At 45.3% G+C, this 144179-nt stretch overlaps 1 protein-coding gene and 1 pseudogene across 1 annotated transcript; one reads left to right on the top strand and one right to left on the bottom strand.

Annotated features, from left to right (window-relative positions):
• Positions 1-75601: 75601 nt before the first annotated feature.
• NSG2 (neuronal vesicle trafficking associated 2) lies at positions 75602-132953 on the bottom strand. Its single transcript, XM_030829881.2, has 5 exons — positions 132766-132953; positions 131724-131874; positions 115884-115967; positions 78144-78254; positions 75602-75901 (listed from the first exon to the last, which is right to left on the bottom strand). The coding sequence occupies exons 2-5, from the start codon at positions 131850-131852 to the stop codon at positions 75710-75712; spliced, it is 516 nt and encodes a 171-aa protein (XP_030685741.1). The 5' UTR covers positions 131853-131874; positions 132766-132953; the 3' UTR covers positions 75602-75709.
• Positions 132954-135250: 2297 nt separating this feature from the next.
• On the top strand, positions 135251-135821 carry LOC115838726 (large ribosomal subunit protein uL11-like; annotated as a pseudogene).
• The last annotated feature ends 8358 nt before the right edge of the window (positions 135822-144179 follow it).

The raw sequence follows: 144179 nt of genomic DNA, 5'->3' as shown, positions 1-144179 counted from the left end.
ACTTGCCTGAAGTCACACATCTTAGTCATGGTAGACCCAGGCTCCTAGGGATACCTATGTTTAGAGACACTCTATGCAGTGCCCTTCTCTCTGTGAACACTAATTTCTGCCCTTTGTTATTAATTTACCTGGACTTAGGCATTTCCCTAAGGTATTAACAGCCTAGAGGGGGAAATGGATTCTGATGGATACCAAGTTGTGGTTGGTTCTGCTCTTATTGTTCCCTGTCTAGCAGCCAACCTTCCTCCCCCGGGTCACAGCCCTTTATTTTCCTTTAAAGAAGCATCCCCTTCCCCATGCTCAAACCGTGTAGCTTGGTAGGGCTGCCTGCATCCTCCCAGGATAGGCATGTGATCTTTATCTGGTCATTTGAAGTCACAGTAGTTGGGTCCGTTCAGGTACCTGATGAAGGGAGACCAGCAAGCAGCAGTCCTAGGATTTTTTCTGGAACATTTGGGAAAAAGAATTTTTCTTTCCTCAAGGCATTGCTTATCTGGTGAAATATAAGTTTAAAGTTACCAGTGGCTATGTGAGAATGAGCCCCACACAACAATGAAGCAATTTCTCATTGATCTTTCATTAGCACCTGGATCAAGCCATGCCTGAAGGTGAAACTCCTTAAGGCCAGTCAGAGTTGGGCCTCTGATACTTACAACTGAAAGATTCCCAGTGAATACAAGATGTGTGAGTTATTACTATCTCGTGCAATAGGGACACACGGTATGGGACCTCACCATTTGGAGGCCAGGAAAGCCTCATAGAAGAAAGGAAATGTAAGGTTGAACTTAAAGGATGAATGGGGATTCTTGGGCAGATCTCTTGGTGATGGGAGTAACACAGATAACAACATTGCCGTGGGATTAGGTAGGCCCAGGTTTGCTTGACCACAGAGGTCTTCAAAAGGGTCACGCCAAAGAGTTTGAGTTTTATTCTGCAGGCGGTAAATTCTCATTCAGGAACTTTCAATGGGGCGGGGGGAGGGGAGCAGTGGGGAGGGGCTGGATTTATGAATTAACACACTGCTCTTTAGAAACCGCCCTAGAACAGGTGATCCCGGCTTCTTCCCTCCTGGAATCCTGTCATCTCCTCTGTGGGCGGATTGGCTGCCCCCAGCCCCACCTCAGGCTGCAAATGAATGGCACTGACATAATGAAGCCATGCTGGGCAAAATTCCAGATGAGACCCAGCCAAGGCCCAGGAAAACTGTGATTCTATGAGAGTCTCTTAATTTCTTTCAGACTCAGGAATTCTCCTTTTGCTCATTTCCACCGCAGAAACAAAGCACGACATGCCTGTGGTAACAGGCTCTTCGTGCTGTGGGGCGCTGCGTTCTGGGGGACTACATGGTCCCTCCAGCAGCATTCATGGGCCTTCCTTGCTGGCTGTGACCCAAAGACTCAGAAGATGGGGTACCCACCCCAGCTGCCTTCCTCTTGACAAAGGAAGACCTAGGACAGAGGAAGAAGCAGGGAGCAGGACTGAGCCAGGACGGAGGGAGCTAAGTTGTGTCTTCATGAACATCTTAATTGTGCAAAAGGGCCTGGTCTCACCCTGGATGGAGAGGGAGGATACTGGCTGTGAGAGTCACCTGGGAACCTGCCATGGGTGTCAGGATAGCCCCACACCCTCTGAGCTTAATGTCCACAAGCAGATGCCGGCGTACTGCCTGGGAGTGGGGTGATGGCAAAGGCTGAAGCAGGGAACTAATATGTGACCCTCACCCCGCCTCCTTGCGCTTGTTCATCCTGCTGCCTCCAGCCCACGCCCGCCAGCTCACAGCATTGCTGCCCGGCTGGCTCCGAACCTTCCTGCAGCCCACACGCCAGCTGGACCTGGGGGCAGGTGGCCACTGAGCCTGAGAAGGAAATTACCCACAGTAGCTGGGGCCTGATGCAGCAGCGAGGGCCAGTGGGCTGAGAGGGAAGATTCCAACTGTACCTGATAAACCTGGTTACCCCTACTTTTTCTTAGTTTGCTGCTCTCTTTACTCAAAACAACTCTTCTCCCAGAAATCCATATGCTCCCTACTCTTCTCCTCCTCCTCCATCTCCATCTCCATCTCCTCTTCCATCTCCTCTTCGGCTTCCACAACCTCCCCTCCTCCTCCCCCTTCCCTCCTCCTCCATCTCCTCCTCCCCCTCCCTTCCTCCTCCTCTTCCCCCTCCTCCCCCTCCTCCTCCCCCTCCACCCCTCCCCCTCCTCCCCCTTCCCTCCTCTTCCCCCTCCTCCTCCTCCCCCTCTACCCCTCCCCTTCCCCTTGTCTTGCCCCCCCCCCCATCTCCTTCTTACTGGCTGCTGCCTGGGGGTTGCTCTCAGCTCCTAGGGGCCATTCTCAGATTCTTGCCACATGACCCTTCCGTTGACACTCTCACAACATACACATATATATTTTAAACCTCACTTATTAACGCTATCTCCTCCCTCTAGAACATAAATTCTATGAGGGCATGGATTTGTGTGGGTTTTCCCTAGCATCTAAAGCAGTACCTGATACACAGTAGTAGCTTAATAAATGTTTATTGAACAAATGGCTATAGGGATTAAGAATGTACTCTAGAGACACAGGTGGGGTTCGAATTCTAGCCTTAGCATCCACTAGGTGTATGGCCTGGATCCAGGTGCCTGACCTCTTTGGGCTCAGATTTCTCATCTACAGAGGGGAGGTGGTTTTCCTAGGATTGTGGAAAGGCTTCAGTGAGATCGTGCATGGAAATCACATTACAGGGACCTGGCCTTGAGTGAACGCTTAGTAAATGTGAACACTCTGGTTATTATTTCCTTCCATAGTGCCAGATAACTGGCCATTTTCTTATTGTAGCTCTCAGCCTAGTAATTTGCTCGAATTGGCACCACGAATGAGTGACCAGTAGGATTAGAACCCAGGACTGAGTTACTCAGGAACAGGCCCCACAAGGTAGGGATGATGGGGAGGGAGGGGAGGGAGGGGCAATGGGGCAGCTGTGAGGCTGTCACAACCGACTGGGAGAAGGCACTGTCCAGGGGACCTTGTGGGACATGAGAACGGAATATGGCCTTTCCCCTCACAGAGTCAAAGGGAAAAAAAACACCCCAGGACATTTTTGTACAATTGTCTATGAGCATAACTAACTGCACATTGATGCTGCTTCCATCTGTTGTGTGGGCGTCTGTCTTTGCCTGCCCAGTGTCTATCCCCCATCCATCCATCCAGTCCCAGTGCCCTGATGTTGTTTTGGGAACCAGTCCTTCCCCAACCTCAATCCATGTGGTTCTAGTGGGACTGACCACCATTCTCTGCTTCAAGAGTGGACCTTGACAGTGATTGGATCAGGATATGTGACCCAGCCTGTGCAACGAAATCAGTCCTGGAACTGTTGCTGGAACTTCTGAGAAACAGGCTCTCTTTTCTATTAAGGTTGCTAAGCTAGTAGGATGTGAGTGGGGGCCATATGGAATCCCCTTAATAGGAAAAGTCTAAATAGGAAACCAAAAAGCCAAAACAGAAGAAAAGCAATGGAAAGAGATAAAGAGAAAGGAAAAGTAGGAGAAAGAAAACAACTTGGTGACATCATTTAATGCCCTGGATCCAGCCATGCCTGAAGCTACCCCTGGACTTCTCATTTGCATGAATCAATACATTTCTTTTCTGCTATAAGTCAGTTTGTGTTGGGTTGCTATCACTTACCGCCAAGAAATTTCTAATTAATTCACCTACTCCCCAACCTGACTAAGCTATTGAGAAGCTTGCAGTGGGTTTAGAAGTTTAAGAACACTAGGGAGAAGGAAACTACCATCTACAGAAGACCTATCCTATCCTAAACCTTTACCAGAACCAACTTATCCTTCCCCAAACCCTAGGAGCTAGAAGTTATTATACCAACATCACCAATGGAAGAACAACTGCCCAGTAAAATGATTTCCAGAGCCAGGTTGCAAAGCTGAAGCTCAAATCCCACACCTCTACCCCTAACAGTGCAGCCTTCCACAGATGAGGGAGGAAGATCTTTCAAAAGAAAGGATTTTGAGACTCACCATGAAGAATGAAAGTGGTTCTGTTAGGCCAAGATGGGCTGGGAAAGGAGATCTAAGCAGAAGGGACAATGCAAAAGCCAAGTTCACAAGCAGGACCATTCAGAACTAGTTTAGAAAACAGCACTGGCGTGAGGCTAGAGCTCATGTAGGGATAAGGTGAGAGAGACTGGGAAGCAGGGAGCCACCAGATCACCAAGGCCTTGAATGTCACCCAAGAGCATTCGGCTGTAACCTCTGACTTCAGGGAGCTTTGAAAGGTTTTGCGATTTGGGATGATATGCGGGGTGGAGCATGGGCTGGGTGAGGTGAGGCCAGTTGCGGATGCTTGTAAATGGTCCCAGATGAGAGAAATCATGAGGCCCCAAGTAGGCAGGGCACAGAGGATGCAGGTGAGGAGGCAGATAGGAAGAAAATTGTAGAGGGAAACATGTCCACATAACCTGACAAGTGATGGATTGAAAAAGGAGTCAGGGAGACCTCCAAGTTTGGAATTATTTACAGGAAACAGTGAATTCAACTTTCGACACCAGACAGTGGAGGCACAAGCAGACAGCAAAGATGGTGACGTCCCCTGGCAGTGCTGTGAGCCTGGAGGGTAGACTATCCGGCTAGCCATGGATGGGCAGGTGCTGAGCAATTGATCTCAGGAAAGAAAGTCAGGGATGTGGAATGAATTCCGGGAGACTAACGGCATGAATGGGGTCTCATGACCCCTGCCCCATCTCCCATCACTGCCAGACTGAAGCACGGAAGAGGGAACCTGGGGGGACCCTGACCTTAGGGTCAGGTAGCAGGGCAAAGGCTCCCTCCCTCCCACTAACGAGTATGTTTTCATCCCTGTACTGCTACGTGGCCTCCCTGCTGTGTGATCTTGGGCAAGTAACCTTCTCTCTCTGAGCCTCAGTTTCCTCATCTGCAAAATGGGGTTCAGGGCTCCTACCTCAAAGGGCTGTTGTAAGAAGAGATGAGCATACAGTACGTTCACAGCTCTTTGAAGCTGTGTAGTTTCCTTTTTTCTAACCATCGCGTCCGATGAAAGAAGGAATGTTTATTCAGGGACCAAAATTTACCTGCAGACCTGGTAAGAACAGCATTTTTATGGCCTCGTTCCTCTTGCCGCAGGGACAAAAAAGGCATTTTATGGTGCAAGAACATTTCCACTCAGTTCTTTTAAATCTTCCTTGCAAGGCTCTGCACAAAATCACTCAGACCGTAAACAGAATTGAAAAAATGACCGAGGTGATTTCCCCTGGCACCCCGAGCCTCCCACTTACCTTTGCACGGTGTTCACGTTTCTCTGACAGCTGTTCCTAGGAACCTAAGGTCAAGGATGTTCCAGCGCATGGGGTTTGATGCACAGCTGGTTGAAGAAAGTCACTGATTATTTCCACTAGTGTTTGTTCCTGATCAAACGGTTATCAGTCGATGTGGCTTTGACCTCCCTAGATGCTGCTGTGTTTTTCCAGCTCTGCACATATAATATGCCAATTTCAAAATGCATTCATTATTGTTGCTGTAATTTCAGCCCTAGAGCAGGGGTCACAAATTCCTGTTCCCTCAGGGACCAAACTGAAAAGTGAAGAGTGAAGTTTGCTGGGTGTGAGGTAATAGGACTTGAAGGGACCTCTGGTTAAACTGCTGAGCCAGGCCTCCCCCAAGTAAGGCAGCTTCCCCTGGGCTCCACCCGATTGCTGCCATGTACAAAAGTGATTCTAGTGTTGCTGGAACTTTCCAGTTTTCTAAATAAACCGGTATTGTTCCATGAAATTTTCTGTTTCAGGGAAGGCAGCAAAATCCTCAGGCCACCCATTTTCAAATTTACCCCAAACAACTGTATGGTTGTTTAAGTTAAAAAAATAACAGGTAGCACTTGTCTGGTACTCTTCAGGTTACAGAATACTCTCCCAAGCTGACAGTGTGATTTCTAATTTTTCTGAGCCTCTGCTCTGGGATAAGCCCCGTTCTGGGGTCTAAGGGTGCAGAGACAGAGCAGACTCATTCTTATTCTTGGGGAGGTCGTGGTCCTGCCAAAACACTCCCTGCGATGGTATCATCAGGATCTTCATTCCTCCCAGCTGGGACCCCAGGCGTGAAAGGGAACCACCACCTTGGTTTCTAAGCCCCAGTTTTCTCACCTGTACCATGAGGCTAACACCATCTAATTGGCAGGAATGTGGCGAGGACTAAATGAGATGGCAGATGTAAAATACCAGCCCAGAGTAGCACATAAATATTAGCCTCTATTTCTTTTTTACCTAAAACAGCACAGGAAATTCAGAAGCCCTGCCTTTAGCTCTCAGGTTCTGAAACCTAAGGCTCGTGACCCAAGGAAGAAGGAAGCGTCCATGTAAAGAAGAGTCAGACAATCTTGGCTCCAAATCCTGGCTCCACTACTCGCTGTGACCTTGGACAATTCCTATAACCTCTCTGACCCTCAGTTTCTTCTTCTATAAAAAGGGGAATAAAACCTACCTCCTAGAACGAGCATGAAATGAAGTCACACATAGATAGCAGAGCCTCTGGCGCTTAGTAAACACATAGAAAACATTCCCCTCTTATTCCCTGTGTCCCAGGGGAGAGTACCTTAAGTCCCCAGGTTTCACTGACTGTGTACCACACCCGCCCCTTCTCCGTTCTCAGTCCTGGCTCTTGGACCCTTGCTGGGGCTTAGCCTTCCCTACCAGCTCTTCACGGAGGAGGGTCTATACCCTCCTCAGCCACAAAGACTCCGCATGTCAGGATCTAGAAGAGTACGAAGGAAACTTATGACCTCTAAGCCACTGGAGAGGCAGGAGGTTTGGGGCAAACCTTCGGATTCTGGCAGGAAGTCCAGAAATGGAAACCAGCCTCCTCCATGCCCTTGTGAATTTGATGTAAAACTCAAGTGAGGAACACTGACGGGGCTTGCGGGGGCAGGGTTTCATTTGTTTAGAAATCAGGAAACTTGCCTGCATCTCTGCATCCAGTGTACGAGGGTAGACATTTGACTTCAAGCCCTGGATCTCAGCCCTAGCTGCACAATGCAGTCATCCTGGGAGCTTTCAGCTCTGCTGATGCCTGGGTCCCAGCCCCAGAGATTCAGGTGAGATCGGCCTGGATGCCATCCTGACATCAGGTATTTAAATTCTAATGTCAGCCAGGTGAGTGTAATATGCAGTCAGGTCTTGGAACCACTGGAGAGGAGAGGTGAGGACGACATAGTTTCCCACCTTCTGATATTCCTAATGCTAAATTCCATTGATGCTGAGATGCAATTTTCTTTTCACATTTTAATATCTCTGAAATAATCATGTGTTATAATCACTGTGATAAGAAAAGGGCTGCGTTGTAATTTAGTTGACAATGTTCTTTCTGTCTCAGTGATATCTGGAGTAATGGTGTGTCTTATAATCAACAGTGAAATATGACCTTAAATCTTAATTCTTCTTCTCAGGGAGGCAGAGAGGAAGAGCAAGTTGCTACCCTTGAACCTGCGTCAGATTTGCCTGAAGGGCTGTTCACACAGTTGCTAGGCCTCACCCTTCAGCAAGTCCAGGGTGGGGCCCAAGAATTTGCATTTCTAACAATTTCCTTGGTGGTGACGCTGATGCTACTGCTTCTGGTCCTGACTTTGAGAATCGCTGGTTAAGTGAGCAGTCCTGGTGCTGAATATTTGTGTCCTCCCAAAATTCATGTTAAATCCTAAAGCCGAGTGTGATGGCATTAGGAGGTGGGGCCCTTGGGACGTACTTAGGTCATGAGGGTGGAGCCATCATGAATACAATTAGTGCCCTTATAAAAGGGAACCCAGGGAGCTCCCTGGCCCCTTAAGCCACATGAGGTTGGCCACGTATGAACCAGGAAGCAGGTTCTCACCAAACACCAAATCTACTAGCATCTTGGTCTTAGACTTACCAGCCTCCAACACAGTGAAAAATAAATGTTTGTTGTTTAAGCCACCCAGTCTATGGCCTTGTTCTATGGCCACTGGAGGACAATGATATCTGGGTAAAGAGATAATGATGGCGACTGACACAGCTTTTGATGCCTGGGGCTGGGCTAAGTCCTTTCCATGGCTGAATACACTAAGTTCTGACAGCAATCCCATAAAATTGGTGTTATAATTCCCCCATTTTGCAGAGAAGAAAACTGAGTCCATGAGCGGCTAGGACAGCCAGCAAACCTAGAGCCGGGATTTGAACCTAGGCAGTTAGACCCACTACACGTTTCCACAGCGCTGCCCCTTGTAAGTGGCATCAACTTGGAAAGTCGCCTCCTTTTCCTCATTTGTAAAATGTGGCTACTGGGCTTTCTTTCTCTCGAGGGGTTGTCATAAACAAGCTAACCTTTCAGCCTGGAGCATCCCGTAAGTGCTCACTGCGTGGTAGCTTCTATTTCTACCTATTTTTCTCCACTTCTGCTCAACCACAGGGAGGCAGTGCGGTGTGGTGACCAGACCTGCCCTTGGGAGTCGAAGACTAGAGTTGACAATAATTTTTGCCACTGACATTGGCCAGTGGGAAGTCGCACTGGTTGAGCATGTGTTACACGTGGGGACCTACATGGCCCCCAGACAGGGGGTGGCTGAGATTCAAGGCCATCAGGCCTGGAAGGCATTTGCCTGAGTGATACCAACTCTTTGTTTTACAAGTGACAAGACTCAGGTTGGGAGGAGAACAATGACATTACCAGGGCCACAGAGCTTAACAGTCATTCAATATTCAACACAAATTTATTGGGTACCTGCCATGTGCCAACCACTGTGCTGGGCGTGCGGAGAGAGGGTTGAAGCAGATGCACCCCAGGACCTTGCATCCTAGTGTGTGAGTGGAGGGATGGAAGAGGGAGAGGCATAAGAGAGATTAATAAACCTCACATGAGTGAGATCTGTGATAAGCGCTATCAGGACTATAGTCTGATTTGCCAGAAGGGCTGGCAAGGTCATCATAGATAAGGATGGTCAGGCTTCTCTGAGGAGGTGGCATTTAAGTTGGAAATTGGAAGACAGTGTATGCATGAGCTAGTAATAATAACCAATTATTCCTTAGCACTGACTATGTGCTGGATACTGTGCTAAGTTAAATGAATACTTATCACAGCCCTTTGAAATAATTACTATTATGATGCCCATTTGATAGAGGAAATTGAGGCTTAAAGGGGTGAAGTAGCTGGTCCACCAGAAGCAAAGGGACCAGGATTCAAACCCAGGAGATCTGATGAAACGGGGTGCCCCCAGCCACCGCATTTGACAGATTCCTGGGACCAAAGCCCAAGGCAGAGGGAACTGGGGTGATCACGGGACGCGCTACAGTACAGAGGCAGCCAGAGCTGGATGTGAATCCCTGGTACGTGACCTTGAGCAAGTTACGGTAACTCTCTGATGTTCAGGTTCCTCCCCTGTGAAATGGAGAAGATAACAGCAATGTTTCCCGGGTGGGAATTCAGCCCCAGATCTTTCGCTGACACCCATCCTGATCTTTCATTGTCTTGGAAGAGTATGAAACAAATCCATCCTCCACCAGTGGGTTCTTGTCCCCCATCCGTGAAAAATCGTTCTTTCCTCCTGACTTTGTGCTTGCAGGATCGGGCTGGTGAGAAGCCGGGTCTGTAAGATGTTGCAAATTGAAATGATCATCTGCCCTAATCCTAAATCCTCTTGTCCTCATCTGGGGATGCCTTAGCAAGGGAGATACCGAAAGTAAATTTGCAGAGCGAATTTTCTTTTCATCCTGTAGCTTTTTCCTTTTGGCTTCAGTCAGAGTTGGCAGAATTGGCTTAGGTTTCCAGCCAGAATCCTAAAGCAGTTATCACATATGAGCTTACACACATACGGCTTTAGTTTCTGAATCATTTTAACCACTCAGTTTATAAATCCCCAGCCTCTCACTTTGTACCACCTGCTCCCCCCCTACCCGTAAGTAAACTCTGAATCCAGTTCAGTTCAACACTCACTGAGCACCTATCCAAACCCAGACAGCTAGATGGTGCAGGGAGATTCTGGGACAGTTCTGTACAAACTCCTGCCCTTGGGTACCTGCCATGTGCCAACCACTTGAGGAGTGCTTGGTATCCTGAAGGCCAGATCTGGTCACTCCTCTCCTTCAAACTTTCCATGGTGTCATGGAGAGAGCCTTTTCTTCTTGGGTACACAGCTGAACCACATTTCCCAGCCTCCTTTGCAATTAGGTGTTACCATGCTTTCTGGGTTGAACTGTGTCCCATAAAAATGTATATGTTGAAGTCTTAACCCCAGTACCTGAGAGTGTGACCTTATTTGGAAATAGCGTTGTCACAGATGTAATTAGTTAAGATGAGGCTGGACTAGAGTAGGGTGGGCCCCAACCCATTATAACTGGTGTCCTTGTTAGAAGGGGAAATTCGGACAGAGATGCACACACAGGGAGATCGCCACGTGGAAGATGAAAGCAGAGACTGGGTGACTCTTCTACAAGACAAAGGCACACCAGAGATTGCCAGCAAATCGCAAGAAGCTAGGAGATGGGAGCACGGAACACAGAACGCAGGTGGGAGCATGGAACAGATTCTCCATCACAGCCCCGAGCTGGAACAAACCCTGCCAACACCTTGATCTTGGACTTCTAGGCTCCAGAACTGATAGATGGTAAATTTCTGTGTTTAAGCTGTCAAGCCCGTGGTACTTTGTTCTAGCCGCCCTAGCGGACTAACCATGTGACTGCATAGTAACAGACAAAATGCGACGGAAAGCTATGTGTGCCGTAGACAGCCCTTGACCCTAGAAACCTCCCACGCTTCCCCTTCCACCGTCCATCCTTCCTCCTGGATGTGGACACACGGACAACTTGGAAGCACCATCCTGAAGGTGCCATGGCTCCATCAGCCTGGGTCTCTGCATGACCGCGTGGAGCAGAGCCACCACCTCCAACAGTGACTGGATCTGATGTGGTAGAGAAATGCACTTCAATTTCTTAAGCCTCTGAAATTTGGGGGTTCATCTGACAACCCTGTTTAAGGTAGCCACCCCTCAAAAGAGGAACCCTCCTACACTGTTGGTGGGAATGTAGATTGGTGCAGCCACTATGGAGAACACTATGGAGGTTCCTTAAAAAACTAAATATAGAACTACCACATGATCCAGCAATCCCATTCCTGGGCATATATCCAGAGAAAACACTGATTTGAAAAGATACATGCACCCCCAATGTTCATAGCAGCAACACTATTTACAATGGCCGAGACATGGAAGCAACCTAAGTGTCCATCAACAGATGAATGGATAAAGTAGAAGTGACATATATACAATGGAGTATTACTCAGCCATAAAGAGACTGAAATAATGCCACTTGCAGCAACATGGATGGACCTAGAGATTATCATACTAAGTGAAGTAAGTCAGACAGAGAAAGCAAATATTATATGATATCGCTTATATGCGGAATCTCAAAAAATAATACAAACGAACTTATTTACAAAACAGAAATAGACTCATAGACATAGAAAACAAACTTATGGTTACCAAAAGGGAAAGGGGGGTAGGGATAAATTAGGAGTTTGGGATACTACTATATATATGAAATTGATAACCAACGAGGACCTAGTGTACAGCACAGGGAACTATATTCAATATCTTGTAATAACCTATAATGGAAAAGAATCTGAAAATGAATATATATATATGTATAACTGAATCACTTTGCTGTATACCTGAAACTAACACAACATTGTAAATCAACTATAGTTCAATAAAAAATAAAATAAAGAAGCCACCTCTCCTTTTCCTTCATAGCATTCAGCGAGACGTCTAGCCATATTTTTGGTTTGCTTCCTTGCTTATTTTCTGCCTCAGCCACTTGGTCCTAAGTTTCACAGAGGCAGAGGGTCTGTTCACAGGGCACTGTTAAACAATGTTGTTAGTTCAGTGCACTGCCAAGTGCCTGGTGCCTAGCAAGTTCTCCTTCCATGACTCTGGATGGAATATTCTGTCTGGTGGGAGGAAAGCATGGGGAACAGACAACCACTACTCACTGTGACATCAAATGACCAGGGTGTGAACAGGTCCAGGGGAATGATGCCTTTGGGGAAAAGAAGAGAAGGGCAGAACAACCTCAGAGAGGGGATGATCCCTGAGTGGGTGTGACGGGAGAAACAGGGGTCACTGTGGGAGCTGGAGAAGCCTTCCGGGCAGAGGTACAGCTCAGGTGGCGGTGAGAAGGACCAGAGGGCACGTATGTCCCGCAGCTGAAAACTGGAGTGCCGGCCACGCGTGGGCAGAGGAAACTCCAGGGGGTGCAGATGCACAGGGTTGCAGGAGCTGGACCATGAGAGCCTGGAAAGCTCAGATAAATTTTCACTTAACTCCACCCACTTTCAAACTTCTCAGACCACACCCCATAGAAAGAAAACACATTCTACAACTCAATGCAGGACACATGCATTCAAGTCTGAATGTAACAGAAAAAGTCTCAGTACATAGGACTGCCTTTTAGAACTGTAAAAAATCTTGTATTTTCTATTCTATTCCAACCTATTCTAAAATGCCGATCTCTTATGCTAAATGGATTTCACAGTACTACTGGGTTGTGACCCAGAATCTGTACCTCTCTGCTTCCGGCCACAGAACTCCTGTAGGTGGGTTCTGAGCCAGCGTGGGGAGGGGAGGAGAGGATGGATGAGGGGAGAGCAGGGCAGCCAGCTCAGCAGGAGATGCAGAGCAGCCCAGGCCAGGGGCATCTGCACAGGGCAGTGGCTATAGAAGTTGGGTCGGTGGGTGAGATCCTGGGAGCGGTGGGTGCATGGGAGGTTGCGGGACCTCGAGTGTAGGACTTGGCCCTGGTTCTTTCTAAGGACCTGGCTGAGCACTGTGGGGAGAGTCCCAGGCTGTGTGCTCCCCGGGGGGGCCTTGCTGACTGATGCTTGGACTGCTCCTTTGGAGGGGAGGGTTTGCTGAGGGGCTGAGAGTGCACATCAGCCTCGGGAGTGACTGGCATGGCTCAGTGCCCACCATCAGGGTGACTGGCAAACCCTTAACACAGAGCAAGGCTGGGCTGTGTGAGTGTGTGCGTGTATCTGCGTGTGCGTGCTGTGTGAGAACATGTGTGAGAGAGTTGTGTGTGTGTAAAGTATGAGTGTGTGAGGGATTCTGAGTGTCTGTGTTCCCACCTCAGTGACTTGAGGGTAGCAGGCCCTTCCCTGCGGGTGGCTTCGTGAAGCTCTTCTAGGAAAAGTGTGGAGACTTCCCGGCACATGGCCGGTGGGCTAGAGGCAAATCATAGCTGCCCATTTCAGGAAGAGGAAAGCTCTGGGCTTTACTTCATTCCCACTGGCACCCCTTGGGCTGATACCTGAAACGATTTACCTCCTTCTAAACCTCTCTCACTGTGGAGGCTGCGGCAGTAATCATTTATCACTTTGCACACCTTTCCCCTGTAGGCCCTCTCTCCACCCTGGTGACTGATGGATCCTAGGTGACAAAACTTGAGACTAAGAGCTCCCCGCTGCTTTCCCAGGCATGGCCCCTCTGAGCCCCCATGTCTGCATCTGTGCAATAGGCACATGACCCATGTCTCCCTTTGCAGGATGAATTTGTGAAGAGCTAGTGAGTGACACACCTGGAAAGGCTTTGTCAGCTGTGAAGAGGCTCAGGTGGTGACAGGATAACTGGAGATGGCGGGGATGATGGCATCTCAGGCGAGCCCCTGACAAAGTCCTTGCAGAGAGCTGGGAACCCAGAACAGCCCAGGCTGCTCAGGACGCTGGGGGTGGGTGCAGGGGCCACAGGCTACAGAGAGAATCCCTCCTTCCTTCACGCATCCCTGCGTCCCCCTCTCCACCTCCTGCTTATACTTGGGTTTGGATGTGATCAGAGGAAAGGGGGCAGGTGTTGCTCCAGAGAGGGCCCTGGGTCCTGCCAGACAACAGCTCGGGCCCCCTAAGTACCTCCTTTGGCTCCAACAGAGCCCGAGGCAGGACCTGAAGCAGCATCTTCACCGCCCCAGCCCCAGTCTCTGCAGCCAGCCCTGCTCCCTGAGCCACGGGGAATAACTCCACAGCCTCCAAGAGCTAGAATTCTCCAATTCTTGCTGTCACCCGGTTCCCATGGCAACCCGAAGCTCTCCTTTGCCACCTTTGGGAATGTCATTAGGCTGTGAGGGGGAGAGAGCAAACAAAGGGAGAATGTCAGGCTGCAGCAGCATTTAGGAGGATGGCTCTGCGGGGCAGAAGCTCTTTTTGTAGCAGTTTTTTTTTTCTTTCTTCTTAAATAAAATATACAAACCATTTCATTATATCAAACCAACTAAGTCCTTTCTTTTCGAAGGGAAAAAGCAAAACTAATAAAATGTACTTGAGTGCCTCACCGAGGAACCGGAAGATAGATGCTCATGTCTTTAGAACAACAGTATAAGGACAACAGGGACTCCACATGCTCCGTCACCTTAAAGACTCCCAACCACCTCTTTTCCTGGTGAAGAAACTGAGTTTGAGAAAGATAAACAGCCCTCTCAGGTCACAGACCAATAAGGGGAGGGCAGGGATGTGAGCCCATCTCAGAGACCTGCTCAGCATGGAATGTGCCTGCCAACGTGCTGTCCTGGAAAACAGAGATCACGTCATCAGCACCGGAGTTAAGAGCCAGGCGCCTGTGGGAGTAAGGAAGGGCTGCTGAAGGTTTTCTTTGCTCTCTACCCCCCAGGTCTACTGAATCAAACCTGAAAGCAGCCAGAGCCCCAGGTGTCTCTGGAATTCACGCCCATGCCATCTTCCAGCTGGATGACATGAGCCTCCTCTGTCTTTGTCTCCTTAACTTCCATCTCTCCACCCCAATGCCCACTTCACTGAGGCCACAGAGTCTATGCAAGCATGGTGTGGCCACGTCATCTCACATCTACTTAGACAGCACAGGACAAAGTCCAAGCTCCTCAGCATCAGCTTCAGGGTCCCCCATGCCGGGTCTACCATCAACCCTCCAGCATCATCCCCCAGAAATGAGCCCTTCAGACTGAGCCCTGCATTGTTAACCAAACACTCCCTGTTCCATCTTACCTCTTTTTCTTTACTTTAGTCGATTCCTCTGCCTGGAACAGTTCCTTTCCCCATGAGCCACATGAAGTCTGATTGAACATCCAACTTCAGCCTGTGTCATCTCCCTGTGAGATTTTCCCTGATTTCTGCTCCCATCCACCTCCATGCAGACTTAAATCCATCCCTCTTCTCAGTCCTTAAAATATTTAGACTTGTAGCACTTACTTCCTTGACTGAAATTACATACATATCTGCCTCTGCTGCTAGACTGTGAACGCTTTGAAGACAGACTGCATCTGGTTCATTACAGTAATCTGAGCACATAGTAGATGCTCAGGAACTTTTAAATGATTGACTGATACATACACACACACACACACACACACAGAGATGGACAGTGGAAAGAAGAGAGCAGGCAAATGTGATTAGAAGTCATTTTAAGCTCAGCCAACAAGAGGTGATGCCAGGATGAGCTACTTTTCAATTTGAAAATCTCTTCAGAGTTGTTGGAACATGATTTATGTGATATAAACGAGTCCAATCTGATGTTGGAACAATGACCGGGCTCACAGCATGGTTATCCAGGCATGCTGGAGGGTTAGCAGCATCTTGTCTTATCTAGTATGGCATCATTAACATCTCCAGCTAGTCCACCCACTTAGAGAAAAATCTATGGCCTTAAATGCATTTATTAGAAAACCACCAAGATTGACAAGAAAAGGACTTAGCATGCATCTATTAAAAAGGCAGAAAAGAACAAAATAACTCACTCTCTGAACTAAAATAAGCAATTAAGAAAGATAACAGCAGAAATTAATAAAACAGAATACAAACAAAACAAAATCAGCCAAAGATTGTCCTTTGAAAAGACCAATATAATAGACAAATTTCTGGGAAACTTTATCAGGAGAATCAGAGAGAAGATATTAAAAAACAACTTTGGAAATGAGCGAAGACAGGAGCTATAGATAAGAGTGATATTAAAAATGTATTTAGGAATGCTAGGTACTACTTGATGTCAATGAATATAAACTTCTAAAGGAAAGAATAACTTCTTAGGAAAATATAAATTATTAAAATTCATTTAAGAAGAAGTAGAAAACATGAATAGATCAGTAAACATAGAAGAAATTGGAAAGGTAACCAAAGAACAATTTCTTAAAAAGGAAATAAAAACTCAAGTGATTTATGGTGAGTTCCACCAAATTTTCAAAAGTAGATGTTATCTATGATATATAAACTGTTCTAGAACATAGAATAATGTGGAAATCATTTTTCCTTAAGCTCTGAGCAAAATCCTGACATCAAAACTAAAAAAGGAAATAGTAGGCCATATTCACTCAGAAACATAAACATGCTAAAAAGTATATTAGCAAAGCAAATATACTACCATATTAAAATCATAATCCAAGGATATTTTACTATTGAATATCAGAAAAATCAATATATTCACCAACCTAACAGATAAGAGAATAAAATATGATTTTTTCAGTAGATGTTTCAAAAGCACATGGTAAAATTAAAAACCTGTTTCTGCTGAAATAAAGTCATAACCTACTAGGTGATGTTTAACAAACATCAGACAGGCTGGTGAAATGTAGAAGCATTCCCTCTTAAGACTTGAACAAAGTAAGGATACTATCTTTATAATCCAGCTACATAACATTTTACTCAATGTCCTGCCAAAGCAACAAGGCAAGAAAAAAATAAAGGAATAAAATTTCAAACAAAGACAATTGTCATTACTTGTAAGCAATATTATTATCTCCCTAGAAAATTAGCTAAGAAAATAACAGAGCTAATAAAAGATATCAGTAAAGGAGGAATAGGTAGATATCTACAAAACATTAAAAAGTTAATAATTTCCTTGACTACATAATAATCAATTATAGAATAGAATTAACATTTTCACTCATAAGGAAAAACAAACATACACACAAAAGCTAAGAATAAACCTAAGAAGAACTGTACAAGACTTAAATGAAGAAAATTATTAAACTTTATGAAATGAAGGTTAACAACAATAAAAAATCCTGAATAATGGAGATTCATGCCCTAATCCTGTATGGGAAGATAGATTATAAAGATGTCAATTCTCTCCACATAATCCTCATATTCAATGCAATCCCAATCATAATTTGAGCATGACTTTAATGAAATGTAATAAGTGGACTTGACATTAAAAATGCTTAAAATTGCTAGGAAATTTTCAAAATGAACAATAATACAAAACTTGCTATACCACATTAAAAAAAACACTATAAAGCTATAGTATATATAATACAGTGTGTTTAGTGGCTTAGAAATAGACAATCAATTAATAGAACAAAATAGAAAATATGTAAATGAACCTGTATACATTTAAGAACTTATTTTATAATAACGTGGCCAACTCATTAAACAATATTTTATTCTCAGTTGGAAAAAATGAGAATGAAAGTAAAAGAGTTACGGAATATCATCATTAAAAAATAATGAAAAGATTACTTACTGACATAGAACGTTTTCCAATATATCAATATATTATAAAGTGAAAAATGGTAAGTCATGGAACAAGATGCATACTATAATTCCATTCTGATGTAAGATGCAGGTACATTTGTACATGTTTGAATGGAAATGCATAGAAAAGAGTCTTTAAGACAGATGTGAAGCTATTTACAGTGGATACTTTTAGAGAGGAAACTGGAATGTGGAGGGGATATGGAGAAAGTTCTCATTTTGATCTGTTTTGTTCTAGAATATTTTAATCTTTCAAACTGAAAATGTATTCATGCATTTTAAAAAATTTTATGCATTCAATAATAATTGTCCAGGAGGAAAACCAACAAAAAACAAAGAGCAATTCCATAATACACCATGGGAAAGACCCTGGGTGCCTACAAAATAGACCTGGAGCTTTGGAAAGCTCAGGAAACTCTCTGGACTCATCCTCTGCATGCTTCAGGCCTGCCCACTGTCTTCAGACACAGTCCATTATATCTAGAACAAGTTCCACCTCTGTCTGGGTCAAGTTCAAGAGCTGTCCCCTTGAATTTGGCCCTCACTCAGATGAACATCTGGTTCCTGGGACTGCCTTCACCCATGGACTTCATTCTTCTGACATTCCCTAGCTTTAGCTCCTCACCCCCAGGCCAGTCCTGGCTCATCCAGCCCAATGGGGGAATCCAGACCTTCCTATGTGAAGTGTGCAGAAAGTAGATGCCAAAGTCACGGCTCCAAGGCACCTGAGCCACGTGCACCAGCCCCCAAGGAGAAGCAAGAAACCACGTGGCAACCTCTGAGCATCCATCTCTTGTCCTCACCCCCAGCCTTTTACATCATAATTATTTTCACACAGCAAACTATTTCCCACTAGAATGAGGGACAACAGGGACTTGATCTTGTCCACCGTTTATCCCATCCCCAGCACCTGGAAGCATGGCTGGTAGGCACTCAAAGAACTCATTGGGTGAGCTCAGGAAGTCACATGTCCTGTCTTTCAATCCACCAAGTGTGGTCAGTTTCAAATTCTGGAGACATGTACGCTCAGCAAACAGAAAAGGAGTAGCTTCCTCTGCCTTGCCCAGCCCTGAGCAGCTGAGTACCCAGAAGGCCTGGACCTCTCCTGAAAAGATCCTCCCATCTGATTTCTGGCCTCTCAGGGTTGGGTGCAGGATGCCCTTCTCCTGCCTGGTGGGCAAGTCCCATTTCCTCTCCCCAGAATTTTTCAACAAATCGTGAACCACCTTAACTTGTAGGCCTCAGGCCATTTTCCTCCTCTAAGCCTGAGTTTTCATTTGCTGAATAATGTAATCCCCAAATCCCCATGTCAAGGACAAGTCAGGACTCTGCAGCCAGCACCATTCCTGGCTTCTGGGACAGCAGTCACGGAATTTGCATTTTTCTGCGAGCTTGGTCTCATAAATTCCCCCAACACACCCTGGCTGAGGACTTATCAGACTAAAGATTTTCTATATCCCCTTTCCACAACCAAACTCAAGGAGAATTTCTAATTTTCTGCCGAGCCCCAGTGCTCCGCAAGCTTCTTTCCCAGGGTTTTGCTTCACCAAAAATATTGATTGCTTGAGGAAAAAGCCACAATCGATCGAGCTTTCCCAAAAGCCTTAATGATCAGAGCTTCTGCCAGGCTGAGCCATGATGGTTGATGTTCCAGCAGGAGTTGAGGAGGACTTTGTCACAGGACACAGCCGTACGCAGCCCCCCAGGAGGGAGACTAACAGGTACCTCGTTAACTGGCTCACTCTGCACGGAGGCGAGAGCTCTGGGCGAGGAGGCCTTGCAGCTGGAGAACAGAAAGGCCTAAGTAGGGGCAAGAGAAGCAGTCCCTTTGCATCCTGTGAGACTGCGGGAATGAGGGCTAACTTCCCTGGGCCTCAGTCTCCTCATCTGCGAAATGGCTATAATCACGCTCCCCTCCTGCAGTTCCAGGACTGTTACCAGACAGAGTGATCAAATGTGCCCAGCACAGACCCAGGTGCCCAACAACTGCTTCCTTTCCTTTCCCTCCGGACGTTTATAAGCCTGGAACTAATTCCCCCACTAAGAAAATGAGCCTCTCGCACAGTTTTTTGTTTTTGTTTTTGTTTTTCTTGTAATCACGTGAAAGTATCAAACCAAAGTTTCATTTGGAGCATGGACTTTGCACTTAGCACTGGGCCAAAGCAGCCCGGGAGATGGTAAAGAAACCTAAGTGGCGTCTGCTGCCCGGGGAGAATTTATAAGTTGCTTGAAAACTTAAAAGGGAATATTGGCCAGTAATGGGTGCCTGATAGAGGCAGCTTTGACTCCAAAGCCCTGGGGACAGAGTCTGGCGCTGGCTCCTGCCAGCCGTGCCATGTGGACCATTACTTAGTGTCATGGAGCCCGCTTCTATATCTATGCAACTGACTTTTTAACATCCACCCTCTGGGGATGTGGTGGAGATTTTTAAAAACATAAATAAAATGGTGCAGGTGAAACATTCAGTATTGTGCCAGGAGTGTAGCAGACATGCCATCAATGCTTTTTGAATTTTATGACCCAACAGTCGGGGAATAATTAAGTGCAATGCATCCCAGGTATGCTGGAGCCACACTAGATGGAAATGAACGGAAAATGCTGAGGAACCGCAGCCGTGGTCCTTGCATCTCGATTCACAGCGGCTTTTGCTGTCGCCCTGAGATTCCTTCCTAGCAGGAGGCAGCAGGCACAGGTAAGCAGATAGACATGTACTGCCATGCAGGACATACTTGGGTTCCAAATCCAGTTTCACAAGTCACCTGCTGTGTGACCTTGGCTGGGTAGTGGACCTCCTAGACCTCCGTATCTTCTCGTGTCTATAGGATGGCCACCATGACAGTCGCCTTCGCACAGGCTGGGTGAGGATGAAATGGTGTAGGATGCGTGGGACTGGACCACGGTGAGGCTCAGGTGTGAGTTAATATCAGGAGAGTTTCTGACCCTGTTCCTCTTTAGGAATGGGGCTTCCCAAGGCCTTGGTGAGAAGCAAGGAAGAGAGTTGAGGAGGGGAGGAAGCGAGAGGGATGGAGGCCCCTCACACATGCAGCGTGAAGGGGCCGGGAAGGGAGTCAGCATCACACCAGGAAGAGGCAGAAGAGAAGTGGGGTCCCTCAAGCCCCAGAAACTCCTCAGTCCCAGGTAAGCCGGGACAGTTGGTCACCGTAAGGGTGTGATTGAAGCAGCAGCAGTACAGGAAGGAGCTGGGCCCAGGCAAGAGGACAGTGCAGGAGACGCAAGGGGAGCACTGGAGGGGTCCGGGCAAGGTGAGCTAAGCCCCAAGGAGAGTGTTTCCCAGCCCTGGGGCTATTGTTCAGAGCAGAAGCTCAACACAGGGCCTTTGCTTGTAAGGACATCTTGTCAACCACCTCCCTTGCCCTACACACCCACTAGCACCCTGCCTGGCTTGCACCAATATTGTTTCCCAAGCTGCTGAGTTTCCTGCCATGGGACTGCCACCAAGAGAGGGGATGCTGGAAGAGCCACTGGCCCTTCCTTCCTACTAGTGAGAGCCCAGGAATAAATAGAGATGCTAGGAGGAAAATGAGGCATCAAGATTAGAGGACAGAACAAGGAAATGGGCGTGTGCCCAGCCCCCAAGCAAGGAAGCACTGACAGCTGAAATCCTCAAAGGGATTTGTAATAAATGTGCCTGTGTTTAACTTCACAGTTTAACGAATGTGACTATAACTGCATAAACCATGACAGGCAGTAAGAATCATGAGGACAGCTAACATTTCTGAGCATTTACTTTGTGCCGGGCACTGACGGGTTATATCCTCTTTAAACCCTCAGAGCAATCCCGTCACAAAGGTACCATCTCTGTGCCCATTGTATAGATTAGGAACCTGAGACTTCCTAAGGGCCGCTCACTTGCCAGGATCACCCGGAGCAACTGAAGAGCTCAAAGGGCTGATTGGCCAAGTCTGGGCTTTGACCATTTACACCTAAGAACTGCAAGTGGGGGAAGCAGCTAGGGTAGGGGGTCCCTGGAGAAAGAGAACCAAGCATGGCTTTCGTGACATAAGAGAAGCCATTTTTTTTTTTTTTTTTTTTTTGCGGTACGCGGGCCTCTCACTGTTGTGGCCTCTCTCGCTGCAGAGCACAGGCTCTGGACGCGCAGGCCCAGCGGCCATGGCTCACGGGCCCAGCCGCTCCGCGGCACGTGGGATCTTCCCGGACCGGGGCACGAACCCGTGTCCCCTGCATCGGCAGGCGGACTCTCAACCACTGCGCCACCAGGAAAGCCCGAGCAGCCATTTTTGACCTAAGCCATTTTGTGATCTAAGCCCGGCCACAATCCTTGCCTTTGAACAGGTCTCAGTAATTAATGATCTTAAGGGAACAAAGAATGCAGATCAAGTGGAACTTAAAAGATGATGATGTTGAGTTTTTCTGACCCTCATGACTTCAATCAACTAAAGCTTGGACTCTGTCAACCGCCCAAGCTTCATAAATATGCATGTACCCTTAGCTTAAAATTTCGCCCAGTTTTGCAGTTTGCGAAGACACTGCTTTGAGAAAGATTCCCAGTGTTCTCCTTACTTGCTGCAAGTAATACATCCTTTCTTCCCCTGAGCTTTGGTTTGGCTGTCTCTTTTGGCTAAACACCCAGCAAGAGGTGAACCCAGTTTCTTTGGTAACACCCCCAAAATCAAGATCTGTTACTCAAATAAGGGGGAGCACAGCTGAGCAGGCAGCACCCAAGCCCACAGCCCACTGTACCCCAAGACACACTGTCATCCAATGCTTGCCTTTAGCACCAGCTGTACGCAGTAAAATCTAATCTAAAATTAAAGGCTTGCCTCCGCCTTTTTATGTTTCAGTGGTAGAGTCATTAAAAGTAAAAAATCTTCTAGAAGCACAGTCATTGGCCATACGCTCCGCATCGTCCAGCCCCCAAGGGCATGCTTTCACATTTCAAATTTTCCGCAGTTCAGTTAAAATAGTTGTGTCTGACAATTAGTCAAGAACTCTCCCTCAACCTAAGAAACGTCTTATTATTTCTTTTCTTTCTATCTCCAGGAGAACAGGGTGTGTAATCATAAGAACCTAATGATCAACCCCTTCAAAAGAATCAGGCTGCTTGGGCTGCGTTTGTGGCGTTGGACTCAACAGCACTGAAAACCCTACTTGCACCATATTATAATTATCGTCATCCATCATGCACCCTTTGAAGCACTAAGTGGGGACATTTTCTCTGGAAGGGAAACAGAGCAAACCCTTTCTCAATGACAAGTAAGTAGCAGCATGAGAGGCAGATGGCTTAGTGGTCTGAGTCATCCAGATGAGAGTTCTGATCCCAGTCCTGCCCTCAGCCTTGACCTTGGATGAGTCACTTAACATTTCAGCGTCTCGGTTTCCTCATCTGTAGAGTGGGGATGAAATGGTTTCCCTCACATCATCGTGTGAGGTTAGCAAAACAATGCATGTCACAGCAAGTCCCAGAGTGCCTGACCCAAAAGAAACACTTGCTATGTGGTAGTGGCATTTCAGTTTGATATCTTTGTATCAATATTATTTCGCCAAATGAAGATGATGGGCTGGCGTGCTCTCGGTAAACTGCCGAGTCCTCTTATAAGCTATTGTTCATTGTCCAGGTAAGAAGCTCACCTCTTAGACCTGAGGAGGTTACCCTCCCCCCAACCTCTTCCTTGGGAGAAGCCCAGATCATAAAGCTCCAAGAGACATGAAAAGACCAGCGGCTTAGGTTCCCCGGCCTCAGTTTCCCCATCTGTAAAGTTGGCTGGTCATCTTTACTCCCTGGTTCGTTGTGAATATTAATAAAACTATACGAAGTGTCCTCCTCAGCACCCAGTACCTAGTTACTGCTCCGTCAGGGACTTTTCTCCCTTCTGGTGCCCGCTAAGCCATCTCGTGCTCCCTGCACTCCTACGAGGGAAGCAGCACAAAGATCTGTGTTCCCACTGGATCAGAGAGGTCAATGGACCTCTTCGATGACTCTCAGCTTGCTAAAGCTGGAATGCAAACTCGGTCTCTGGGTTCCTATGCTCTTTCAGTGCTCCAAAGCCATTCATTCATTCATTCACTCAACAAAGATCTCCTGAGTGCTTCCCACGGGTCGGGCTGTGGGCTGGGCTACTGCACAAGTCCAAGCTTGGTCTAACCAGGGTCTGAGCCCGGGTAGTGGCCACACAGAAGGGTAAGGGGGGCAGCTTCTGTGTCTCTCCTTTCCATGCCTCCTCCTCTCTCTTCCCTTCTTATTCTTCCTCTTATTTTCTTCTCTCTGGGGCTTCACTACCCACACAGCCACACTCTGATGAAGTTAATAATCAAGGTGTCAGCTTTAAATACCAGTTAGCTCAAGGAAGAGAACCTACTTGCCAAAAAAAAAACCTAACAAAAGGAAAATTCCAGTTGAGCTAACCCATTACCATGGTGCTCAGACTGTACGACATGGTTATATTTCGATTCATTCATTTTCATTCATTTATTCTTGAAACAAGTATTTATGCGCATCTCTCTATTAGGTGTTAGACATGGTTCTAGGCCAGAGGTCAGCAAACTTCTTCTGTAAATGGCAAGATCTGTGAATATTTAAATGTAATGTGAATATTTAAGGCTTGTGGGCCGTGTGGTTTCTGTCACAACTACACATTCAGTGCTGTTATTGTAGCATAGACAGTACACAAGGAGACAGAGGTGGCTATGTTCCAGCAAAATTTTATTTACAGAGAGAGGGGGGTGGGCTGGAGTTTGCCCACCCCTGCTCTAGGCACTGGGACCCAGAGGAGAAGGAGACCCAGGCACCCCTGTGGAGGTCAGAGTTTGATGTGAACGTATTTCCGGATGGAGCACTGTGATAAGAGCGAGGATAAAGGGGGCAATGATGATGATAGACAGCAGGTAATTATACGGAGCACCTACTACACGCCGGAAACTTCACCTGAGTTATTTCATTTATTTTTCCAACAACCCTGAGAAGGAGGTATTATGTAGCATCATTTATAGATGAGAAAAATGAGGCTCAGATGGGGAAATGACTTGCCTGGACCACAGGGCAGTGATGGGTGGAGACTTTGAAGGGGAGAGGGCTGGTGTGCAGACAGGGCCTCCGATGGTGACCCACTGCCGAGCTTGGTGGAAATACCAGTTGGGGGAGCCCCCCTCCTCCTGCCACAGAAGACAACCCCTTCTCTCACTGGACAAAGCGAGCATGAATCCCAGGAGTGTCCACTGTCCTGGAAGCATCCCCAGGGCAGGAACTGAGTTTTGTCCACTCTATCTCCCCAGGGCCCTGAAGGAGGTCCTGGAAAGCTTGCTGAGTTGTTGGCTAGTTGCCTCCCCCAAGGAAACACAGCATATGTGACTGGATCAAGCAGAACTCCCTCCAGTTTTTGACTCCACCCTCCTAAGAGCTCATCAGCTTGACCTAAGGGCAGGTGTGTGTGCGCCCCACTCTCAGAACTGAAGGCTGCATCCCACACTCTCACTGAAAGAGAGGGGGTGGGGCTTCTAACCTGCTCAGGTCACGGCAGCCTTAGCAGCAGCTGTCACAGGAAGAGGTTAAAGAGGGAAAAGAACTTTCTTTAACACACACCCAGAGGAACATTCATTTCCTAGTAAATCCTAACTGGTAAAAGCAGAATCAGCCAACACTTCCATAAATGAAACATCACATTCATCTTTTGTGAATCCATTCTGATCTCTCACTTTCCCAGTACAGCAGGCAGATGTGTGTCGAGTAGAAACGACTGTCCAGGGTTACTTATTCCTTTATTTTAAAAAAATGAACAGAAAAGGTAATCAAATTTTTTTGCCCATTAAAAATTTCATTTTCCATACTTATTATAACTAAGGTCAGAAATGCAGGAGTTGGATGAAATTAATTGTTTTTTACTTCTGCTTTTCAGTCTGCAATGGCACGTTTGTGAGCTTCCTAGGAATGAAATGTAGTAAGTAGCCTTTCATCACATCTCAAAGAGTTCCAGCCCACAGGATTGATTATTGTGACGATCACTTTTCTGAAGCATGTGCCCTCTTGGGGTGGGTAAGAGTGGTCCAAAGAGGTCCAGAGAGGGACACATTTTAAATCATTGACATTGAGCTGACTGCCAGTCTGTTTCTGGGTAAATTCATGTCATAGAAATCTGCAAGGAATTTTTTTAATAGATAGAAAACAATATATTCCTTTTGACACTATCTGGATGCCAGGAGTATGTTTCCAAACTTCATCTCAAGCACTGGGCCCAAAATGTGTCATTACCCTGCAGGCTGCTAGTGGAAGGACCGTGTACAAGAGAATGTGTGTGGTAGGATTCGGTCTATATTCAGAAAAAAGAATTTAAAACACTCATTATCTCAATTCCTCTCTCTAGGGGAAAAAGCAGTTGTAGGGATGCCAAAAACTGTAGCTATATCTGTTTGCAAGCCTTTTCTCTTTTACATTCATTTAAAGGAAAGCTATCATAGGGAGACCTGAGCTTATCACATTGTTTTCCACCTTCATCTTTTGTACCCACTGATCTTCTTGCGTTAGATGCCCTTTCTCACTGTTTCTGCATAAAGGACGTCTACTTTTCCTTTCAAAATGCAGCTCAGAATTCTGCTTTGAATGTGGTGAGTTAACTCCTAGCAGACACCAGTTCTCCCAGAAATTACCACTATAAACTATGCACAGTAAACAAAAAGCAACTACATTGAAGGCTCTGGAGACTGATCGAAAGCAGGCACGTTTTGGAAGGGAGTCAAAACATAGAAAGGACTGGCACAGGGTGAGTTCCCCATTCTTGAAGCTTTGGTCTGGGAGTGGGCTGTGATCTTGGAGTGGTGATAGAAAACCCACCGTCTTTCTGAGCTGAGGAACAAGCAGTTAGAGCCCATCAGAAAGTGAGGGGAGGAATCTAGGAGAGGAGAGAGCTGGAGAAGGGGATCCCCAGGTTCTGAGTATAAACTTCGTCCATGTGCCTGGTCAACCCCATGGACCATGCATGCCTGGGGAAGACTTGAAAAGCCCAATAAGGATCAAATACTGCCCTGAGAATTGGCTGACCACACCCACAGGCAAGCCAGAGATGACAGTCTGAATCTAACTGTCTGCTTAAAAAAAAAATCAACATTCTTGGGAGGGATATACCAGCAATTAGGAGTTTCCACAGCATGAAAACCGAAGTGTTCAGGGTAAAATCCAAAATTACTCAATATATGAAGAACTAGGAAAATACAACCTGTTTGCAAGGGAAAAGAAAGCCGAAAGTGGTAAAACACATGATGATTCTGATGTTAGAATCATTAGAAGAAAACTATAATTGTGTTCAGTGAGGGAAGAGAAAATATGCTAAAGGTGAAAAGGAAATATTAACAGAGAAATAGAATGTGTGTGTGTGTGTTTATACCAAAAGGGAAATCCAGACCAGAAATACGTAATATTTGAAATTTAAAATACACTAGGTGGGTAATATTGGACTTCCAGCTTTAGCTTAGGATATAGAAAGCTGGAAAGAACACTGTTCTCACCTTTAAAAAACCACAACAAAGTCCAGACAATCAGAAAAATTAAAAACACTTCTTGAATTCATTGCATACAGACACTGGGCCTATCATATTCAAATTGTTGAAAACTTAAAACAGTACCTTGGAGGTAGCCAGAGGAGAGAAAGATACATTGCATTCAAAGGAACAAAGATAAGAAGTCCTACGGGTGTGATTAGAAACTATGCGATCCAGAAGGCAACAGAGTGACATCTTTAAAGTGATGAAAGAAAAATGCTGCCAACATGGCACTTTATACCCAGCAAAGACACCTGTTAAAAAGGAGAGAAATGGGCTTCCCTGGTGGCGCAGTGGTTGAGAGTCCGCCTGCCGATGCAGGGGACGCGGGTTCGTGCCCCGGTCCGGGAGGATCCCACGTGCCGCGGAGCGGCTGGGCCCGTGAGCCATGGCCGCTGAGCCTGCGCATCCGGAGCCTGTGCTCCGCAACGGGAGAGGCCACAACAGTGAGAGGCCCGCGTACCGCAAAAAAAAAAAAAAGGAGAGAAATGAAGAATTTCTCAGACAAACAAAAACAGAGAATTCATTGCCAGCAGACCTACACTATAAGAAATGTTAGATGTTCGTCAGACAGAAGGAATATAATCCCGGAAGAAACTTGGAACTACAAAAAAAGAAAAAAAATAGGGGGTTGGGGAGAGGAAGCACTAAAAGTAGAAAAAAATGAAGTTAAATATCAAGATCATTTTTTCTTATTTTTAGCTGCATCAAATCATAACTATCTAGACCAATAAGAGTAGAAATGTGTTGTGTGTTTATAGCATATAAGAAAAGTAAAATGTATGTTAACAGTAGCACAAAATACTGGTGGGAAGAATTGGCTGTGTACTATTGTAAGGTCCTTACACTACAAGCAATATAATATGGAACAATATCATACTTGAAGATAGATACTTCTGCTCTTCAAGACACTGTTTAAAAAATGAAAAGAAAAAAAATAAATTAAAAGAACAAAAAAAAAAAAACAAAAAAGAGACAATCACAGACTGGGTGAAAACATTTACAGATCATATCTCTGAGAGAGGACTTGGATCCAGAATATATAAAGAACTCTCCAAACACGATAATAAGAAAACAAACAATGCAAGAAAACATGAGGGAAATATTTGAACAGACACTTTATCAAAGAATACGTACAACTGGCAAATAAGCACATGAGGATACGCTTAATGTTGTTAGTTATTAAGAAAATGCAAATTAAAGTCGCAGTGAGATACCGCTTTGCGTGTATTAGAATGGATACATAAAAAATTCTTTTGACTTTCAACATCAAATGTTGATGAGGATGAGGAGCACCTGGAACTTTCATACATTGCTGGTAGGAGTGTGAAATGATACTGTCACCGTAGAAAACAGTTTGGCAGACTCTTGTAAGGTTAAATAGACACACATCACAGGACCCAACAAATCCATTCTTAGCTCTTCACCCAAATGAAATGAAATGTGTATGCAAATGTTTATAGTGGCTTTATTTTCAACCAACAAAATCCAAATACAAGCCTAAATATTCTTTAACTGGTAAATGTAAGAACAAATTGGTACATCCTTACAACGGAATACCACTCGGCTACAAAAAGAAACTAACCCTTGGTACATGATCGAGATTCAATGGCATGGAAAAATCTCAAATTCATCATGATAAGTGAACGGAACCAGCTGCCATATATACTGCATAATTCCACTTATATGATATCCTGGAAATATAAACTATAGGGACAGGAAACAGATCTGTAGCTGCCAGGGACTGAGAGTGGGAGAAGAGTTGACTACAAGGGACCTGGGGCAATTTGAGGGATGATTAATGGAACTGTTCTATATCTTGATTGTGGTGATGGTTACACAACTCTATACATATGTCAAAACTTGCAGAGCCATATACTAAAAAGGGTAAATTTTACTGAAGGTAAATCATACCTTTTTTTTTTTTTTTGGCTGTGTTGGGTCTTCGTTTCTGTGTGAAGGCTTTCTCTAGTTCCGGCGAGCAGGGGTCACTCTTCATCGCGGTGCGCGGGCCTCTCACTGTTGCGGCTTCTCTTGTTGCGGAGCACAGGCTCAGTAGTTGTGGCTCACGGGCCCAGTTGCTCCGCGGCATGTGGGATCTTCCCAGACCAGGGCTCGAACCCGTGTCCCCTGCATTGGCAGGCAGATCCTCAACCACTGCGCCACCAGGGAAGCCCTATTTTCTTTAAAAGAAAAAAGTCACTATAATGATTGAAAGTAGCCATACACATTCTGCATGAGTCCATTTATATGGAATCCTAGGAATGGCAAATTAATGTATATTAATAAAATTTGGATCAACAGTTGCCTGAAACTGTTGGCTGGGTGAAGGAGGCATGGACTGGAAAGGAGTATGAGGCGTATTTTGGAGATGATAGAAATAATTCTGTGTCTTGATTGTGACACTTTTTCATGGCTGCATACACATCTGTCAGAAGTCTCCGAACTTTATCTTTTAAATGGATGCAGTTTATTGTATATAAATCATACCTCAAGGAAGCTGATTTTTAAAAATCCAGCTCAAATTTTGTGTTGCCTGTGAAGCCCTCTAAGACCTCCCCAGGCATCATGGATTCTCCCTTCCTCTGGACTCCATGGATATATTCTATACATGGGTACCTTTCACAGAACTGGCTTTTCATGTCTCGTTCTTCTCCAACACCCAGCACAGAGCCTAGAATTCATTCTTTCAAAATAATTATTTCATTACAAATAGGTAATGCACACCTATTAAGAGCTAGGCAATGACTGTGCCTTCATGAAGATTACAGTACAGCTGGAGAGAAAGATAATAATCTCGTAGATAAGTAAACATAACTTCTCTGAGCCTCAGTTTCCTCATCTCTAAAATAGAGGTAATAATAACCATCGGGTCGTTGCGAAGATTATAACAACCTTATAACATTATATGATGTTATACTAATGTCAGTGCCTGACACATAGTGAGTACTCAGTAAGTGGTTGTCATTATTAAATTTAATTACTACTGTGACAACGGGTAGGAAGGAAATTAACTTCATTCAGTGATAGAAAAAATGAGAAAGTACCTACTTTAGAAAGGGTCATGGGGTACCTTTCTTCGAGGGGACATTTAAGCTGGAACTTGAAATCTGACAAGGCACCAGCCAGGCAAAGTCTGTTCCTGGCAGATGGGAGAGCCTATGTGATGCTCTTGAGACAGGGAGTTGGTGGGCCTCTTGGAGAAGCTGTAAAGGAATCAGGTGTCTTCAGCCCAAGCAGGGAAGGGGAGAGAGTAGAGGAGATGAGAGAGAGGCAGGGGCCCCCGCACCAGGGCCTCATAGGCGCTGACGTGGTTTGGGCAAATCTTGGTAAATGTTGGATGGATAGGTGCCTGTGTTGATGGATGGACAGATGGAAGGATGGATGATTGGGTAGTTGGGTGGATGGATGGCCACTCAACTCAGAAGTCACACAGATCTGAGTGAGCCATCTTTGCCTCTAAGCAGCTATGCAAACTCAGGCAAGTACCTTTCCCTATCCCAGCCCCTGCTTCCACATCTGCAAAAATACTGTTTATAAGAGTAGTGATGCCACAGGATTATTGAAAGAATCAAGTAAGATCATGCACAGAGGCTTCCATTTAGTAAATTTCTTCCATTTAGTAAATTTCTCTCACTGTCTCCCCTCCCCCCGCCGTGTGCGTGCGTGCATGTGTGCGTGCGTGCGTGCGTGTGTGTGTGTGTGTGTGTATGTGTTTCATACACCCAGGTCAGGAGCCTTGCCTCAGCTTGGCAAAACCAGAAACAGGACTTGGTGAAGCAACTGGAGCCGACTGGGCTCGGAATCCATCAGACTCGCCAGGGTTGGATGCATAAACCGGAAGTCATGTTCTGTCATGCCCTGAGGAGGAGGGGCTGCGCCATTGAATGAGGACATTCTTGGAGGTCATCGGAAGCTGACTAAGGCAGGGCAGGGTCAGGGAATGGATGGATCTCAGCAGCAGAGCAAAGCGAGGGAAAGGACAAGGAAAATGGTGAACGTGTACGCAAGTCTTCTTAGGATGGGAAGCACTTACACAGATTTTCTCATTTGACCCTCACTACAAAGCTAGGAGGAGAGTACTATTTTTATCAACATCCCCATTTCACAGATGACGAACCAGAGGCTCAGAGAGGTACGTCAGGCTTCCCACCAAGGCACCCAGTTCAGTTAAGGGTGTGCTGAGAAAGTATGGGTGGCCTTGGCATTGCATTTCTGACTGTGGGCAAACTCATCTGTCTTCTCCCTGGCAACAAACAAATGTGTACATTTTCTGTGTGTTCTTTGATATGGGAAATGATAAGAAGCACCAGGGCGATTAATTTACTCAAGGTCACCCACTGGTGAGTGGTGGAGGGGAGATTCAGACCCTGGCTCCCAAGCCCACCCTCCACGTCAGGGAAAGCCCTGCTATGCACACACCCGAGCCCCAAGGTCTCACTCCATGGCCACCCTGCTCTCCGCACCTCCGGCAGGATGCAGTCGGTCATGAGCCTCTTTAACCCCCCCACAGGCCTGGTGGGGCAAATACAACTCCATCCACTCTATAGATGAGGAAATTAGAGAGCCCTTCATGCCCGCTTCCCACTTGTAGAACTTTGTCCAGGCTGTGCCTTCTCTGCCTACCAAGAACCGGGGCAGTGGGGCCGGGATAGAAGATGCTTGGTTCTAGAACTTCCTGGGGCCCTCGGTCAGCAGCTCCTTTGCAAGCCTGGTGACCACTTCCTCACCCAGCCTTCCAGGCTCAGCTCAAATCCCACCCCTTTTGCCCCACCCCCAGAAAAACCTAGTGATTCCTCCTCACTCCAAGGCTTCCTTACAGCAGCTGCTCCTGGGATTATAACTGGCTCTGCATCAGCAGCAGCCCATTCTGGAAAGAACTTTGGGGGGAAATATCTGCAGGGTGGAGGGCCATGCACAGAGCTGGGATTTATTGGGACACAGCATTAACAGAACTTGGAGATGAAATGGATGTGGGAAGAATGCTAGAGGAAGGAGACATAAATACTCCCAGCTCTCTGGTATAAGCAAAGGTGGAAGACGATGCCATTTGCTGAGAGGGGATGGAGGAAGCCAGCTGGGGCATCCGTGGAGGGGCAATTGGAAGTCCCATGAAAGCTGGAGTCCCGGCACCAATGACAACAATCTCACAGCAAAGAAATCTTGACAAGGTGTTGAAACCTTTGGAGGCAGAGTCACCAAAAGGCACCCTTTCCCTCAAGTCCCAGCCATTACATTTCTAGACGTTTATTTAGATGATGGAAGCACCTAGAAAGAAATGAAACCAGGAATTTTCAGTGTGGATGAGCTCGGTCGAGCTCAGATGGCTAGGAAATCACCTACCTTTTTGATTCCAGCCGCTGCCTAATGAACTTCCTGTTTGTGGGGAGGAAGTAGAGAAGGGAAGGGGGAGGGGAGATGAATGTCAACAGCGTCTGGGGTGCTGGGCTAAGCATAGGGTTGGCCTTGGAGTCAGCAGGTCTGCGTTCTCACCCCAGTGCCACCTCTAATGAAGGCTGTAAGTCTGGCGCTTTCTCTGGAATGCCTGGAAACTTTCTCCGTGTTTCAAGGCCACTTTCTGTGACTCTCGTCTCACTCTCAGCAGAGTTAGACATTTTCCTCTTTGCTCCTCAGCACCTTGTTCATCCCTCAATTACAGCAGCTGCCCTATTTAATTATGATCATTCCTGGTCAGTGGCACCAGTAGAAAGAACCAGGAAATCAGACAGTCTGGGGTTCCTGTTCCAAGCTCTTTCTCTCACTACGTGTGACCCTGGGGAAGTCCCTTTTCCTCTTTGGGTCTCTAGCCCTCAATGTTGTAAGGTTTGAAACATAGGAAGAAAAAATGTACATAAACTGCTTGTTATCATTATGGGCACGTGTTAACTGTGCAATAAAGATTAGGTCCTTGCCCCAAGAAGATGGGAAGCTCTATTAGGATTGGGACCCTCTATCTTCTGCATCTCCAAGGATCTGGACTTTGCCACCAGCTTGAAGTGTGTTCATGTCCTGGCTCTGCCCCTTACCAGGTAAGTGACCTTAAGGCAGGTCATTTTATTTCTCTGAGCCTCAATTTCCTAATCTGTAAAATTGTGGCTTTTGTTAGGAAAAATCATAAATGTGAAGTGTCTGGTGATGTCTGGCACTCATTACTATAAAAACCTCAAATTGTTGAAGTAAGCCTTTCAAACTGCAGAGTCTGAGATCAGGAACTGTTTCTATCTTCACTAGTGTAACCCCAGGGCTGCCATGTTCAGTTGCACAGATTGTGCACTGCACTATCCCAGAGCACCCTTCATATAGATTTGATGTGAATTGTGCCAACTAGAGTTGTACAGTGCATCAGCCCTGCAAGTACCATGCCTGGCATTGTTCTAGGTGCTGTAAACCGGATCAATTCCTGCTCTCATAGAGCTTATATCATAGTAAGGAGGGTGGGGAAATAAACAAGACAATAAATTAAATGTTACCAATAAATACAAGAGGAAAGAGGGTGATGTGACAGACAGTGACTAGGCTAGGGAAGCCTTTACGGTGACAGTGACATGAGTTGTGGCATGAATGTCAGCTGTGCAAATACAGAGTGAGGTGTTACAGGGAAATCACAAAGACAAAGCATGAGTGTGCAGAGAAGTGGGCAGAGGGCCAGCCATCGTGGGCACACAGTCCCAGGTAAGGAAGACATGCCCTTCTAAGGGCTCCAGGCAACCTCAGGAGATTTCCTTCAGGGGCAGGACATGATAGAGTTTGTGATCTACAAAAGGGAGGGGTGGAAGCAGGGACCAATCAGGAGGCTGATGCAGTCATCCTGGTGGGAGATAAGGGCCACTAGGACCAGAGGGTGAGTATTAGAATTAGAGAATCCAGTTAGTGCATATCAGAAGTAGAGAAGTAGTAGACACAAATGAATGGGCTATGGAAGAGAAGGACCGAGAATTGTTCTCATCTGGGGTGGATGGAGAGCTACTCATGGAGTTGGGAAGCCTGGAAGAGGGATGGGTTTGAGGAGAGTTTGCAGTGCTATGAGGCAGCCTCGTGAAGCTGATGAGTCTCAACTGATGCCCAATAAAACCCACTGGATGAATGAATGAATGAACAAACGAAGGAACGCGGTTCCATGTCCTCTCTAACCTGGGGATAATAATCCCTCCCCTGAAGAGGGATAAATGGTCCCAGTGGTCTGACCCTGAGCTGCCCTCTGTCCTCCCATCCACACCCTCCATGATGGATGGGAGGTGGCATTCCTGGTGTCCCGTGGAGGGGCTGGGCCTCTGCAGGACAGAGCTGCTGCTCTTTCCCTGTGCTTTCCTGTAACTCCCTAACCCCGCTGTTCACCACACTTCTCTGCTCCCTCCCCCCCCATTTTGGTCTTTTCATTTTCTGGCAGGTGTCATCTAACACCGTGGATTTGTGAAAATGTCAGTGCTCTTCTTTCTGCCCCATTTCACTTTAAATGCTCTTCAGAGAGACCTGCAACTTCACAGCAGAGCTATGGGACCAGAGAGAATTGGGCTTAGATCCTGTTAGTCACAAGCTGTGCTGCCTTGAGCAAGTAGCTTACCTGTCTCTGAGCCTCAGTTCCTCACCTGCACGATGGGCTACTGGTCCAGCCTGAGAGTTTGCCCTCGGATGGACCCTAGACCTCAGCAGAAATTCTGGCCCAGAAGAGCAGCAGATTGAACGCTAATGCTCAGCTTTCTCCCAAATGAATGTAAGACCCCAGGAAGCTTGCTTCCTGGATTCAAACATCTACCCTTCAGCTGTCAATTCGTTCAGAAAGTATTTCTTGGCCTGTCCTGTGTGCCAGGGCCTGGACCAGATATTGGAGCAGATGAAGTATTAAGTGAGATGTGGAATCCCGGTTCTTGGTAAAGGAGAGTCATGTGAATGGGCAGAGAGGGGGCTGCAGGATGACCTAGCAGTCAAAAGTCACCCCCAGTCAGCCTCCAGGAAGGCTGCTGAGAGGAGGGGTGTCTGAGCTGAAACCTGGAGGAGGAGAAGGAGCTCCCAAGGTGAAGGTGGGGGACGTCATGTGCTCTGAGGCAACCAAAAGCATGAAGCTTAGAGAAAAGGAAGCACAAACAAAAAGGAGGGAGGAGGAAGCATGAACTTGGGAAGCAACGCCATCCCATCAAAGAGCGCCTGGCTCCTTCGGTATACTATAAACCACTAACTGTTAAAAAGGGATGAACTTTAGGAAAAAAAATACAGTTTTTCTGCATTTATATTATGAAGCTGATGTAGAATATCAAAAATTCTTTATTTTGAAAAACAATGTAATCAATTTGACATAATTCATATATATTGAACCTGTGGTACACACACACAATAAAACTTACATTCAAAAAAAAAGAGTGCCTGGCAGCTTCAGGCCACAGGCAGCAGTGCTATTCAACTTAAGGAGTATCCTAAGGGCACTGGTAGTGTGCGTGGGCTGTGGCAGAAGCACATGATCTGATTTCTGGGTGCTTTGCAGAGAATGAATTGAGGATGGTAGACGAAGCAGGGAGTGTTGAAATCAGGCACGAAATCAAAGCAGAATTCCCCTTCCACTCATGAGCCCCGGAATCAGAAGGCCCTCGGTTTAAATCTCAGTTCCACCACTTAATATTTAGGTGGAATTGGATAAGCCACTTTTCCTCTCTAAATCATGGGTTTCTCGCCTATAAAATGGGAGTAGTTATAAGATGCATCTTGGAGCTGCTATAAAAAATTAAATGAGTTGATCCATGGACAGTGGTTGGCACAGAACAAGTGCTCGGTAAACGGAAGCTATTACAATTGTTCCTGTTGTGCGTGTAATCCCCCACCGCCCTAACATACCTTTGGACTTCAGGGTATGTGAAGTCGAAAGTCCCTCCCCATTTTCACAGCCAATTCCAAGGCAACCGCTGTGAGCAGGTCTGGGTTGAAGGGTGAGTGGCAGAGGCCTCAAAGGATTTGTGCTGTAGCTCCGTTGCCTAGCAACAGCATCAGCCTCTGCATCATTGCAGAGCCAGGCCACATCAGGCATCCTCAAAACAAAGGCAGCAGCAGAGATGACTCACAGCCAGTCTTTGGGAACTGGTGGAAGCAGGGCCTTTTTGTGGGGGGGGGGGGTGAGGGGGATCATGTATACCCAAATTCTAGCTCTAGGGAGGGACCAGCCTCAATTCTAGCTCCTGCTTTCCCCCCAGGGGACCATCCTTCTCACCATCCCCTGGGCCTTCTGGTACAAGGTGGAGACAAAGAGTTGATTTTGTGCCCACTGTATGCCAAAGAACTCTGTGTGCACTATGTGTACCATCTTCAGAACGGTTCTTTTTCAATTTACCATGGAGGACTCTGAGGCCCGGAGAGGAAAGCATTCACAGTCAGAGTCTAGCTAGCCTCAAAGCCCATGCTCTTGTCATTATGCTGCAGGGTGCCTCCCAGATCCTTTTCCCCAACCGTCACCCGTTTGCAGAACTCTAGACCCAAATAGCCAAGCACTCCTGGCACCCATGGAGGAACCACAAGCTCCACACTCAAGAAGATCCAAACTGGGCTCGTCTCCCTCCCTCATCCAGCTCCCGCCCCTCCTGAGTCCTCTTCTCTGTGATGTGGCACCAGTACCTACCGGGCAGCCACATCGAATAAAGTAGGTGTCATCGTGGGCCTTTCCCTTCCTCCTCGACCTCAGTGCCACTCACCAAATCAGCAGCTGTCCCTTTCTCCCCCCACCCTTTCTTCTCAGTTCATCTTTCCAACGCTCATCTAGCTATGGTCTCCTGGACGGTATGTGCTCGCCCCAGGCCAGCCTCGGCCTCCCGCTCCATGCCCCATCCCGCAGCTCCTTCCAAAGGCCAAATCTGACCATGGCACTTTTTGCTTCCACCCTATGTGGCTCCACCAACCACAATTCGAAGCCCAAACTTCTTACCAGGGCCTGCAAGATCCCTCACAATCCGGTCCCCATGCCGGCTGCCCACAGCACATGCACAGACATTCATGCACACACATGCTTACAGACATGAACTCACACACACACACACACACAGCCAGCCTGGAAGCGCGCCCTGCTCTCCATCAAGCCTTCAGATGACCGCAGCACCGGCCAGCACCTGGATGGACAGCTTCATGAGAGACCCCAACCCCAGAACCACCCAGCTAATTCACTCCGGGATTCCTGACCCACCGAAACTGTGAGATAATGAACGTTGGTTGTAAGCTGCTAAACTGTGGGGTAATTTGCTCCACAGCCATAGATAACTAATACCGTTTCCTAGAGTAGATCACTTAACCTCGCTATGCCTTCATTTCCTCATCTGTAAAATGGGGTTAATAAGAACATGTGGACAGGACTTCCCTGGTGGTGCTGTGGTTAAGAATCCACCTGCCAATTCAGGGAACACGGGTTCGAGCCCTGGTCCGGGAAGATCCCACACGTCGCGGAGCAACTACGCCCGTGCACCACAACTACTGAGCCTACGTTCTAGAGCTCACAAGCCACAACTACTGAAGCCCGTGCGCCTAGAGCCCGTGCTCTGCAACAAGAAGAGCCACCGCAATGAGAAGCCCGCGCACCGCAATGAAGAGTAGCCCCCACTCGCCACAACTAGAGAAAGCCCGCGCACAGCAACAAAGGCCCAAGGCAGCCAAAAATTAATTAATTAATTAATTAAAAAATAAAGAGTTGCTGACTAGGAACTGCTTATCACAGTGCCCAGCGTGTATGAAACATTCAATAATTATCAGGTATTAGCATGATTTCTATTATTATTTATTCTAAAAGGTTTCATTTTCGTTTCCAAAGACGCTTTCATTTCCAAAGTGTGACTTTCCCGAGTAACACTGAACAGCATCTTTAAAATTTGGGGTACTTTATTTTTAAATATAACTTGTTATGTTTGATAGTTTGTGGAATAACATCTTCCAATATTCTCTATATTCAATGCTAAGTATCAAAAAGAGAACAAAATTAAGGGCTTGCGCAATACCCGAACAGGTGTTCTCGGCTTATTATGTCTTCCGTAAAAAGCCTATGTACCGTGAGCGCTGGAAGTCAATGCCATCACTCTGCTGAGAAAAAATTTCAGCCCGATGATTCACAGCCTTTTCCTGCAAAGTGACGCTTCCCCTAAAACACAATAACAATAATAATAGGTAACCAATCTCTTCCTCCTAGTTCTCACTCTGCTAAGTGCCTTACGTGCATAAGCCCTCACGTTCAGGAGCATCCGATCGGGGACCGATGGGGAACTTGAAGCTCAGAGAGCGAAGCACCGGGGCTGAGGTCTCCCAGGGAACAAGCGGCAGATCCAGGACACAAGCCCGCTCCATCTGACATAAAAGCTGCTGCTCAGGGGCGTTTCGAGACCGGACCCCTCCTCTCACCTCCCCAGGCACTTCCAGAAAGGCTGCCATTGGCTGTGGCCAGAGCTGTCCGCCTGCTCTGAAGTCAGAGGCACTTTTTTTCTGAGGCTATGTCTTTAGAACACGCTCCCACCTGCCCTGCAGGGACACGGGGACGCAGGGGGCCCTCCAAAGCGGGGGGCCGCCTTTTGCTTCAGGGTGTGGCACATGTCCCTAACCCCCATGCCATCCATTCGCTGCCCCACAGCCCTCTGAGGCCTCCAGATCCGAGGAAGGCGGAAGGCCCAGAGTGAATGAAAGTGCCGGCCAGTCACAGCTGGGTGATTCCAGCACCCCCTTACTGAGACGTCACACAGGCCAAGGCACCAGAAAGCAGGAGGGGCCTGGCCCCTTGGCTCAGGACTTCCGCTCAGAGCTCTGCCACCAGCACCCTCCTTGAACTTGTCTGTTTCGCAAGTCCTGTTCCAGCCACCCTCTCTTACCCAACAGACACCCCAGCGGGTGGCTGGCTGTGGCTGGAAGCCAAACAGTGACCTCGCCAATGGTCATCAAGAAAGCCGTCTCTTCTGGCCCTTTGTCCTGGGCTCAAGGACAGGAGAAGGTGCAGGACTGAGACTCTGGCGTCTATGTGAGGCCCATCAGACGTTAAAGTTCGAATGCTTTGGGTCCATCTGCCAAAACGTGGACTAGTTTTCAGACCTTCTTTCTCACCCAGCAGGAAGAAGCACACACCTCTCAATTAGAGCCTGAAAGAGGGCAGGCTCTGCTTCTTGTTATCTCCCAGAGGCAGGGGGACAGAGAGCCTTTATGCACTTGGAGATGTGCTGTTTGCACAATCTTACAGTGAGAAAGCCAGACCCTGAGAGCGGGCAGAAGAGGCCACGTAGCTTAACGCTCACCCCATTGCCTCCTCTGTCTCCTTGTTTAGGGGATACTCAGCTTCTCCTTGCATACCTCAACTGACGGGGAGCTTACCACCTCACAAGATGGCCCTCTCTGGAACCCAGATTTCGGAATCAGAGCCCTGGATTGGATATTCAGTTCAGCACATGACCCTGGGGAAGCCACTTCGCTCCTGTGGGTTCCAGTGTCTCCCTTTCCATAAATAGGGCTTGTGGTCTCACAGGTCTGCAGGGAGATTCAAATACAATATTGGCTATGCATGTACTTTTGAAATGGAAAGCCACGTGCAGCAGTGAGGGTTATTTTTGTAGTAATTGCTGTCATTATGAGGCTGTCATACAGCACAAATTGTTCCGGAGCTTCTCTGATGTAGAGCCCACACTCACTCCCCATCAGCTCCTACGCCCTGGATCTTCCCGCTGTGGGTTAATCACAGCGGTTGTGGTGAGAGAGAGAATATTGTTCAGCTTCGTGAAGACGCCAATCCAATCTGAGAATCGTCATTCTGGAAAAATATGGACCGAGGGTGCGCTCACTTAGACTCCTCACTAATGAGCTAGTCACAAGGCCACGTGCACCCAAGAGAGGTACGTGCTCTCACCACCCCCCGCTCCTTCTTTCTGTCAGCAAGCATTCTAGTGCCTTCTACAGGAGAAACAGAGAGATCACCCAACATAGTCCCAACACACGGCACCCCTCTACTCTGTCTCCTGCTGATATATTTCCTTCTCTCCTGCTTATCGCTATCAGACGTTTTTTATTCATCCATTTGTTCCCCATCTGTACTCTCCTGCTACAACAGAGCCTTCTCTGTCATGTTCTCCACTAGGTTCCCAGTGCCAGCCCAGGACCTGGCATATGAGATATTGAATCCATGTTTGTTGGATGAATTTATAAATAAATGGTGAGCAAAGTGCAGCCTCTGAACCCAAAGAATTCTGTCCGCTTGGGAACAACAGACAAGCATTCAGGTGGTATCAATTCAATGTGATCATGATAACAGATGAACAAGGAATAGTAGGGACAAAACAAAAAGAGACAGGAACTCTGCTTCCACGGAGTCCAGGAAGGCTTCCCTGGGCAGAGACTTGAGTTGGGCCTTGAGGGGTGAGTAGGAGTTAGCCAGGTGGATGACGAAACTGTGGTGCAAAGAACCAGGGTATTGAACAACGAGATGCATTGGTGGTAGGACACACTGTTCCTTATGGCTTCAGCATAGGAAGAGAGCTCTGGAGCACTGAAAGAAGTGAGGCTGGGGTTCTGTTCCTAAAATGCAAGGTCAGGACTTGTGTGCTTCATCAAAGAGCAATGTAGTGTTCTGAGAGCTCTGAGCAGGAGTGTGGTGGGATCAGAATCACAGTTGGGAAGATCACTTCGGTGCAGTGGGTTAGAGAGGGGGTGACTGGAGACAGGGAGGCCAGGGAGGAGATGGGTCCAGGAAAGGGGCAGGTCCAGAAGGGGGCAGGTCCAGGAGAGGGGCAGGGCCTCCTGAATGGGGCAAGGGCAGGGAGTTAAGGAGATGCGAATGAGAATGTCCAGAGTCAAGATGAGAACAAAATTAGGAACAAAGAAGAGCTGAGAGATTTTTAAATGAAAAGCTCATCTGCTTTATGATGTTAACACTAGTCTAGATTCCCCAGGTAGAAAGGGAGGAGATGAGACCACATGTTGATATTTACTATGTGCCAGATACTTTTCGTTCATTGCTTCGCTCAGTCCACAAGGTGGGCATTATTCTCTCCATTTAACAGACAAAGAAACTGAGGCTCAGAGAGGTTGAAGAATCTGCCCAAGTTTTCACATGGAGGGCAGAGCCAGGAATCAAACACAGTTCCTTCTGACATTAAAATCCAAGTTCCTCACCTTATATCACCTGCCTCCCAGAAGACTCAGTGGGGGACAGGTTTTGGAAAGAGGGGAAGAAAAGAAAGTAGCAAGGGACAAAACTGTGCTGCCTGCTATGGTCTGAATGTGTCCCCCCAAAATTCATACGTTGAAATCCTAACCCCTAAAGATGGTATTAGGAGGTGGGGCCTTTGGAAGGTGCTTAAGTCATGAGGGTGGAGCCCTCGTAAGTGGGATTAGTGCCTTTCTAAAAGAGGCTTCCGGGAGCTCCCTTGCCCCTTTCACCATGGGAGGACACAGAGAGAAGGTGCTGGCTTGAACAAGGAAGAGGACATTCCCTGGAAGGCAGCAACCATGGTGGCACCTTGATCTTGGGCTTCCAGCTTTTGTAAGGTAGCCAGTGGGTGGTATGGTGTTATAGCAGCCCAAACCTACCAAGACACTGCTTTTGGAGCTCACCTTCAAGGGGATCTTTCTTTCTCATTGCCAAATTGTCTTGTCTAAATGCCAGTAGTAAAGAGAACAAATTATCTTTTTTCTGCTGTGCTAATTATGCTAACATCAAAGATTTTTAAAAATCCTTCCTCATTCCTGATTCAGGCACTAATTTCCTTTTCATACTTTAAACTGAGAGTGTGGAGACATAAACTGTGACCTGCTTTTCTCCCTCTCTTCTCGTGCCAATTGTTGGAAAAACCTTTGGCTTTAAAATGAGAATTTCAAAGCAGACGGTCCAAGTTCTTAAAGAGAAGGAAAATCCCAGTTGTTGAATAGCCAGGAGAGTGCTATTACTGTAGGTGCCTTCTATGCAAGATTGTTGAATCGTGACATGTTATCATCTTCATTTTACAGGTGAGAAAACCGTGAGTCAGAGGTGGACTTTTTCACGCAGGGTCACACTGGTAGGCGAAGACCGAGCATATCAGGTCCATCATGAGGATCTATGCTGGCATGTGGCAGAGCCTATGGCCATTTCCTCATCGCTGGGCACAGCTTGGGCACTGAACAAATGTTTGCAAAATACACGTGTGGGTAGACACATGAGTGTCATCTTGCTCACTGTGACATCAACTTCTATACCTGCATTTTCATTTCCAAGTATAGACCTGATACCTAGTGTTTACTCCATCCAGGTTTGTTGAGAAGACAGACGAATCATGTCCTCATCGGTGCAGAGTGGCAGAATGGTCTCCTTCTGGGGTTCTAACAATACACCCATAATACAGAGCTGTCCCTGCCCAGGTGACCACGACTGACAGGGGGCCGAGCCATGAAGGTGGGCTGGAGTAGAGCCACTGCAGAGAAGACAGGCTTGGAACTCACCAAACCCATTGGTCTAGTTTCCGAGGCACAGAGCGACCTCCCATTTGTACGCAGGTGGAGCCACGTGACTGGAAGAGAAGGTATGACAAGAGCAAAGGTCTTGAGTCAGAAGCTAGCAGCATTCATGCTTGAGGTACAATAAGAAGGAAAGTGTAGCTGGAGTCCGCCATGGTCACTTTTACCTGACATGGCTTTTTTGAGGGTCATACAAAGTTAGATAAGGGAAAAACCTCAGGCAGCAGACTCCTCTTTTCCTCCTTCTTGGACCTGTGGCAGAGAGATGGACCAGCTGAAAAGATGGTCAAGAACTTGAGCTTAATGGGAAGTCGAAGATGATGGGATTGAAGTTGATGATGGTCCAGGAGTGTACCACTGGGTGGCTTTCAGTTGAAGTGACAAAAAAAAAACACCCTGACTCCGGTTCCTGTACTAAGAACATTTATTTATCTCTCATAGAAAAAGTCAGAAAGTAAGTGACCCAGGGTTGGTGTATCAGCTCAACAATGTTAGTGAGCTAGATCAATACCCCTTGAGTTCTCTTGTCCTTCTTCTCATGGTTACAAGATGGCTGTCATGGCACCAGGCATCACAGCCTCACTTGACCATCTTCAAAGACAGAAGGCAGAGAATAGTAGTGACATGGTGGAGCAGAGTTTATCCTCACATGCCTCCTTTTCATTATGGAAACTACATTTTCCAGAATCTTGTCAGCAAATTGACTGGATCACTGGTCATACACTGGGAAGGGACTAGTATTTTAGATTGCTGTGGTCACCATGCCCACAAAGTCACTGCTCAGTCTCTAAAGTAATTGGTCAGTTCAGGATAAGTAGACAAATAAACACATTGAACTAATCAATCAGGAGTAACAACTCATCTTTGAACAGTACTTTATCATTATAAAATGATTTCACATATATTGGCTCCTTACATCTTCATAGCCAACTTTTCAAGAAGGGGATATCATCCCCATTTTACAGATGAGAATACTGAGGCTCAGAGAGATACTGACCAGCATATGGCAGAGCTAGATTCGTCTGACTCAAAATTTCCCCTGCTGCATCTACATCCTCTTCCTCCATCCAAACCATCTGCCTGGTTGGCTAAGGGGACTGCTTGGTTCCCATTGCCCAGAAGTCTCCTTCAGAAGGAAGGGGAGGGGAATCCTGGGCTGTTGATCCCCTACTGTGTGCAGAGAACAGATACACAAAGAGCAGAATGATGTCTCTAGATGGTCATTTGGGGCTGGTTCACATTCTGGGTTCTACTGACCTTTCTTTAAACAGTTGGAGCCCTTGGCCTGGCCTTGAGGGGAATCTGGGTTGCTTAAGCAGGAAGACCAAGAGACAGACATGGTGGATGTGTACTGACTCCCAAAATCAGCTCTGGAGAATCAACAGGGGAGGTTGTGCAAGAAGCTTGGCGCAGGGCTTCCCTGGTGGCGCAGTGGTTGAGAGCCCGCCTGCCGACGCAGGGGACACGGGTTCGTGCCCCAGTCTGGAAAGATCCCACATGCTGCGGAGCAGCTGGGCCCGTGAGCCATGGCCGCTGAGCCTGCGCGTCCGGAGCCTGTGCTCCGCAACGGGAGGGGCCACAACAATGAGAGGCTCGCGTACCAAAAAAAAAAAAAAAAAAAAGAAGCTTGGTGCAGAGTTTATGGACCTAGATTTGGAAAAGAGAAGAGGGGGATAGTTAAGCCTCTCCTGCCCCTTCTTGTGCCCCAGGCATGGAAGGAGGGAAGCCAGGGTGTGGAGGATAAGGTGGAATGTGACACCACATTGAGAAGCACAGACCAGCGTCAGGAAAACAGGAGGGTACCTGCCGTTCTCAAGCCAGGGACTCCCAGAGGCGGCGACACCCACCCCACCTGTGGATGGTCCAGCGGAGACTTAGAGAAGCTGAGCCACATCCAGAACACCACAGGAGGACACCTCCTTCCAGCAGCCAAGGTCACATATAAGCTCTCCCACCATATTCCTAAACTGAAAGCTAGGGCCTGTGACACCCACAGGGGATGCTTTGGTGCTGAAGGGTGGCCCCAGCATCTAGGACTCAGGTGGACAGGTCAGAGTCAAAGGTCCCACCCCTGATGACATAGGCACAGTCTCTTTGAATCTCAACAATGAGTCTAGAAAAACATATATTGGCATTTTACCATGATACAGAGCAGGAAACAGACTCAATGAAGTTCCATATCAATTACCAAAAGAAAGAAGAGGTAGGATTTGAACCCAGGACTGTCTGTTCTTTTTCTGCCCTTGAAAAGATTGTTCCGAAATCACAACGTGTCTTCTTCATACCATGCATGTTGCTTATGCATCATTATTTTCATCTATTATATATTATCACTACTATATCTTTTTCATTGTAGAGTATCGTTCTGTCTTCAAGGATTAGGAGTCTCCTGAAAGCAAAGATGCAAACATCTGGAGGAGAAATAAACTAGCCTCACCTGTATTTTAATAGGCTCTCAATCCTCAAACTTGTCCAGAAAGACCTAGAGGCCTGGGGACAGTGATTTCCTCCATCTGCAGATGCCTCCTCACTTGCTTCCTGGCCCTCACAGTTTCCTCCCCTGGGGAGTAGCATTAACTGTCTACTTTCTTTCAAAAAAGAAAGACACAACAGTCTTGTGGCAAAACTTTAAAGTATATCTGATCTGATAACCAAGTAGACAAGCACAGTCGCTTTAGAAGGTGTGTTCAGATCCCAGGTAAACTTCTCTTGCTCTTGGGAGGGGGATAATCTTTGAACCTGGTGACTAGTATCCTCTCTCCTCCCTCCCCATCTTCACATTACTTTCTCTGCTCCTTGCCGTCCCCTCCCCTGCCCTTGGGCCCATCCTGCTGGCAGCCTCAGGGATTAACGTGGGCAACTAAAGCAGGAAAAGGGGGACTTCCTCCTGGCTTTTAAAAACCTAAACCTTCAGGGCAAGGAAATCTCCTCACAGAGCAGGCAAAATATTTAGGAGAAAACACGAGGCTGTACGAACAAGGTCTCCCCTTCCTTTGTAGCTCACCACCCTGCAGATCAGAACCGATTTTTTCCAGACTGGGGATAGCTCTCCTCTGAAGAGAGGGTCTTAGAGGAGAATCAAGATACTCTGGGTGGTTCCTAAAGAAAGAGCCCTGATCTCTCTCCAGGCTAAGCCCCAAGAAGGGAGCCAAATCCCCAAGATGTCTGTGCGATTCCAGAGGAGAGGGGACCTGCCCCCTTGCAGCCCACAGGAGCCCAAGAGAGGGGAAAGAGACCACAGAAAGTGATACATGGTGTATCTTGGAAACAAGTCTATGAACAGCCTCACACAGATGTGTCAGGTACCGGGAGCTGCGGAAACAATGAAATAACCTCTGAACATCCAAAGAGCCAGAGACTCGGTCAGGGGCCAGCAGAGCCAGCACTGCTGAAGGAAAGCAGCCCTTCATTCTCTCTCTCTTCTGTCTCTGTCTCTGTCTCTCTTTCCCTTCCTCTCTCTCTCACTCCCTCTGTTTCTCTGTCTCCCTCCCTCCAATGTCTCTCCCTGTCTCTTTACGTGCGCGCACACGCACACACAGACACACACACACCATTAGAAAATCTCAGACTGATCCTTCAAAACATATCTACATAAGAGATTGCCCCACTAGTATTATTATTTTCACTTCGACTTTCTCACCATCCTCACACCCTGGACCCAGCCATCACCGTCTCACCTGAATTGCTGCATGAGCCTCCTAACTTATTTCCACACTTATTCCACTACAGTTTTTCTGGCCACAGCAGTCAGCGTGATCCTTTAAAAACAGGTTAGATCATGACATTCTTCCTCTGCTCGGAATCCTACAGCAGCTTCTCATCTCACGCAGCACAAAATGCAAATTCTCTCTGTGACCTACAGGGTCGTACCTGCCCGCCCCTCAGAACTCATCTCCCAGTTACATCCTCCGTGCTCACTCAGCTCCAGCCACTCTAGTTCTCCTCAGACACACTGAGCTCACACCCCACCTCAGGGCCTTTGCACAGGATCTGGAATTCTCCCAGGCTGGCATGGACCTTACTCCTTTAATTCATTCAGGTGTCGGCTCAAACACTACCTGAGAACTCAATCTCTTTAAGCTCTGAAAGCATGGTTTTGTCTAGTTCTTTCAAGTCTCTATCCCCAGCACTTAGGAGAATGCCTGACATTTCCTTTGTGATCAATGACTATTTATTGGATAAACAAATGTCCCATGTTGACAACTAACCAAGGGCCTGTCAAGTAAAATGCTGAGGTTTTTTTTAAATTTATTTGTTTATTTATTTTTGGCTGCATAGGGTCTTCGTCGCTGCGCCTGGGCTTTCTGTAGTTGCGGCGAGCAGGGGCTGCTCTTCGTTGCGGTGCGCGGGCTTCTGACTGCCGTGGCTTCTCTTGCTGCAGAGCACGGGCTCTAGGCACGCAGGCCTCAGTTGTTGTGGTGCACGGGCTTAGCTGCTCCGCAGCATGTGGAGTCTTCCCGGACCAGGGCTTGAACCCGTGTCCCCTGCATTGGCAGGCGGATTCTTAACCACTGCACCACAAGGGCAGCCCCCTGAGTTTGAAAGGATGTAGTCAAAGACCAGAGTAGCCAGGCCCTTCTCCAGATCTTAGGCTCCACCCTAGGAAGAAGCGGGGGAATATTTGATGGTGTCCACCACCCTAGAATGGGGACTAAAAATAGAATTAATGTAAATGATAGAAAATGAAATTATGTTTCTTGCCCTAAGCGTGCGGTCTGAGATTCTCAGTAGGCACACTTTCCTCGAAGCAGAAATCCTCAGCCAGTTGGTGGCAACCTCTCAACAGCCTCAATGATTTTCTGTTGGACAAGCTCACCTGCTTCCTTCATTTCCAGCCATCCTTAAACAGCACTGAATCCCTTCAATATGCCATACGTGAGCTGGTGTCAATAATAGGCTACTATCAATAATAACGATGAACACTTATTGGACTTTTACGGTTCCAGAAACCGTGCTAAAGGCTTCCTATGGGTGATGTCCTTTAATCTTCCCAACGGCCCTGTGAGGTTTGTAAGGCTTGCACTACTATTAATCACCTGTTACAGATGGTCCCTGACCTAGACGCACTCCGAGTTCCATCAGGAAGACAAAGACATGAATCAATTACCATACGGCATGAGCTTGAACAGAAGGAAGCACAATGCTGCAGGGACACAGACGGAAAGCTGATTAATTCTCTTTAGGATGGTGGGGGGGGAGGTCAGCGAATTCTGCCTTTTGCAGCTACCAGAACCCTTCCAGCCTCTTCCTTTCTAAGGCTTTCAAATCTATTGTGCCCTCTCAGACACCCCATCCTTAGCTTTTCCCGTGGCTCCTCCTTTTTCATCTCCAGTCTCCTTCCAAATGTCCCTCCAAAGTAGAGTCCCATCTCCCCCACTGGAATGTAAGCTCCCTGAGGGCAGGGATCCTTCCTGTCTGGTTCATTACTGTATTCCCCAAACCTGGGTAAGTGATTGACACAGCAGAGGTGCCCAGTAAGTATTGACTGAACAAATGTCTGTATGAGTGTGTGAGTGAGTTAACTAATTGAAATTACAACAGGCTCAGTAGGCAGGGAGGAGGGAAGAGAGGAACAGAGAATTCTCCTTTTTGAATGGGTAAAGCTGGAGGGAGGTTGCCAGAACATATGGCAGGGAGGAGTAAAAACCCATCAAAGATGTCCTCTGCCTCACTCTGCTTAGGGAGCCTCATGGTCAGTTCTCCTAGGCCCTCGCCCCCAAGCAGAGTTCTTAGAACATACTAGTCTCCTGATATTTGATGAATGAGGGAATGACTAGGAATCACCCCAGCTGAGCAAATGCATAGCCAGATGGTGCTGCCTCTCCCTAGCATTGCTTCCTCAACGAGTAAATGGTCAGTTCACTGTTTTTCTCACTAGCCCATTCATTGGAAGTTTTGATGTAGGGCAGATCTGAGTTGGTACCCCAATTCAACAACCTTGGACAAGCTACTAAGCCCCTGAGCCCCCGTTTCTGCACCTGCAACTAGAGGTAACAGTACCTGCATGAGAGCTGTGAAGATTGAAAGAGATGAGGCCTGCAAAGCCCTCTGCATGATGACCGGTACATAGTAAGTGCTCAATAAAGCACTGGATCAATGAAGGAATGGATGAATGAATGAATGAAAAAGGGAATACATATTTTTGGCTAGACCTTAGATTTACTAAATTTGAGACAACTTGATGCAAGAGAGCCTGCAAATCCTCCTTTCCAAACATCTTGAGAGGTAGTGCTTATTGAAAAGCATACTGAAGACTCTTGACAGACTAGAGTGGTGGCTTTAAGGGCACGGGCCAGGGATGCTGATGTGATGATTGGCATCATCCTGTCCCGTGTCCTGGCCGACACAGGCAGAGGGCTGCCCCAGCACACGGAAAAGGGACCCCACAGAGGGGCCTGGGGGCTTGAGGCAGCGCCCCCAGCGAGCTTGTTGGCCCTTTGCAGACTTAGTTTAGTTAAGTCTGAGAGTGTGGACTCTGGAACTGTCTGGGTTCGAAAGTCAACCCTGCTTCGTATTAATTGAGCAGGTTTGTGCAAGTCACATGGCCTCTCTAGGCCTTGGTTTCCAAATCTGTAAACTGAGAATAAAACAGCATCTGCCTCATTGGGTGGTGGTGGGGACAAGTGAGCTCCCACAGGGACAGCATGAGAACAATGTCTGGCACACTGTAAACACCCAAGAGACAGATATTGGCTGAAAGTACAAATAAAAAGCTTCTGGCCTTATGTAACTACCCTCCACTCAGTGTCTCCTCTGCTCTGGATTCTGGACATGGAAGACGCAGAGATAAATAAGCTATGACCTCATTGCTCCCAGGCTGGTAGGAAGGCAGCTGTGTCAACAGACAGTGGCCCCCGATGACACTGGGGCTGTGGTGGAAGAATAAGTAACAGACCGGGAGACCCTCAGCAAGGGCACCCAAGCCAAGCCTGGGAAACCAGAGAGTCCTTCCTGGAGGAGGTGATGAACTTCAAGTGGGAAAGGGCACGGAGCCGGGAAGAGGGGAGGGAAAAGGCATTCTAGGCCAAAGACTGTGAGAGCCGTGGCCCAGAGGCGAGCATGGTTGGCACGGCCAGGGGATAGGAGGATGAGACCATGAGGGCAAGGTGGGAGATGATAGCTGTAGGAATCTGCAGAGCACACTCTGTGCACCAGACCCTGTGCTCAGCATGGGGTACGGGGAGAGCGAATAGTAGCAGCTCTCAAGGGGTATACAGTCTAGTTAGAGAGATGGAGACCTAGATTATGATATTATAGTCATAATAATAATGCAGTACGGCAGGTGCTACGGCTGGGCTTTGCCCAGCGGCTGTGGGGATCCCTAGGTAAGCACAGGAGAAGAGTTTTGAAAGACTTCTCAGAGAACAAAATAGCTGCAACAATCTTTCTTCTTTCCTTCCTTCTCCCAAGAGGTAGTATAGGATGTGGCTGGGAGTGCCAACTCTCTGTTCATATCTCCGTTCTGCCCGCTTAGCAGCTGTGTGACCTTGGCCAAGTCTCTAAAGCTCTGTTTCCTCATGGGATTGTTATAGAATTAAACAAGTTAATATATTTAAAGTATTTAAAACCATACCTACCACAAAAGTAAGGGCTCTCTGTGTTGGATGTGGTAGATTCACTTACTCAGTATCTGTGTATTAAAGTGCACTGCATGTCAGACATTGTTCTAATCACGGGAGACATGATAGGGGACCAAATAAACAAGGTCCTTGCCTTCATGCAGTTAAGATTCTAGGGAGGGAAGATAAGTAATAAGGATGGAAACAATAGATGAACAAGATAACGTGTGCAAGTGGTGATGGCACTACATCAGAGGAGCGGGTGACTTAGATAGTCTGCTCCGGAAAGGCCTTTTAGATGAGCTCATTCTCTGAGCATAAGGAGAAGCCAGCCGGGGAAGAGCTGGAGACAGAGAGAGCCAGACATTGGCCACGGCAGGCCCGATGAGCCTGGATGACCGCATGAAAAATCAGCTCAAGACTTCCCACTAGGATGTCTCCCAAGATGTCAGGAGCCAGCGTGGCGTGTTCAAAGAGGGGAAGGAAGATCAGTGTGGCCAGGGCAAAGTTCAGAAGAGGAAACATGGGAGGAGATGAGATGAATAAAATATGGCCCAGAAAGATGGGATTTGATGGAGTTGGGGCAAGAAGACCCTTTACGTGGGAGACTCCTTATGGGCAAAGGTTCAAATGTGTGGGTCTGACTTGCTCACGGCTGCGGCTGGAATTTAGGGTGGATGGTGAGGGTAATGGTTGGAGAGGACGTTGTGCGGATAAGAGGGTATTTGAGCTCTAGCTTCTATGCGACGAGAGCCACCACAGACCAAACTCGGTGTTTTAGAAAGATCACTGTACCATGTTAGTTTCCTCGGGTTGCTGTAACGAAATGCCACAAACTGGGTGGCTTAAAAGAGAAACTGATGGTCTCACAGTGCCAGAGGCTAAAAGTCTGAAGTCAAGGTGTCAGCAGGGCTGTGCTCTCTCCGAAAGCTGGAGTGGAGAACCTGCCTTTCCTCTTCCGCGCTTCTGGTTATTTGACGGCAATCTTCGGCATTCCTTGGTTTGTCCAAGCTTCCTACAGACCTTCAATCTTTACCTCTATCGTCACATGGCTTTCTCCCTCATATGTTTGTGTCTTCGGTCTTTTTTTTCCTCTTCTAATGAGGATACCAGTCAAATTGGATTAGGACCCACCCTAATGACCTCCACTTGATTACTTATTTCCTAGTAAAGTCATATTCACAAGTACCAGGAATTAGGATTTCAACATATCTTTAGAGGATGCAATTAAACCTATAATAAGTATGGATAATAACAGAGTTGTCTCTGACCCAAATTAGCAGGTATCTGTATGCTGGAAAACACAAGAGGCTGGCCTTGGAGAAAAGGTGAAGACCCATGGGAGCTGTTTTTTTGCAGATTCCAACCATAAGCATTTGCCTTTAAGACCTTCTCGGACTTCCCCAGTGGCACAGTGGTTAAGAATCTGCCTGCCAGTGCAGGAGACACGGGTTCAAGCCCTGGTCTGGGAAGATCCCACATGCCGCGGAGCAACTAAGCCCATGCACCACAACTACTGAGGCCGTGTGCCACAACTACTGAGCCCTTGTGCCACAACTACTGAGCCCGCGGGCCTAGAGCCCGTGCTCTGCAACAAGAAAAGCCACCGCAATGAGAAGCCCACACACCGCAACGAAGAATAGCCCCCGCTCACCGCAACTAGAGAAAGCCCTCGCACAGCAATGAAGACCCAACGCAGCAAAAAATAAAATTCATTAGTTAATTAAAAAAATAAAATAGAGTCCATAAAAACAAAAAAGACCTTCTCCAAACAGTGTCTGGTGGGATTTGTTGCCTGGATCCACACAGTTGCCACCTTCCCGCTGATGATATGAATCAATAATCTTTTCTCAAAGGCTGTGAAAGTCAGGACCTTATCTCCTGGCTGGAGACGGCTTTGCCTTCCCCGACTTCAAACGCAGTTCAGAGGCACACACTGTTCGCCTGCTACCTCTGCCTGAACAGCAGCAGGCTCCAGGGCCTGTATGCCGGCCACCCCCAAGAGGAGCACCTCTCTGCCTCTCTGATGTTGGCGGTGGGAGGTAAGAGGAGGTGGCGGGGTGGAAGACTGAGACTTCCCACGCTCTGCCATGTGCCCGCACGGGTGCTGGGCTCAGGAAGGAACCAGAATTTGAACCCAAAGGCACTAAACTTCTCAGCCTTTGACACAGTCACGCCTCACCCATCCCACTCCCCCCGCCCCCAGCCTGGAAGCGCTAAATAGGCTGCAGGCTTGCAGAGCCCTTCTAGATCCTTTGCGCGTGTCAGGATAGACTAGTTGCTGTAACAAACACATTTCAGTGGATCATCATGAGAATGGCTTATTCACACAGAAGTTCAAAGTGAGTGTTCCTGGGTGGTAGATTCCCTGGGTAATAAGGAAGAACTGTGCGGGTCTAAGGTTTTACCCTGCTCGCAAGCTAGCAAGTTGGCTTGCCACCATTCCGCGGATGCTGGCAGAAGGCACAGGAGTCTGAGTCAGAGACAAAGGACGTGAGTGTCAAGTTCACATTGGTTCTCCTTGTTCCCAGGCTCCACAGCAGAGATGCAGAGCAGCCCAGGAGGGTGCTGCACAGCGGGCTTACATCACAGACAAGGAGCCCCATGCTTCTGGAACCCAAATCTTTTGGCCTGGGTGGTAAGTCGATCTGATCTTTGCCCTGAAAGGAAGTATTATCTTTATTCTACCAGGCAGCGAGCAAATCTTCCCTCTGCTCCAGAAGCAGACACCATCTTTATCTCCCAAAGCTGTTCACTGTACAAACATCCTTGAAAAAATAGTCTGGAACAAAAGCTGTCAGTGCCTCTGCTCACAAGACATACAGAAAGGAGAAATCCCCATGAACAATAATCTCCCAAGAGTAGCTCCCCAGTAAGCAAGGACTCAAGGGCCCAGGTTCCTTCCAAAGCCTCCTCCATATCCTGAGAGCTTTCTCTATACAGATGGAAAATGGGGGAAGAGGATAAAGGATCAAAAGGGAGAGAGGATCTAACAGTGTAGGCTTGAAGGAGTGTGCTGGGATTTCACTTGCCAGAACTCGGTCACTGAGCCATGCTTTCCATGGGAGACTGAGAAGTGTAGTGTAGCTTGTGCCCAGAAGGAAGAGAAAAAAGGAATGCTTTGGTGAACCACTAGCCAGGCTCTGCTGTTCTGCTTTTTTTTTTTTTTTTTAATTGAAGTATAGTTGATTTACAATGTTGTGTTAGTTTCAGGTGTACAGCAAAGTGATTCAGATTCTTTTCACATTCTTTTCCCTTATAAGTTATTACAAAATATTGAGTATAGTTCCCTGTGCTATACAGTAGGACCTTGTTGTATATCTATTTTATATCTAGTAGTGTGTATATGTTAATCCCAAACTCCTAATTTATCAGCCCCCCACCTCCTTCCCTCTTTGGTAACCATGAGTTTGTTTTCTGTGTCTGTGGGTCTATTTCTGTTTCGTAAATAAGTTCATTTGTATCCTTTTTCTACATTCCACATATAAGTGATACCATGATATTTGTCTTTCTCTGTCTGACTTACTTCACTTAGTATGATAACCTCTAGGTCCATCCATGTTGCTCCAAATGGCATTAGTTTATTCTTTTTCATGGCCGAGTAATATTCCATTGTATATACCACATCTTCTTTATCCATTCATCTGTCGGTGGACATTTAGGTTGCCTCCATATCTTGTCTGCCATTCCGCTTTAATTCTAAGCTAAACTTTACAAAGATCCTCCAAAGATTTCCAGGAATCTCCTGGGAAATAGAGGTAAGGATAATGGAGACTGTGACTGAGAAACAGAAAGAAAGAAGGGAGGACCACTCCTCTGAGTATATAGTAAAATATCTATTTAACAAGAGTACTAGATTTGAAAAATAAGAAGCACGATTTTAAATCCTTGAGACTATACTTCCCTAGAATGACAACCATCCCAGACTGAGTGTTTCTCGAGATGCGGGACTTTGGGTATTGAAACCAAGAGAGCCGTGGGTCAACTGAGGCAGCTGGTCATCCAATGTCTTGGCTGTGTAGTCTCAGGAAATGATTTCCTCTTTCCGAACCTCACTTTCTTCACTTAGGAAGGAGACATACCCTTGTAGGCTACCTTACAGATATGTGATGAGGGACCCAAGGAGATGGTGCATGGAAACATCTTTTATAAAGAATCACATATATGTGAGTGTAGCTTGAAATATGTTTTTAGAACCCAGAAGGTTGAAGTGGGGCAGAGGGAATTGGATCCAAGTAGGGGGAAAGCTCAGAGACGCCATCCTTGAACAGTTTAACCTATAAAATGAGGAAACATGAGATTCAGGACAATAAGCCAGAGGAAACGCACCCAAGCCCCACCCCAGAGAGTCTGTGGCAGAACTAGGCCTCTTAGCAGTGAGTCCAGTACCTTTCCTCTGCCTCTCGTGGAATTTCTTGCCTTCTATTCCCTGTATATGGCAGGACCCTTGTGGAGTCCACGACACCCCCGCAAAGATGAGTACTCAAAGCCATTCTTGTTGTAGATGGGGAGACTCCTTGTCAATGTTCAAACCCACATTCACCCAGTCCTCTGGCTTTGTGGCCGCCAGCTGGTTGGGAAAGGAAATTTTTGTCCCTGTCATGAGTATTTATTTCCTTCAGTTAACTCTGGCATTGTATTATGAGAGCCCTAAAATATTGATATTCCCCATGATTTGGAGTCAATAGGGAATAAAGTACTTTGCACAAATCCTGGTTTATAACTCAGATATTTAAAAATGAACTCCAGCATTTCTGTTCAAATTTCAAATAAAAACCTCATATTCAGTCTGGGTCTGCTCAATTTTCTAACCGTCACTGGAGTATAAATATGATTTGCTTCTTCTTGAGTCCAGAAATTTGCTTTACTAAGTCTCCTAACCATTTTTGTTTAAAAAGGCTAATTTATCACGGCAGCATATGTAGGATTAAGCGGAGAATCTGCTCAAATGGACTGCCCCAATCTTTATCTGCGATGAAACACTTACATGCTTCATCATGAACACACCATCATGTATTGACAACCAAAATGGAATTCATTTTTTTTTCTCTCCAAACCTGGTTCTCTTCCCAGGTTCCCTGTCCTAATAATGCCAGCACAGTCACTTAGATGCCCAGAAACACAAGAATATTCTAGACTCTTCCCTCTCCCTCACCCCCCCCCCCGCCACACACTCAATCTGGCAGGTGCCTCATCATTTCCGTCTCCTCAAGTATTATCTTCTAAATCAGTTGACATTGCTGCAGCTCTACTACTTACTTAGTTCAAGTCTTATCTTCTTTCCCCTGGACTATTACAATAGCCCCACGACCGGGTCCTCTGTCCCCAGTTCTCCCACCTCTTATTTCTACACTACCTAGGCGCGGTCACACATCCTTCTGATTGCCTGCATTTTTCTTTATTTTACATTTCTCTCCTTCCTCCCTGATTCTTTATGAGCATCACCCACCTCGGCACTCAGCCTAATGTGTCTCATATGTGGCCTTAAATATGCGCTGATTCTTCTCAGCTAAGTGAGGTTGCTTGGTATAAAATGAGTTTTAATTTAAATAAATAGTATCATGCTATTACGTTCATTTGGTTTCCCTTCTCTTTCTCAGTTTTGCTGCACGGAGACCTTTTCGTGTAGCTGTCAATACACCGAGTTTGTGGTTTCTGGCTTCCACAGAGTATTCCACAGTGCGCATCCACCATATTTTATTTGTTCTTGCCCCAGTGGTGGCCACTCAGGTTGCCTTCCATCTTCTCTTGCCCTTCCATTCAGACCCTAGCAATGACCATCCTAGGACATGCTCCTTTGCAGACCTTGGAAGCGATTTATCTGAGCTGTATACCTAGGAATGTGTCAACGGGAACATATGGCATATGGACATATGCATGCTTCATTTTGCTAAGTGATGCAGAGCACTTTCCAGAAGACTCTGCCAGTTTATGTTCCTGCTTCTGAGCAGGGGAGTTCTGGTCTCCCCACATCCCCATCGGCATGTGGAATTATTCACGTACTAATGTTTGCCAAATTAATACATGGAAATCCGTTATTACAGTATTGTTCTCACTTCCATTTCCCTCATTACTAGTGACTTTGAGCCCTTCTTCATATAGTGCTTAGCCATATGAATTTCCTCTTCTCTTCCACTCCTTTGCCCAATGTCCTATTGAATTCTGTCTTTTTTAAAAAAAAATGACTTGTAAGAGTTCTTTACATATTACAGGTACCAGCAACTTGTTGATATGACATACTGCAAAAATCTTTATACAGCCTGTCATTTGTCTATTAACTTTTCTGGTGCAATTCGTCATTGAGAATGAATCCTCCATTTTAATGTCAGGACACCCCTTTTCCCCCCAGTTTACTCCTGGTCCCAACCATGTAATGATGGCTGAGACAGCCATGTGCCTGCAGGGTTATCTTGGCTTTGTGAACACAAGCAGTTGGGTCACAGGTCCCACTGGGCCAGTGATCCCATTATTAAGGGAGGCAAAATGGGGACTGAGTGCAAATCAATCAGTCTCTTTCCAGGTGGCTGTCAAATTTGGGAGCTGTTGATGACTATTTTCTACAGGGTGACACCAAAATGTAATAATAGGTATGTGGAGAGAAGCAGAGGAAGGGCAGGATAGGAGGGCATCACAAATTTCCTTCCCATTCTCTGGTTCCTGAGTTCCAGCTCCGTAGAACGACCCAGCATATTCTTGACTTGTATTTTCCAGTTACCTTACAAAAAGCCATATTTGGGCATTCAAACACCATTTTTAAATTAACCACATCCTTTTGCCACATCTACTGCCATTTGCTTAATACTATTCTTTCAATTGACCAGATATTTTTTCTTAAAACTTTTGATTCAAAGAGGAAATTTCATATCAAGACTATAAGTAGAAAGTTAGCGGTATTTGCTATACCTAGAGGTAATGATGGAAGTAAATAGAAATAAAACGATGTAAATGTTAACTAGATGCTGTCACATGCTGAAGAAATGCATTCAGGCAGAGTAGACCTAAACTGAGACTTTCTTCTCAATGTAATCAGGATTTATAGAGATTTAGGGAGATAGTAACCCTTTCTTGGTGTGATTCAATGTTATATAGTGCCTTCTCTCCAACCTCCTAAAAGCATCTCCCTGTCTCAGTGGTACCTTTAAAAGCTAGTGTTCTAATAAATCTTTCCTCTCTCCCTCTGACAGGTTTTTATTTTTCTTTTCCTTAATCTATGTTTAATAATAGGTTTCTGATCATTGAAACGAAAAACATAACAAAATGAGGTTCCTGCAGTTAAGGGGCCCAGTAGTTCTAATTTATCATTAAGAACCAGGCTTATGGGAAAATGGTTGTAGATCACCTTCTCGGACAAGTTGTCCAGGACTCAGGCATAGGAACCCCTCCTAGAAGCAAGGGAGTCTGGGAAATGTAGTCCAAAGCTCAACAGCTGATTCTTTGCAACAACTCTACACCATGGAATGAATGCATGGATCTCTTATGGATGGTGTCTGCCACACACTGTCACCAACAGCTCGCACAGGGTTGAATATGTTATAGGAGCTCAGATGAGAGAGGGAAGAAAGGTAGGAAAAAGGGACAGAGGAAAAAAATGTGCCCTATTCCTTTCCTTTAGGTGAGAAAAATTCTATTCATCCTTAAGTCTCATTATTTTAAATGAGCATGAACTACTTTTTCCACAGCTATATGGATAGTCAGCATAAAGCAGTGAAAACCTTATGGTTTTATTAAGCAGATTAATTTTCACTCCCAGAATCTTTCTGGGAGTGTATCATGTATAGATTAATTCCTGAAAGGTCACTTGAAAAATACTTTTCTATAAATTAAATCTTGTCTTCCCCTGACCTTCATGATGCTATCAGAGTTGAGTTTCTCTGGGAGCATATTTCTAAGTCCTATCATCTTTAAGAATCCAGTGAAACATATAATATCACAAACTGGAGTGTGTGTGTGATGGTTCTCAAAGCAAGTCACACAATAAAATGGCCTGGGACTAAGAATTGCTCTGAGATTGTATTAGTTTTCTAAGCATGCAGTAACAAATTACCACAAGCTGGGTGGCTTAAACAACAGAAATTGATTGTCTCATAGCTCTGGAGGCCAGAAGTCTGAGATGAAGATGTTGGTGAGGTTGGTCCCACCTATTGACTATGAGGAAGAAGCCATCCCATGCTTCTCTCCTGGCTTCCAGTGATTTGCTCATCATCTTTGGCATTCCTTGGCTTGTGGATATATCGCCTTGATCTCTGCCTCCACGTTCACATGGCATTCTCCCTAGGGCATGTGTGTCTTTGTGTCCAAATTTCCCCTTTTGATTGGGACACCAGTCATGTTGGATTATATGACCTTAAAGATCATCTGGAAAGACCCTACAGTATTTTCAAAGAAGGTTGCATTCTGAGGTTCTGGGGGGTTAGGACTTCAACATATGAATTTGTGGGGACGCAATTCAACCCATAGCAGTCATTGTCTCAAAACCAAAATGTTTAAAGGAGAAATAGTAGGGACCATGTAAGAGAACCAAATGAACTGCACGGAAGCCAGCCAGCCTTTGTGATGCCTCCTGGTCCACAGCTAGAGAACAGAAAATACTTCTGATTTCTCCAACCTTCTTTCCCAGGACTTAAAATAGCAACTGACCCCTAAAACAATGGGCTGTGGGCTTGTCGAGAGGATTAGAAGGTGGGTCCTAGAGGTGGAAGGCTTGGGCTCTGATCCAGGTTTGCATTGAACCAACTATATGAATTTATACATGAGCCTCTGTTTTCTCATCTGTAACCTAGGCTGATGCAGACCTCATAAGATTGTCCCGATGATTCAGCGAGCAAAATGCCTGGTAAGTAGTTCCCAGCAGGCATTGTGTTAAGCGCTGGGTACAGAGTGGTGCTTAGGACAAGCTTACCTTAAAAGAGTTGTATGGTGACCCGCCACACACCCATCGCCTAGATGTGATCAGTGCTTTGCTGCATCTCCTCCATCACATACCTCCCCATCTCTCCGCCCCCTCTAGCCTTCTGTTACTCCATCTCATTTTTAATGCATTTCAAAGTAAGTAAGTTGCCAACATCAGTACTCTACCTCCTCAACATTTCAACATGCATATCATTAACCAACGTTCAATATATTTTTTATTTTGAGATAAAATTTAGTACAGTGAAATGCACAAATCTTAAAAGCACTCATTGGTGGGTTTTGACAAGTGATACCACTGAAATGCAAGCATTTATCAAGACACAGAACATTTCCATCACTCCAGAACCTTCCCTCATGCCCCTTCTGAGTCAATCTCCACATCCGCCTACTCCCCAGAGGTAGCCACTGTCCTGATTTCTATCATTAGAGACAAGTTTTGATTGTTACAAAACTTTATATATGGAATCAGACAGTAGGTACTCGTTGAGGCAAGCTTCTTTCACTCATATAATGTTCTTGAGATGCATCCATGTTATTGCATGTCTCAGTGGGTCATTCCTTTTGTTTCTCAGTCACCTTCCATTATATAGATAGATCACAGCTTGCTTACTCATCCTCTTACTTATGGACACCTGTGCTGTTTCCTGTGTTTTGGCTGTTCTGAAAAACTCTGCTATGGATACTCTCACACGAGTCTTTGTGTACACATGTGCTTTCATATTTCTTGGGAATGCAATTGTGGGTCATAAGGTAGGGATATGTTTAGTTTTGTTTTTTTTTTTAATTCCAGAATGTTCTACAAAGTAGCTAAATCATTCTACACTGCCTTCAATTTCCTAAGATTTTGAAAAAGGAAGATCACCCTGGTGGCCTCTGAGGAAGGTAAACTGGAGGAGGAAGGGCCCAGACCAGGCAGGTGATGGACTGAGAGGCCTTTGCAACATTCTGGAGTAGGTGACAGGAGCTGCACAAGTGCCTCCTAAATCACCAAGACCTCGCTCTTCTTTTTACAAGGTTTATAATGCAGCAGGATTTTGCTCCTGTGTGTGTGCTCAGAATAATCCCAAACTACTACCAGGACACAAGACAGGGCTGAGAGAGAGAAGTCTTCATTCTGAATGTAGACAGTAATTTCTTGGGAGAAAAGAGACTTATAAATGTGGACTATTTTAACATTTGTGCCAGTGTATTCTCTTATTAACTCTAACGAGGTTTCACCTATTTAATATGGGAGGGGGGGCCAGCCTGGGCTGAGAAATGAGGATATTTCCGGGCTGTTTCTCCATTCCTTCACCGCCCTGCAGCTGGTACAGTGAATGGCCTCCCCAGCAGCTCCCAGCAGCAGGGTGTGGGCGCTGCCCAGAGAGCTAAGCCTGTGTTGGGGTCTCCAGCCCTCTCAATGAAGCTGGGAACCCCTTAGCCAATTTTAATCAATCCCTTTTTCTCTTATACTAGCTGGCAATCTTCAAACTGGGGTGGGGTGCAGATCCCTGAGAGGATGTAAAGTCTCGGGTTTTAGGGAATCAATTTCCAGATCTTCAGCTTCCAAAAGCCCTTGTTTCTAAAATGGGCCCTCTGGTAACTTCCAGGGTCTGCCTGTTCTTTTCCACCTTCTCTTTCACAATCACACCTCTTGCACTTAACAAAAGAAAGGCTTGCTTCTCCTCCCACTTATTATTGCTATAAAGGGCAAAGATCTCCAGGACCAAATAAAGGGGAAAAATTTCAGAAGGACAACTGCAGAGTCGGGGATCCCCTTAGCAAAGACCTATAGTGAGGAAAACTGGAACAACCTCTTTGCAGGATCCCTCTAACTTTATTCAACTATCTATTTATCTGTCTCTCCATCTATCGGTCTGTCTATCTAACTTAGAATTGTTTGTTTATTTTTTAATTTTTATCGAAATATAGTTGATTTACAATGTTGTGTTAGTTTCAAAGTGATTCAGTTATACATATATATATTCTTTTTTAGATTCTTTTCCATTATAGTTTATTATAAAATATTGAGTATAGTTCCCTGCGCTATACAGTAAGTCCTTGTTGGTTATCTATTTTATATACTAACCTAGAATTAGAATTCAGAAGTGCAATAGTTGTCTCATGGTCAAGTTTATTTGAACTAAGTGATGCAGTCAGATGCTTTCTTTCAAACACTTTTTTTTTTTTTTTTTTTTTTTTTTTTTGGCGGTACGCGGGCCTCTCACTGTTGTAGCCTCTCCCGTTGCGGAGCACAGGCTCCGGACGCGCAGGCTCAGCGGCCATGGCTCACGGGCCCAGCCGCTCCACGGCATGCGGGATCCTCCCAGACCGGGGCACAAACCCGTGTCCCCTGCATCGGCAGGCGGACTCTCAACCACTGCGCCACCAGGGAAGCCCTCAAACACTTTGATCTGGCTGATAGTTTCAGTAAGTGGCCTTGCCATTTAGGCCTGGGGGCTGACATTTTTCAAAATTGAAAGCACTAAATGTGCAGCTTCAAGATTTCAAAGAAAATGTATCTAAATCAAACACTTATACAATGAATAATAAGGTACGTCTTTTACAAGCATCTAAACTCGTGACTTAAAAGAATTTACGTTATTAACCTGAAAAAATGTGCAAGAGAAAAAGCTTTTAAAATTATTATTGTTTCAGGGGGATTTGGAGTAAAATTTTCCAAGACCTCTGCCTTGGGATATCACCCTTCATCCAAACTGGCTTCTCAAGGTGTTTCTTCCAAATAAATACTATTGTGCTCTTTTCAGGTGGAAGTCTGGAGAATTGAATTCTCCCCAGCTCATAACTTAAGGGGAAAGAAATGATAAAGCTGTCCCTTTGCTTTTGGGAAAGGAAATGCATTTGCAAAGGATTTGATCAGCCACAATAAAGCTGCCTGATGGGCCTTGATGAAAGGCTGGACATATCAGAGACCAACAGAATCACAGGGTGCTCTTTTCGGCCAATCCGTATCCCGAAGGCCTCCATTGAAAGAGGCTGTCTTACCAGAATTGCAGGAAGGGGCTGCAGGCCGAAGCCCAACCAAAAAGTACCACTTGGTGCTTTTCACCCAACAAGGCTTTGCCACCTTCACTTGGAGGACAGCTCTCCTCCAACGAGGAGGCGTCCGTATCAGCAGCGGCCCCTCTGCTTGCTTAGGAAGCGTGGAGAGAGGATGCACCTGACTGCAGGACTGGCTCGAGCCCAGCTCCACCGTTCATGCGTGTTGCTGAGAAAAAGGTCAAAGAACAAGTAATTAAAAGCACCACTTCTCACGCTGGAGAAAATACAATAATGACTTTAAAAGATTTTCCTGTTTTCTTTCCAAACGCAATTAGATGCCAAGCACCTTGACTGATCTCAATTCCAAATAGCTGATGCTATTTTATCTAACTCATGATTACAAAAGCGTTGGAGAGCTAACAGCAAATATGCTAGGGAGAAAGTTTGTTTTCCAGCTCATCTAGTCCACATGAAGTTTTTCTCCTATTTTTTTTTCCTCCTGACCAGCTCATGGTTGGGCTGCGGTGGTAGGTGTGGCAGTTGTTACTGCCTGTGGAGTGTGCTCCCCTCACCACACTGTGAAGCTCCCGGCACCAGAGTTCATGGCGGACTCCCTTCCCATGGCCCCCTCTAACCTGTGTGTAACACTGCATCCTGCCTTGCAAGGGTCAATCTGGGAGCTCTGTAAGGGTGGCACCAGGTCCTCCCACCTGTGAGTCCCCAGCAGCTGATCCAGGCAGCCTGGGCACTGCCTGAATGATTACGGGACATTTAAAATGATGAAAGAGCATCCCTCTGGAGCTGTACATGTTTGGCATCTGTCACTATCTCCTTGAAGGTGGGATCCTCCCAGACCAGGGCATGAACCCGTGTCCCCTGCATCGGCAGGCGGACTCTCAACCACTGCGCCACCAGGGAAGCCCTGGTCTATTTTGTCATTTAAAACTTGTGTTTCCTTATTAATTTTCTGTCTGGATGATCTGTCCATTGGTGTAAGTGAAGTGTTAAAGTCCCCTACTGTTATTGTGTTACTGTTGATTTCGTCTTTCATAGCTGTTAGTATTTGCCTTATGTATTGAGGTGCTCCTATGTTGGGTACATATATATTTATAATTGTTATGTCTTCTTGTTGGATTGATCCCTTGATCATTATGTAGTCCTTCCTTATCTCTTGTAACATTCTTTATTTTAAAGTCTATTTTATCTGATATGAGTATTGCTACTTCAGCTTTCTTTTGACTTCTATTTGCATGGAATACCTTTTTCCATCCCCTCACTTTCAGTCTGCATGTGTCCCTAGGTCTGAAGTGGGTCTCTTGTAGACAGCAAATATATGGGTCTTGTTTTTGTATCCATTCAGCGAACCTGTGTCTTTTGGTTGGAGCCTTTAATCCATTCACATTTAAGGTAATTATAAACATATATGTTCTTTTACCATTTTCTTAATTGTTTTGGGTTTGTTTTTGTAGGTCCTTTTCTTCTCTGTGTTTCCCACTTAGAGAAGTTCCTTTAACGTTTGTTGTAGAGCTGGTTTGGTGGTGCTGAATTCTCTTAGCTTTTGCTTGTCTGTAAAGCTTTTGTTTTCTCTGTCAAATCAGAATGAGATCATTGACGGGTAGAGTAATCTTGGTTGTAGGCTCTTCCCTTTCATCACTTTAAATACATTGTGCCACTCCCTTCTGGCTTGTAGAGTTTCTGCTGAGAAATCAACTGTTAACCTTATGGGAGTTCCCTTGTATATTATTTGTCATTTTTCCCTTGTTGCTTTTAATAATTTTTCTTTGCCTTTAATTTTTGTCAGTTTGATTACTATGTGTCTTGGCGTGTTTCTCCTTGGGTTTATCCTGCCTGGGACTCTTTGTGGTTCCTGGACTTGGGTAGCTGTTTCCTTTCCCGTGTTAGGGAAGTTTTCAACTAAAATCTCTTCAAGTATTTTCTCGGGTCTTTTTCTCTCTCTCTCTTCTTCTGGGACTCCTATAATGCAAATGTTAGTGTGTTTAATGTTGCCCCAGAGGTCTTTTAGGCTGTCTTCATTTCTTTACATTCTTTTATCTTTATTCTGTTCCACAGCAGTGAATTCCATCATTCTGTCTTCCAGGTCACTTATCCGTTCTTCTGCCTCTGTTATTCTGCTATTGATTCCTTCTAGTGTATTTTTCACTTCAGTTATGGTATTGTTCATTTCTGTTTGTTTGTTCTTTAATTCTTCTAGGTATTTATTCTTTAGTTCTTCTAGGTCTTTGTTAAACATTTTCTTGCATCTTCTCGATCTTTGCCTCCATTCTTTTTCTGAGGTCCTCAATCATCCTCACTATCATTATTCTGAATTCTTTTTCTGGAAGGTTGCCTATCTCCACTTGATTTAATTGTTTTTCTGGGGTTTTATCTTGTTCCTTCATCTGGTACATAGCCCTCTGCATTTTCACTTTGTCTACCTTTCTTTGAATATGGTTTTTGTTCCACAGGCTGCAGGATTGTAGTTCTTCTTGCTTCTGCTGTCTGCCCTCTGGTGAATGAGGCTATCTAAGAGGCTTGTGCAAGCTTCCTAAGGGGAGGGACTGGTGGTGGGTAGAGTTGGGTGTTGCTCTTGTGGGCAGTGCTCAGTAAAACTTTAATCCACTTATCTGCTGATAGGTGGGGCTGAGTTCCCTCCCTGTTTGTTGGCCTGAGGCAACCCAGCACTGGAGGTTATAGGCTCTTTGGTGGGGCTAACTGTGGGCTCTGGGAGGGCTCATGCCAACAGAACTTCTGCTGCCAGTGTCCTTGTCCGGGGTGTGGGGGGAAAACATTTCAACCCACAACAGAGTTCACCAGACCTAGGTACATTTCCAGCAGTGGGACCCTATGCTCTAGGGTCCTAAGAGGATGCACCCCCAACTTGTGTGTTTTTCTGCAATATAATGTAAATGAATATTCTTCCCCTACTGTCAGAGCACCTTGGAATTCCCAAAACATCTGGATCCTTTCTCAAAGGACCTTTCTAGCCATGGTATAAAGTAGGGATCAGCACCCCCACTTCACAGATGAGGAAAGTGTGGCTCAGAGAGGTGAAGTGACCTGCCCTAGGGCCCGTGGGCAGAGAGCAGTGAAACTGGGATTCAAATCTGGGTCTGTTTGACTCCCAACCCAGGACTTGGATGCCACCTATTTGCTGACAGCGCCTTCATTTTCTCTTTCAAGAGCTCACTGGTCTGAATTGTGTTGTTGTTGTTTTTTCTCCTTGTTAATTAGTGGGACAATTTGCATAGAAGGGAATAAATTGCTGACATAGAGAGACACATCCTCCTAATCAAATGTGTTTGTTTAAAGCTGCAGGGGAAAGAGCTGACCTGTGGAGATGCTGTGGATGCTGTCATCCTGCAGGAGAGTGGGACTGGGGGCCTCCAAGCCAGATGGCAGAAGGCCACAAGGAGGATGGAGGATGGCGAGGGTGGGCACAAATGGACTCCACACAAGGGTGCAGAGACGCACACCTGGGTGCCAGAGCAGCAGGGCGGGTGTAAACCTCAGCACCTGACCCCTCTGAGCCTCTGTTTCTTCATTTATAAAATGAAAGAATAACAATACCTACCATATATTCTACTGTATATATAAAGAATTATAAAATAAGTAATGTAATAGAGGAATAGACAAGGAGCTATGGAGGCCCAGAAGAGGGGCAAGTCTGTACCACGAGGCTGACGAGAGTGAGCCTGAGAATGGTGAGAAGGGCAGGGAGGGTATGAAACTCACTCTGTAAGTTCAGGTGGGCAAGATCGCTCTCTTTTTTTCCCCCAAACTCAGTTAAACTCCTGTCTTGAGCCTTCATTCTGCTGGGCCAGCAGGAGATGTAGCCTCAGCCATTCAAGGAATTTGGTTCTGGGATCTGAAGTATCTCTTAGAGACACAGCGTGCCTGTCTCCATGGTCTTTTCAGTCTGCTTTTGAGCCACAGATAAACCCCTACAGTCTTCTGGATGAAGACTGTACAGCATGTCCATTCTCCGGACATGACTTTGCTCTCTGGGGCCTAGGTGCCCTTGGGTGGGGGAGGGGGCACTTGGTGCCCTTAGCATGCAAGATCCCTCTTCTCTCTGAGATTCCCCAACCTCTCTGCTCCATCCGCTGCTCCCTTCAGCCCAGGGGATCCTTTCTGGAATGAGACAAATCTTTCTACATGTTTCTTCAAAACACTTCATCTGTACCCAGGAATTATCTCCCCTCTGTGGTGTAGATTTTGGAAACAAAAGCAAGAAGTTCAGGAAAGCGCTTCCTGCTTTCCTTCCTGCCTTATCCTTTTCCCACGCAGGAAAGATACCTATTTCAATAAGGCATGGTGAGGAGGATGGAGAGAGGGGAAAAAATGAAACAGTGTCCCAGCTTACAGGGCATTTGAGGCTGTGGGTGCTGTGAAGGGCCATCCTGGTGGGACTGAGTGTGTGTGGTGAGGGGGGTGTGGTCCATGGAAGACATGGGGGGTGGGAGGAGCCAGGGTGCAGACTGCAATGGGCTTTCAACGTCAAGTCTGGGAGACTGGATTTAATCTTAAGGACCAGGAGGAACATTGAGAGGCTACAGGCAGGGGAGTCATGGAGTCCATTTAAGCCAGTGAGAAACCTGGATGGGAAGAAAAACTAAAGGAGGGAGATTGTAAGGAGGCATCTGAGGGAAGAGTGAGGGGGACCTGGACTCAGATTCTGGCAAAGGAAGGGGCCAACTCAAGTCACTTTGAAACTGGAATGGTCAGAACTTAGCAGCCGATAAAATGTTCATTGATATAAAGGGAAGCATCTAAAATGGCACCTGGGTTTCCAGTCTGGTGACATCATCACCCAATTTAAAGCACATGGGCATATAACATAGTTGGGGGAAATATGATGAAGGTTCCTGGGAACATGTTGACTTTGAGGTGCCCGCAAGGGTAGTCAGTTAGCAAGAAACAGCATGAAGAGATATATATGAGTATGAGTCTCAATAGAAAGATCTGGGCTGGAAACAGACATTTAGAAGTTATTGGCATAGAGATTTTTTTTTCATCCATCCCTTCAACCATCCAGCCAGGAGATCACTGACAAGTAATCTGATGATAAAAATAGATTGTAGCCATTCTGTGATACAAGGATACACAGGATTTGCTATGGAGAATCCTACCCAGTTTGGAGAGATCAGGGAGATCACAGAAAAAGTGACACCTGAACTGAGTCCTGAGGTGTGAATTGGAAAGTGCTTGATGAATGAGAGAACTTGGAGGCTGAGGAGGTCACCTGAGGATGGAGCTGGAATCATGAACCTAACCCCAGAGGAAGGTCATTGTCACAACCAGTCCTAAACAAGGCATGGTGTTCAGGTGAAACATGGATTTCATTTATGTATTGGTCATGGTAATTCTTTTTACTGTAACAAATAAAACCCAGAATTTCGTTAATAACACCATAAAAGTTGTTTTTCATTCATGTAACAGCCCAGTGTAGGCAGGTGGCTCTCCATATGGTGATTCAGGGATCCAGGCTCCTTCTATCTTGTGGCTCCATCATCCCCCCAAGAGTCCTCAGCTTTACAACATCGCAGAGTAGGGAGGCGTGGGAAGGAAGAGACAATAGAGATTCTGCACTATCTGCTTAAAAGTGCCATCCTAGAAGGGACACACATCACTTCCACCTTCCACTCACAGTCAAATGCTGAAAACTAGTATATAATGAAGCTTAGAAACAAGAGTGGGTGAGAAAGATAATCCCTTACCAACTGAAGCCCTCATGGTGACAACTCCATGCTATAGAAGGTGGTCATGGACTTTCAATAGAACCAGGGATCTCTGTCACTCTCAGCATCAAAGTGAGCGATAGAGGGAGCATGGAGAACTGTTGTAGGGGAAGATGATTTGGCTGCAATAGGGCTCAGTAAGAAAGCTGATGTGACAGATTCACAGTCTTCCACAGGTGCAGATAGGAGTAGTTATGGTGCGTGGCCAGTTACTTCCAACCCAAGCATGATAGCTCTTCCTCAAATTTGCCTTTTAGTGAAGCCCTATGGATTCATGTTGGGGTCCCAAGTAGAGTGTGCAGGAGGTAAAGGTGCTGTCAATATAATAAAAGAATAAAAGAGCTGTTTGGTTAAAACTCTGTAGGGCACAGGAAACACAAGCAGTACTGCAGTGGTCCTCTGATGATAGACTGAAATACAAAGGGAAAAGGGCATCTTCTCCCTTTACCCCACCAGAGCTTGAGGAAAGTGGAAACTACAGGACCCCAGGGCATCAGTGGCCCTGCCCATCAGAGTCTGAGAAATTCTGGGTATCCAGGGAGCTCAGTGGATAACAGACCCAAGCAGGTTCACACCTGTTCTCCAGCACATGTGAGAGTCCACCTGGGCTAGGAAGAGTGGTCTTCATAAGAGGATGGAATCTCCCAAAGGCAGATGGGGGCAGGTGTCTATGACATTTAAGGTGCTATTGTTATTAAGACCCCATCATTACTCTCAGTGGTGAGGCCTGAGAAACTCAGCTTAAATATAACACAATGCATTGAGCCATTCAAAAATGTTAGCTTTCAGAAAATAAATGGCTCTCTATATGTCTTACAATGAAACACAAAGCAAGATGGTTACCCTAAAACACAAAGTTTACGAATCAAAGTGTATCTCTAGTGATGTCAGAAATTCTAAATGTCAAAAAAGGCATGTATCTGAAACATTACATGTATACGAGAGATGAATAAGTAAATATATTGTAAATAATAGTCATCTGTCTCACTGTCAGAGAAAGAAATTACAATCAAGCAAAGAGAGGATGTTAGAATAAACCCTTTACATTGGAACCAGAGGTATCAAAATAAACCTATGTTTGATTTTGATAGAGATAGATAGATAGATGATAGATGATAAAGAGATATGGAGAGAGAGAGAGAGAGAGAGAGATGGAGAATGACAGAGAGAGAGAGAGGTGTGTGTGCATACATGGACTGCTGTGCCTCCATCATTTCCTAACTCTGTCCACTGAGAGGAACTAGAAGCAATGGCACTCCTCTAGAACAACTAACATCAGATCTTGGTTTCTAAATACGATTTCTCAACAAAAAAGAATCAGAGCTCCTTGGAGTCATTGATTCCAGGACTGGGTAAGGGAGAACACAAGATGAGCCTGGAGCATCTTGTAGTGCCAGAAACTAAGAAAGCACTGAAAACAAGTGGGACGTGTATAAAATAGATGACTAATGAGAACCTACTGTATAGCTCAGGGAACTCTACTCAGTGCTCTGTGGTGACCTAAATGGGAAAGAAATCCGAAAAAGAGGGGGTATATGTATACGTATAGCTGATTCACTTTGCTGTACAGCAGAAACTAGCACAATATTGTAAAGCAACTATACTCAATAAAATTCTTTTTTTAAAGTTAAAAAAAATAAAGTGAAGAAAACAGAAGTGGGATGTGTCAAAAGGACACAGGAACCAACCTGAAAGAGCTTCCAATTACAAAAGCTGAAACAATCTGAGCAACAAAATAGAGTATTTGATTATAACCCAAAGAATATATAAATATCCTTGAGTCCACACTAATAAAATGAATGATTGAATCAACACATAAATGGGGACAAGAAACAACTCTTCCTTTCAGAAGAATTCTGATAAATAAAAGTAGAAGAAATAGAAAATTACTACTAGAACACTACAGTAGTAATTGCTGCAGGCAAGACCCACTGATGTATGCTAAAATTAGTATCAGAAAGTTTAAGGAGAAACAGGATATTTGTACATCCTCCAAGTACCTTCCCCCCAGTTTTTACTAATTACAGAGGGAAACATGGTAACATTACAATGGAGAAACTTGGAAAACACCACCTAAACTGAGGGGTCAAGGTTAACAACACTAAGAATAAGACAGATCAATATCACATACCCCATAACGTGATGCACTAAGAGCGGCATATCCCCTCAGAATCCCCAAAATCATATCTTCAGTGTAACTATGGGAAAACAGCAGACAAACCCCAAATTGAGGGACAATCTACAGAACAGTTCTCTTCAAAAGTGTCAAGGTCATGAAAGACAAGGTAAGACAGAGGAACTGTCACAAATAAGAGAGGACTAAGCAGACGACTAAGTGTAACGTGGGATCCTGGAAGGATTTTAGTGGAAACCTTGTGAAATCTAAATAAAGTCTGTAGTTTGGCTGTTTCTTTTTTTTTTTTTTTTAATGCATGTAAGGAGTTTGATCAACATTGTTTCTGGAAATGTGATGGAGACCTCAAAGCAATATTTAATGTCTTAGCAGCCGCATGGCACAGAGATATCCGCTCGGTGCTTTGTGACCGCCTGGAGGGGTGGGACAGGGAGGGTGGGAGGGAGGGAGACGCAAGAGGGAAGACATATGGGAACATATGTATATGTATAACTGATTCACTTTGTTATAAAGCAGAAACTAACCACCATTGTAAAGCAATTATACCCCAGTAAAGATGTTAAAAAAAAAGAATAAAATTACAAAAAGTGACATTAGCAACCATTCTAGAAGAAGCACACAGCCTCTGTAGAAATACAAGTAAATTCGCTCTTTTTCCTTAAAAAAAATATTTAATGTCTTCATTAAAATGATATATTTGTGTCTTAGTTTAGCAAATAAAAACTGTTAGTAGACAGAGGAAGATGGGGTGCATGTGGCTCTGAGTCAGGGAGTCTGCTCTGACGATCTCTGGGAGGCCTGGAAAGAAAGGGGTGTGCCCATGAGCTTCCTAAGAGCCCATGGGAGGTAATCGACTTCTGGGCTATGGGCACTTCACAGCCACTGCATTATTTTAAGCCACGGCGACTCTATTGGGTCGGGGAGGGGGGTGTTATTTATAAATAATTCCAATTTACAAATAAGGAAACTGAGTCTGAGTGAGACTTATTAAGATATAGCAGCCACAATTTGTTGAGTGCCCGCTACAGGTAGAAATTTATTATTTCATTGCATTCTTGCAAACCGAGGTAGATACAGTTATTATGCCCGTTTTAGAGATTGGGAAGCTGCAGCTTAGAGAGAGGAAGGGAACTGGCCAAGGCTACAGAGCCAGGAGGAGCCTGGGAGCCACACTTCTCCGGGGTTGTCTCACCCTCTGCCACGCACCCCACTTCACACCCAGCCCAAACCCAGCACAGAGCCCACCAGGGACCTAGAACTGAAGCATAATTACAGCAAGTCAGTCCGCACCTCCAGACACCGTTTCCCTTGGAAGGAGACAGGGAGGCAGAGGCACAGACAAGGACAGATAAGAACAGAGAAGAGACAGAGCAGAGTCTGAAAGAGGTGTGGCCACCTCTCAGGGCAACTCGGACTCATGGTCTCTGGGGCTGGGTTCTCAGAAACACATCATTTCTGACAAAAGAGCAGAGTCAGATGAACACCCCTCTGTGCCAGACTGCATCTCATGGCATTGATATTGCCAAGGAAACCAGCCCTTAACGGTTCCCGAGAGCTATTTTTCTAAAGAGACAGTGTTGTGTACTTCTTGAAAAAATTATCGGAGATTTATTTCTTTTCTTTTCTTTTTTTTTTTTTTTTTTGCGGTACACGGGCCTCTCACTGTTGTGGTCTCTCCCGTTGCAGAGCACAGGCTCCGGACGCACAGGCTCAGTGGCCATGGCTCACGGACATGTGGGATCTTTCCGGACTGGGGCACGAACCCGTGTCCCCTGCATCGGCAGGCGGACTCTCAACCACTGTGCCACCAGGGAAGCCCAGAAATTTATTTCTTTTTCTTCCTCCACATGAATTCCCCCTGGGATTAAAGCCCATCGTAGGGATGGAGGGGAGATAAAGTGATTCACAGCAGCTCCAAGTGGTCTTTCAATTTTCCAGAAAAATGTACATCTCCCTAATATGTTCAAACCTGATTGACTGCTGGAATCACCCCAGGCGCCATTCCTGCCTCTCCCCAAGGTGAAGCTATTGTGCCTTCATTTATCTCCCTCCCCCTCTCCCTGGCCTGGACCGTGAGCCCCAGGGCAGTAGCAGCAGTTTCCTGTGCCTGCTTAATCTTCGCATCCAGCACTGGCACTGGGGAGACATCCCAGGGGCATCTGTGAGGGGCAGCCTTGGGCTGTCTCCTCGGCACCTTTATGAGGCCGTTCCCATGGCCTGGGAGGACGGCTCTGCGGTGTCTTCTCTCCACCTCCTGATTTCTTCCTGTCAAAATGCAAAATCCTTCAAGGTCCAGGTCTAAGTTCAGTTCCTCCAAGAACCCCAGGCTGGCACCCCACTGCCACGCTCTCCCCTCCTGAGAACTTCTGTCCCAGCTCCTCTCCTGCACACCTGATTGTCTGACCTCCCCCAAAACTGTGACCATCTTGAGAGAGGTTCCCACTGCTGGAGAGCAGATTAAAAAATGAGCAAAAGCCACGAACAGATCTTGTTCTACAAACCAAGGCACTGTTTTTATCATCATCTCCTGGTTCCCCTTGGCCCTTTGTCAGCCAGCTGCGCCCTGCAAAACCCCATCCTCCAAAACCCAGGGCAGCTTTCCCCCGACCAAACCCCCTTTGGTTAAACTCTTCTAGAACCAATCTCCCACTCCTTGGATACTTGTGGGAGGAGTTAAGCATCCTCCTTTTTTCTGATGAGAAAATTCCAACTCCGCCAGGAATAGCACGTGGTCCCAGGGTCGCTCCTAAAATCAGAAATCTCTGTCCCCGTCTCCTGTCCCTGACGTTCTCCCTTCCTTCCAGTCGTACTCCCAGAGCCTGTTCATTCCAGAGAAAAGATAGCTTTGGTTTATTTTTTGAGGCAATGGAGTGGCAAATCCATTTATGACAGAATGTTTGAACATGTGTTCACTAAGTCTTTAGCTGACTTTGCGTAATTGAGAAAAATAGTGGGTGTTTATGCCTTGGCCATAAGGATGAGGCTGCCTCTGAGAGTGGGAGGCCAGCCCACAGCCTGGCCCTGCCTGCCCAGCTCACCAGTCCCTGAACAGAGGCTGCAGTCTAAGGCCTTATGGGTGCAGGTGTGGTTGTCTAAGGCCCGTTTGTGCTCAGCCGCCTTTGTGCAGGAGCCGTGCTACCTCTCTCCTCCTTCCCTCCAGCAGTGCCTGCATGGCCACCCCCCCCCCCCCAGTGCAGCAATGAGGCTGGGGAATCAGCCTCCAGCTCTGCCCACAGTCAATCTTGACCTCTCCCCCAATGGTCTGCCATCTGAGGTTGAGAAGAGCTGTGAACACAAACTAGAAACTCCCAAGCAAAAGGCAGAGATAAGCGGTTACTGCTGGAATGGCACTGTGGTTGAGAAGCTGGTACCCAAATATGTGGGTTGGAATCACGCCTCAGCCGCTTCCTAACTTCAGGCCTCAGGTGGAGGTGCTGCGCTGCTCTTTCATCTCAAAATAGGTGTGATGATGACATGATGACAGTGATGTTGAGTATGGGGGTACCTACCTCACGGAGATGGCGGAAGGGTTACAGGAACCAGGATGCTCAAAACGCTTAGGGCTTGGAATGTAGAAAGGGACCTTTAAATGTTTGCTATCCTTAACATTCACTGCTGATACTGAATTCAGGCTGAGAATAAGCTAGTTCGCTTTTATAAGTGTGACGTGACTTTCTGAGGCATGAACCTTGACGGCATTGCTTTGGGGTCTTACAGAAGCAGTCGAGGGGGATACAGTAGTCACACACACCTGGGTTTGAATCCCAGCTCATCCGCTGTAGCCCCAGGGCATCTCTCCATCCCTCTGAGCCTCAGTCTCTTCATCTGTCAAATGGGGACCAATAATCTCTACCTGCCTAGGTAATAATAAGCCTTAAATGAGCTCATTATGAAAACGGACCACTCATCACCCACCAGCTTCCTCCTTAAGCTATTGGCCAAATGCATTCTGTCAATGGCACCCTCAGACTCTTCTTGTGCCAATGTCTGTTTCCACATCCGACCCTACCTCCAGACTTCAGAGAGTGAATATGTGTCATTCGTGGCTGAATGCCCCATGCCCGGCACAGCCTGGCCCTCTGCAGGTGCTCAGCAGATGCTCATAGGATGAAGGATGTTGGGCTGCAAGATAAGAGCCAGGTGCACCTCTTGGTCCTTTGCTTTTGATCTCAGCATCATTTCAGACCCATTCGGCTGAGGGTGGAATTCCCTCCACAGCCCAGATCCAGCCCCAGCCTAACAGGACACTCTGCCCCCAGAGCTCACCCATCCTCAGGGACCCCTGCCCCCAGCATCTTCCCCAGCAGGCTCACTGAGCAGAAGATAAAGAAAAATGCAAAGGAAGGTCAAGACCCAGACACATCTATCTTTATTTGTTTCCTGTCAGAAAAGTCCAAGGATTACACCAAAAAATACTTCAGCCTCTGCTACCTACCGACAAAAATACACCACAAAATTATAAAGCGCTCAGCAGTTTTGCTAGGGACAACTTGTTATTCCGCTTTAGGTGACCAATGAATTTACAAGTGACTCGAGGTGACTGAAGGGTGGGGAGGGAGGAAAGGTCAGATGATAGCTTTCAGCAGACTAGTTTGAGCTACGCTTGTCTTATTACCCAGCTATTATGTACGATGATTTCAGCATCATAGCAAAGCCACACGCAACAAAATGCCCTTTAAACGGCCTGTTTGAGCTTCGAGGGGAGCCAGTACCACACCTCATACAGCCTCTCCCAGCCAGTGCTGGCTTTGCTGGACCTGGAGCCAACGCCACACAGAGGGGCTCTCCCCAAAACGTTTGCGGGAGCGCCTGAGGTGGGACCAGGGCCACGGGAGGCCTGGGCAATGTCAGATGCTGCCACCTGGCTAGGAGCTTCCAGAACCAGACTGCGGAGTTTGGACGGTGCCCCCTGTCAACACAAAGGAGTGGCCAAAAGACGGCCACAGGTCTTAGCTTCCTTTAGAAATGATTTGGCTTTGCTGCAGCTCCAGTGAAAAGTCTCCCTGGCTGTCACCTGAGGTTCCTGGTTAGGACCCTTCCTGTTCTTCCTCGTGTTATTAGCACTTTGGGAAACAGCAAACAGACACAGATTTTAAACTTGGTGCTGTGCTTATAGCTTGGCCAAATGTCACATGCCCACGCTGGGCTTTCTTCCCGCAGCCTCTCCTTTCTTCTCTTTCTACCCTTTCTGTCTCCTGGGCAATACCCAGGTGTAGGGCTAGAAACACAAGAGAAAGACAAAGGAAGTCTGTCCGCTGCTCAGTGTTTCTTATGCCCTACACATCCCTAGGCCATGCAGCCCGGCCCCAGCTCCGATGCCCATACAGACGAGTTTGTGCTAACTTTGCAAAACACACGACGTGGTGGAGGCTTTTCTCTCTGGGTTGCATGCATCCTGGGCTTATAAATGCCAAAATCAGTGCTTCTCTCCAACTCAGAAGTTCCTAACTTCTGGTATTCCTCCCCTGCAGACCGGAGGCCAAGGCAAGCAGCCCGCCTGCATCACTCACAAGTTCTGGACCTTCCGAAGCTCACACGGAAGCTACCCTCTCTCGTCTAAGAGGCCCAGAGCATCTGTGCTCTTTACTACCCTTCAGTGTCTTCCAGGTGCAGCCAGTCTCACCCTTTTTTGTTCATTTTCTTTGTTTCTTTCCTCTTCCGTTTTTAAATTTTCCTAACAAATAATAAGCAGTGGCTTTGAAAATATCTTACATGGGAACAGTCAACACGAAACATGCCTTTGTACATGAGCCTGACTCGGGGACGAATCAACCATACCGAAGGACGAAAAGAAATATTGATTCAGACAACTCCAGTGCAGGAGATTTTCGGTGAGATACCCCCACCCCCACCCCCGGCCCCACCCCCGCCCCCATATCCCGGGAGTACAGTGTTGTCTTGTAACTGGAGCTTGGCTTAGCCCGCGGGGGTCCCCCTCTCCGCCCCCGATTCTGGCTGGGGGTGGGCCTCTAATGGCCCTGGGTCTTGGGCGGCTTGGGCTCGTGGATGACGGCGGCTGCCGACAGCCACGGCCCGATGGCCCGGGCAGTGCTCTGCTTGGCCACGCTGTAGTGGCTGATGACCGTGTAGAAGCGGCTTCTGGAACTGGGGTCCTGGGATGAGTAGTAAGCATCCAGGGAGGCCGGGATACAGCGCTTGTGCTGGGGAAGAGAGAGACAGAGTCAGGGGTAGCTCGGTGGACTGCTTCCGACCCGCCCTGCAACACGGCCACCCCACCTGGGGCCCACAGGCACGCCAGGCTCTCAGCCAGAGGGCGGGGGATGGTACCTGGCCTGCGCCTGGCCCTCATCAGGCCTTCCCCAGCGTCATCACCATCATCAAAGCTGCCACCTACTTGAAGCCAGAAGAAACTAACCTGATGCTAGGTTGTAGGTTCCCAGAGGTGGAGAGGTGGTAGGAGAAATGGGTGAAGGTGGTCAAAAGGTACAAATTTCCAGTTATAAAATAAATAAGTCCTGGGGATGTAATGCATAGCATGGTGACTGTAGCTAATAATACTGAAAGTTGCATTTTTGAAAGTTGCTAATAGAGTAGATCTTAAAAGTTCTCAACACAAGAAAAAAATTTGCAACGATTCAGGGTGATAGATGTTAACTAGATGTATAGTGGTGACTATTCTGCAATATATACAAATATTGAATCATTATGTTGTATACCTGAAACTAATATAATGTTATATGCCAATTACACCTCAATAAAAAGTAAAGAAGAAAGAAAGAAAGAAAGGGAGAGAGAGAGAAGGAGGGAGGGATGGAGGGAGAGAGAGAGGAAGGAAGGAAGGAAGGAAAGGAGGGAGGAAGGAAGGAAAGGAGGGAGGAAGAGAGGAAGGAAGGGAGGAAGGAGGGAGGGAGAAGGAGAGATGGAGGGAGGGAGGGAGAGAGAGGGGAAGGAAGGAAGGAGGGAAGAAAGAGAGAAAGAAAAAGAAAGAAAGAGAAAGAAAAGAAAAGAAAGAAAGAGAGGGAGGGAGGGAGGGAGAGGAAGGAAGGAAGGAAGGAGGGAAAGAAAGAGAAAGAAGGAAGGAATGAAGGGAGAAAGAGAGAGAGAAAGAAAAGAAAGAAAAAGGGAGAGAGAGGGAGGGAGGAAGCTGCTGATGATACTAATTCAAGGTCAACATCCTCTGCTTACTGACTGTGGGATTACAGTAGACACTTGGTAGCTCTTTACCTGGCTGATTCACCCACCCCCAACTCCTCCTCTGGGCCATTGCCTGCAGCCAACTGCTGTCCATTTCATTCCCTTGATTGGATAGTTGTAACTCTTTTCTCTTATACCAAAAGCTTTGGTTCCTGACAACATTAATATAATTATATATTTGCATTATCCTACAATATATATCAAATGGTCACAAAATAACAGCAATATTATGAGTAATAGTTAGACTACTGAAGGAACTATAGGATTTCTCTGCAGCTCTCTGTGTCCTTAGAATATATGCCACTAAGGGTGTACAGTCAATATACTGCATTCTACAGTCATTTGGAATATTTATTTTCTTGGTAAGTTTATGTTCCCAACTTGATATACAGCTAGATTTTAGCTTGTTTTTAATTTCAGGAATTATTTTTTTTTATTTATTTTTACAAATACATCAAACACTGATACACACAAGGACGAATGTAGAGTAAGATACATCCAGAGCAGCCTTGCTCCCCAGCCCTATTCTTTCTGTCCCCTCCCTGCCCACCTGAGTCACCATTTTTCTTAGTTTTTTAAAATTTATCCATCCAGAATTTCTTTCTGAAAATAGAAGTGAACATCCCTGACCTCCCCTTTTCTCACTCCAATGTGGCACCTTTTTTTCTTCACTATTATCCTGGAGGGTATTCTGTGTCCACGTCTGGAGCCCCCCCTCACTCATTTTCACAGTTGTTTGAGATTCCATTGTGCGGATACATCATAGTTTATTCCACTGTCTCCTATTGACAGTTGTTGCCAATCTTTCCGAACCTCAGCTTCTAACAACTAAAAATGTCATCTTAGGAAGTCATGTAGCATAACCAAAGGACATGTGTTTTTTTGTTTCTTTGTTTTGTTTTTTTTGCAGTACACAGGCCTCTCCCTGTTGTGGACTCTCCCGTTGCGGAGCACAGGCTCCGGACGCGCAGGCTCAGCGGCCATGGCTCACGGGCCCAGCCGCTCCGCGGCATGTGGGATCTTCCCGGACCGGGGCACGAACCCGTGTCTGCTGCATCCGCAGGCAGACTCTCAACTACTGCACCACAAGGGAAGCCCTCAAATTAGTGTTTTCATTTTCTCTGGACACATCTTACATTTTAAACAGCCATACCCAGAATTTAAATGCTGATGAAAAGAAGACATTGATAAACGCTTTAATTGAAGCTGACAGTCACCTGGGCCACTCCCCTGCCAGAAGTCCCTTACCTTATAGACAAATCCTTCTGGGCAGCTGTGGTCATAGGTGAAGGCTTTGTAAACCACCAGGAACACGATGCAGGCGAGGAAAGCTAGGGCCAGGCTGACGAGGATGGTGACCTGGAGAAAACAAAACAGAATCCTCCAGCCTCAGCTTGCCTGACTTCATTTCACGTGGTGCAGCCTTCGAAACCCAGAGCCGATAGGCAGCCTGGTATGTTAGAAAGAGTAGGGGGTGGCCAGGGGCCCAAAGAACCAGCTCTGTCTCAGCTCTGTCACCAACTTGGAGCGTGAGCCTGAGCAAACCATCTGCAGTCTTTGGGTCTCGGTGTCTCCTTCTTCCAGAAACTCTCGGAAGCTCCGTCTTGGCCCAATGTGTGATTTCCACCTCCTCCCCATTTACTTTTCCTGTTAACTCTGTGGGGGCAGGGGGATGACCATTAAGCCCTCACTTACGGTGTTCCTGCCTCCCATCACCTCCCTCCCTGCCACTGCTGAATTCCAGTCTCAGGTATCAATGCTCATTCCACCTCCACTTGGGTGTCCAGTACTCACCTGAAGTGCGTTCTCAAATAAAACTCCTGCCTCCCTCCCATCCCAAACCTGCTCCACGCCCTGCATTTTTACCCATCTCAGGAAAGGTCAACCTCACCTTTGCAGTCACTCAGGCCAAAAAGTTTGAAGTCATCTCTGACTCTCTCTTCTTCTCACATTCGACATCCTAGTTACCGGCAGAAGCTGTCATTTCTGCCTTCCAACATATCCATAATCCAATCACTTCTGACCCCCTAAATCATCTCTTTTGCAGCCAAAGCCATCATCACCTCTCACCTGCAGTACTGAAACTGCCTTCTAACTAGGGGCCTCCTCTACCCCTACATGTATTCACACACAGCAACCTGAGAAGTCCATTCAGACTTGAACTCAAGGCATGTCCCTTCTCTGCTCAGAAGCATCTAATGGTCTCCAAATTGCTCATAGTGAAAGCCCAGCTCCTAACCGTTATCAACAAGTAAGCTTTAAAAAAAATACAACACCAAACAAACTGAAGTCACCAACAGGATTTACCAGAAAGGACTAAGTAGCTAATTTCAGAGGCACCTCCAGGTTTGCACTGGCCCCATCCCACCGCCTGTGTACAAAGTGGTAGGGTAACCCCCATGATGCTGGGCACCTAGTCTTATAAGCAGACTTTTTTCATGTTATTTTTAAAGCTGCTGGGCTTTTGAGTCAGTTGGCCTAGAAATATGGTAGAATTCCTATCATGGAGAGAAGGCTTATTGTGATTCAGAAGAAAACTAAAATCAACTTTGGAGTGTGGGGGGGCGTCCCTATCCCATCTCCTTCCTACCTCAGGACATGGTTTATAAGGACAGGAGGAGATGGGATTCTACATTACTCCAAATGGAGTCATTGGTTAGCAGCCGTAAATACTGGATGGAAGGAATTTGAAAAGGAAAAGAGGAAGATGGGTGTGGGAGACATCCATCTGAATCCTATGGGCAGACATTGTCCGTGAGAAGTTCCTGTGCATGTGTGTGTATGAAGTTTTAGGACGATGTGCTATTGTGATATAAGAAATATATCTATTTGGTCTTGTTCCCAGTTCCTGGCACAGAGCTAAAACACTTGTAATTTCCTAAGTGATAAGAGCAGGGTAGCAGCATCTTTTGTTGTAATATTTGGTTTTTGTGCCCAGTTCCTGAAATAACTCTGATCCATAAAGGTGAAAGGAGCAGCTTCTATTATTCATAACAACCCCTTTTCAACTACACCTGAGTTAATGTTATGTTATATTATGTTATGAGGTGACTTTTGGAAAGTCCCTAAGGATGGGGGCTGGTTGCCAGAGGAACTAACCACTGATTGGAGGGTTGTAACTTAACTGCCTCCCCGACCTCCAGGGAGGGAAGAGGGGCTGGAGATGAAGTTAACCACACATGGCCAACGTCTTAATGAATCATGAAGCTTCCAGAAAACCCTAATCGAAGGGACTAAGAAAGCTTCCAGGTTGGTGAACAAGAACACATCCATGCCCCTGAGGGTGGTGTACCCCAAACTCCACTGGTACAGAAACTCCTGTGCTTGGGACCCTTCCAGACCTCACCCCATGTATCTCCTCATCTGGCTTTATCATCCTTCATAATGAACCAGTAATACTAAGTAAAGTGCTCTCCTGAGTTCTGTGAGCCATTCCAGCAAATTACTGAACCGTGGAGGAGGTTGCAGAAGCCCCCAGTTTATAGCCAGTCAGTCAGAAGTTCAGATGTCAGCCTGAGATTTGTGACTGGTATCTGAAGTGGAGGCAGTCTTGTGGGACTGAGCTCTCGACCTGTGGGGTCTGTACTGACTCAGGACAGTTAATGTCAGAGTTGAGTTAAGTTGTAGGAAATCCTCCACCAAGAATTGGAAAAGTGCATGGTATGGAAAAAAACCCCACACATTTGGTGTCAGAAGTGAGAGTATAGAGAAAAAATGTTTTTTCCTTTTACATGGTGACACATAAAATTCAGTTCTAAACTACTGTCCACACAATGTGCTGTCCACCCTCTCCATTCACATCCCAAACCCTCAGCTGCGGCCTGTTGCTCACTCATCAGCCTCCTCCCCAGGACTAGGGTGGTGACAACATGGGGTGAGATGGTACAGAGGTCAGACTGGAGTCACCCAGCAAGATGTGGAGAGAGATGGAGATGTCAGAGGCCAGAATTTGGAGCAAGAGGTACCCCCAAAGACGCATGCACCCCTTAGAACCTCCAAAGATAGTATTCGATTAGTACAGGGACAGGAGCCACCCAAGACCACCACTCATCGCTGAGGACCTAAGAACACCCAGTCAGCAGGTGTTTGGAGTATAGATGTAAAGAATTTTAAATGCCCAGTTTTCCCAATAGCCAAAAGGTAGAAATAGCCCAAACATAATCAGCTGATGAGTGGGTAAACGAATTATGGTCTATCTGTACAATAGAATATTATTCAGCAATAAAAAGGAATGACGTTCTCGTACAAATGTGGATGGGCCTCAAAAACATGCTGAATGCAAGGCCACCTATTGTATGATTCCATTTGTACAAAATATCAAGAATAGGTAAATCCATAGAGACAGAGTGCAGACTGGTGGTTGCCAGGGACTGGGATGCGGGGAACAGGGAATGACTGCTAATGGGGATAGAGTTTCCTTTGGGGGTAATGAAAACCTTTTGGAACTCGATCGAGGTGATAGCTGCACAACATCGTGAATGTACTCAATGCCACTGGACTTTTCACTCTACGTTCTCAACTTTATGGTATGTGAATTTTACCTCAACTTTCTAAAACATGCCCAGAGCTCCGGCTGACTTTGTCAAATGGACCTTAAACTCCTGCTAGCACCCCGTCATCAGAGCTGCCCCCATGACGGGGACAGACACGCTCACAGTCGCCTCCACGGTCGCAGACCTTGAACATGCAAAGGAAAAGTCGAGAGCTGCAGCCCGCCCTGCCACCACCTGAGGCAGGATCTGGGGGAACCCTCAGAGAGCTCCCCCTCCAAATGACCCCATACAGCCCCAATCTCCGACTGAGCAGAGAGCCAGGTCTCTTCACTGACTTGGAAGCAGGACAAGACTCCAGTGTGGGCGTCCCCAGGCAGGGCTGGACGCTTTCCCTGGTTCCCAGCAGGCTGGTGGTGGAGCTGGGAGCTGAAGCAGGGCCCGGCAGGCTGGCTGTGAGACAGGTTCCCTTTATGGTGGGTTTTTTTTGGTGTGGGGGGGACCTCTTTCATTCCTAACAGCCCTGAGTTAACACCCTCCACCTAGGAGGGGCAGGATCTGATTCCCCATAGCACTCCTATGGCTTGACAGGGTGAGCATAGCAAATGTTTCTGAAAAAAGAAAAGAGAGGGAGGAGAGAAGAGAGAGAGGGAGGATCCTAAAGGATTCAGTGCTGATGCCTAGATGGCCACTACCCCAGTGGATTCTATTTATCTGGTCAGGGATGGTGGGTCCAGGACACTCTCCAGGTAATTTTAATGTACAACCAGACATGAGACCCGCTACTCCAGTATGACTGTGTATGAGGGTCCTTGAGCTTAGAATCACCTGGGCAGCGTTTTAAGCGATCCTGATGCTCTGGCTCCGTCTCAGACCAATTACATCAGAATCCCAAGGCAGTTGCTGTGTGCAGGCAAGTATTGAGAAGAGTGCGGGACACAGACCCCAGGCAGGGTGGCCTATATGACCATCAGAGTCAAGGTCTGATGCTGACTGGGATGCCAGGGGTGCAGCTCACCTCAGGGCATTCTTCCGAGCAAGGCTAACTTCTGCCACGTGTTCCGTGGCCCCAGCACGAGGGTGATGGGAGGCCGTTTTAGGCGAAGATAAGTCTGCCTCCCCGCCCTGAATCTTGGTAACTTCTGCAACAACTAGAGGTCGGTCATTCCTTAAGAGCCTGTGGAGGTCAGAGAGTTCAGGGCTGTGAATCGGGCACAAGCCCTCCCTCAAGTCTTCACAGCCCACAGGGCGGGGGAGAGGTGGACAGGAGGACACAGGCACCTTGTAACACAAGGTTGGCACCATGAGTGAGGACATCAGCACAGAGGGCTGCTGGGCCTAACCAGCCTGCGGTTGGGGAGATCGGGGAAGGCCTCCTGTGGGAGGTGACTCCGGAAGTAACTTCAGGGAAGAATGCCAGGATAGGGGAGGAAGAAGGTTCTGAGCGGGGAAGTCACACCTGCCACAGTGCAGAAGCTGGGGCTGTTCTGGAAACATCATATGGTTTGTCATGGCTGGTCCGGAGGATGCAAGTGAGGGAGAGACAGGCCTCGGGCAATGGGTAGGTAGGAAGAGAATAGATAAGGAAGGACCAAGCTAAAACTTGGGCTTTATCTCCAGGGTGGCAGAGAGCCCCTGAAGATTTTAAGCAGGGGAATGACTGGATTAGAATTACGTTTTGGAAAGATGGTATGGTGGGGGAAGGGAGGAGTGAGGCGGACCTGGAAGCAGGTTTGCAGGGGCAACGCCGGAGGCAGGGAGGCTGATGCACCAGGACATATGCCCTAAATAGGCCAGACCTGGGGCTGTAAGGGTGGAAGGGGTCAATGGCTTGAGAAGGCCTGGGAGGTGAGCAGAGTGGTGTGAAAAGGAAGGAGGAAGGAGGATGTTGAGCTGGGTCTGGATTCCTATTCTTAATGACTGAGTCAGTGTTGGCTATTGGCTGGGGTGGGAGGGGGAGACCAAGGTTTCTGATTGGTTCCAGGGTGAGATTTTTCCTGAAGGTGGGGCATCCTGAAGCTGGCCTCTCCCTTTCCGACGGATTAGATTCTTGGAAGTCAGAGGTCCTAGTGCTTGGTCCCTGCAGCAAAGCTCCTGATGTGGCAGGGGAGCCTCAGAGGACCCGGGAGAGCGGTCCCCACTTCCCCCGTACAGCACCTCTGAATGTGAAAGCCAGCAGCACATCAGTATTGATTGACTCCGTTTATATAGCCTTGTTGCTTGGAAACATTCTAAAGCCCTTGGCTTTACCTCCTGAACGTAACAGCCTTGGATTAGAAATAAACAAGTTCTCAATGCTGATTTGAGTGTTTCCTTAGAGACTGGGTCCTCTCTGCTCCCCATCTCCCTGCTCATCCCTTCATGCACTCAGCACATGTTTATTAGAGGGTCCACTGTGAGCCAGATGCCGCCATACAGTGGGAGTGTACGGCAGGGAGAGGGTCAGACGCCGAACCAGCAAATCACCAAATAAATAACTTCAAAACAAGACCACAGCAGGATGTGGAACAGCGAATAGGAGGGGAGCCTCAGATATGGTGGGCAAGAGTGGGAGAAAGAGCCCCACACAAGAAGACCCTGGGCCAGAGCCACCTAGACCGAGGCGCAGCCCCAAACCCCTAAAAAGAAGAGGAGCTCAGGGTCTCAGTGGACGTGGAAGAAGCGGTCTGACTGAGATGGGAGGAGGGGCAAGGGGGAAAGAGTGCTGAGGTGAGACCCTATAGGCCTTTGGAGACCAAGATCACCCTTGTCCTGCCCAGGAGAGGAGCTTCCTCCAGCTTTCATCCAGTGTTTTCCAGGTAATGCCCTGCCCAGCCTTGCGTCCCTCTGCCACCCTCCAGCCTCTTAGGCCACCGGTCCCTGACTCACAGTTTCCCCTCCAGCCACCCCCCCACCCCCAGGCTGCTGAGGGCTCCTTCTTTCATGCTTATCCGTGCCTTGCCCAGCCCTGGAACACATCATCCCCACTACCGTGTCCTTCCTCATCAACCTCCTGGTTCAGCCCTGGGGCCCCTTCCCTGAACACCTGATCCTGCCCTGCTCTGTATCTGGGGCCTGCTTGGGCTGCCCTGATGGGATCCACCATGTCATCCTTACCTCCTCATACCTCTGAACCCTCCCTCTGCTGGGAGTGCCCTGGGCAGCCAGCAATCTCATCCTTTCCTCTGTACCCAGCACCATGGCTCCCACGGTGGGGGTCACCCGTAAACACTTCCTGAACTGAAATGCTGAATTGACTTAAGACCTGGAGGATGAACACACCCATATACACATGCACACACACACATGCACACCCTTACTCCCCACATACACACACGCAGACACTCAACCTGGTCCAAACCATATCACATGGGATGGGGTGGGGCACTGAAACATCTGTACTTCTCCAGCCCCTAGTCTCAACCCCTTCCACCACCCGCCCATACACATGCTCAAAATAAAGTACCTTAACCTTGAAAAAACTCAGGGTTTGGGTTAGCATCAGCTAAGACCTGCCCAAGATCTCTCCTCCAGCTTTTGGGCATAGGTCAGGGAGAGAATAGAGGAAGAACTTAAAAGAGTGTGCAGCCAGGGCCTCTGGTGAAGGTGCACTGAAATGGCAGTCATCGTGACCACCCTGTGATCCACTCCTCCATATAGTGATAATAGCAGCAGCAGTGGTAGTCACAGTAACAAAAGATGCTAAGAGTTATTGGGAGCTTACTGTATACTAATATCACCACCATCATATGAAGAAAGTAGAATTCTTAACCCCATTTTGCTGATGGAGAAACTGAGGCTCTGAGAGGTTAGGTGACTTGCTTCAGGTCCCACATTTAGTAAAAGATAAGTCTGAACAATGCTTCGAGGTCCCTCAAGGGCACCATGCCAGAACCAGCCTGCTGTCTTCCCCTCAGCTGTGGTGGGAAGCAGCTCTGCCCACTAGCCTCTGGACCTTGCAGAGGTCCAGAGGCGAGTGGGTTGTCCTGCAGCCAACACTGCCAGACCTCCCGCTTCTGTCCCCAGCCCCACCCGTCAGTCACCGGTTCCCGGAGCTTCTGCCTCTGGTGTGGTTTGTTCATTTCTCTCCACCATCTTCATCATAACTTCCCTGGGTAGGACCACCATCACCTCACCCCTGCATGCAGCGGCCTCCCTGCTGCTCTCCTGGCCTCCAGCCTCCCGGCTTCTAAGACCACCCTAGACTTTCTAACAAGCCAGCCTGAGCATTGCTGCTTCCCTGGTGAATGAGCCATCACACCGACAGGGTCAAGTCTGAACTCGTTACAGAGCAGACAAGGCCCTTCCTGACGGAAACTCGATGTGCCTCTTCGGCCCCAACCCCTCCCCCTGCTACCTGACTGCACCCTCATTTCCCCCACCTCGAAGCTCCGGCACTGCTGGGCCCTCTGCCCGGAACGCCAGCTTCCCCTCCCAAGTCCATGAAGCTCCTGCTCATCCTAGACTCAGGTCAAGTTTCTTCTCTTCCCCAGAGTCTTCAGGTGCTATTTAGCCACTGCCCTGTCTGCTCACCGCTCCTGACACACTTTTCCCAGAGCACTCTAATTAACCACGACCTGTATGCCTCCCCTCCTGAGAGGCAGTGTGGAATAACACAACACACTTCCGTTTACTAAGCACAGATTGTGTGCCAGGCACTTTTCTCAGCACTGGACGTGGATTTATTCTTTTTTTTTTTTAAACATCTGTATTGGAGTGTAACTGCTTTACATTGGTGTGTTAGTTTCTGCTTTATAACAAAGTGAATCAGTTATACATATACATATGTCCCCATATCTCTTCCCTCTTGCATCTCCCTCCCTCCCACCCTCCCTATCCCACCCCTCTAGGTGGTCACAAAGCCCCGAGCTGATCTCCCTGTGCTATGCGGCTGCTTCCCACTAGCTATCTATTTTACGTTTGGTAGTGTATATATGTCCACGCCACTCTCTCACTTTGTCCCAGCTTACCCTTCCCCCTCCCCATATCCTCAAGTCCATTCTCTATGTCTGCGTCTTTATTCCTGTCCTGCCTCTAGGTTCTTCAGAACCAATTTTTTAGATTCCACATATATGTGTTAGTATAAAGTATTTGTTTTTCTCTTTCTGACTTACTTCACTCTGTATGACAGACTCTAGGTCCATCCACCTCACTACAAATAACTCAATTTCGTTTCTCTTTATGGCTGAGTAATATTCCATTGTATACATGTGCCACATCTTCTTTATCCATTCATGTGGATTTATTCTTACAACAGCCCTACAAGATAGTACATTTTCACTTTTTAGACTAAGGCACAGAGAGGTTACATAATTTTCTCAAGGTCACACAGCTAATTAAGTAATATAGTCAGGAGTCTAACTCTCTAGAGTATGGCCTGGGCTCGTAGCCTATGCTATACTTCTCGTAAAGCATTTATTCACTAAATATTAAGTGCTTACATGTGCCAGAGAGGATTCTACACACTGGGCGTACAGTGCTGAGGAGGACAGTGAGGCTCCTGCTCTCGTACAGTTTACCTTTAACTGTTTCAACAAGTGTCCACTTCTGCAAAGGGGAGTAATAGTAGTATCTGCCCCTCAGAATTCTGAGGATTAAATCAGATAATGGATGGGAAGCCCTATAGTGCGTTGAATGGTGGCGTCTCAAAAGATATGTCCATGTCTTAATCACCAGAACCTGTAAATATGATCTTATTTGGAAAAGAGGTCTGTGTAGATGTAAGTAAGCTAATGCTCTTGAGATGAAATCATCCCTGGATTGTGCAGGTGGGTCCTAAATCCAAGGACAAGTCCCGTTATGTGAGACACACAGAGGGAGACAAACACATAGAGAGAAGAGAAGGGCATGTGAATAGGGAGGCAGGGATTGGAGTGATGCAGCCACAAGCCAAGGGACACATGGACCTACCAGAAGCTGGAAGAGGCAAAGATAGATCCTTCTCTAGCCTTCAGAGGGAGCATGGCCCTGCCAACACCTTGACGTTGAACTACTGATCTCCAGAACTGGGAAAGGATGAATTTCTGTTGCATTAATCCAGTGTGTGGTCATTGGCTGTGGCAGCCCCAGGGTGCTTTCCCACAGTGTCTGGCATATGTGCTATATAGATGTGCACTCCTCCGTCTTGCCATATCATCTGCCATGCTTCTCAGCAGGTACTTCAAAGGCTCCAACCACTCAGGAAGACTGCCATTTCTCAACATGTATTTCTCTTGTATACCTTTTCAGCTCTTTTTTCCTTGGAGAACTCCTAGTCATGCTTCAAAGCCCAACTTACAACATCTCACCTCCTCTGGGAAGCCTTCCCTTGCCAATTTGTGTTCTCACCACACTTTTTTTCCCTTCACCACTTAGCACTCAGCCCCCTGTATCACGACTATCCATTCTATTGTATGTTTGCCTCTGTGGTCCCAGCTCAAGACCTGGCACAGAGCAGAATGTACATCCCACATTCCCTACCCCCACACCTCTTTCTTCATTTTTGGCACAAAACACTACGAAGAGTGAATTTTAGGGCCCCTTTTAACTGTTCCACACCTGACAGGGTAACTGGATAAAATCATTGCATTGGGTCATCTGAAGTAGTCTGTATGATGCTGGGAAATGATTAGTTTTGCCCCTGAAACAATCTTCTTGTCTGCCTGCTATGCCCTAAAAGACGGGAAGCTTTTCTCTGATGGCTGGGTGAATTAGACCTTCATTCTAGTCAACGTCCGTGCAGTTCTCTGCAGTAGCTATGGTCCCATCCCTACAAGGTTCCCATTCTGCTTCTGCCTCTGATGAGCTGTGTGACCTTCAGCAAGATGCTTCACCTCTCTGAGCTCCCGTCTCCTCTTCTGTTAAATGGAAACAAAAATCCCACCCCACAAGATTGGTGTGATGATTAAATGAGATGATGTCTATAAATTATCCAGTGTTGTCCTGACCCCTGGGCTTAACCAATAATAGCAATCACTTATTGACTGTAATAGTGCACTGGTATTGTGTCAAGAGCTTTTCATATAATATCTCCTTTAATCCTCATGATAGCCCTATAAGCCTAAGTATTACCCCCATTTTACAGTCCCCCCGTGCACACGAAGGCACAGAGCAACTTGTCTGAGCTCACGTGGTTATTGAAGTAGCAGAGCCTGACTGGAACTGTGGAATATCTGATTCTGTAGCCCTCAATCTTAAACACTACCTTAACAGACTTTCTGATAAATATTCCTCAGTCCTGCTGCTGCATTTGCTTGCAATAGTGCAATGAAGCAAGGCGATGTATACTGTAAACTTATTCTAGGAGGATGTGTCACCACAGACATGAAACCCCAGGAGTTAGGAAGAGAGAGGAGAAAAACAAAAACCCTCCCACTTCTGCCAAGCCAGGGTGCTGATCTAGGACCCTCATTATGCCAGCAAACATGAACTTCATTAACATTCATGTACTGCAGCATCTCGGCACCACGATACCGAATAAACCGTCCTTCTTTATGAAGAATGCAAACCCTGGAAATCTCAAAGCAATAGAACCACTCATAACAGGGAAATTAAACTTTGTGGGGAGATAAAAACAGAGCTTCCCAACAGACATTCATCTTTTGTATGTGACAGCTGGAACCTCCAGAGACAGAATTAGACCACCCGGCACCCTGCTCCTGGCTCTGCCCCAAAGATCCTGACAATAGGGCTTAAGAGGAAAGTGCAAGAGAATCACGGAATCCATAAATTCTGCCCAAATGACACCCTGGTTTCCCTGGCCCTCTCCCTATCACCAAGTAATGAATAGAGTCGAGTCTTTGGAGCTGGATCGTCAGTCTGAAAGCCCAGCTGTGTCACTTATTACTGTGTTCCTGGGCAAGCTGATTGTCCTTTGGAATCCTCTGCCTACTTCTCTCCACCGGCTGTTGTGAGGCAGAATGTGCTAGTGTCTGAAGCCCTCAAGCATAGGCCTGGCCCAAAGTAATGACCTTCGTTAGCATCCAGGGGGAGCACACACACGTTACATCATTTTGTGTCCTCACAAGTCTATGGGGAAGGCACTATTGATGTGCCCATTTTACAGATGGTCTATCAGAGGCAAATGGAAAGACTTTCCCTATATGAGGTGACAACTGAGTATTTGAACTCAGGTCTGTCTAACTCAGAAGTCCAGCTGCCTAACCATATGCTGTATTGCCAGTAAATCTATAACTATGTTAGAGTTCATTTTTATTAAAAATGTATTGTACCATTATAAGAACAATATTGGAAATCCAAGAGGAGAAACGCCCATTACAATTCTGCCACCATCTCCAGTCCGTTTTTACACGCTTGTTATTTGTTCCTATCCACATGCCTCCCTGCATAAATCTTGATTCCTTCTGCTTCTTCCCATTTCACCCATTTGTGGCCCATCCAACTTTCTCTGATCACGTAGAATATCGTCCCAAGCCTAGCCCGAGCCACCCCAGAAGAAGAGAGGCCTCAACTTCACCATCTGCAAAGTGGCCCCAAATCATTACACTGATCTACACAAAACTGTCATGAGGTACAACCGAGATGAATAACGCAAACAGCAAATTGCCACGTAAAGGTAAAAATGATAAGCGAATGCTTCTTGTTGCCACCACTGTTATCCTAACAATTGTACAACATCAGAGCTGAGTGTGGTTCAGTTATTTCCTCAGCACGAGGACCTTCAGCTGTTACACTGTGTTACCATCACCTGTGACCTGTCCTCCCAGACCAACTAACAGCCGCCCCTCAAGGGCAGGGCAGTGTCCTCTGTCTTTGGGCTTCTGAGGGCCTGAGGGTCCTACTATTTAAAGGATTTGCTGGTGATTCATGTTGATGGGGGAGAAAAGCATCTCTGCCATGGGCCATCTCCTCCCTAGTCTCTGCTGCTTCTCACTCCCAGTCCACCGTCCCTGCTGGCCACCGATGGGATCTTCCTATATTAAATTACCCCTCTGAACCTTTCACGGTAGGGCTGAAGATCCCACGTGAGCCTGCTTTGGGGCAGATTTTGTGTCCTGACACAGTGGGTCCAGGACCTTACTGAGCATCAGAGCCCTGACGCATCAAATAGAGGTGATCGATGAGATGCAGAGCCCTGGACCCTGCACCCAGAGATCCGGGTTCCCTCGGTCAGCCCAGCACTCACAGGTCAGCATTTCCACACAAGTCCAGGAGGTTTGGATGCAAGTGGCCTGGAAACTGTAGTTAGATCAAGATGAGGGCCAAAATGCTTTGGCTTCCGAAGAGAAGAAAGCAAGGATCTCACATCCCTGATGGTCAGATACTCAGCATTTTCCATAGATGACCTCACTCAGTCCTACCCAGTGGCCCATAAAGTGGGTCCTGCACGTATTCCTGTTTCTCAGATGATGAAACTGAGGATTGCAGAGGTTGCATACTTGTCAGGATTTTCCAGACCATCAGTGGTGAAGCAAGTCCCAGAAGCCAGGTCTGTCTGGATCCAAAACATATTTTCTTCCCTCAGCACTGCACTGTCTTCATCCTCTGGCCCCCCACTTACCTGTCCAACAGCACCAATTGCTTCGACCCTAGGAGCCCTCACACACACAGAGAGAAATGCACTGAGACACACACAGAGACACACACAAACACAGACACACACAGACATATATAGACACACACAGAGACACATGGGCACAAACACACACAATAACAAAGACACACAGACACAACAAACACACACGGACTCACATAGATAGACATATCACACATACACACACAGACCTATGTAGACACACACACACATACACACACACAGTACAGTCTTAGTTCCTGAAAGTTCTAGGCTTTCTGCTACTGGCATGCCTTTCCACTGTCTTCCCCTGGAGGGTGTCACCCCCACACACCAGGCAGCCTCCGCAGATCTCTCCCTCAGGAGTGAGGTCTCTCTGGGTTCCCCCTCGCTCCATCCTCACCACCGTCATGTGTTGCTCTGTGTTATGACGACTTCTAGACCTGTCAGCACGCCCTACTGCACCGTGAGCTTCTCAAGGGCGGGGAGCGTACCTCACTGACCTCCTGCCAGCTCTCAGCTGGGGCTCAGCACAAAGAGCACATGTGTGAGCTTCGAAGGCCTCACATCCATTTGCTTCAGCCAGCCCAGAGCCAGGCCCCAGTGCAGGGCAGGTGGTCTCCTGCCCCAGATGGCCGACTACACACGTCCTGGCCACAGTCGGAGGTGCACCGCTGCCTCACCACATCCCAGCCGAGCCTTGTCTAGATGCAGCCTGCATCCGCATCTCCATGGAAACACCAACCCTGCAGGCCAGATAGCCTGTTCCATTAAGCTACTTTCATTTCTCAATCCCCTTTCTTGGCAGAAGAATTGATTAAAAAAAAAAAAAAAAATCAGGTCAACAAAATTGGTTTGGAAAATTAGAAATCATCTTCTCCAAGTTCCCATGTGTAGCACTGCTAGGCGTGCCAGCGGGGGGTTCTGAGCCAGATAAGCTACTCCGCGTCTTCCTATAATTCCTGCAAGGCTGAGAACGAATGCCTGCCAATAACACAGCAGCACACGCAGCAGGATCGCCCCTGGACAGAAGGTGGCCATCTTTGGGGGAGGAAGCGTTCCTGCCTCTCCTCAATTTCTGCCTCAGAAACTACTCAGAAGTAGTAGTTTCTGCTACTTTTGTCCATGAGGAGGAAGGAAACTCTATCCAACCTTCTACCTCCTCACGCCTCCCGCCTTACACACGTACACCCACACAGACACAGACACACACTCCCTACCTGGGAGGAGTCCTGGAGTGTTTTCACAAAAGAGTTAACACAGCAGACCCGAGACAGCTGCCCTTGGAAAAGCCCGCTTGGGAGGCTGAGCCCTGGCTGGCGTCCTGGAACTTGGACATCGGGAGGGCTCCCACGATTCCCAGAACTAGTAAAAGGGGCTCACCATGCGTAAACCGTGCAGACAACGTGGTTTAGGCTGAACACCTGCCTTCCTTCTGGAGTCCGGAACTTGGGTACGTGCTAGGCAGTGGGTGCCAGCCCCCAGCAGAAACCTTGGGCACTAAGTCTCTAATGAGTTCCCCGGTCCACCACTCTCCATGAGTGCGCTCACAGCTCGTTGCTGGGGGAAGCGAGCGTGTCCCACGTGACTCCACTAGAAGAGGTCTCTGCAAGCGCCTGTCTGCTTTCCTCTGGAGGTCGCCCCCTGCACCTTTTACCTTTGCTGCCTGTGCTTTGTACCCTTCCGCTGTACTAAAGCGTAGCCAAGACTACAGCTCCACCCTGAGTCCTGTGAGTCTTTCTAGTGAATCATCGACCTGGGGGTGGCCTCAGAGACCTCCAACACAATTCCCCTTGCTGTCCCCTTTTTGGTTTCCCCTGAAGGAGAGACACCGTGAATCTTATGGTTTCAGAGCCTGGCAGCAATGGCTATGCTATACGATGGATCCTGTGCCTTAAAGGCAGCACCAGGTTCTAGCTGTGAACTCTTCCCTTCCTGCCCCCCAGAGCCCAGGCCCCATGAACACCTCTTCTCTGACTCCTTGCCTCATGGGTCAGGATGGCTGTAAAGTTCTCACTCTTCCGACATGGAAGAAGCCTGGGCCATCTCTTTCTCGTCCATCCCTCCCCTCCCCTGCAGCATCTTGACCAAGGTTATCACTAGGTGAACCCGATATTAGGAATTAGGAACAGACACTCTCTCTCCTACCTCCCACCTCAATTTCCCCTCCAGTGATGAGTATCCATCAGTATGAGATCTCTTCCTGGGGTGAGGGTGGAAAAAACAGGGTGAGAAGCTAGAGAACCACTTAGGCCTCCCACTCTGAGCCTCATGCCCAGCTGTGCTCATGGGAGAAGCTGCTTCTTGGGTTATTGGGTGCCCACCAGGTGAATAAGGCAGTTCTTCATCTGCCATTTGGGGTCCATCCTTATGTGCAGACCTCCTTGGCAGGGAGCCTCAGAAGGAAACAGCGGAAGGATTCTGGAACCAAAAACTCTTCCAACCCCTTGTCAATCTACAGCTGTGGGTATGTAGGCTGACCCCTCAGCTACTTGGTCCTGTCAAGGGCTCACCATTCTCACCGTCAAGCAGCACCTAGAAGTTGAATCTACCCTCCAAGCCCAAATGTTCTCAGATCAGCTATGCATGTGTCACTGTGGCCTCAGATGGAAAATTTTCCATCAGTCTGTTCTGTTTCAAGAAAGAGAGAAAAATGGGGTGGTGGCCAGAGCCTTGGCTTGGAAGCCAGAAATGCCCATGTTTGGATTCTAACCCCAGCACCTCCTGGTTCTCTTATTACATTTCCTGGGCCTCAGTTTTCTCTTCTGGAAATTGGGATCCTAATAATGTAAAGATGAAATGAGATCGCTATGTGAAAACACAGAGGGCAACAGCTAGCACAGAGCTGGTAGCCGGAGATATTCATCCCAAGGACCTGGAAAGAATGAACACGCCTCAGGATCTAAAACCACGTGCCCTCTGCCTGTCCCATGGTTCCATGCTTTGAGTGATTTCTTTTTTCACGCCAAACAGACGGCATTCGCTCAATGTTAATGAATTCATTCTCCTATTTTGGACACATCAGACTCACGCACATAGCTGTGAATGGGAAATAACCAGAGGGGCCAAAACAACAACCCATGGTGTTTTTGTTGGTTTGTTTGGACTAATCAGGAGAAAAGAAACCATTTCCTTTGGGTTTTATGAAATATTGGGACGAGGCTGCAGACGGCCATCACTACTAACCAGAGCCAGTCTGGAGCTAGTGCAGACTCTGAGAACATACATGCTCTCCATTGGCAGCTCCACCCCTCCTATCTGTGTGACTTCAGACAAGTTCTGTGACAGCTCTAAGGCTCAGTTTCTCCATCTATGAAATGGGAGTTACGATGATCCCTAGCTCCCAGAGGCTCTGAAAGGCAACATGAGGTCATACAGATCACCTGCCTGGCTTTGGTCCGAAGCAGTGTTCGGTAAGTGCCTTCTAAGTGAATGTATCAGAATGATTTCTGTTGAGATGTTATCTCTTGGGTAGAAAAGCAAACGCTGAAATGGCAGGTCAGGTCTGGAGGGTGAGAATCCGTTCTGTTTCATTCCTCACTTGGGGTCAGTTCCTGAAGAAGGAGTTGGCTTTGCTTATGGTTTTGCTTTATTTCTTATTGAAAACTCTTAAAACCAATCCTATACGGTAGGTCTTATCGTTTTTCCTGTTTTATAAATGAAGAATGTTGTAAGACCCAAAGAAGTTAAGCCACTTGCCCAAGTAAACTCAAATAATGAGTGGAGAAGAAGCTGAACTCAGATGTGAACCCCAAGGTTGTGTGTACATACGCTTCCTCTGGAATGGCTGCTACCAGAGTGGCTGTTTGGAATACAAAGGTTCTCTCCATCCCAAATCAAAAAGATTATGTTTGGTCAGACTCTTTGGTCAGCTTCCCATGGAAGCCCCCCAAAAGCCATTAAAGAAGCCCATTCTCTAGGGCCCCAGTGAATCCCGCTGAGGTAATTGCCTTTTGAAAGGAAAGGGAAAATGAAACATCTGTGGCCTCAAACTTTATATGAGCAAAAATTCAAGAGTCTCTTTCAGAACCCAGAAAGGGCAACTCCCCACGGAAGGTGGAACGGTACAGAAGTGTGATCCCGGCCAGAGCCAGGAATTCATTTATATTAGTGGAAACCTTGAAAGAGAAAAGGCACAATTTAAATTGGAACATTCCAAAGCAATAGCTCATTTTCCAATTGAATTTGCTATTGGCATAATCATTAGAAAGAAGAAACAGGGGCCCTGGGGCCCAGGTTATGCAGGAGATAAATCTCTGGACTCCTGAGGTATTTTTCATTTTGCAAGGGCAAACCATTGTTCAGCTTGGGCCAGAGGATATTAAGACCTTTGAGAGTAAACCTTTTACAAGTTGGAGAAGCTGAGGTCTTACTTCACAAGGCTGTGTCTTTATCAGCCGATAATCAAAGGCAAATGCAGAATAGAGATCTTAACCAGTGTACCTAGATCTAAACAGCCTATCAAAGAGAGAAGCCATCCTTTCCTGGTCACCTACTATGTGCAATCACACAGCAGACAAGCCACATAACTGAGGCAAGAGGGCCAGGGGTGGAGACTGGAGGGAATGGAGGAAACATGTCCCGTCCACATGGGGTAGTTGCTCAGCCCCAGACAATTGTCAAGGATGGGAATGAGGCCCTAATATGGCTGTTCTTCTCCTTTTTCAAGAAAAGACAGAGATTCTGCCCACAAGTGAAATGTCTCAATTTTTAAATTGGGGGCAGCAGATACAACACTATGGTTTCTTTCATTATTCATTCTAAACCTTTCAGTGACTCTGTAAAGTCAGTCTTTTTAACCCTATTTTATAGGAAATAAGGTTCCAAAAAGTGGTTGGTCCAGGGTCAAACAGCCAGTAAAGGTTGAATCCAGGACTCGCTCCCAATTTGTTCTGGGAGGGAGGTAACGAGGTCCAAGGTGATGAGCTGGGGAGTGTGACTGGTCTGGGGCTGAGTGGAGAGCCAGCCCAGGTGGCACCCAGAGCACCTGTGACACTTACTGGACACGGCAGGGTGGGGGATTAGAAGGGTCTGAAGCACATGTCTAGGAAACAGCTGCAAAGAGGCCCAGCACTGTCTATCATGGAGGAAGGATTTGGGGGCACGGAGAAGGAGGACCTAGTATTTATTGAGCAACTACTAGAAGCTAGGCCCCAGGCTGTACATGCACTGCTTTACTGAATCCACACAACTATTTGAAGATGTTATTATTCCTGTCTTCATGAGGGGACTTCCCAGGACCACACAGCCAGCCCGGGTTGAGCCTCTTTGTTCTAACATTTGCTCAAAACACCTGGACCTTCCTCCTGCCCGGGCTTTAGACAAGGAGAAGCCTGGAGCTTCCACTGCAATGTGGTCAATCACCAGTATTTTGTAAAAACCGGTCTGGGCCAGAAGGCCTCACAAATCTTACCAGGGTTATTTTGCACAAAGTGGAACTCAGTGAATTAAGATGTTGCACAAGCCTTGCTGTTTCCATGGGGAGGGGTCATAGCTACAAATCTGTCCCCACGTGCAGGCAAATGGGCTTTGAGCAGATAGGTCATGAAGTTGGTTTACCGCTGCTGTGATTATGATTTTTACTTATTATTAAGAAAATGAAAGGCATCCAAGTGTCCAGGGTAAAGGCGGTGTGGCTGTCCAATTTCAGCTCTGCAGAGACTGGGATGCAGGCGTCTAAAAGGGAGGCAGTGCCAGGCGGTACAAGAGGGAGCAAGCCTGGATCCAGTCTCTGCTCCACCACTTACGGGCTGTGTGACCTTAGGCATGTGATGCCACTTCTCTGAGCCTCAGTCTCCTTAGCTGCAAAAATGGGATTAATCATAACAGCCACTACCAGGCACATTGGTAGGACTCTCAAGGACGCTGGATGTAAAGCTCCCAGCAACGTTGGATATCATCACTGTCGTTATTATTAAAGTACATTCCGTAAGCAGTTGCCTATAAAACCACCTGCTTGATGTCCTGTCACTAAAATAGCATGATGCCTGGCTGGACCTCTTAATTTCATCAAAACGGTCTGTTGAGTCACAGCTTTAATTAACTTTCCCATGATTTCACTGGGAAACCATGTTTCAGGCCCTTGCCTCTTGCCCCCTATCCCTGGCTCCAAACAATGGAAGTTCATGTCTCTTATAAACCAATTCTGACTCTGCGAAGACGAGCAAATCACCCATTGACACACAGGATTGCACACACAGCTAGTCTGCGATGCTGCAGAGACCTTTCCACAGAGCATTAAGGTAAGGGCTTGGAACCTAAGGAAACTGCCTTTCCTCAACGAGTTCCCCATAGTGGCTGCAATCTGGGTCCCTGGTTTGTGTGCATATTCAACTGTGACCGCCTGCTGTGTCTTCCCAGCAGTCCTGGCAGGATGAGCTGGGCATGGTGACCCAGAGCAAAGGATCATTGTGTTTCATATATATGCGAAGCTGCTCTTTGCAGGGTTGCAGAAAACCATGGGGCTGGGGGTGAGGTTCAGGTCAGGGTTGCTTCCTGGGTACAGAAAATAAAGCAGGACAGAAGAGGCAGAATGTTCTCAGCTAGAGGCTCCATGGTGGGAAACCACAAGCCTGTTGAGAATGCCTACGGGGGACTTGAATTTTGACTGAGCTGTTTCCTCCTTGGGGGCCCCAGCCCTGAGGATTCATCTTGGTAGCCCCTGCATTTGGCCAAGGCTTGACTGCAGTAGGTGCTCAATAAATCTGTGCTTAGTAAATAAATGCCCCTAACTAGTTTCATTCATCTTATTTTCATTACACCCCTATCTTTTTCCAGAAATGATTTAAGGTGCATGATTTAATAATCATTAACATTCGCTAAGTGCTCCCAGTTTGCCAAGTTTTGCCCTGAACATCTTATATGGTTTCCCCATTATGTCTTCACAGCAATCTTTGTGACAGGTATTATTATTACAGTCCCCATTGCACAGATGAGGAAAGTGAAGTAAATGAAGTAAACGAAAGTGAATGAACGAAGTAAATGAAAGGAACAAGGATGGACATACATCAGAAGCAGGTGTTATAACAGTGCCTGTACTTGCAGCAGGGGGGGGCAAAAAATTGGTACAAGATTTTCTGGACGCCTAGCCACAGATAGGAACTGGATCCTTTATAACATTCAAGAGTCCAGAAGATAAAAATAAACTGATTGCTCAGGAGATGCACAAATGGCTCCTATCTAACATGTGTGGCCTTGGTCAAGTCACTTCTTTCTCACCCTCCGGTTCTTTGGTTGTTTTTGGTTTTGTTTTCTGTACAAAGAGAGTGATTACAATAATGTCCCCAACACAGAGCAGTTACGAAGGTCAAAGGAGATGATAAATGAGGCAAGCCCAGTGCCTGGAACCCAGAAGATGCTCTATCAATTATTCACCCTGTCATATTTCTGGTCTTTTCTCCCCCTCCACTTATTGAAGGAGGCATCTTGGAGTGTGGGTGTTTAACTGTAACATCGTCAGCGAGGCTGCCCAGCCAGCTCAGTGTTGTCTAAAAAGAAGAAAGGAGCTATGCAGGGCTTTTCAAGCAGGCCTGCTCCTGAATTTCACAAGCAGTGGGTGGCTGAATTGTTCGGTGAGTTCCAGCCTGGGCCCCACTTAAATCCACTTTAAAATGAAAGGTGCCTCTAACATCCCATTATAGGGCCTTGCCCTAGGAGGCTCAGGAAAGTCATGCTTTTCCATCGTCTCCTGCAGCCAAGAAATGCAATTGATTCTCCTGGTCTTATTTTCATATTTTAAAGAACTGTTTCCCCCGGGCTCCTCAGAGAACCGAAATGGAGAAAATCTCGTTCATATTTTACCATGTAACCCAAAGACTAATCATGCACCTGACAACAGATACTAGTGGAGCACCTGGTCCATAGCAGGTCTAGGCCAGGCACATGGGATTCAGGGATGACATATGTGTGGTCTCTGCCCTTAAGAAAGACTTTAGAAGACAAAGTGAGAAGCACTGTGATGGAGAAAGCACTGGGGAAGGGGTCCTTAAGCCAGCCTGGAAAGAGATGGAGAAAGTGTGATTCAGGCAGAGAGAACAGTCTGTACAAAGATATGGAGGTGTGGGTGGTACATGAAAGACGACGCTTAAAAGGTAAACAGAGGCAAGCTCAAGAAAGAGCATGGGTGTCAGACTAAAGAGTTTATTGTGAGCACTGGAGAGCTAACAGATGTTTGACATCTGGTATTCACTGACATGGCTCCATTATTTTAAAATGGAAATTGAATGGATGGGTGGAAATTGAATTGGACGGGATGAAATTGGGAGGTAGGAGAATCAGAACGAGGGCTCTAAAAATAGTCCAGACCTAAACGAGTATTCCATGAATGTCTTCTTCACAGCCCAGTACTGAGCTAGCTACTTTGGGAAATACCAAAAGAAATGGATGCCAACTGTGTTTTGATGCTTTACATTTACATACTCATTTAACTATCACAAAACAGGATTAGTATCTCCATCTTACAGATGAAAAAGTCTAAAGTTCAAGGAGGTAAAGAGAAGTGAGTCACACTGGGAAAGCCCGGGAGTAAGGCAGGTCTGACGGGCTCCACTCACTGCTGACCAACGTGGCCCTACCCTGCAGGCCAGCAGCAGAAACGGAGCAGGCTCAAATACAGAAAGGAAAGACAAATTGTTACATCTCTGTGTGCAGCCTGGAGTGAGATGTTTTACTCTAGATCCAAGAATAACTAATGTGTGCCTAAAGGGTGATCTGTAAATACAGAGCCCCGAGCTCTATTAATATTCAATGATGAATGATGTTTCTTTCAAATCAAATTCACATAAATGGAGGTTTCAGCAGTATGCCAGCTCCTGGGAACATTTGACTGTGGGCCATGTCAGGTACTTCCATGAATCACCTGTACCACCTACCTCAAGGCCAAGGACACAGTGGCTACTCTACAAATACTTGTTGACTGAATGGGGCCACTTTGAGAAAAATCACTGAAGGGAGTTACAATTAGGAGAATGACAGTGGGTGCATTTCATAATGTCATCTTTTAAAGCTTTAGAGAGGTAGCTGGGTACAAATGGAATTTTTTTATTAATTCTTCACATATTTACTGAAAACTACCCACACCCTCCCAATAACACTAAGCCAGAGGATTTTATGAGTTAATTCTGTTTTATAAAAGACTCAAAGAAACATTATTTCTCTACTCTTTCCAATTTTCTAGAACATGGAGAAAGGAAAAGGCATGTATATTCTCTTTACAAACACAGCATAACACTAACAACCTTACCTGCCAAAGACAGCGCAGAAAAGAAAACTCAACACAACCTCACAATATTATTAAGGCAACAATTTAAAATAATATATTAGCAAACAGAATTCAGTGGTACACCATGACCAAATGAGGCTATGTAAGAATGCATTAATATTTAAAAGTCTATCAGTATAATTTACCATAATACTAGGTCAATGAAGACAAACAATGTGATCATCTCCATAAATGCAGAAAGGGCATTTGAGGGGGAAAAAATCCATCAAAATTTAAATGGTGAAATGCTAGAAACAGCAGATCTGAAGGTATTCACCAATGCAATTAGATAAGAAAATGACATTAGGAGTCTAAAAATTTCAAAAAGGAAATAACATAAGAAAACGAAGTTTCAGAAAAGGGAAGCTATATTAGTATTATGGACAGATGATACAATTATATATGTAGAAACCCAAAGAATCAAAATTTTTAACAAATTATTTGGAACAACAAGAGAAGTTGGTAACTGCCTAGTGGCAAATAAATGTACAAACTTCAAAAACATTTTTATTAAGTATAAATAAAAACTTAATAAAAATTAAATTAGAAAATATAATGGAAGAAAAGGGCCTTTTACAATACCAACAAAAAACAGGTAAAATACTTAAGAATAATTTTTTTTTTTTTTTTTTTTTTTTTTTTTTTGCGGTACGCAGGCCTCTCACTGCTGTGGCCTCTCCCGTTGCGGAGCACGGGCTCCGGACGCGCAGGCTCAGCGGCCACGGCTCACGGGCCCAGCCGCTCCGCGGCACGCGGGATCCTCCCAGACCAGGGCACGAACCCGTGTCCCCCGCATCGGCAGGCGGACCCCCAACCACCGCACCACCAGGGAAGCCCCGGAATAAATTTAATAAGAACTGTAAAGATGATTTTAAAGAGCAGTTGAGAACCTCAAAAGAAGATGTCAACAAATGCAAAGTTAAATCTTGTCTCTAAATAGACTCAATACTTTAAAGATGTAGCTTCTCTTCAAGTTAATCTTTAATTCATGTAACCCAAATTTAAAAAGTTAACAGGAGTTTTTTGGACCTAAAATATACGTTAATATTTACCTGGAAAAGTAAATGTGCAAGAATGGATTAGGAGTTCCTGAAATGTAAAAGGAATAAGAGAAGAAGACTTTACACAGATTTTAAAGTGTATTATAAAACTACGTAATTGAGACAATTTAGCATTGTCTCTGTTATCAATAGCAAATAATTGTCAGATCCATGGAAGAAAAGAGAGCAGAGAAGTAAACTCAAATACATATGGGAACGCAGTATCTAAAAACTGTGGCATGTCTAGTCAGAGAGAGAAAGGATTAACTAATAATCATCAATCAACTGTCAAACTGCCATTCAAAAAGAAGTCAAGTTGGATTCCTACCCTGCTCTTTACAAATTCCAGAGGGATCCAAATTTTAACATAAAAAAAAAATCATAAACGCAGCAGAAGAAAACATGACGTTAGGGTGAGAGAAGGCTTTGATTTTTATAGAGTCAAATGTACCCATAATTTCCTTTATGCCTCCTGGAGTGTGTGATTAATTTGAGTTATAAAGCAAAAGTAAGAATTACTGAAGATATAAAAAAGAAGTTGCACCATTAACAAAACAAAAAGGCAAAGGACAACTGAGAAAATACTGAATAAGTGAGAATGACTAAGTTCTCAGCTTTTGGAAGAGGCCACGCAAATCAACAAGAAGGAACAGCAAGTGGTCCAACCAAGTAGGATGTTTTCCGGGAAGGACACAAACAGGCAACTGGTACATGGAAAGAGGCTCGATCTCACCAGTAGTGAAAGACATACAAACTTAAGCAAAGGTGAAGAGCCATTTTCTATATATCAGATTGGTGAAACTTTTAAAGTTTCTTAAAACAGGTGCTGGCAATGTGGGGAAGAATACATTCGCAGGCACAGTGGAGGATGTATATGTGGTGGAAAATTTTTGGAGGTAATTTGGTAAAAGCTATTAAAACTGAAAATTCATATTCACTTTGGTAAAGTTTTTAAGATAAAGATTCTCATACCTTACAAATATACTTGTAAAATATATGAAAGATGTGTGTGTGTGTGTGTATGTGTGTGAAAATACACATACTAGGAATATTACTGAAGCAGAGTTATTAGCAGCAAAAGACTGAAAGCTAAAACAATAGGGGACTGATTAAGAAAGATTGTGAAAATCCTCAGTCTACAGTCATTAACAAGAACAAAAAAGGATCTCAGTGTGGTGATGTGGAAAGGTCTCCGAGATATATTATTAAGAGAAAAAAAAGCAAGGTACAGAAGAATGTATATAAAATGGTCCCATTTGAGAAAATGAAAAAGAATATCAAATGTGCATAAGCATATATAAATACAAATATGCTGACACGTAGAAAACGCCTCTGGATAGAAACATAAGGAGATATTCCTAGGCTGTTCTATAGAGCTTTCTGCAATATGGAAATGTCCTATAAATCTGAGCTGTCCAATATGGTAGCTGCTAGGCTCACATGGCTATTGAGCGCTTGAAATGTGGCTTGTGTGACTGAGGAATTAAATTTTGAATTTTATTTTATTTTGACTGATTTAAATGTATACAGCCACACGCGGCTCGGAGCTTCCAATCTGGATAGCGCAGACTTAGACAATGGATAGTTTGGGGGAGAAGGATTATGAAAGGAGAGAAAGGGAGATCTTTTTTCAGTTTATGCCTTTCTATAGTGTTGGAATTTTGTGCATGTATTATATGTGTTACTTTTTTAATAGTTTAAAGCACATTTTATTTGCCTTCAACTTATCATCTGTGTAGAATATACTCTACACCGCAATCTGAATGCTCTTCAATGGGCATTTGATTACACAGAATCTCCAAAACTTTTACTTTATTTTTTTTTCTTCCAGTTTTATTGAGATATGATTGACATACAGCACTGAATAAGATTCAGGTGTACAGCATAATCTTTTGACTTACATACATTATGAAATGACTACCACAATAAGTTTAGTGAACATCCATTCTCTCATATAGATACAAAATAAAAGAAAAAGAAAAAAAAGTTTTTCCTCGTGATGAATACTCTTAGGATTTACTCTCTTACCAACTTTCATACATAACATCCAGCAGTGTTAATTATATTTATCATGTTGTACATTACATCCCTATTATTTATCTTTTTATAAATGGAATTTTATTCCTTTGACTACCTTCATCCAATTCTTACTCTTATTTAAAAAGTTACTGACCACCAAGGTCCCAGGGTCGATAGTCATAGTAGAGGATTTAGAAGTGAATCAAAGGTGGTGTCTGTCCTCAAGAGTCCAGGCTTTCTTAGGGCCATGGGAAAACACATGTAAGGAAATAACTGCACAGAGGAGGTCAAGTTGACAAACTCCCCAGTGAGTAAGGTCCCCAAGGAAGAAAGGGTCAGTTCCACTTGACAGTGGGGAAGAGAGGAGGGGCTATTAGAACAGGCTTCACCCAGAAGGTGATGTGTGAGCCAGCCTACGAGACGAAAAGGTGCCCGCTAGACCGTGGGGGAGAAAAAAGCACTCAGGGCGGAGGAAACAGCTATTTGGAGGAGTGGAGGCAGGATAGGGCAAAGTATGCCTAGGATTCCACGAGTAATTTTGGTTGGTGGGAGGGGTGTGAAGTCAGAAAGGAGAGGAGGTTGAAGAGAGAAGAAAGAGGTTCTGAGGATCAGGGACAATAGACTAAGGAGTTCAGATTTCACCCTGAAGGCCAGGGAAGCCCCAGAATGGCTTTAAGCAGGAGAGAGAACTGATCACACGTGACTCTCAGAAAAGACGTCTGTCTGGCTATGGCTTGGAATGTCAAAATCAAAGACAAGCTGGAAAATGAGGGATGCAATTGAAATATTTTTATCCTATATATATAGAAAAATAATAAAGCTGTATATGGATTTAAAATTGCATTTTGTACATTTTACTTTGCCCATGAACAATCACCTTTGAGCCATGAAGAGTTATGCAGAACCAAGGGGAACGAAAATTCAAAGGAATTAATTTTTCCCACCTCCTGTGACCATCTCATATTTTAGTAAGTCCCTTAGGACCTTGAGAGGTCTTTTGTCTTTTTACTAATTTTTCTAGGGCTTCAAATCTCCAGGAGATGGCTAAGATAAGAAACTGAATATTCAACAGCTCTGACATGTCGTGGTGGGACATAATTCCTATTTTCAGGCAAATAAATATGGCGATAAATTCTAGGCCAAGGTTTTCTCAGCCTTGGCACTATCGATATTTTAGGTAGGATAATTCTTCATTGTGGAGGGCTGTCCTGTGCATCATAGGATATTTCACAACATCCTTGACTTTAACCCACTAGATACCAGTACCACACATACATACAAACACACACACAGAATGGTGACAACCATAAATGTCTCCAGACATTGCCAAATGTCCCCTGGGGAACAAAAGCATCCCTGATTGAGAGCCACAGTCTTAGAACATCTCACACAGAAGAGCCCTTGGAGACTGTCCCACCCAACTTCCTCATTTTACAGATGAGAAAACTGAAGCTCTGAGGCTGAGACCAGAAACCAGGTTTCCTTACTCATTTTAGAACTTTTTTTTTAGAGATCAGATATATTTCTTTTTTGCTTTTTTTGAACTTTTTCTCCAGTTTTACCGTTTATTTTATTTATTTTTTGGTCACGCCGTGCAGCATGTGGGATCCTAGCTCCCCCAACCGGGGATTGAACCCACGCCCCCTGCATTGGGAGCATGGAGTGTTAACCACTGGACCGCCGGGAAGTCCCGAGATCAGATGTCTTTTTCTTAGCCTCAGAGAAATGCAATTTTCCACAAAAAAAAAAAGTTGGAGGAATTTTAAATCAAATCAGTTGCACATGGATGGACCTGGAAATTATCATATTAAGTGAAGTAAGTCAGACAGAGAAAGACAAATATCATATGATATCACTTACATGCAGAATCTAAAAACAAAAAATGATGCAAATGAACTTATTTACAAAACAGAAACAGACTCACAGACTTATGGTTACCGGGGGAAGGGTGGGGGGGAAGCTATAGATTGGGAGTGTGGGATTGGCCTGTACACACTGCTATATTTAAAATGGATAACTAATAAGGACCTACTGTATAGCACAGGGAACTCTGCTTAATATTCTGTAATAACCTAAATGGGAAAAGAATTTGAAAAAGAATATGTGTATGTATATAAAGGAATATATATATACACATATATATACATATATATATGTGTATATATATGTATATATATAACTGAATCACTTTGCTATACACCAGAAACTAACACAACATTGTTAATCAACTCTGCTCCAATGCAAAATAAAAAAAATTTTTAAAGATAAGGAAAAAAATAAATAAAATCAGTTTTATCTAGCTGAATATTCATTTATTTTTTCTCTCTCTCTTCTCTCTTTTCATCTCTCTCCTTCTCTCCCTGATATACATGACTCAGCCTAGAATTTCGATTTACTAACTTGTTTTTCTAGCTACAAATGCTACCAAAATTAATAACAATAATGATGATGATAATAATAATAAAAGAATATGAAAACATCCATCCTTCTCTAATTTAGCATTTTTCTTCTTTCATTTGTTCACAGTGAAGAGGTGAATGGGAAGACGTCTAGTATATATCAGAGTTCCTGTGTGTCAGGCACTCTGCCAGGCGCATCCTAAACACAGTTATTACAACAACCCTCCGAAGTGGGCGTTGGCATACCCATGTTACTAAAGAGGAAACTGAGGCTCATGCAAGTGAGATGACTTGCCCACGTAGCCACTGAGTTCTAGAACCAGCATTCAAACCCAGGTCTGTCAGATTGCATAGTAAAACTGAGTTCGGGTTGTGGAGTCTTAGAGTGCATTCATGATTATCGCCCAAGTGAGAGTTGAATCCCCTCTGAGAACCAAATCCACCTGCAACTGCTCAGATCACAGAGCCGAGGAGCTTGACAGCATCTCCAGGAGGAAGCCAGGCCTATGTGGCAGTTGCTATGACGACTAGTTTTCTTATAATTATAGAACATGATGGTGACACAAAAAGCCACACAGTCACTTTGTTAGGACCTGTCTTCCTCTGACAGTTCCAGGAGCTTAAACATCATAAATTTTTTTTTTAATCCCGTTTAAACTAATCACACATTGTAGCAGCAGAGGCCCAGAGAGCAAGACAGTCAGGAGATTAATCCTCCCACTGCGTGAGGGGACCGTGAGACAAGCCACATGACAAGCCATGAGGAAAATGGCGTGTCTTCCTTGGGAAATGTTTGCTTCTCTCCTCTCTTTTGGATCCATGCATTTAGGACTTGGCCAAACAGTGTATTTAAAGAGAAAAAAGAAGAGAGCCAAAGCAAAATTGGCCTAATGCTTGGCAAGTAACAGGGATAGGCAGCAACATTTTAGTATTCTAGCAACCACTTTTCAGTTTAGTTTAAGTTAGCCAATTACCCATATGTACAGGGTTTCCTGATTTGGAAGCTGACAGAGACAAAAGAACACACACATACTCTCATATACATACCATAGACATACATAGCCCTCTGGTCCAGAAAAGCCTGACTCTTGCCACTTATTGGCTGCATGACCTTGAATACCTTCATTAAACTCTCTGACCCTTGGTCTCCTCATCTGGCTATCAAAAATAACGCCTACTTCAAGAGTTAAAGATAAAATAGAAAATGACTAGCAAACTACCCAGCATATAATAGGAGCTCAGTGAAATGGAAGTTATTGTTATTAATTAATTACAAATAATAAATCTTGTTTTACTTTCCACAAGCATCTTCCTTTCATTACCCCAACATGGGATGTGAGAAACCTTTATGAAGCCCTACCTTCTGCACTACTTTCAGCAATCCAGCCAGGTAGCAGGAGAACTCTAGTTGAAGCCAATGTGGCATCTCAGAGCAGTGGTGGGTGCAGGCAAAGGCTGGGACATTCTCCAGATGAGAAATTGACTTGGGGAATCAAGGACAGGTTTCTGGAGGAGGTGAGCTTGTCCACAAGGTGGAAAACGTGGGCTGGCAATAGAGCCAGAGGAAACTGCACGGGCAAAGACCTGGAGGGGTGAAAGGGCACGGTGGTTTTACAGAGCCATGAGAGGCCCGGAGCACTGAGGACACAGGAATGGTGGAGGGACTTAGCAGCAAGGACCACCTTTGCAAGAGCCTGCAATATCACGCAAAAACCTCACATTTTTGCCTGTCGGAGTGGGGAGCCATCAGAGGTTTCTCAAGCAGGATCTGATGATCATTCTGACTTCATAACAGGTAGAAAGGGGAAGATGGGATGAAGCTGGAAGGTCAAAAGCTGGCCCGGCAGGAATGGTGGGCGAGGAGGAGCAACTGAGCCAGGGCAATGTCAGTCGAGACAGAGGGCCTAGTGAGATGGAGCCAGGCGTGGCTTCCCACTGAGACCCACCCTGGGTGGAAGCATTCCGTCTAGCCGGATGACCAACACCTCAGCAATGAAACTATCATGTAACGAACGACAAGAGGCAGCTCACATTGATCAAGCTACCATGGGGCTTATATTATCTCATCTTGTCCTCAGGCCAGGCCTATGATGTAGACAGCATTATCTCATTTTACAGATTGGGAAACACAGGTTCAGAGAGATGAAATGACTTGCTTTAGCTCATACATACCCACAGTGTCAAACCCCCAGCCCATGTATTTCCCCTTTTCCATACTGCCCTTCACACAAGTGTGCTGGTAAACCCTCCTGGGCTGAGAAAGGGGGGTGATGCATGATTTACACTGTTTGCTCATTGCCATGGTGTAAATACTCCCACCATGGTTGGTTACAAACTTCCAACGGTTTAACGAGCAGTGTGCAAACTTTTAATCAGCCAACTCCTACAGGAGTCCCATAGGAAATAAGAATATTCACTAAACTCTAAAAGTCATCTACACTAAACTTATAAACAAGTGACTTGCTTTATTACAACATTTATTTGCCAATGTTTGAGTCAATGAGAATGAGAACCTGGCAATAAAAGCAGCCCAGTCATTAGGTTGTGGAGTGGTCATTGAATCTCCCAGTCCCACATCCAAACCCTGAGCCCATTCCTCCTGAGATAGCACCACAGGTGTTTTCTCTCCCAGGGAAATGTTTTGTTAAAAAAATTAAGCCACATTTGCTTTTCAGTTCTCAATAATATATGTTTTTGAAGGTCACTCTAATAGTACCATTCCATGAGGCCAGGAGAAAGCACCCAGCCATAAACATAGGCCTACATCTTTATTCTGATTTTTGATAAAACCCTAGCCAGAAGTGCGATAATAAACATCAAATACTATTGCAAATTTTCTCCACCAAGCGCTCACATGTAAATTCTTTCCGTTCCAGATGATGACTCTGCTCCTAAGCCAGCAGGCAGTGTTTTTAATAACTTACCTTAAATGTTCCTCAAAAGTTAAAAAAAGGGCTTCCCTGGTGGCGCAGTGGTTGAGAGTCTGCCTGCCGATGCAGGGGACGCGGGTTCATGCCCCAGTCCGGGAAGATCCCACATGCCGCGGAGCGGCTGGGCCTGTGAGCCATGGCCGCTGAGCCTGCGCGTCCGGAGCCTATGCTCCGCAACGGGAGAGGCCACGGCAGTAAGAGGCCCACGTACAGCAAAAAAAAACCCAAAAAACAAACAAACAAACAAAAAAAAAGTTAAAAAAAAAAAAAGAGGGCAATAAAAACCAAGACAACAGATAATAAAGTAAAATCGCTTATCCCCATTTGCTGCTGTCAGCAAATATTAGAATCCCACCAATGGAGGGCAGCCCCTGGGGTTTTGATGAAAAATTGGTAGAAGCGAATGGCAAAGCTATAAATGAGGTCTCACCTCCCAGGGAATGTGACACCAGGAAGAGGACATGTATGAGAATGTGTCGTCGGCAAGAAGCTTAGAAGCAAAGATAGAGCCCCGATTTTAAATAAAGATATTGAAAATGAGGCAGCCAGAGCTCTGGTGTTTATCAGTGTGTAGTTTTCCATCAGCCAGCTATTTTTGTTTGCTCATTAACCTGTTTATTTAGTTATTAAAGACATCATTTGGTGCCAGGTGTGGGCCGGCACTGGCTAGTTTCTTGGGGAGCAAAGATAAAGAAGACACCATCCCAGCCTCAAGTCAGTGGGAGACACAGCAGGTAACGTTGATGCCAACACTGTATAACTGGAGGGTTATATAGCAGGTGCAGGAACCCCGAGGAGGAAGGACAGACTGCGCAACGGCTGGCAGGCAACCCCTCACAGGCCAGAGCCATTTGAGTTGGGTGCTGAGGGATGAATAGGGAGTTTGCCCAATGATGGAGGTGGGAAGGGCATTCCAGTGGGAAGGGACAGCACGAACAAAGACAGGGAGGCATACGAAGTATGGTGTCATGAGGGAAGGACCAGGGCTTCGAGCAGGTCAGGGAGAAGGCAGGTGAGCAATGGAAGCTATGGCAGGGTTAGAGGATGGCAGTGTCCTTGCAGGATATGCACGTTAGAAAGAGTCCTCCTCTGGGGAGGTGAGAAGAATGGGCAGGAGGGGGCTGAGAAAGGAGGCAGAGGCACCCAGAAGGAGGATGGGCCAGGAGATGATGGGTTAGGACAGAGACCAGAGAAGAAAGCACAGTTACCAGAGACTCTCAGGAAGGAGAGGGGCCTGGACTCTGCCGGCTGTTAGATGTGGCCACCTCCCGACACCCAGCCGGGGAGGCTGATTCTGGTGTTTTGCCATGTCTTTCCCAGGTTGGAGTTAGAAGGAACGTGAACAGAGTTGAGGCCTGAGACAGAGTGCAAACACCCCCATCCCCTGGCTGGGTGGAAGAGGAAGAGAAGGAAAGAAACGTCTGGCAGGTAGACTGGCCCAGCAGCATCCCCCGGGAGCTATTCACTGGTAGTCAGGCTCCCTTCCACTGGCGGCAGCTTCCCTAACCTCTTACACCCGGCCACGGCCCCCTGCTTTGGACCTGCGAGTACATCCCAGCTCCACAGCCTCCTGGGCGTGGAACTTGGGAAAATTCCCAGCCTCTCTGAGCCTGGTTCCCTCACCTGCAAGTGGGGTGACAGTCTCGCCAGCCCAGTTTGCTGGGATCATTCAGTGGGATACCTTACATAAAGCGCCAATCACAGGTCAGGTCAGGAGCAGAGCACAAGCCCCAAAAAGTTGAGTGGATCAGTGACTGGATGGAATACTGAAAAATCAACACCCTATAATATTAGGCCTGAAGCTTCAACTGGATTTTCGTTTTTTTTTTTGTTCCGTTGGTTTGTTGTTGTCTTTTGTTTCTAATAATAGCCCACAGACACCAGCTCCTTAAAAATTGCTAAGCTCTCGCTTCTAGTTCTCCCCAGCCAGCTTTATTTTAATGCGTCCATTTGCTTGACGGGAATGGTGGGTTCTGGTCCCTTTACCCTAATGCATCCCTCCCATTCTGGATTCTCCCCACTGACTGTGCTCAGGGTCTGGTCTGTAGGCATCCCCAGGATCTTTCCCCATGTGCCCGGACACCCTCTAATCTGAGCTTATCCAGACCATAGCCACCAGAGTCAAATTTCCTGAACCCAGACTCAGCATGCTATCGGGGATGAATACTGAGGCGGTCCCCAAAGTCTGGGGCTCACGTTGCAGCACACGTGACACCCACTCTATGCCAGGCCCTCTTCTGGGAACTAGGAACACATGAGTGGGCCAGTGTGATCCTACCCTCCAGGGACCAGAGGCTGGAGGGGGCTGAAGATGCCAGAGTAGCCAGTTACAGTACAGCAGCATTCGAGAACCCCATATGATCTGCAGAGCCCAGAGGAGACACCAAACCCAGCTCAGAGGATCAAGGGAGGCATCCCAGAGGAGGTGACCATACAGGGACAGTATTCCAAGAAATTGGCCAGGACACTCTTGTCTAATCCACACCTTTGCAAGCTCCTCCAGAGCAAGGATTTTGTCTTGCATAACCGTGTGTCTCCCAGCAACAGGCATCCAGCCCAGCCCAGAGCAAATTTGATAAAGACAAAGAAGAAAGGGGAGAAAGGGCAGGAAGGGAAGAAGTCGGCCAGGAAGGGAAGAATTCAGACAGGCTACAGTTTGGCAAGGACAATGGCAGGGTGGCATCAGGTGTAGCAGAGAGAGTGGGATGTGGAGCCATAGGGCTGGGTTCTTATTTTGTTCTGACACGTCCTCGCCGCGTGGCCTTGTCAGACAATTCACTTCTCTGAGCATCAGTTTCCTCGTCCGTAAAATGGGGATAAGAATAACAGTAACAAGTGCACAAGGTGGTTGTTAGCCTACAAAGTGGACGTTAAGGCATTTTTAACAGGTACTAGGATTATTCATTTTATAATGGATGTGTTGAGAAGTAGCCTACCAAAAACTATTGCCTACACTCCCCAGGAGGCAAAGAGATAGCTCTCTAGGTCACTGTAGAGAGCCAGAGGCCACCCATGGATCCTGACATCGAACTGGCTACATTTAGAACAGTTCCTCCAGGTTTTCCCAGCCACATTCCCAGGGAGAAAAAGCCAGGAGAGGGAGGACCAGGTCTGTCTCAACCAACACACAAAATTCAGCTAATGAGGTAGCAAGCGAAGAACCCGGGGAGAAGGAAAGGGATCTGAACAGGAAGAGAATAAAATGATCATTCATTGAGCACTAGAGTGCACCAAGGCCTTACACTTTGTGCTATTGTGTCCCGGTTTACTGATGAGGAATCAGAGCTCAGAGAGGTGAAGGGACTTTCCCAAGGTCAGGAAGCTAAGCTAAGAGGTGACAGGGCTGTGACCCAAGTTGCCAAGTGGATCTAGCCCCAAAGTGCAGGTGTTCCCTGCAATACCTCTCATCAGATTGGCACCAACAGCCTCCAAATGCAAGACTCAGTTCCTTCTCACAGGTGAGCCTGGGGACAGTCAGATCTTAGGGCATGGCCGGATGCACCAGCTCCTTCGATAGCATAATCAGCTTTAGAAGAACCTCCAGCTCCCAGGACTAAGAAAGAAGGAGGGGCTTCTCTCTGCACGCTCCCATCTTCTCAAAGAAGCCTGATGAACGGTCTCTCAAGTCTGTGGGCCTTGGCAATGACTGCAAGAGCCTTCGTGTTAAAAAAAAGTTCCAGGCGATTCTTTCAATCTTTCTCAGTTCGTCTCTCCCTCCCTGCTCTCTCCTCTCATTCTCTCTCATAGAGAATTGCTATGAGCTGATCTCCCCAGGTCCAATTTGAGATGTGAACTCACAAGCTGTGCCACCTCCATGAAGATATTGGAATGAGGGAGGGAGGCATCTTTGCCATCCCCGTGGTTACTTCTGCCCCGGGCAGTATCCTGGAGGGGTAGCCCGGCCACTGTTTACCAGCGTTATGCTCTCTAAGATGAACTGGGAATTCTCTGACTTCCAGCCCCCGTGGTCTAGCCGAAATTTCTATCCTGAACTCCAGACCCGTTACATCCAAGGGTGGCCAGACTGCCTCTGCCCCACCCTTCCCATGGTCCCCAGGCACCTCCCAGTCAATGCATCTCCCACTGCCCGGTCCCCCACCTCCTACCCAGTGGACAGCATCCCGCCCCACCCCCCACCCCCCGGCTCAGTCAGTCAAGCCAAACACGGAGGAGCCCCTGATGCCCCTTTCTCCAACCAGGAACAATTCTACCTCCATAACAACCCAGCTGGACCCCCGAGTCCCACTGCAGCTGACAGCTCAGACCCTCAGACGCTTCCTTGTTTTTTTTTAACATCTTCATTGGAGTATAACTGCTTTACAATGGTGTGTTCGTTTCTGCTGTATAACAAAGTGAGTCAGCTATATGTATACATATATCCCTATATCTCCTCCCTCTTGCATCTCCCTCCCACCCTCCCTATCCCACCCCTCTAGGTGGTCACAAAGCCCCGAGCTGATCTCCCTGTGCTATGCGGCTGCTTCCCACTAGCTATCTATTTTACGTTTGGTAGTGTATATATGTCCATGCCACTCTCTCACTTCGTCCCAGCTTCCCCTTCCCCCTCCCCGTATCCTCAAGTCCATTCTCTAGTAGGTCTGTGTCTTTATTCCTGTCTCAGACTCTTCCTGCCTCAGAATCGCCAGCAGCACAAGCTCCTCCCTAGGGTGCTGCATCCACCTTCACCCCAGCAGATACATCCTTCACGTGGCCCAGGGGGAGCTCTCTTTAAGGAAGTGAAAAGCCAGGCTAATAAATGCTCACAGCTCTACAAAAGCAAACAATTTTGCTCCATTCCTCCCATTTTGTTCCAAGCGGCAGGGCCCTCCGCCCACACCTGACAGTCTGTGCTGACAAAGGGCTGCCCCCAAACCCCAACGCCCTTTCTTCCCAACCTCCAGGGCCAACTGAGTCAAGCTGCGTGGGGCACTTCCTCAGGCCCTGGACCCTGACAAGCCACTCATTTTCTCCTGGCTCACTCGCTTCTGTTCTAACCCATAGTTACCCAAAGCAGGCGGCACAGATGAACAGAAAGGCAGGGGGTGGGACCGGCTTTCAGCCCTGGCCCTGCCACTTGCTAGTGGGTGAGCAGGTCACATCACTGCTCTGAGCCATAGTTCCCCTTGAAAAAAACGGGATTATATCAGCTTCTCAGGGACTCACGGGCATCAAATATGATAAAATTGCCACATCACCAAAAGTTGCCAACAAAGAGGAAAAAAAAGAAAACAATGACAACATGGTCCAACACCACGGCTGATAACACGGCCACAAACGACATTCTGAGACATTTCTTTCCATGTCCTTTTTCCTCTGTATACTTGTGGTTTTTTTCATCGTTCCAGCCATAGAAAACATACAATTTTAATCTCTGCTTTTTTCACTCAGCTTCCTCTATGAAGCATTTGCCCAAATTATTGCATGTTTTCATAACCATCATTTTAAATGATTGCTAAATAAGGAATAATTCCATCAAAAACTGTAACACTCTATTTGGCAAAAAGAGCAAATTTTTAAAATATTCTAATTTTTTTCTGATTATTGTAACAATTCATGCTCGTGTAAAATTGAGAAAGTACAAGAAAGATGAAAATATCTCGTTAAGCCCATAATTCAGAGTAAACGAAATACTCTCCCTCCAAAAGTGATTCCTAAGAAACTGCTGAAACAGTCCATCCTATGCATGTGGTCTTACATATGGAATCATGAGAAAGCTGCTGAAAATCTAGCATTGTTTCCAATGCTTCGATTTTACAAATAACACTGCAATAAACATTTTTGTGCATGAATCTGGGCATACTTCTGATGATCTCTGCCGCCAGGAGGACAGGTCAGCTTTACTCCCTGGCCTGATGCTCATACATTATGCACCATGATACTCCTACCCTCCCCTCACAGCTACCTGCTGGTTCTTGCAGATACCTGCATGCAGTTCAGGCCAGGTCAGCGTTCACTGGGCCCATGCTGTGTGCCAGACACTAAAGCTACAGCCAAAAATAAAAGCAAGTCCTGCCCTCAAAGAGGGGGTCAACATCCAGGGAAGTCCCACATTCTGGGGGGATGTACACAGACGTGCCATATTCCCTCCCAGGCTCACACACCCAGCTGCTCTGACACATGTATCAGGGAGACAGATAGGGACAGAAACGGACCAATATGCTTATCCATGTATAATACATACTCCAACCAAGTATGTATTATACAAATACATACAGACAACCAACCAACGGCTGTTTTCACTTCCAAAGCCCTCAGCCACAGTTGATACAAAATAGTTACTATTAATCGTGCACTTATCACGTATAGATCCAAGTGCTTTGCATGTATTCTATATTCCATTCTCACAGTAACCTTCTATTATCGCCATTTGATAAATGAAGTTTATTGACTAGCTTGTGGCCACATGGCTGGTATGAGGTGGAAACAGGGCTCAAACCCAGCCAGACTGCTTCAGTTTCCATCCACAGAACCACTTATTCTACTGCCTCCACGGCTGATATTGCCTCCTAAGTATCTTTTAGGCCTCTCTCCACTCACCTTCCTTTGCTAAGCCACTACTGTTTTTTTACTTGCAGTAACCCAGCAGTCTCCCCACTCTCCCTCTATTACTCATGTAAAAGCCAGCATGCTTTTTCCAAAAACCCAGTTTAATCATATCCTTCCTCTTCTTGAAGTCCTTTGGGGTTTCTTTCATGCTTCTAGCCTAAAATAATAATTCCTCCATACAGCCTACGATGACTGGGACTGTCTGCCCTCTGCCCACTTTTCATACCTCATCTCTGTCTGGTCCCCACACCCCTCCTAGAGCTGAGCTTCACTGCCCTTATTCCTATTCAATGTTGGGTTCAACTTCCCTCCAGCCTCAGGGCCTTTGCACAAGCTGTGCTCTCCTTAGCCATCTAAGTGACTTCCCCAGGGTACTTCCCTGAGCTTCCTCCATACATCCTCACAGAGCAGCCTTCATGGCTCCTTCACGCAATTCATCACAGCGATATGTATTCACCAGTTCTCCTAGTGACCCAGCCACCAATAAATAGAAAATCAACCATTCGGTTTTTACCACTAAGAAGTCAACTTTTCTCTCCCTTTGTCTTTTTTGTATTTGTTGCAATCAACCAATGTCTAAACTTTGAGTTTCTTTATACATTTCTATCACATTTCCTGAAGACTGTGATGGAAAGGCAGAGAGACAGGGACAGGAGGAAAAAGAAGAAATGAGACACATTTATCAATTATCAAATTGTCTGAATATTTCGGAGTAGGAGAGAGGATAACTTGTCCTCAAGAGGCAGAGCTTTAGTTATTTGATTAGACTCAGTGACCTACACCCAGTCTTTCTGTTACACCATCAAGACACTGACCGTAAATTCAGCGATTTTCGGCACCCGGAACTTCCCTTTGTTCTTCTGTTCGGGCTGATATTCCGTTCTTGTCTTCACAATCACCTGAAATGTTCAACCAGTGTTAGCATGCACAGAGACTTGAAAGACTTTTCTGTTCCTTTTCTTTAGTAACTAGAATTTACCGTATATTGCATAAAGATCAGAAAATAAAGAGCCTCCCACTCAAACAAACACAGGAAAATAGAAAATTCAAATCACCCATAATACTTTCCAATTCCAACAGACAGCCATAGGTGACAATTTTGATCTCACCTTTCCAGTTTTTATATGCATATATATGCACATATTCTGCATATGTATTTGCTATTTATGCAAATATATACTTTATGAAACGGATTCATACTTCATTTTATCACACAACACTCTACTAACATTTTCTCCACGTAGAAAAATATATGATTTCATTTTGCCTTTTGATGTAGCTTAATATTTCGTTGTGTGCATATACCACAATTAATCTAACCGGTCTTGATGGCTGAACACGTAGGTTGTTTCCACAGTTCAGGGTATATAAACAAGTTATGATGAACATCTTGTAGCAAAACGTTTGCACATATACTTAATTCCAATTTCATTTAGGGCCTTCCACAAAGAAAAACAGAAAGGTCTACTGAATCTATTGTATCATCTTATTTTTCTGAAGTCTGAATATTTTGCAGAGGTGGTTAATATCTTTTCCAGATAAGCTGTCAACCTGCCAAGACACTTATGGGACTCCATCCCACTGTGGAGGCAAAGTGGGAGAAAAAAGAAACTTGACAGACAATCAATAACTATTGCCAAGTGTCACAGTGTCATGGGTAACACAGAAGATGTCTGAGTCTCGGGGCCTCAGCTGTAAAATATGGACAATAATCATAATCATAACCCCTAGTTAAAAAGGCTGTTTTGAGGGTTGAATGAGATGATAGCGGGTAATACTTTTGGAATAATTTATTATGTGCCACAGCTAGATCAAGCCCTCCATATACTTTATCTACATACCACTGCTATTTCCATTCTCCTGAAAGGAAAACTGAAGCACAGAGCTGTCAAGTCACTGGTCCAAGGTCACACAGCTCAAAGGAAACAATCTTCTAACTATGATCATTCTTCTCATTAGTGCTTAAATTAACCAAATTTTCACTGAAAACTTTCACCAAGTTTTCCTAGAGACAATAGTCAAGTGTATGAACTCCTGCAAGAATTCTTCTATGAAGAATTTTCTTTAAGGTCTGTGAGGCATGCCTTGGACAAAATATAGCTCAAAAAGGAAAGGATGGGGGGGAACTACTATTATTGAACATCTACGGTGTGGCACTTAAATATGTTAGTTAAGGAGGATCTGGGTCCCAGCCCATCTACAACATCACTCCTTCCCTGACATTTAGAACTCATTTGCAAATGTAAATTCTGTTGTTTTGCTCCACCCCCTTTGGATTCTGCTTCTCCAAATATTAAAAAGTGAGCCCTGGCTTCCTTAAAGAAATGGTACAGCTAAACAAGGATGAGGGTTTTGCGGGGGAGTGGGGTGGGGAATGTTCTTTTTATTTTTTTCTATCTCCTGTTCCAAAGAATAGGAAAGCAGAAGCTTCTTTGCCACAAGTAATAAAAATATCCCTCATGCTTAGCAAATTTACTATACAGCAGACACTGAGTGCTTGACATGCACTATCTCACTTAATTCTGTGCTGTGGGGCAAATACTGATACTGTCAATATTGTAGGGAGAGGAAACATCGTGCTTTGGGTTTGAATCCTGGCTCAAGCACTACACCTTCTGTGTCTTAGCTTTCTCTTCTATTAAATGGGAAAATAACCATCACTACCTGGTTGGGTTGTTAGGAGGCTTAAATGATTTAATATAAGTTAAGCACTCAGACCGTTCATTCAATAACAACGTTTTTTTGAACACTGCCTCTGAGTGCTGCCAAATGTTCTTCCAATAGGTGTCTGAGGCGGATATGGAATCGGGCCTCTCTTGCACCTGTCAGCCTGCAGGTCCTCCCTATCCAGCCCTTCGAGAGCAAGGCAAGGATTTCTCAAGAACAATACTGTTCAAGCATGGTCTGAAAAAAAAGGTTTCAAGGATGAATAGAAGTTTCCTGGGTGAACAAGACAAGATACTTTATGCAAATTGAACCACATGGTCAAATAAACAAAAGTGTAAATTAGCATGTAGTCTACAGATTTGGCCGTTTTGGTGTTATGTGAACTTCAGTGTGTTAGTGAGAGTTAAGAGCTAATATAAATGTAAGAGTAAATGCCAAGGCACGGTTCACAGGCTAAGTGTTTCTGTTAGAAACTCACAACATTCTGGGAAGGGCCAAATGAAACAATGTACGCGCAGGTGCTTTGTGAACTTAAAAGATATTCTACAAATTGTAATGATTAAAAATATTTGGAATAGCACTAGATCAACTGACAGGCTATGAAGTATATTGAAAATTTAGATGTCTGATCAGTTCTCTGAATCCACATTTTTAGAAATATTCACAAACTGGAAATTATAGTTTCTTCTCCCAATTCCCCATGTTGTGTGTGTATATATATCTAATGTCTGTATGTATATATATAAATATATTATAATCCATCTCAATGTCTATTTCTAAGATAGTGAATTTCCTGGTCAGTGTGCCATGTGACCTATAAGCCTTAGGGCAAAAACTGCCTTTGCCTTTTATGATAGACAGCATTCTAAGACGGTCCCCAAGCTTCCCACCCCTGTGTACATGCACTGTATAATCTCCTCCCTCAAGACTGAGGACAGGACCTGTGAATATGATGGCATAGTCACTCCCATGAGTATGCTATGCAAACTCGGTCACAGCAGACTGGAGAGAGATTCTCTTGCTGGCCTTGAAGAAGTAAGTCAACATGTTGTGAGAGGGCCATGCAGCTAGTACCTGAGGGTGGACTCTAGGAGTTGAAAATGACCCCGATCAACAGCCAGGTCACTCAAGAAAATGGGGACTTCCGTCCTACAACCAAAAGTAACTGAATTCTGCCAACAACCTGGGCCCTAAGAACCAGATGAGAATGCAGCCTAGCTGACAGCTTGATTTCAGACCCAGGAGACCCCTGAGCACAGAATCCATCTAAACTGTGCCTGAACTTCTGACCTATACAAACTATGAGATAATAAACTTGTGATGTTTTGAGCCACTAAAGCTTTGATAATTTGTTACATAGCAACAGAAAACTAATATGCCTTCCCACATTGCAAAGTCCATCTCAACCATCTCTTAGCTTGAGTCCTTCATTTCTAGATCCTTAGCCATCAGACTGGTCTCAAGCATAACACCTCAAGTGTTAAGAAGCATTTAGCTTCTTAGTTCTTAGCTTCTTCTTAAGCTTCTTAGTCTTTCCCTCTGCCCCTTTATTTTTATAAACATCTTCCCCAAAACTTCTCAAAAAGCCCTAAACCATTTATATCATTCCATGTAACTTTTAAAGACCTCATGCAGTGGCCAACATGTTGAGATAGGAGCCAAAACTAAACAAATATTACTGTTGGAATGAGACAATGAATAACCATTACAGCCAATATATTATAATTGTCATAATAAATATTTTGTGGTTGCTTCTCTAACATCCATTTCCTTCTTCAATCCAAAACCCCCGCCCCCCACCGCCCGATATTGCTTTCAAGAACTCACCCCTGTCCCATGTGGCAGCCATGTGGTTTGGTGGAACTGATGACTTCCTTGATGGCGGGGATGGACCCTAATTAGGTTAAACCAATCAGAGCATATTATTCTATTGATCACAAAATTTGATTGGCTCAGAGATGGGCATGTTACCTAACTTGAATCAAAGAGATATGAGGCAATACTGACTGGGAACTTGGGGGAAGACACCTCCTTGCTCTTTATGAGTGTTCCCTAAAGAACATGTTCTTCCTCTGGATGGTGTGGTGAGGACTTAGTTCTGAAAGTGCTGAAGCAATTGTTGCTACTATGGGGAGGAGCCAGGATGAGGTCAAAGGCAGCATACAAAAGAGGGCCAGAGCCAAGAGGAACCCAGAGAAGTGGAGATGAGCCCTGATGACACCCTGCCCTCTAGATCACACCTTGCCTGAAACCAGACACATGCTGTACCCTGCAGTCATGGGGGTGGGGAGGGGGGCAAATATATACTCTTTGAACCTTAATCCAATTTAGGTTGTGTTTTCTAGTACTTGAGGTGAAAAGCTTTCTATCTGATAGAAATGTGTTCCAAGAAAAAATGAACTGAAAAGCTATTCGAATTTAGTAAGATGTTCAAGTACTAAATAAGTATAACAAAACCAATAGATTTTCTCTGCACCAGCAAAAAATCACCTCAAAATATGATGAATCCACCAAAAGATACACACAACAATGTTCATAGCCACTTTATTTTCATAATAACACAGAACTGAGAATAACCCAAATGTCTATTAACAGGAGAATGGATAAATTGTGGTGTATTCATAAGATGGAATGCTACACAGCAATGCTACATAGACATGGGTGACTCTCACAGACATTATTATATTGAACTAAAGAAATCTGATGCAAAAAAGTATTTTTTTATGTCTTGTGTGATTTCATTTATATCAAGTTCAATATATATAAAATAATTTATATATTATCTGAATAAATATATATATTTAATATGCCATTTACCATCTGCAGGAGTGATGCTGAGTTTAGGCAGAGTTGGGGTCATAGCCCTCCTTCAAATCCATATACTACTTTGCCCTGAACCCCTGTGAGATGTTGCTTATGCCCTGAGTGAGTTTCTAATGAAAACACTTCTTTTGGCTTCAGAACACTTCTCAAACCACTGAGTTCAAACTAGGCCAACAGACAGGTTGACTGACCCTGCGTCAGTCCTCAGTCATCTGCTCCTCTCTTTAGCTATACCATATTTTCTCCAAAAGCAACCCAGGTAATATTTTACCTTTGCCCCTAAGGAAGTGTTAGCTCATTAGAACCCCTTCTCCATGTCAAAAGCAGGTCTTTGCCTACTTGCCTGGAACAAATGGGCAGTCCGCTGGCCTCATCTTCTTTGACCTCTCAGTAATATTCTTTGACCACTCACTCCTCCTTAAAAGTCCTCCTCCCGGGTCCATGGTGTTCTCCCCGCTCACCGACCAGCCCTCCTCAGGTTCCTCCCGCCCTGCTTGACTTCTCAATGTTAGAATCTCTCAGGGCTAGGTCATGGGCATGCTTCCTTCCTACAAGTCCCTTCTGAGTGTTCTTACTCCCACCATTTCCAAGTCCATCTTTATTCTCATAAGTCTCAAATTTACATCTCCAATTCGGACCCCACCCAGCACTCAGATCACCCTACTGGACATTTGCCCTTGGATAGACACACATAAATTTACCATGTCCCCAGCAAAGCACTTGGGTTCCCTGACCCACTTTCCCCAACCATCTTGCCCTCAACAATCTCTTCCCCGTGTAATCACCAGATAAGAAAATAGCAGCATGATATGTCATTGTTTATGTCAAGTCATATACAGGAATCTCTCATGACCCGTCCCTTCCCTTCAGTCTCCAAATCCATTCCAATCACCAGTTCCTGCTTCCTCAAAAATTTCTCTCAAATAAACCCATTTGTCCAGTTACACTGCCAACACCCTAATCCAGAGCATCATCCTCTCTCCGCGAACTTTTGCTCTGACAGCTTCCTCGTTTCCGTCCTTGCCTCCCCAAACCCAAACAAAAAGAGATTTCTAGACCAAGAGAGCATCATAAACCAGCAAACGTTCAGAAGACATCCAGGAGGCTGGACCTGGGAAAACCACAAAGAGGTAGTTTTGAGTGGCCAGGGAACAGGGCAGGTGAAGTGAGCGATAAACAGAGGCTCTGAATGCCATGCTTAGCATCTTGAAGATGAACTTGAGAACAGTGAGGAACTGAGGAAGGATTATAAACCAGAGAATGGCTTTCCAGGTGTGCATTACACGTAGAGGAAAAGCCCCTGGCACAGTGAAGATACGCTGGAGAGATGTAGAGAGCAGGAAAAACCAGCCCTACAGTTACTGGAATCAACCAGCTATTGGGCATGTCATGGAGCGTGGTGTGCTGCTCCCATGGACTGGAGCCAGAAACAATTCCCTTCTATAAAAGGAGATATAGTAACAGTCAATTTTTTTTAGTACTATGAAGGGGAAATGTTAGCCAATCGTTATTAATTGTACCTTGGAGGAATCAGCTTGCATACGCAAAGAAAGAGAGAGAAGAGAAAATAAATTTGCAAAGAAAGGGTCTATTTTCTGCAGTTGAAAAAAAAAGTGGAGCAAAACAGAGCCCTGAGCTCCTTGATTAATAACAGAAATGGGAGGAAAAAGTGGAGAGAGGGGAGGAAAAAATTCTTTCTACTCTTGTTATTATTAAAAGTGGGGTTTTATAGACACTTGGGAGAATGAAACTCCAGGTTTTCAAATATCATTGTGGATATGGGCAAAGAAATAAATTTGTTTTCTTTTCATATCAATACATCAGTCCCCATTGTTCGGTCAGCAGCTGATATGAAGAACATAATTTCACATAATTGGCATTGTGAAAATGGGATAAATTATTCATCCCAAAAGGACCCCTTATCTGGATATATTCCCCCTTTGCTGGCAAGGCCAGATAATACATGATGGTTCAGATGGTGCAAAGTACAGATCATAAAAATTTAAAATACTACTTCCCAGGATTATCAATAATGAAGAGGTTCGTACATGGAGAGGCCCCAGGATTGGCAGAAACAATAAATAAAAATGCAGAAGTGCTGACAAGGAGCATGATTGTATTTTTATGAGCTGGACTTGCACAGGCCAAAAATAGACCTAAGCTGTATCCTTCGGCTCATTCCTGCAGCAAAGAGAGAAGTTCGGGGCAGTACAATGAAAGGCTAGCCCCTGAGCACCTCTTGTGTGCCAGACACTGACCTACAGGCCCTACTGATGTGTCCTCAGTTAGTTCACACAACCCCCCTCTCCGATCCTCACATCTCTCCTTTAAGATCATTATTATTCTCATTTTTCAGATGAGGACATTTAGCCTCAGAGACTTCAGTCACTTACCTGTGATCAAATGACTGGTAAGTGGTTGAGCTGGTATCCAAACTCAAGAACACGTTGCTTTTTTCTATCATTTTTTTAAGGTACCCACTATGTGCCTGGCACTGTACCAAAAGCTTTACATCCTATATCTCAGTAAATCCTCCCAATCACTCTGAGGTAGGACTGATTATCCCCATTTCATAGGAACCTGAGTCTCAGGGAGCAGAAATGACTTCACAACCTCACATAACCACTAAGAGGCAGAGTCAAGGCTTGAACCTGAGCTTCTGGCTCAGATCAAGAGCCGCTAGTAAGGTCATCATTCAAAACTCGTAACACTCGAACTCTGATCCTACGGCACCTGATGCTCCATAAATGCTATTAACTGAATGAACAAATGAATGAATCCTTCATCTAAAGAGACAAGGTGAAGTCACCCCAATGGGGCCTGAGTACATAGTTGGGAACCTTCTCCCATTGACTGCCTCACTCCTCAACCCACACTCCATCTCTTTGCGTTCGCTTGAAGTTTGGTAGTGGGCCCAGAACACAAGGTAAAATGTCAGTGCTCAGAGTACATGAGTGACAGTGTTGTCCAATCCCACCCATTCACCGATGGGGACATGGAAGCCCAGAAAGGGAGAGGGATTTGCTGCAGGTCACACAACAAGGCAGTGTCAGAAGTAGGACTCTAGTATGGACCTGCTGACTCCCAGTCCAGGGCTCTTTCTGTGGAATTGAGTCTCTTTTACTTGCTGGGCCTTTGATTTCTCAGGGCAGAATGGAAGACTGGCCAGTATGGCCTCAAATGGATGGTCTAGCCCAATAAGTCTATGACTCTCCAACTCTCAGGCAAGGCACAGAATTGGGCAAGGTGAGCGACTCTTCATTGGCTCCTACAGGGACGGCCAGCTCCTGCTCTGAGCAGAGGCTAGCTGCCCGGGGCCAGAGTCACTACAACAAGGCTGGCCCACAGCTCTGCCACCCAGGCCTGTCCCCTATAGGGCAAGGCCCAGCCCACCTCTCTGCTCAAGCCTTCTTACAGCCTGGGGCCAGCCCCGTGCACTTCAGGAAAAACAATCCTGATTCTGGGACTGAACTAATGATGATGATAACAGCAACAACCATAATAGCAACCTGGCATTAAGCAGTTACTCTCTGCCGGGCCTTGTGATAAACATTCGATATGCATTTTCTCATTTTACCCTTTAAACAATTCTTAGAGGAAGATATTGCTGTCCTTGTTTTAACAACGAGGAAACAGAGAAACAGAGTGGTTAGTAAACTGGCCCAGGGTCACACAGCGAGTAGGTGGTGGAATTAGGATTCAAATTCAAACTGCATTGTTATAATGCATGTGCATCTATACAGACCTCCCTCTACATGCAGGGGCACTAGCTCGTTCCACAGTGGTCTCTCCGTGTGTGAACGTGAGCAAGTAAGTAAGTCACTTCAGCTCTCTGAGACTGTTTCACCATCTGTGAGATGGAGGTGATTTTTTAAAAATAGAAAATTTGATATATGTTCATGGTAAAAAAATGTATGAAAATTGTAGAATAAAAGTTTTCAAAGGGACCCCAACCACTCCATCCATACTCTAACCATCTAATGGTTTCTTGTGTGTCTTTTCAAGACTATTTTATGAATTATAAGAATGAAACATACACACGTGTTTCCACAAATGGGATCACTCTATACCACACTCTTTAAAGTTGTTTTAACAGAGCAATGTGTCTGTTGCTTTTTCCACATTAGCGCAAACACAAGCAAATCTGTCTCATCCTCATAACAATTGCTTACTATTCCACATCCATGCACCAGGGTTTGTCCAACCACTCCAATCTCATGGAACATTCCAATTGTTCTCTCTCTCTCCCTCTCTCTCTCTCTCTCTCTCTCTGTATATATATATGCCTTTGCATACTTGAAAAACATACCCATAGAATAAATTCCTGCCAGTAGCAAACATACCAACTAAATAGGATATACAGTTTAAATTTATAAACAATATCCAAATACCCTCTAAAAACCATTGCATCCCATTATATAACCAACCGGAGTGCAATGAGAAGATCTGCTTTCTCCCAGTGTTAGCAACACTTGGCACTATTACTTTTTTTTTTTTGCCAATCAGATAGGTAAAAATTTATGTTTCATTAAAATTATATTTTCAAATTATAAATAATTTTTAATCTGCTTATAGGTCATTTTTTGTCTATTTTCTGGAATCACCTAGTCAAAGCCTTTGCCCAATTTAGGGTGATTTATAATCTTGTGAGTCTCTGAAGAGCAGAACGAGGGGGCTCAATAAGCCTGGAATCGGCAGAGACGTGCATTCTCTGCTCCCCAGGGAAAGGCTGACAGTTCTCTGATCCTGTGTGTCAGGGAGAAAAAGAAACCCTCTAGTGAAGCCATGAGAATGACCAAGAAGGCATGGAGGACTCAGTGACAGGAGCAGCATCTCCTTTGCCCAACATCCTTCCAGATCCGTCCTGTCGGACCCCTGCTCCCCCGCTGTTGAAACCCCATCCTTCTCAGCATGTCTCATGTTTACAGTCATCCTCCAAAAATGTCACCTTCGGGAGACATATTCCGAATATCCAGTGAAAGAAAGGAAACTCTATCAATGAGCACCGTCTTTGTGCCATTAGACAATTTTCACTTTTTTTTTTCCTCACAGTAACCCGGTTAGGTAGCTATTATGTTCATTTTACAGAAGAAAAAAAAAAAAAGCCCAGAGATGCCAAGCAACTTGCCTAAAGCCACACAGTACATAATTAGTTTAGCTGAGAGTTGAATCCAAGTCTCTAAGACAACCAAGCACATGCGCTCTACCACACAGAGTGAAGGGTGCTAAACATCAATAATTGATATTTTAATGTCTGCGTTCCTTTCCTCCCACAAGCAGGTGAGCCAATGTCCTCTAGGATGTGTAAAGACTTAGTAGAAAGGAAAGGTACATTTGCTTAGAGCCTGGCAGCTGGCTTGATGAATACACAGTTCATCTGGGGCTTTGCCAAGGTGGGGTTGTGCCGGTCTGTGGCTCGCTTTCCGCAGACCAGCCATCCCTTAGCTGGCATTTCCCAGCACTCTTGGGTGCAGATCTTGGCTGCACTGTTTTCTTTTGGTGTGTCCTAGGACAGCATTCCCCTTCTCTGAGCCTGTTTTGCATGGTTACAACCTCACAGAGGAGTTGTGGGGACATCTGTGTTATCATGGTCACTTAGGTAAACCAAAGGCACGTCCTGGAAATTGGTATCTACAGACTGATGTTCCAGCTTCTCAAGAGCTTGCTCCCATGACCTAGAGAGAGCCATCAGACTGCTTAGATTCAAGTGGAAAAATTAAGCCCAGCCTTACCCTAGGCAAGGGGCAGGGGGCCTCGTTCAGCCAGCATTTCCTGCTGCCCGCCATATGCCAGGACTAAGGCTACAAAGATGAGACAGAGCCAGGACCCTCAGGCCTAGTAGGAAAAGCTCCTCAGTGCTGACCCAACACCAAGTCTCCACCAATCCATCCACCTCCCCATTTCTGCTGCCACCATCCTAGAACCCACCACCACCATCCCCTTCATGAGCACAGCAGTAACCTTCTAGCTGATCTCCTGCCCCCCACTCTTTTCTTCCACCATACATGGCCAGGGCTGGGAGGTTGGTGGTACTGCAGGAAACCCAGTAGCCTCTGTTTTGGGGACATTTCTCTGGTGCTGCCTCATTTGGAAGATGGATTGGAGAAAAGAGGAAGAAGAGACCAGGAGACCAAGCATGAGTCCCTTGGCCCTAGGGTGGCCCACTGCAGCCAGAGGAATCTTCCTAAAATAGAAATCTGATCCTGTTACTCTCTTCTTTAAGCCTCTTCAGAAAAATGCACGGGGCCCCTCATGAGCTGGTGCCCACCCCACGTCATCTCCCAAGTCTCTCCCCCTCCCTCAGCTGACCCAGCCAACCCAACCTCCGGACTGTTCCTCCCATTCCCTCAGTGTCTGTCCACATGCTGGTCCCTCTGCCCCCTACTCCCTTTACCAACCCATCCTCCATCTCTCAGCCAGGGCTCCTTCCTCAGAAGGACCTCCCCTGACCATCCTGCCATCATAATTTAATCCCCTTAAGTCTTTTTTTTTTTTTTTTTTTTTTGCGGTACGCGGGCCTCTCACTGTTATGGCCTCTCCCGTTGCGGAGCACAGGCTCCGGACGCGCAGGCTCAGCGGCCATGGCTCACGGGCCCAGCCGCTCCGCGGCATGTGGGATCTTCCCAGACGGGGGCACGAACCCATGTACCCTGAATCGGCAGGCGGACTCCCAACCACTGCACCACCAGGGAAGCCCAGTCCCCTTAAGTCTTAGCGTCTCTTAACAATACAGCACCTTATTCTTTCCTTAATAGCCCTTCTTGCAGTTTGCATCTCTGTATTTCTATTTGTGTGCCGGCTTGTTTGAAGTCCCTCTGCCCGCAACGGCCATGCCTGACTTTTCATGGCTGTATATGCATAGCTTAGCATAGGGCCTGGCACATAGAAGTGCCCAATAGACATGCTGGATGAGAGAGTGAGTACCTTCCAGTGTAATAAGTATAACCTTAGCTATAATTATGGGTGGTCAGGGAAGGTATCCAGGAGAGCTGCCATCTGAACTGGGTTTACAAAGATGAGCACTGGCTTATCAGACAGGCAAAGAGGCAAGGAGAGCATTCTGGGCAGAAAGAATGGCGTGGGCAAAGAGGAGGGAGCAAGAAATACCCTGGAGAGTGTAGAAAATTCCAGGGCGGGGTTTCTCAACCTCAGCACTGTTGACATTTTGAGCAGGGCAATTCTTTTTTTGGGGGGGTGGGGGGGTGGAATTTTGTGCATTGTGGGATATTCAGCAGTATTCCTGGCCCAAAACATCCCTCCTCCTATTGTCACAACTAAAAACGTCTGCCAAATGTCTCTCTGTGGGGAAATGTCACCCCCGGTTGAAAACCATGGCTCTAGGTTAGTTCTGACATGCTGGTGTTCAAGGTACAAAGTGAGGAGTGATAGGAATGGAAGCCAGTGGGGCAGATAATGGAGGACCTGGAGTGCCAAGGTCAGGATTTGAGGACTGTACCCTGTGCGGGTGACTGGACAGGCTTTCCCTGGGAGAAGGACTGGTCACAACTCCAGAGGCACTACTGCAGGTGCGCTGTGGAGGATTGATTAGCGTGATAGAAGAGGTGGGGAAACAACCACGAGGCCAGCCAATCTCGTCTCCTAAGGCATGCACAGTCCCGCTAGCACTGGGTAGGGAAGGAGCCCTGGAGGCCGTGACATTCTCTCTGCAGGATCGCCCCAGGCCCCACCTGCATGTCCAGGAGAGCTCAAGAAGAAGCCATGGCCGTAGATGAGGGAATGCGGAGTTTGAGGAAGCACTGCCTGGGGATGGGAGGCTTCTTGTTATCGAAGGTAGCACGGTGCAGAGGGGAAAGCTGTGGTGTCAGGTGCACCAGGGTTCCAACCCCAGCTCTTCCACTCTCTCTGTGAAGCTTGGACAAGTCACTCCATTGATCTGAGCCTCAGTTTCCCCAGCAGTGAAATGGGTGCACTAACACCCACCTCACAGGGCCGTTGGGAAGATTAACTGAAACAACAGCTATGAATGCCCTGCATGGCCCATTCCTGGCCCAGAGCAAGGGTTTCAGACATGCTCGTCCTCACTGCTTAGCATCCAAAAGCTTTTCCCCAGAAACTCGCATTCCATACTAAAGAGTATGTAGTGAACAAGATAATTGTCAGTATTACACACCAAGCGCACTCCGTATTTTACATTTTCAAGAGGAAAACCCAGGATGTAACATTGGGGCTAAATATACTTCTTTCTGATAACCTTTTTAGCTTCAAACCCTCACCATCTGGCTGGACATAGTGAGAGAGCTGACAACTGTGTCAGAACTCACCTTGCCTTCTCTACAGCCCCTTGAGGTTGAGTCCCCCCTCTACCCACAAGGAGGCTGAGGCTGAGGCAGTTAGAGAACCTCACTCAAGTCCTCAGCCAGGGTAGGCTCATAAAAGGTAGAGCACTGAACCCCCCAAGAGAGGGGCTTCCGAGTCTGTGCTGGTAAACACAACACTGCTCTCAGCATTTGGCTTCTTGAGTGGAATTTACTGTTAACACATCTGTTCTAATGTCAGGGGGAAAAACCTGGTTTACTCTTGTAAATATTATAAAATCTAAATCCTAGCACAGAAAACTCACAGGAGTTGAGCTGAGGTTGGTGACAGAGCTCTTGCTAGAGTCCAAGTTTGGGGACTCCCAGACCAGCTGGCTCCCTATTCCTGCTGAGGTGGAAGGTTCTAGAACAGCGCTGCCTGGGCTCTGGGTTCTCCAGATTTTGCCAGGAGGCTTACCAACTCTGTGCTTTGGGAAGTGACTTTACCACTCCATGCCTGAGTTTTATCATCTTTAAAAACTGGATCAAAGTAGCAACTCCCTTATTAGGTCCTATTAACTATTGAAAGGATGAAAGAACATTGTGTGTGTGTGTGTGTGTGTGTGTGTGTGTGTGTGTGTGTGGTGTGTACTTGTGATTTACAACAGCATCTAGCATTTAAGAAGCACATGAAAATGATAATTTTTATTCTCTTATGGTTAGTTTTGTGCCAGGGACTTTATTTATAAGACCACATCTAACTTTGCCCCAACCACTGTGAAGTAGGTGTGATCCTCCCCACGTCATAGAGGAGAACACTGAGGTCCTCCTGGTACAAAGACTTTATCATGAACATCAGAGTGAGTCTGTGATGTGCGCCTGTAGCAATGTGTCCCTTTAGGGATTTGCATCTTACAGGATACTTTGGTTTGCCTTCCATGCATGCAAGTCCACAATGTATTATCTTCGGGCTTTGGGACATCTGGACCAGATGCTCAGTGGTTATCAGGTGTGTCTCCTCTCTCAAGGAAAGAAAGAAGCCCTTGGAGGTGGGAAATGGGGTGGGGAGAAAGGGGAGACAGAGGCCATGATATCTCTGGATGACCCGCAGATGTGTGTAGAGCTAAGAGGAGAAGTGACCTCACCCCAATCCCTTTTCCTTGCATACCTGTCAGGGACATACAGATCTTTGAGACTGTAAAGGGTAAAGATTCTTCCTGAAACTTCACGAAACCTTGAGAGAATATTCCCTCTGCTTCTCCTCAATCTCCATTACATCTGGGATCAAATTCCATCATTGCCACTTACTCCTTCTGTGAATTTGGATAACTAACCAAATTTCTCTGGTCCTTCGCCTTTTGCCCACAAACGTGGATGTATAATCCCTGGGTAATGTGCATCTAACACAGTGGCGCTCAACTTTGGCTACACACAGGAGTCACCTGGGAAGATTTAATTAATATTGACACCTGGGTCTCACCCCCAGAGATTCTGATACAATTGCTCTGATACAGATATCAGGATTTTCAAAGGCTCCCCGGGTGACTCTAATATGCAAGTCAAAAACTGAGAACCTCTGCTGTACAGGTAGCCAATACCCAATTAATACTGTTCCTTCACATGTCTTTAGTGCTAACTGCCTGTTCAAATTTTATTTTCAGAAGGTCTTACCAGTTTCTCAGAATGGCTCAAGGATTCTTTATTTCTGCCACCCTTATGCACATTTTCATACTGACAACCTCTGCACTTTCAAAACAGATGACTCAACCCTTAGCCAATCAGCCAGGACGTCTATCTAGCTTCGGCTCCTCTTCTGTTCATTGGATAGAGCCAATTGGTTAAGACACACAATACCCTCCTGGAGATGCCGATGAGAAAAATCAAACAGATGGAATGATCCATTGTTCACTCTTCAGCAAGGGAACCTCATCATTTGCCTCCCAAGCTCTCTCTTATGGTAGGTAAACGCTCACATTGTAAAACCCCAGGTTCTCTCAGAGGGATCTTAAACAATATCCTTTCTCCCACCTGTGTCCGTGGGCTAACTCCACCACTTTTGTATAATTGCTCACCTCCATTCCTCATGGACTACTCCCATGTCAGGAGACGTGCCATCAGCCAGCCACTCATTTCCAGCCACGCCCCCGCCAAAGACACTCTACTTCAGTCATGCTATTTCCCCAAAGCTCTCCATCCTTTGCATATGTGTGCCCTTTGCCTTAAATGCCTTTTCCTCCAATGGTCTATCCGGGAGGTTTTTACTCACCTTTAAAAGCCAAATTCAAATGTTCTCCTCTGCAGCTTACCTAATCTGTCCTCCCAGTCCCCTCTCTGCCACAACAGGGTTTAGTTTTTTCCACTCCTGTGCTCTCACAATCTTTGTAATGCTCAGGCACTGCATTTACCATGATGCTTTATATTAATTTAAGCGTTATCCTGAATAGGGATTTCGTAATGTGTCTTTTTATAACCAACTTGCAGCATAGGAATGGGGCCTTAGGAGGCGCAAACTAAATGCCTGCTGGACTGCATCCAATTCTCTGTCCTCAAATCTGTAGCAGTCAATTTTTGAAACACCTTCCCAAAATAATCAAGACAATTTTCTCTTTCATCATCTAGAAGCTTATTAGTATTCATCTACTATGATGGAACTTTTAAGAGGAAAGATTATTTTCTTGCCCATGTATGTATATGTGAACAAAAAAAAATGAATAAACACTTACCATAAATCTGAAATAACATAAGAGATGTCATGTCTCTGGAAGGAATAACTACATTTTACAAGATAGGGAATGTATTTGGCTGATGAGGGAATGAAAGGGTTTGGGGGAGGTGGAATTTTTTGCTGCTTTATTTCCTGGGAAGGGGGGAGCATGGGGGGGCTGATGAGGAAAAGAGCACCTGCTTTACCTTTTCCGGAGCAGGTAGCTGTAAGTGATTAACCTCCAAGGGAGTGATGAGAGGGACGGTCTGGAAGCCATCCTCAACCGAAGGCGGCTTGGTTCCCTTCTCACTGGGGTTACTGTTCAGCTTCACCATCCTTACGCCTTTCTTCCCAGACCTAAGGCAAGCAGTGGGATTCTAGTTACAGTGGGAAGTGAGGCAGGAAAACAGAGGGCTGACGACAGAGAAAATAGCGCTGTCCTCAACAGTTCCACTCCAGCAGCTTCAGTGTACAGATCAGTCATCGATCTTCTGCTAGATTTCCTGACATGATTCCCATCATCCAGTAAAACTTCTTTAATCATCCAGATATGCCACCTACCCACGGCACTTAAGAGCCTTCAAATTTGAGAAACTCAAGGAAAATCCTAGGCTCACGTACAAAACATACAATCTTAAAAAAATATCCAAGACACTAGAGCTAACATAATCATATAATCTCAGTGGAAAGCTTATTCTTAGTGCAAAAATAAATCCTATTATTCTGGGTCGCCCTGCAGTATGATAAATTTCACCTTACCATCTTGGTTGCTATTTTATTATGTTGTTGTTTATTTTCCATTAATCTCCCTAAAATACAATAAATACATTCAATGCCCCTATGTGTAGTGTACCTTTTGACTCAATATGTAGGTTGTACAGGAGATACAATTTCCTAAAACAAAAAAGGTTTGGCTTGAACCTGATCCTGTTATTCAGCCATGGAATGCCTCCATTTCCTCAATAGCAAAGGGCCATTTTTTTTTTTTTTTGGTTCCATGGAAAGTTAGCAATCCCCATATTGCAAGATTGCCAACTAAATAAACAAATCACATTTATTTCTTTCCAGCTCCCTTGGAAGTGAAACGGTGATCCCACCCCAGTCCCAGAAGCCCAGCACAACTGAATTTTTCTTGTCAATCCTGCTGATGGAATGTTATTAGACAAAATAGGGTTGTTGTGGGAGTGAAAGGGAAAGGGTTGGAGGACATTGGGGAGTGGTTTATAGCAAAAACAAATGCCTACTTACTGCGCTGCACTCTTGAGGGGTCAGAGCAGATTCAAGCCAATTTGAAGAGGAGGAGGACGGCCAGGAGTCCTCCCTCCTCAGCCGGAGCTTGTGGTGCTGAAAGGACAGCGCCTTGCGTGCGTCTGGAGTGAGAGCTTCTGAGAGCGAGGCGCAAGCGAGCGGGCTCCTCGCAGCTGTCTGCCGGCTTGCTCGCTCTCTCGCTCGCGCCCCCTCCCACCGGGAAACGGGCTCCCACACCATCTGTCATCTGGCACCACCTGCTGTTTCTCATGCATGGCCACAACCACAGAATGGAACAAAATGGTTTCAAAAAAGTGGGAGGGATTCTGGCCATAAAAAATAAAAAATTAATACGCACCATATTATAAGCAATCCTTGAGCCTTTAGAAAAACTGGAGAAGGAGGCACATTCATTAGGAGAACGGACCACTCCTAAGGTCCTCCAGAACAATATCATGAAACAGAATTGTTCAGGACCTGCATCGTGCTCTGACCTGTGCAAGGAGAGAAGGAGAACTAATATTCATTATCTCCCATGCAGTGGGGACTTTTCCAGGCTCTTTCAGACTATTTCCCTCATTTGCAAATTGTGATTTTTAAGAGTACCTACATGATGGGGTTAGTGTGAGGTGTGAATGTGATAACTTGGGGAAAGCATTTAGCTCAGAGCAGGGTGCTTGGCAAGAAATGCATAAACATAAGCTCCTATTCTCACAATGCTACTGTCATCATGCAGGTCAGCTAAGGTCACAGAGCTGGTATAGCACCAGGAACTGGGATTTGAGCCCCGATCCATTGCTGTCAAAGTCTGTATGCAGTCCATGACATTACGGGGCTTCCAGGTTGGTGTGTGGAATCAGAGAGGGCAAAGTCCTAGTGTCAGCTCTACGAAATTCTGGCTGTGGGGATCTTAGACATTTTGCATTCACTCTCCAAGACTCCCTTTCTTTATCTCTGATAATAACACCTCCCTTGTAGACTGGTTGTGAATATGAGAAGAGATTGCACTCAAGGAAACCCCTTTTAGTTCAGGGACAGGGATCTGAATGGCTGAATTGTTTCATCCCTGGGGGTTGCTCTTACATGCTCTTCAAATCCTCCGAGGTCATGGCTGTTTCCACTGGTTTCTCCCAGCTGTGTCCAAATCACATTCGGCCATTCATTCCCAGCTGCAGTGCTGTTTATGAGGCACTTCCTGAGGTCTTGGCATTAGTAACAGCATCCCCTTTCACTTTCAAAAGTATCCTGGCTTGCACGATAAATTATTTGGTCACCTTAGTTCGTGTTCACATACTGAGCATATAGTCTCCTAGCTAAAAGGCCAGGAGAAAACATATACATTACCTGTACTGTTTAGGAATGAAATGTGTGTGTGTGTGTGTGTGTGTGTGTGTGTGTGTGTGTGTGTAAAAAGAGAGAGATGTTTCTGAGACAATAGAGGCTCTACTACATCAGAGCTGCGTAGGGCACTTCTGTTAATAGAGGTATGCATATATATGAGAAGGAGGTATTCCAATAAATGTTAGTCCCCCACTCCCTGCTTTTCCAAAGACCTGGAGGATTTTCAGGTGTAGGCATTGACTAAGGACAACAAAATGTAGACAGCTACATGGAAACAATTGTGAACACTTGTATTTGATTCTATTATTGCTGCCTCCAAAGGAAAAGGGAAGTCCCTTCAACACCGCTTGTGATTGATTCACAAGCAGAAACTGTGCCTTTAATAACTCTAAGCCACAGGCCCTGAGAGTTTAGTAAGGTCCAGGATAAGGGCCTGTCTCATGGAAATGGAAAATCCAGGCTTCCTTATATGTGAGGACAGGAGAGAGGGTGCAGAAAGAAACAGGGGGCCAGAGTGATGTGGAGAAGCCCCTTGTTGAAGAATTATATTGAGGGGCGCTAAATATAATAGACTATTATTCTCCTGTAGAGCTCTGAAGAAGATGTTTGACAACTGAAAACAAAAATTATGATATTTTCTGATGAGGTTCTCCAAGTATGTAGACATAGATGTAATATATTAGACAACTGCAACATAATAAGTGAAGGATAAAGGGACCAATCTGGTGGTAATATATATTCCACTTGAAATGGTAAAGTACTGATTCCAACTAAACTGTGAAAACTTAATTATGCTATTGTAATTGCTAGTATAACCAAAAATATACTGAGATAAAGTCCAAAATGTGATATATAAATTTAAATGGAATACTAAAAAAAGTTCAAGTAGCCCAAAAGAAGGCAGAAAATGGAAAACAGAGAAACAACAAAAAAAAGAGAGAACAAGCAGAAAACAAATAATGAAATAGTAGACTTAAATTCAAACATATCAATAATTACATTAAGTGTAAGTGGTCTAAACAAACCAAATAAAAAGAAGAGTTTGTCAAAATGAAGGAAAAGCATGAACCAAATATATATTGTCAACAAGAAACTCACTTCAAATAAAATGATATAGGCAGGATAAAAGTACTGGCTCAGACTTTCAGCTCAAAGGAAGACAAGGTGTAACTCTCTTCTGTCCTCCCACCTCTGGGTTCATCTGACACTAGCTGCCTCTGTCATGCAACCCAAGTGTGACCTCAATGAGATCAAAGTCATGAACCTCAGGTACACCTGTGAGGAAGTCAGTGCCACGTCTTCCCTGGCCCCCAAAATCATCCTGCTGGATCTGTCTCCAAAAAATGTTAGTGATGACGTCACCAAGACAACTGGTTACTGGAAGGGTCTAAGGATTATAGAGAAACCATTCAGAACAAAGAGGCCCAGATTGAAGTAGTACATTCTGCCTCTGCTCTGACCACCAAAGTCCTCAAGGAACCACCCAGAGAGAGAAAGAAGCAGACAAACAGTAAGCACAGTGGAAATATCACATTTGATGACATTGTCAACATTGCTTGACAGATGCAGCACTGATCTTTAGCTAGAGAACTCTCTAGAAACATTAAAGAGGTGCTGGGGACTGACTAGTCAATGAGCTGTGATTTGATGGCCTTCATCCTCATGGCATCATAGATGACATCAACAATGGTACAGTAGAATGCACAGCCAGTTAAAAACTACAAAGGAAAATATTTCACTAAAGGATTATTTGACAACAACAACAAAAAAGGTAATGAGATGGAAGAAGATGCATCATGATAATGCTAAGCAAAAGAAAGCTGGAGTAACTATGTTATTATCAGACAAAGTAGACTTCAGAGCAAAGAAAATTACCAGAGATAAAGAGCGACGTTACATGGGCTGAAAGGGTCAATTGACTAAGAAGACATAACAATCCTAAATGTGCATGAACTTAATAACAAAGCTGCAAAATACATGAAGCAAAAACTGACAGAACTGAAAGGAGAAATGGACAAGTTCACAATTGTAGTTGAAGACTCAAACACTCCTATCTCCTTAATTGAAAAAACAAATTAAAAATCAGCAAGGCTATAGAACAGAGTTTCTCAACTTCAGAACTATTAACATTTTGGACCGAATAATTATTTCTTGTGGGGGACATGGGCTGTTCTGTGGACTGTAAGATGTTTAGCAGCATTCCTGGTCTCTACTACTACGTGTCAGCAGCATCTTCCCCCAAGTTGTGACAATCAAAAATATCTCCAGACATTGACAAATGTCCCCTGAGAAAGAAGGGCAAAACCACTACCAGTTGAAAACCACTGTTATAGAAGGACTGAACAACATCATCAACCAACTGGATCTAATTGACATGTATAGAAAACTCCACCCAACTACAGAAGAATATGTATTATTTTTAATTGAACTTGGAACACTTACTAGGATAGACTATATCCTGAGTTACCAAGATATACTATATTCTGAGTTATAAAACAAGCCTGAACACAGTTTTTCAAATTGAAAATTATATAAAGAATGTCCTCTGACCATAATAGAATTATACCTGAAATCAGTGACAGAATGATAATGGGCAAGTCTCCAAACACCTGAAAATTAAACAGCAAACTTTGAAATAATCCATGTGTCAAAGAGAAAGTCTCAAGGGAAATTTAAAAATGTTTTGCACTAAACAGAAATGAAAATATGAGATATAAAAATTTGGGGAGTGCAGCTAAAATGGTGCTTAGAGGAGACTTTACAGCATTAAGTGTGTATAACATAAGATAATAAAGGTCTCAGATCAATAATCTAAGCCATCACCCAGAAAAAAAGAAGAGCAAAATAAACCCAAAGCAAGCAGAAGGAAAGAAATAATAAAGAGCAAAAATCAATAAAATTGAAAGCAGAAAAAAACAATACAGCAAATCAATGAAACCAAAAGCTGGTTCTTTGACAAATTAATAAATCAGATAAACTTCTTGAAAAACTGAAAAAGAAAAAAGAGAGAAAATACAAATTACCAATATCATGAATGCAAGAGGGAATAACACTACAAAGCATACAGACATTAAAAGGATAATAAAGGAATAATACAAAAAACTCTATGTACATAAGTTTGATGAACTAATTTAAATGGACCAATTCCTCAAACACCATAAATTACCAAAACTCACCCAAGATGAAAGTATAACCTGAATAGTCCTAACTATTAAGGAAATTGAATTTGTAGTTAAAAATCTTCCAGAAAAAACAAATCTCCAGCCCCAAATGATTTCACAGTGAATGCAACCAAATATTTTTAAAGAAATAACACCAATTTTACACAATCTCTTCCAGAATATAAAAGAGGAGGGAAACAATTCCTAGTTCATTTTGCAAACCCTGCATTACCTTAATACAAAAACAGACAAAGACAGTACAAGACAAGAAAACTACAATTCAATATACCTCATGAACATAGGTGCAAAAATCTTCAACAAAATATTAGAAAATCAAATCCATCATTAGAAAAAAAAAATGAAACACCATGAGAAAGTGGGCTTTACCATGGGGATGCAATTCAATGAGAAAATGATTTTAATAAAATTTAACATTCATTCATAATAAAAACTCTCAGAAAATTGTGAATAGAAGGGAAGTGCCCCAACCTGATAAAGGGCATAGGAAAGAAAGAGATAAAGGCAGGAAGGCAGGCAGGAAGAAAGGAAGAAAGAAGGGAGGGAATGAGGTAAGGAGAAGGGAGGAAGAAAGGAAGAAGAAGAAAGAGAAGGAGGGAGGGAGGAAGGGAAGAAGGAAGGAAGGAAGGAAGAAAGAAGGAAAGAAGGAAGGGAGGGAGAGAGGGAGGGAGGGAGGAAAGAAGAGAGAGAAAGAAAGAAGAAAGAAAGAAAGAAAGAAAGAAAGAAAGAAAGAAGGAAAGAAAGAAAGAAAGAAAGGAAAGAAAGAAAGAGAGAAAGGAATGAAAGAAAGAAAGAAAGAAAGAGAGAGGAAGGAACAAAAGAAGGAAAGAAAGAAAAGAAAAGCTAATGTCATAATTAATGGTGAAAGACTGAATGTCTTTCTCCCAAGATCTAGAACAGGCAGGCAAGAATGTCCATTCTCACTACTCCTAGTCAACAGCATACCTGGAAGTACTAGACATTGCAATAATGCAAGAAAAATAAATAAGAGGTAAACAGATTGGACAGGAAGAAATAAAATTATCCTTGTCATGTACCAAAATGTTCATTGCAGCTCTATTTACAATAGCCCAGAGATGGAAACAACCTAAGTGCCCATCATCGGATGAATGGATAAAGAAGACGTGGCACATATATACAATGGAATATTACTCAGCCATAAAAGAAACGAAATTGAGCTATTTGTAATGAGGTGGATAGACCTAGAGTCTGTCATACACAGTGAAGTAAGTCAGAAAGAAAAAGACAAATAACGTATGCTAACACATATATATGGAATTTAAGAAAAAAAAATGTCATGAAGAACCTAGGGGTAAGGCAGGAATAAAGACGCAGACCTCCTAGAGAACGGACTTGAGGTTATGGGGAGGGGGAAGGGTGAGCTGTGACGGGGCGAGAGAGAGTCATGGACATATACACACTAACAAACGTAGTAAGGTAGATAGCTAGTGGGAAGCAGCCGCATGGCACAGGGATATTGGCTCGGTGCTTTGTGACAGCCTGGAGGGGTGGGATAGGGAGGGTGGGAGGGAGGGAGACGCAAGAGGGAAGAGATATGGGAACATATGTATATGTATAACTGATTCACTTTGTTATAAAGCAGAAACTAACACACCATTGTAAAGCAATTATACCCCAATAAAGATGTTAAAAAAAAAAAAAGAAATCCAATTGACTCTTAAAAAAAAAAAATTATCCTTACTTGCAGACAATATGATTATTTACATAGAAAATTCCAAGAAATCTATTTTTTAATTCCTGGGACTAAATGTAAATTTAAATCTCTAGTGTAGCAAAGTTGCAGACACATGGATGTATGCAACTTAATATTTCTATATTTTAGCAGTGAACAATTAGAAACCAAAAGGTTTTTAAGACATCATTTAAAATATTGTCCCCAAATGAAACACTTAGGTATAAATCTAGCAAAATATTACCAAATCTGAATGGGGAAAACTATGAAATACTTATGAAAGACCTCAAATACGTAAATAACTGAAGACATACCACATTCATGAATTGGAGCAGTCAACATAATAAAGATGTCAACTCTAAAAATTTATTTATGGATTTATTTTCTATTATCTTCAGTAGCAATTTTTGTAAGTAACTCTAGATCATTCTAAAATATATATGATAAAAAAAACAAACAACCCAATCCAAAAATGGGCAGAAGACCTAAATAGACATTTCTCCAAAGAAGATATACAGATTGCCAACAAGCACATGAAAAGATGCTCAACATCACTAATCATTAGAGAAATGCAAATCAAAACTACAATGAGGTATCACCTCACACCAGTCAGAATGGCCATCATCAAAAAATCTACAAACAACAAATGCTGGAGAGGGTGTGGAGAAAAGGGAATACTCTTGCACTGTTGGTGGGAATGTAAACTGATACAGCCTCTATACTGGAGAACAGTATAGAGGTTCCTTAAAAAACTAAAAATAAAACTACCATATGACCCAGCAATCCCTCTACTGGGCAAATACCCTGAGAAAACCATGATTCAAAAAGAGTCATGTACCACCATGTTCATTACTGCTCTATTTACAATAGCTAGGACATGGAAGCAACCTAAGTGTCCATCAACAGATGAATGGATAAAGAAGATGTGGCACATATATACATTGGAATATTGCTCAGTCGTAAAAAGGAATGAAACTGAGTTATTTGTAGTGAGGTGAATGGACCTAGAGTCTGTCATACAGAGTGAAGTAAGTCAGAAAGAGAAAATCAAATACTGTGTGCTAACACATATATATGGAATCTAAAAAAGATTCTGAAGAACTTAGGGGCAGGACAGGAATAAAGACACAGACGTAGAGAATGGACTTGAGGACACGGGGAGGGGGAAGGGTAAGTTGGGACGAAGTGAGAGAGTGGCATGGACATATATACACTACCAAATGTAAAGTAGATAACTAGTGGGAAGCAGCCGCATAGCACAGGGAGATCAGTTTGGTGCTTTGTGACCACCTAGAGGGGTGGGATAGGGAGGGTGGGAGGGAGACGCAAGAGGGAGGAGATATGGGGATATATGTATATGTATAGCTGATTCACTTTGTTATAAAGCAGAAACTAATACATCATTGTAAAGCAATTATACTCCAATAAAGTTGTTTTAAAAAAAGTAAAATAAAATTAAAAATAAATTTTAAAAATAATAAGAAAAATATAAAACATAAAATGTATATGAAAAGACAAAAGAACTAGAATAACCAAAACCATTTTTTAAAGAAAAATAAAATTGGATGAATCACACTGCCCATTTTTAAGACTTACTATACACAGCTACAGTTATTTATACTGCATTGTATTAGTAATGGGACTGACATATAGATTAAAGGAAGAGAATAGAGACAACAGAAATAGACCCATATAAATAATAGTCAATTGTTTTTTGACAAAGTGCAAATGCATTTCAATGGATAAAAGATAATCTTTTTAAAAAATGGTGTTTGAACAGTGAAACTTGACTTAAACCATATGCCTTATACAAATATAGATCATAAATCTAAGTGCAAAATATGGAAATATGAAACGTTGTGAAGAAAACATAAGAGAAAATTCTTTGTGTCCTGGGGTTAGGCAAAGAGTTCATACACTTGACACCAAAATCACCAAAATCAATGTATAAAAGATTAGTAAATTAGTATTCATCACGTTTTAAAATTTTTGTTCTGCCAAAGATACTTTAAAAAGACAAACTACAGACTGAAGAAAATATTTGCAAATTATATATACCTGACAAAATACTTGTATCCAGAACATATAAAGAGCTCTCAAAACTCAACAGCAGGGGTTTCCCTGGTGGTGCAGTGGTTGGGAGTCTGCCTGCTAATGCAGGGGACACGTGTTCGAGCCCTGGTCTGGGAGGATCCCACATGCCGCGCAGCAGTTGGGCCCTTGAGCCACAACTACTGAGCCGGTGCGTCTGGAGCCTGTGCTCCGCAACAGGAGAGGCCGCGACAGTGAGAGGCCCGCGTACCGCGATGAAGAGTGGCCCCCACTTGCCACAACTAGAGAAAGCCCTCGCACAGAAATGAAGATGTAACATAACAAAAATAAATAAATAAATAAATAAATAAATAAATAAATAAATAAACTCCTACCCCCAATATCTTCTTTAAAAAAAAAAAAAAGACAGTAAAAAAGAAAAAAATGAAAATGAACAAAAGACTGAAACAAATGCTTCATCAAAGAGAACAAATAGGTGGCAAATAAACACATTAAATGATGTTCAAATATCATGAGCCACTAGAGTCCTAGAAGAGGACATAATTAAGTCAATCAAACTTTGTGTTAATGAATGAATCTTTATGACCCCTTCCAAGACTTCATAGAGAAAGAAATCGAGCATGATTAAATGGAAGAAAGAAGCTTAAAATGCTTTAAAGGTAAACTTCACCTACTTCCCAGAGGCAATAATGTGAAGTGGAAAAAGCATGGATGATGAGGTCAGACATGGGGCTTTGAACCCACCTCCAACATGGTTCCAGATCTTGAAGATGTCACAGTCCACTAAGAGACTCAACTAGCAGGCAGATACATAGTCCTTCCTGTGTGCCAGGTACTGTGATAAAGATTTTGTATGCATTTTCTCTTACACTTCACAACAAACTTCTGAAATAATGATAACAATATTTAACATTTTTTGAGTACTTACTATGTGCCAAGCAATAGTCTAAGCACTTACCATGTATAATACCATTAAATTCTCACAATTACCTTATAGTGTAGATACTGTTATTACGCCCATTTTACAAAAGAAAAAAAAATCAAACTCATAGAAGTGACTGCCCAATGTCAAGCAGCTAGTAAGTCACAAAATTGGAAGTCTCTCTGAATCCAGACACTAACATGACCACTATAATAAAGGGAAGCACAGACTACAGTAAGATTACTGAGATTCCACTACCCAGTACTAGCCTAGGAACAGGAAAGATTTCCCAGAGGAAGTCTTAGCTGAGATCCGAGGACAAATAAGAGACAGGAAGGCAAAGAGGGTAGAGACATGTACTGAGGCTTGGACAATTCCCAGGAATGCAGAGTAGTTTGGTCTGGCTGGAGTTCAGAGTTCAGAGCATGGAGTTTAAGCTGCAGAAGAAATAGAAGAAGTGAGCAGAGGTCAGGTGAGGCAAAACTTTCCTGTGTGTTGTCATTAATCAGGACTCTTGTGATTTCAAATAACAAGTTTGTGGAGTCACCTTATATTGAATCAGAAATGTATTGGCTCAAATAGTCCAACTGTAGGGACCACAGAGATGGATCAATTGATTAATTTGTCTATCATTTTTTCTGTTTCTCTCTGTGTTGACTTTATTTTCTCAGATCATTTTCCTCCATAAAACAAAAGTTAAGGTTAACAACAGCCTTCAGGATTACCTCTTAATGGACAGTGAGATTCCCTTTCTCTGAAGAGTACTGTTTAATGCCCAAACATTTGGGGATTTTTCTAGATATCTCTTTTGTTATTAATGAATACCTTATTGTGCTGTGATCAAACAAAATGTTATTTAGGATTTTATTCCCTTGAAATTTATTAAAACAGCCTTTATGGCTCAGCCTATGGGCAATTTTGTCAAATGTTTCATGTGCACTTGAAAAATATGAGTATCCTTGAATTGTTGGGTGCAGGATTCTGTATAAGTCAACATGGTTAGGGTTGTTTATCATATTGTTCAAATCTGCACGTTGATTTTTTTCATCTGTTTGTTCTATCAATAACTGCAATAAGTGTACTAAAGTTTCCTACTGTAATTGTGGACTTACCTACTTCTTTTATTTCTGTTAGTATTTAATCCCTATTTCTGTTAGTTATTTAATCCCTTTTTAAAATATTTATTTATTTATTTAATTTTTGGCTGTATTGGGTCTTAGTTGCAGCACATGGACTCTTCATTGTGGCAAGGGCTTCTCTCTAGTTGTGGCTCACGTGCTCAGTAGTTGCAGTGCACAGGCTTAGTTGCCCCGTGACATGTGGGATCTTAGTTCCCCCACCAGGGATTGAACCCACATCTCCTGCATTGGAAGGAGGATTCTTAACCACTGGACCACCAGGGAAGTCCCTATTTCTGTTACTTTTGCTTTACATATTTGAGCGTACAAAATTAAGTAGATACAAACTTAGAATTGTTTCTGTTGGATTAACCCTTTTCTGTCATTATGAAATATCCTCTATCTCTACAGTTGCATCTTGTTTTAAAGTCTTCTTTATCTGGTGTTAGCATAGATGTACCAGCTTTCTTTTGTTCATGTTTGTACAGGAAATACTTTTTCATCCTTTGATGAAATCTTCAATCTCTCTGTGTTCTTATATTTGAGGTATGCCCCATGCAAGCAGCATATACCTGGGTTTAAATTTTATCCAATCTGAAAATCTTTGTCTTTTTACAGACTTGCTAACACTGAATCTAATTATTGATATATCTGAGTTTAATCTACCATCTTACTATTTGTTTTCTATGTGTCCTATATATTCTTTATTCCTTTCTCCTTTTTTACCTTTTTTTTGGGTTATTAAAATATTGTGTTAGTTTTACCTATATTTGTTTTAATTATTTCTTTTTTTATTACTTTGCTTATTAACTTGCAGATTGCAATGTGCAACTTTGATTTATTATAGTCTAATATAAATTAATATTTTTACTTTTCAAGGACTTTAGAACAATTTAACCACACTCTACTACTTTTGTGATCCTGCTGTCATAAATTTTACATTATACATATATTGAAAACCCACCAGAGATTATTTTTTTCTTTTCTTTTTTTTGAATTTTATTTTATTTTATTTTTTATACAGCACGTTCTTATTAGTTATCTATTTTATACATATTCGTGTATATATGTTGATCCCAATCTCCCAATTCATCCCACCACCACCACCA

Source organism: Globicephala melas, chromosome 3 (assembly GCF_963455315.2).
Source record: "Globicephala melas chromosome 3, mGloMel1.2, whole genome shotgun sequence".
In the NCBI taxonomy this organism is placed as follows: domain Eukaryota; kingdom Metazoa; phylum Chordata; class Mammalia; order Artiodactyla; family Delphinidae; genus Globicephala; species Globicephala melas.
This window is presented reverse-complemented; position numbering and strand designations above follow the sequence as displayed.

Coding starts and splice junctions, on each gene's coding strand:
- NSG2 (XM_030829881.2), bottom strand. CDS start 131,852: ATGGTGAAGCTGAACAGTAACCCCAGTGAGAAGGGAACCAAGCCGCCT. Junction 78,255..115,883: donor CGAAAATCGCTGAATTTACG/GTCAGTGTCTTG, acceptor TGTTTTCTCCAG/GTCACCATCCTCGTCAGCCT. Junction 75,902..78,143: donor CAGAAGGATTTGTCTATAAG/GTAAGGGACTTC, acceptor TCTCTTCCCCAG/CACAAGCGCTGTATCCCGGC.